Here is a 144,179-nt window from a genome sequence, read left to right as displayed (position 1 = left end):
ACTGACTGACTGAACTGACTGAACTGAAGGAAGTTGAATGAACAAACTTCTAATTACATCTATGATGGAGTAACAGGGATTGGCTTTATTCCCTTGCTCGATACAACTTAAAAAAATAGAAAAATATATAAAATAATGGCTTTCTGGACCTTGGATATCAAGCAATAGTGATCACTGATACATGAAAAACAAAGGCAGTGAGGCTTTTGGTTGCCTGATATTACAAGCTAGAGAAAGAGTCCAGCCATGGCACAAGGGAGTGAAGGTTCTCTTTAAGTTCAATGAGTCAAATTGGGAGACTGGAGAAATAAAGGTGGTGAGAGCTTTCAGGGCAGAGTACTGAGAGAAAGACCTGCAGAAAGAGTTCTCCAGAGGGCCATCCTTAAATGCTTGGTTGAGTACTGTTGAGCATATTCATCTGAGGAAACAATCTGAAGCCAGGGGGGAAACCATGCAGAACAGTTAGAAGAAACAAACTCTACATCACACAGGGCCAGGGTAAGTGCATGTTCCTAATACACAAAGTGGAAAACCACATTACTTCATAAGGCATCAGAGTATGAAGAATGCTCTTGTCTCAGCAGCCAAGCAAAATTAGCCCTTAACTAAAGCTTCTCTCCAAATATCAAGTTGTTAACACCTGTAGGATCACAGAAAAATCAAGAGAATTCCAGAAAAACATCTATTTCTGCTTTATTGACTACACCAAAGCCTTTAACTGTGTGGATCACAACAAACTGAAAAATTCTTCAAGAGATGGGAATGCCAGACCACCTTACCTGTCTCCTCAGAAATCTGTAGGTAGATCAAGAAACAACCATTAGAACTGGACAGGGAACAACAGACTGATTGCAAATTGGAAAAGGCGCATGTCAAGCCTGTATATTGTCATCCTGATTATTTAACTTCTATGCATAGTACATCATGTGAAATGTTGGATTGGATGAAACATAAGCTGGAGTCAAGATTGCTGGAAGAAATATCAATAACCTCAGATATGCAGATGATACCGCCCTAATGGCAGAAAGTGAAGAAGAACTAAAGAGCCTCTTGATGAAAGTGAAAGAGGAGAGTGAAAAAGTTGGCTTAAAACTCAACATTCAGAAAACTAAGATTAAGGCATCTGGTCCCATAGATGGGGAAACAGGAGAAACAGTGACACTTTGGGGGGGGGGGGAGTGCAAAACCACTGTAGATGGTAATGACAGCCATGAAATTAAAAGATGCTTGCTCCTTGGAAGAAAAGTTATGACCAACCTAGACAGCATATTAAAAAACAGAGACATTACTTTGCCGACAAATGTCCATCTGGTCAAAGCTATGGTTGTTCCAGTAGTTGTGTACAGATGTGAGATTTGAACCATAAAGAAAGCTAAGTGCTGAAGAATTGATGCTTTTGAACTGTGGTGTTGGAGAAGACTCTTGAGAATCCCTTGGATTGCAAGGAGATTCAACCAGTCCATCCTAAAGGAAATCAACCCTTAATATTTATTGGAAGTACTCATGCTGAAGCTGGAACTGCAATACTTTGGCCACCTGATGTGAAGAACTGACTCATTGGAAAAGAGCCGGATGCCAGGAATGACTAAAGACAGGGGGAGAAAGGGACAACAGAAGATGAAATGGTTTGATGTCATCACTGACTCGATGGACATAAGTTTGAGTGTGCTCCAGGAGTTGGTGATGGACAGGGAAGCCTGGCCTGCTGCAGTCCATGGGATCACAAAGGGTCAGACACGACTCAGTAACTGAACTGATTCTTATTATTACTAATGCAACTAATTTGTTATACTAGCACCTAAATCATGTATCTGCTACTTTATTTTTTAAATCATAGAGGACTTAGCTTACACACATAAAGTTTAGGTACATTTAAACATTACATGTAATGCCTAGAGAAAAGAAAATGGAAAAAGCAGGCCGAGTGTTAACAGCATAGAAAATGAGAATGATCAGAAGGTTTAAATGTAACCCAGGGTTCTTTCAACTAAGCATTCATTCGACATGTTACATTTAGAAACGTTACGTCTTAGTTCCAATATTATTGTGACACATTTACAAAGCAGCATTTGACTTTGGCTACATGAAGACTTAGCAATAAAATCTGTCAGGATTTTTACAAACCTTTCATTTTTCCTTCAAATATTTCCCTAAAAGTTACACCTGTGTGTTTTTATAAAAATTAAACATTTCTCTCCTTTTTATCTCAAAATTAATGATAGCAACTCTCTGTCTCTTAAAGTATGTGTCATTTTAATGTTCTGTATTAGACACTCTTCAAAAGCAAACCAGTTTGTGTAGAGAATGATCAAAATTATTGGATGCTGATTACCCGATTTTTTTAAATACTAAAAAAAAGACATGTCATTTTCCATTGCACATTACTGAACTTGAACTGAATGAAAGAGACTCAACCTTAATCATTTTCTCCTCCTTTTCCTGTAATCATATGCTGACTGATGATAAATTTATCCATGTTTTTCAAGTTTGAGGGATGGAGGTTTGAAAATTCAAAGATGTTCAAGTCACCATACAAAGTTTTCATAATATAGGTTGATTTCTGACTAACATTGAATATTATGCCATCAACTTCCTGCAGCTACAATTGCTTTTCCACCTTTACTGTAAAATATTGTACAGTTTTCTAATTTTACAGGTAAACTTTAATTATAAGTATGTTCTACATGAATTAATTTTCAGTAGTTTGATGATTTTTTCTTTCCTATGATCCAGTGCAGCTCCTAGATTCTTTTCTATACAAATTTCTGTGGATTATTTAATAGAAAAAAATATTTTCTTTCAACTAACATGTCCAATTTAAAAATGAGTCATTGTGTTCACTCAAGGATGTATTTCTCAAATGGATGGTTTAATTGTCCTATAAGGCTGGAGATTTTGCTTAATAATATACAAAGATAGAAGTAAAACTTATATTATTAATAGCTTTAATATTTATTGAATATTTTCTAGAAGAAAAGTCTTTTGCTAAGTCCTAAGTTATTTCATTTATACTTCACTACAATACTAGGAAGCAAGAACCACTGGGATTCCCAGTTTACAGATGAGGCAACTGAGGATGCCAAAGTGAGCATAACTTGGATACAGATACTTTACTTATACTGCTCCTGAAGACCCAGACACCTTTATCTTTCAAGAAATTCAGCGACCTAAATGAAAAAAAGTCTTCATGATATTCAGTTCCAAGTTGAAATATATGTCTATCTCTGTGCTAACAGAACCATAGAATATCAAAGAGTGTCATACTGGGAGTTGAATACACAGTTTTTGCTCTGGTTGGGGGCTGTGGAGCTTACATCTCAATGGATAGACAACCTGGCAATAAATAAGTAGAGTCTATAACATCAGAAAGTGATAGAGCAGTAAAAAATATTAATAAAAGCAGTATATACCTTTATATATGTCATTTACATACACAATTAATATGTCATTTAAGGAGGACCAATCTTTTTGAGCACTTGCATTGTATTTTGAGTTTTCTACATTGAGTTGTGACCTTTCCCAAAATGGAAAATAGAAAAATTAGTTTCATAGCCATCTTTCATCTAGGATTCAGGCAGTATCTTGGATTCTGTAAATAATATTCACTAACATAGATTTTAATATGGAATTGAACATCTTGAAGATATTTTTTTCATTCAGTACACTGAGTTTCTTGATAGATGTAGTAATACACAGTCCAGGAGAATAGTACTGGCTATTTCTGGTATTTATTTTCCCCAAAATATTGATGTAAATGGGGTCCCAGCATCATTGGTATGAGTTTTGGTGCTGGTGTAATATGTGTTACATAATATATTATAATACATTTATCTCTTCTTAAATTGCCTATAGTGAATTCTACTATTTGCAACAAAGGACTATGACTGATACACATGGACAGAGAGATTGTCATATTGATTGAAGTAAGTCAGACAAAGAAAAATGTCATGTGATGTCACCTATATGGGGAAACTAAAAAAAGGGGGTGGGGTATAAAGGAACCTATTTACAAAACAAAAATAGAATCACAGGTGTAGGAAACAAACTTGTGGTTACCAGGGAGTAAAGACGGGGAGGGATAAATTGGGAAATAAGGATTCACATATACACACAGCTATATATAAAATAGGTAACTAATAAGAATCTACTGTTAGCACAGGAAACTCTACTCAATACTCTGTAACAGCCTATATGGAAAAAGAATCTAAAAAAAGAGTGAATATATGTGTGTATATATATATACATATATATATATATCTGCATATATATATATATGCATAACTGATTCACTTTGCTGTACATCTAAAACTGACACAATATTGTAAATAAACCATACTTACATAAAAAAAATTTTTTTTAATGTTTAAGGTGATATTTGTCAGAAAGCATACACATTTAAGGGAGAAAAGCACACAGAGATGAAACCAGAAGAAAAAGTAAATAAGAAGTCCTGAAATAGGATTAGCTTGCTGTGTTTTTGTAGCAGGAAGATCATCAATATGGCTAACAGAAGTGAGCCAGATGGAGAATTATAGGCAATGGGATCAGGCAGAGAGTCATGAAGTGATTTGAATATTATGACAAAAAATTCAGATTTTATAGTGACTGTGATAGGAAGTAACTGTGTAGTTTTAAGAAGTAGTTTTATAATATGACCTACAATTAAAAAATTCACGCTGACAGCTGTGCAGTACTTATAATAGAAAAACCAGAGTAGAATTGAGATACACAAAGGTCTAGGAGCGAGAAGTGACTTACACTAAGCTGGAAATACTGGAGGTCATAGGAAGAGGTTTGATTCTAAATATATGTTGAAAATGGAAGCTATCACTTGTTTTTATATTAGATGTACATTTTGAGAGAAAGCAATTGGGTGAATTATGATTATTTACTATGAGTAAAGCAGCTAGAGAACAGATATTTAGTTTTATTCTGTTAATATGGGGATAGAGAAATCAAAAGTTCAGTTTTGAAATTACCCATTAGACATATAAATGAGGATTTATAGAAAAGTTAGTCAATTCTCTATGGCTGTGGGGAGTTTAGAGGGCAAATATTGAATTAGAGACATTAATGTCTCTAATGCCAGAGTCAACTGGACATAGAGTAAAAATCTTTAAATAGATGACTTCTAAGTACTAAATAGAGATAGGGAATGCAAGAGGCCCATGTATTGTACTAAGCTAGGGGGCATTCTAACCTCAGATGTTGGGTATAGGAGGAGTAAGAAAAAAAACTGAGAAAACTGCCCAATGAGATGAGATAAAAAAGCAAGACAGTCGTATTCTCCATATTCCAAGTGAAGATAGTGTTTCTAGAAAGATGGCATCACCAACATATGAAATGTTGCTAATTCAAATGGTGATGATGAGGTCCAGCACGTACGTCTGTTTGTCCTAATGTTTTGCCCTGCACAGATTTTTATTTCTTGTTATTTTCATGATACCAGGTATTTATCAGAGCTCTAAACATTCCATATAGTAGGCAGAAGGAAGAGGCATATAAAATGCAAATGTATTTCTTTCCTTTAGTGATACTTTCTGGCAGTTGGGTGCACAATTTCTGCTTGCAACCACTGAACTTAGCCACAAGGCCATGACTGACTGCAGGGAAAATGAGGACATGTAGCCTTCATTCTGGGTGATACAGATAAAAATAAGGGGTTCTATTGGTATGGGAAAGAGGGAAATAAATATTTGCAGATGTTGCATTTCAAGTTCCCTGGGAAGCAGAATCTGAGATAGAGATTATTTCTAAGGAAGTTTATTAGAGGGTGTTCTCGGGATCGACAGCTGATGAAAGGTTGGGGAAGAGAATGCCTGTGGGAGACGCTAAAACGCTCCACAGTCCCAACAAAGATCTAAGCCAATCCCATTCAGAGTTGTCCATTGTTGGAAGTGGGCAGGGGCAGTCAGTCTTCATATTTCAGCTTTGGTCATTTACTGCAGGCTGCAGACTGTTGCTGAAAGATATGTTGGGCAAGACAATTCCCTTCAGCTGAGAAAATTTCCAAAGAGAAGTGACAATTGAGGGCTCTCTGCCAGTACTTGGGGAAAAAAAATCTTCATTCCTGTAAAGGGACCTTATAATATCTACCATTGAAGACTGCTAGAAGTATGTTTACTGTGGAGGATAAAGTAGTAAATAGAAAACACATTTGCCTCATTTGCCAAATGAGGACCTTACCTTCTAGTTACATTCCAAAGAACTCAAACACAAGGTTGGAAGAACTAAGTATTTAAAGAAAAATACAAACAGGGGTGGGTTTCAGAGGGTACAGTTTATCCACTCATTTACAATTCTTATTAAGCACTTACTGTATGTTAGATACCATGCTAGACAACATGATAAAACAAATGAATGTGAAGGTGTGTTCCTTTGCCATCATGACATTTAGTGACTCATTTGGAAGAATGATTGAAAACAAGTAAATAAGTGAAATAGTAGCTAATTTTGATATATGATAGAAAGACAATATTAATAAACAGTAAACAAATGACTAATTATGAAATATGTATTTGAAGGAGATGCTCATAGGAAAGAAGGAACTATATAAGCGAGAATCAGTGATGAGAAGGAAGCAGCCTCAGGAAGAATGAGGGCACAGATTTCTACGGGGGTCCATTCTATGACAGAGTGACAAGTTTGAGAACTACAAGAACATCTGCTTGACTGGGACACAGTAAGCAAAAAAGAGTTGTGTGAGATGAGATTAGTAGTAAGATTACTCAGTGCCTGAGAATCTGGGTTATTTTCTAGGCACAATGGAAGACAAGACTTAACACCAGTGGAAGTACATGTGATCAGAGTAATATGGTACATAAATTATCTCTGGGTGTAGTTGAGAAACTGATACTTAGGGATTAAAAAGACTTCAGAAAACTTGACATTATTTTGGAGAACTGCTTTCAACAATTATTTAATAAATACATAAATGTTCCACACTCTAGAAATATGGTGATGAGAAAACAGAAAAAATATCTTGCTTAATGAAGCTTAATTTTTTATAAAGTGATTCTCTTTCTATCCCTATCACTTCTCTATGCACAAACACAAATTTATAAAATTGAATGTATGAAAAGTAATTTCTGAATAACTCTTATAGCTCTTCATATATTTATTTTTGCTTTTAAAAAATACCATTCTTTTACCTTGTATTAGAATTATTTGTGATACATACACACACTATCTGTATGCATACTACCTTTTATATATATATTCTATATGCTATACATGTATATTATGTATGTATGTGTGTATATGATGCATGTGGGTTCCAGATGGCACAGTGGTAAAGAATCCACCTGACAATGCAAGAGGTGCAGGAGATGTAGGTTTGACCCCTGGCTGGGGAAGATCCCCTGGGTAAGAAATGGCAACCCACCCCAGTATTCTTGCCTGGGAAATCCCATGGACAGAGGAGGCTGGCAGGCTACAGTCTATGGGGTTGCAAAGAGTTGGACATGACTGAGCGACTGAACATGGGCATGAGAGCAGCTGAGCATGAACACAATTATGTATGTATACACATTTATATATTAAGTATGTATAGTATATAATTATATATGTATATAGACTACTATATAGTGTTATATATAATATGCCCATATATATATAATAATATGATATAATATAATATATTAATATAATATAATACTGCTAAATTATGCAGTAATACATAGAGTTTTCATGTTTGTTAACTATTTGAATAAAAGTAGTAACTTTAATAGTTTGTAGTGTAATCTCAATTTTGTCATGCCCCATACTATATAACATACCACAGGATATTTGCTGTTGAATTCACAAACTTGTGTTCATATGTTTCTATAAAAATAATTTTATATTTTAATTTTAATAAGTAATTATTTTAAATATCATCTTTTCCTGTTTTATGTGAAAATATACCTAAATAAGCATTTCTTATTTTTATATATAAGTCAAAAGTTAGTGTCAAGGCAAAAATATTTTTGCTTACCTATGACTAATTATTATTTAACTCATTCTACTTGTGATAGATATGTCAGGGGAGTGTGTAATTTCCTCGATTCTGTCTCATCACAACAAAAATTTGAAGCAACGGACGTTAAAGCACTCAGCATGTCACAGCTCTCAGACCATGTTATAGCTCTTGGACAGATAGTGTTACAGCTCCATGTTACAGCTCAGTTTTATTTAGAAAATAAAAGGAAAATACATCATTGAGGCGTGAACGCATGCTGACCCAAAAGACACAAAGAGAAGAGAGAGAGAGCGTGCATGTGCGCGTGCACTCGTGTGCGAGGGAGAGAAAGAGACCCCCCCAGCCTTTTGGCTCCTCTTTTTATGTTTTTCCTCCCCCTGGGCCTGCCCTATATAAATTGGGCTAGCCAGGAGTGCTATTTGTTCTACCTGAGGTCCTCACTCCAGTCCTCGGACCTTCCTTTGTTCTATTTTTGTGGGCTTTTCCCTTCCTTGTCTTTTGGCCACCGCCATTTTGGACTCCTTTGTCCTATTCTAACTACCTAACAGATATTTATAAAACAATTTAGAAGTTTCCTACATTGACTCTGAATAGGATAGCTTAGTGGAAAATAGAACTGAATGTAATGCTCTTTTATATGTTGTATTTTCACAAAATCTGTGATAGAATTTTGGATTATTACATGTGAGAGATTTATGATACTTTGCTATGATTCTGTTAGGGGAAGCACACTGATTGAAACCGTCCACCCTGGCCAGGCACCATAGTAACCATTTGCATGAGTTGTTTTATGACAGGAGATCCTGATAAGGAATATGGAACTAATAAGCCACCACCAACCGGAAGAGTTAGGGAAAGGTCAAAAGGAAACACCGAGTGTCTGTCCACTTCCCAGAATCCCTCTTGCTACCATCCATCTTGGCTGAGCGATGCGTGCGCCACCAGGAAAGACTCTGAATTAGAATGATTGGCCAAAGACTACCCGGAAACGAATCCCATCACCATAAAACCCAAGACTGCGAGCCACGCGGCAGAGCAGTTCTCCTGGGTTCCCTTACCTACTGCTCTCCACCCAGGTGCCCTTTCCCAATAAAATCTCTTGCTTTGTCAACATGTGTCTCCTCGGACAATTCATTTCCGAGTGTTAGACAAGAGCCCAGTTTCGGGCCCTGGAAGGGGTCCCCCTTCCTGCAACAATTCTACCCATTTCATAAGAGTAGGGTAACTATTGGAATGCTTACATAATTAAAGAAAAAAGAACACCATTTTTTTTTCAAAAGTTATAATTTTTGTACATGCAGCATGCAAATATTTGAAGCATAAATGGATTTTAAATTTTAAAAAGAACATTGTTCTAGTCAGGGTTTATATTTTTTGTTTGTTTTTTCTTAAATAGACTGTGTGTGTGAAAAGCAGAACATTGAAAACTCACTGGAATTTAGCTACACTTCCATCCATATGCCTCTAAACTTTTAAATGTGTTTTAGACAGAGATCTGAATGTACTATAACCTGGAGACTGTTTTTCAATCGTAAACCATGCATTTAGTTGGGGAGTCTGAGCTGATCAGGGAGAGAAAAATCTTTAAGGGAGCAAAATACACATCAAACTGATGTCAAAGCTTCCACTCCTTTGAGCTACAAAAAGGAACACCGTGAACTGATCACTAATCATGTGCACTACTAAGCCTATGGGATTCAAAAGACTGTTGGGATCCAACAGTGCACATGGCCCTTCCCACCGGCTAGCAGAGGATAATCTTTTTACTCAACAGGAGAAATGTGACACATGCTGAAACAGAGGCAGAAGCTAAGAGTAAAGAGATTTAGCTGACTGAAACTTTTCTAGACTCTAGAAAAATTCTGGCAGAGGCAAACTCTCAAGAACTCATTTTCCATCCACTCCCTAGAGCTGTATAAGAAACTATAGAGAACACGTTAGCAAAGAATTAGAGCAGATTTTATCAGCAAGCGGTGGCTGATTATGAAATGCTCTTAGTAATGTAACCCAGGCCTGCAGCAATGGCGTTAATCAAAGATCTAGAGCAGATTACCCTAGTTTTCACCACTTTTTTGTTTTGTTTCCTAGATCTGATAGAATTAAGTCTAAATCTTAATACATAAGATTTTTATATATTGATATATTATGCCTGTTTTCAATACTGACTTAAATGTTATTAATTACCAAAGTATAATGCCGTCAAGTTTTTTGAGAAAACTCTCTTAGACTTCTATTAGTCAGAACACTTCCATTACAGTGGCTAAATCTCCAGGTTGGATAACGCTTCTTAGTAACAGCCTTAGGATCACATCAGCATTGAAAGGACAGGAGCAGGCTGGGCGTCAGTGCCTTCAGGCATCTTAGTTTCTCTTTCTCTGGGCTTCTGTTGCTAGGCACTTACAGAGAATAAAGGCTGGGCTATTGTTTAAGGGTGGGTTTCCCCCTTTCCCTCCTAAGCTCCTGTTTCTCTGGTTCTGAAATAAGTGACTATTTGGAAACAGACTACAAAGAGGCCAACAGAAATTTCCACACATTACCATCTAGTTAATATCCCTGGGCAAAGAATTTCAAGGTAAGAGCTATCAAGGAGTTTTTCTAAATTTGCGTTCTACTTGAAGGAAATTTTTTTAAACAGAAGTTTGATATTGTTAACTCTAATGAAATTATAGGTTTATTTTGAGTATTAACAGTATTAGTATTTTGTTGAACACACAATCGATTTATTTTTAAGGCATTGATTTTCCTTTAAAATGTGTGGCACTTTTAATTCAGCAGGAAATTGAAAAAATCTTTTTGGCAGAATTTAACAATACAGACTGAAGGAAAGCATTTATGGTGAAAACTGTTATCATGCTATTATTGCCTATGGCACAATTATTTAACTTTCTTTAGTTGATAAACTAAATCAATGGACTTCGTACTGTGAAGCTGTTAATATTTTGGGAAAAGACTGCTGCTGCCTTAATTTTACAGATATTCTGATTGCTCTGGACACAGAAATCAAAAGGACATTTTGTCCATTTGCAAATTTGACTGCTTTCTTTCCTTTTGAAACCAAGCTCCATGTTAACTATTTCAACCAGTTTTCTAATATAACAGGAACTGGCCTCTGTGTGTCAACAAAAATGAAGAATCTAGCATAATACATGATATCAGGATAACCTGGGAAGAGGGCAAAGCCTCAAAGTTAAAGTATTACTGGAATTATCAAGAGAGGTTATGTGTTTGTCTGTCTAAGGCCATAAGGGGAAACAGAAAAATGTATAAATATGTCCAACAAAAAAGTTAAAAAGAGATGAACCACACAGAAGGATTTCTGGTGTTTTGAGTAAGACAAATCCTTCCTTGAAGATCAAAGAAATTCAAGAATAGATGGGTCCAAGTCTTACTTTGTCAAGAGTATAGAAAATATAATGGAAGTTAAGCATTGTTGTTGGTGGTCAGTACCTAAGTCTTGTCCAACTCTTGGGAACCCTATAGACTGCTGCATGCCATGCTCCTCTGTCCTCCACTGTCTCCTGGAGTGTGCTCAAGTTCATGTCCATTGAGTCAGTGATGCTATCTAACCATCTTATCCTCTGCCACCTCTTTCTCCTTTCCCAGCATCAGGGTCTATTTTAATGAATCAGCTCTTCAATCAGGTGGCCAAAGTATTGGAGCTTCAGGTTCAGCATCAGTCCTTTTGATTAATACTCAGGGTGGAAAAAAAAAATACTCAGGGTGATTTCCTTTAGGATTGATTGGTTTGATCTTGCAGTCCAAGGCACTCTTAAGAGTCTTCTCCAGCACCATAATTCTAAAGCTTCAATTCTTCGGTGCTCAGCGTTCTTTATGGGCCAACTCTCACATCCGTGCATGACTACTGGAAAAACCAAACTTTGACTATGTGGACATTTGTCAGCAAAGTAATGTCTCTGCTTTTTAATATGCTGTCTAGGTTTGTCATAACTTTCTTCCCCAGGAGCAAGCATCTTTTGATTTCATGGTTGCAGTCACAGACCACAGTGATTTTAGAGTTCAAGAAAATAAAATCTGCCACTGTTTCCATTTTATCCCCATCTATTTGCCATGAAGTGATGGGACCAGATGTCATGATCTTAGTTTTTTGAATGTTGAGTTTTAAGCCAGCTTTTCCACTCTCCTTTTCACCTTCATCAAGAGGTTCTATAGTTCCTCTTTACATTCTGCCATAAAAGTGGTGTCATCTGCGTATCTGAGGTTTCTGGTATTTCTTCTGGCAATCTCGATTCCAGCTTGTGCTTCATCCAGCCTGGCATTTCACATGATGTACTCTGCATATAACTTAAATCACCAGGGTGACAATATGCAGCCTTGACATAATGCTTTCTCAATTTGGAACCAGTCTATTGCTCCATGTCTGATTATAGCTGTTGCTTCTTGACCTGCATACAGGTTTCTCAAGAGGAAGTTAAAGTGATCTGTTTATTCCCATCTCTTTAAGAATTTTCCAGTTTCCAATTTTTGTTTGACTGGAAAATTTGTTCCAGTTAAATTTCCCAGTTTGACTGTTGATCCAAACAGTCAAAGGCTTTAGTGTAGTCAAAGAAGCAGATGTAGATGTTCTTCTGCAATTCTCTTATTTTCTCCATGATCCAGTGAATGTTGACAATTTGATATCTGGTTCCTCTGCCTTTTCTAAATCCAGGTTGTACATCTGGAAGTTCTTAGTTCACATACTGCTGAAGCCTAGCTTGAAGGAGTTTGAGCATTACATTGCTAGCATGTGAAATGAACACAATTGTACTGTGATTTGAACATTCTTTGGCATTGCCTTTTTTCAGGATTGAAATGAAAACTGACCTTTTTCTAGTCCTGTGGACACTACTGCTGAGTTCTCCAAATTTGCTGCTGTGTTGAGTGAAGCACTTTCACAGCAACAACTTTTAGGACTTGAAATAGCTCAGCTGGAATTCCATCTCCTCCATTAGCTTTGTTTGCAGCAATGCTTCCTAAGGCCCACTTAACTTCACACTCCATGACGTCTGGCTCTAGGGAAGTGACCGCACCATCATGGTTATCTGGGTCATTAAGACTTTTTTTTTGTATAGTTCATCTATGTGTTCTTGTAATCTCTTCACTTCTTTTACTTCTGTTGGATCATTGCCATTCTGTCCTTTATTTCCAGTTTTCTTGAGGAGATCTCTTGTCTTTCCCAATATTTTTTTCCCTCTATTCTCTGCTTTGTTCACTTAAGAAGGCTTTCTTATCTCTCCTTGCTATTCTCTGGAACTCTTCATCTAGTTGAGTATATCATTCCCTTTTCTCCTTTGCCTTTCACTTCTCTTTTTCTGTTAGCTATTTGCAAGACCTCCTCAGAAAACTACTTTGCCTTCTTGCATTTCTTTTTATTTGGAATGATTTTGGTCACAGCCTTCTGCACAATGTTGCAAACCTCCATCCATAGTTCTTCAGGCACTCTGTCCACCAGATCTTATTCCTGAATCTATTCACCTCCCCCTCCCCCAATCTATAACCATAAGGGATTTGATTTGGGTCATACCTGAATGGCATAGACGTTTTCCCTACTTTCTTCAATTTAAGCCTGAATTTTTCAGTAAGGAGCTCATAATCTGAGCCACAGTCATCTCCAGGTCTTGTTTTTGCTCACTGTATAGAGCTTCTCCATTTTTGCCTGTTAAGAACATAATCAATATGATTTAGGTATTGACCATCTGGCCATGTCCATGTGTAGAGTGGACTCTTTGTTTGTTGGAAAAGGGTGTTTCTATGAGCAGTGTGTTCTCTTGACAAAACTCTGTTAGCCTTTGCCCTGCTTCATTCTGTACTCCAAGGCCAACCTTGCCTGTTACTCCAGTTATCTCTTGACTTTCTACTTTTGCACTCCAGACCCCTAGGGTGAAAAGGGCATCTATTTTTTGGTGTTAGTTCTAGAAGGTCTTGTAGGTTTTCATAGAACAGTTCAGCTATTCAACTTCAGCTTCTTCAGTTGGGGCACAGACTTGGATTACCATGACGTTGTATGGTTTGCTTTGGAAACAAACCAAGATCATTCTGTTGTTTCTGAGATTGAACCCAAAGACTGCGTTTTGGACTGTTTTCTTGTCTATGAGGGCTACTTCATTCCTTTTAGGTGATTATTGCCCACAGTAATAGATATAATGACCATCTGAATTAAATTTGCCCATTCCTGTCCATTTTATTTCACTGATTTCTAAAATGTCAGTGTTCATTTTTGCCATGTCCTCCTTGACCATGTCCAATTTACCTTATTTCTTGGACCTACCATGCCAGGTTCTTATGCAATATTGTTCTTTATAGCCCTGGACTTTTCTTTCACCACCAGAAAATATAATGGAAATTAAGCACTGCGTTGATCAAGTATAACTCTGGTTTCTTGATATAGTAACATCTCAACTTTGACCAACATATTACTTTACATTGTATAAAAAGTCTCATGTACACTGACCCATGTAATCCTCAGAAGGAGACTATAGAGGAGATAACAGAAGCTTGGCACTATAGAGGAGATAACAGAAGCTTGGCAGGATTGAGGGACATGTCTAAGATCATACCAGCAGTCCAGCACAGAGCATGGATGAGAAAGATCTCAGGTTCAAACCTGAGACCTTTTGCCATGCTGCCTTCTTTCCACACTGCACTGCCTATTCTTGTAAAAGAAATAGATAAAGATTTGGAGAGAAAGGGTTCATGATAATATGAGAAAAATTATGTGCTTTATGGGGTAGCTGTATTTGGAAAAGAGATTTATTTACTGAGATTCAGGAGCAGAAGTGCTGATAAATTTAAGGGAAGGCCATTTGTTGGCTGCTTCAATGTAAATCCAGAGAGGTCCTTTGCCTACAGTCATAGGGATGTTTTGAATGGATAATTCCCTTTTCTGTTTCTTCAGTTTAACTAACAATACACAGATCTGCATACTCTATGCTAAGCAATGAACTGTAACTGTCAATGGAGGCAATTTCTTAATTTTACTGGCATGTAGGCTAATATCTAGTTAAGGTTTAAATTACAATCTGGCAAATACATACTTCAATATTCCATTTGTGAAGTTGAAGCAAATGCATTTGCAACATATTTCTTAAATATAGGAATTGCTTATTCTAAGATATTAAAGGACCCAAGGTAATGTGGCTGTTTTCTAGTTATCACATATAAAAATCTTCAAAACTTGGGAGTTACTTACTGTTAGATACAGTTGTTTTGTTAAAATGATTTCTTTTATCTATAAAAGAAATGAAAGTATTTTCATTTTGTGTAAATGCTTATGTGTGTATGAATGAGTTATATGCCTTTTTAAAATAAAAGATTGAGACAGAAATGTTAAAGTTGTTTTATGTTTCTCAGAGTTGCCCATGGTGAATGTAAGATGTCTTAGTCTACTCAGTACTGTTATCACTACTCTGATAATGGTTCTACTAGCATTGATTTATATTTTTATCCAGTCAAATACTATATTCCTTCTGCAATCCATTGTATTTTTGTGAGTAATACACTGAATCCATTTCTGCAGGTCTTGTTTTCAACTTACAGTTTTGCTTTTGGGAACATAACAGTAATGATACTACTAATGAAGGAGTTGAGTATAATAAGTTATGCATCACAACTGCTGAGAATCCTTCAGATGAATGCAAAGTCCTTTGTGAGCTATTTTTGTTCTGATTATAACACTGTTTACAACATCTGGTCATTCCTTAATTTATTACTAATGAGAGTTTGTTAGCAGCTGGGATCATGCTAAATTTAAGCTAAGCTTATTTAAATTAAGGTTTTAAACCATTTTCCTGCTGCTTAAGAAAAGTAAACTTCTTAGGAAAATTACTTTCATATTTTGTCTCTGTGTGTTACAATCAAGTCCCTGCAGAACGACCATATTTCTTTTAGTTAATTCCTCTAAGATGTGACAAAATTATTGGCTTCTTATTTTTCTATTTTAGGGAAATTTTGTCGTGGTAAAAAAAATGAATTGTTTGATTGTTAGTCAACTACTTATCACCACTTATTACTAAGTCTGTGTGTGTATGTGCACATGCGTGCATATGTTTCATGGTTAGTCAGTTGGAAAGAGCACTTAGCATTTTTCCCAGTATTAAAATTAGACAAAATCATCTAAGCTCTGTAAATTTTACTAAGATATTTTTAAGAGAATGTGTATGAAGACAGATTAGGTATAAAAAGACTATTGATTTCATTTTACAAAATCTGAATTTTAGTCCTGATTCTAACAGCAGAATTCACTGAATGTCCTACTGTATTTTTTTCTTTCATTTCATATTCTAGACATGTTATAGCCAAACATTCCAGGAAACAAACTCACTCAGAAGAACAGCATGGCTAGTGGAGTGCAGTTTATTACACCAGCGGGTCTGAAGCAGAGTCTCCTCTTTAGCCAGGGACTCTGACTGACTTTTGCGAAAACCATATATACCTTAAGTGTACTGCTCAAGCCCACATCACCAAATTCCTTAAATCTAGCCTGGAAAATGTTAAAGGGAGATATAATCAGGTTAATTGTCACCCTTATATGCAGAGTATGTCATGAGAAACGCTGGGCAGGAAGAAGCACAAGCTGGTATCAAGATTGCCAGGAGAAATATCAATATGCAGATGACACCACCCTTATGGCAGAAAGTGAAGAGGAACTAAAAAGCCTCTTGATGAAAGTGAAAGAGAGTGAAAAAGTTGGCTTAAAGCTCAACATTCAGAAAACTAAGATCATGACATCGGGTCCCATCACTTCATGGGAAATAGATGGGGAAACAGTGGAAACAGTGTCAGACTTTATTTTAGGGGGCTCCAAAATCACTCCAGATGGTGATTGCAGCCATGAAACTAAAAGATGCTTACTCCTTAAGAGGAAAGTTATGACCAACCTAGATAGCATATTAAAAAGCAGAGACAATACTTTGCCAACAAAGGTCCATCTAGTCGAAGCTATGGTTTTTCCAGTGGTCATGCATGGATGTGAGAGTTGGACTGTGAAGAAAGCTGAGTGCCAAAAAATTGATGCTTTTGAACTGTGGTGTTGGAGAAGACTCTTGAGAGTCCCTTGGACTGCAAGGAGATCCAACCAGTCCATCCTAAAGGCGCTCAGTCCTGGGTGTTCATTGGAGGGATTGATGCTGAAGCTGAAACTCCAATACTTTGGCCACCTCATACGAAGAGTTGACTCATTGGAAAAGACCCTGATGCTGGAAGGGATTGGGGGCAGGAGGAGAAGGGGACGACAGAGGATGAGATGGCTGGATGGCATCATTGACTTAATGGATGTGAGTTTGGGTGAACTCCGGGAGTTGGTGATGGACAGGGAGGCCTGGCATTCTCTGGTTCATGAGGTCGCAAAGAGTTGGACACGACTGAGCCACTGAACTGAACTGAAATACTCTTGTATTCAGAATACACTTATAAGGGACTTCCCAAGTGGTTCACTGGTAAAGAATCTGCCTGCCAATGCAAGGAGACACTGTTTGAGCCCTGGGTTGGGACGATCCCCTAGAGGAGGAAATGACAATCCACTCCAGTATTCTTGCCTGGAGAATACCATGGAGAGGAGCCTGGCGGGTTACAGTCTGTAGCACCACAGAGTCAGACGACTGAGCATGCACACATGAATACTCTTGTACAGGACCTTTTGTGGACATATTTTCATTTATTTTGGATAAATATCTCCATGTAAAATTTATTTGACAAGGGTGAGATACATATTTAAACTTTATAACTGTCAGATAGTTCTCCAAAGTGATAGCACCATTGTGCATTTCTACAGGAAATACATGAGAGTTCTGATTGCTTTACTACCTTCCAACATTGGGTTGTCTTTTTAAATTCTAGTTCTAATGGTAATGAAATGGTATTTCATTATATTTTTGTTTTGCTTTACTCTAATAACTATACATTCTGGGCAGCTTTTCATGCATACATTGGCCACTTTTACATATTTTTTGTTATATGTCTATTTAAGGCTTTTGCAAATTTATTCATTGTATTGTCTTTTTATTATTTATTTACAGGAATACATTTTATAATCTGGATAGGTAACTTTTTCAAATATCTGAATTTCTATAATTTTTCTCCAATGTGAGGCTTGCTTTTCATTTAAGAAAACTATCTTTTGATGAGCTGAAGGTTTTACTTCTGAAGGGATTCAATGGATCAATTTTTTATGGTGCATGCTTTCTGTTTCCTATCCAAGAAATCTTCCTCTGCACCAAGATCATGAAGATATTCTCTTACATTTGTTTTTTGAAGGTTATGGTTTAGGTTTTAAATTTAGTCTATGATCCATCTTAAATTAATTTTGGGTTTGGAGTCAAATAGAGGTAAAGTTTCATTTTTTAAAATTATATATTTATTTGCTTCTGTATCTTTTATCAGTAAGATTTTTAATCATAGAATTGACAGTGTTTTTTCCCCCAAATCATTGTTGATTGACTACCGGACTCACTACTTCCTTCACTGTTCTATTTTTAGAGAAAACTCTCTTGGCCTTATATTTTTTGGAATACCAAAATGGCTCTATTTAGATTATAGATTGTCTTGAAATCAGGTGTGAGAGTTAATCAATTTAGTTCTTTTTGAAAATTGGTTGAACCCTTTAGATTCACTTTCTTGTGAACTTGCCTAAGTTCATTAATTAGTAGAAGTTTTAAAAAATTTTTTGAGGATTACACAGAGTTGCTATGTACATAGGCATGCTATCTCTAGTAACAGCGTTTTGTTTTTCCTTTTCATTCACTCTGCTTTTGTCTCTTTTGCTTGCCTTGTAACAGTGACTAGGCCTTCCAATACCATAGTGAGTAGAAGTTAAAAGATCAAGGATTTTTGCTTGTTTTTTAAATCAGAGGAAAAACATTCAAATGTTTTATGATTAATACAGATATTATCTGTAGATTTTTATTGATTGCGTTCTAGTCCCAGTATACCAAGGGATTTTAATATGAACTGGTGTTTAATTTTGTCAAATGCTTTTCCATCATCTATTTAGACGTATATATCTACATTTTTCATTATGTATTTTCTTTTGCTAATGTGATCAATTACATTGCTTGATTTCTGACTGTAAACTAACCATGAATTCTTAAAATAATCGTCATGGTGTCATGATATATTAGCCTTTTACATACTGCTTTTATTGAGAGCATTTTTGTTTACATGTCCATGAAGGATGTTAGTCTGTGGTTTTATTTTTATTGAAATATTTGGATTTTTTTAAAAAGTATTTTGTTCTAGTTTTTTCTGACCTCACGAATTGAGTTGGAAAATATTAATTTCTCTTGTACTTTTTAAAAGAGTTCATGAAGACATGATATATGGTTTAAAGAACCTACTAATGAATCCATATGGGCTTGGAGATTTTTTGTTGTTGTCGTTGGAAAGTCTATTATGAATGGAGCTTTTAAGATTTTTTTGATTCTATCTATTAAGTGTTTATAAAAATATAATAATATGTCCTTTCACTTAAATTGGCAAGTATATTGGCATGTGGATCTTCTGGAGACAAATCCTTTTAGGTTTTGCCTATTGAAGATGTCTTTATTTCTCCTTTACTTTTAAGGATATTTTTATTACATAGATATAAAATTCTAGCTTAAATTCTTTTTCCCCTTGTATATTTTAAAGATGTCATTCCATTGCCTTTTCTCATCCATTGTTTTTAATTAAAAGTCAGGAATAATAATTGGACACTTTGTGTAATGTAACTTATTTTAAAAAATTACTGAGTGCTTTCAGTATTTTCTTTGGCTGTTCAGGATTTTACCTACAATATGTACAGGCACAATCTCCTTCTCAGGATTTTCTGAACTTCTTTAGCATTTGGGTTAATGTGTTTCATCAATTTTGGAAAATTTTTATCTATTGTCTTTTAAAACTGTATGTTTTGTCCTAGTCTCCTTTTCTTTTTCTTTTATTAAATCTTTTTATTTTATTACCTCTATGTTATACCATATGAAAATGTCCCACAGATCTCAGATACTGTTTTGTTTGTCTACACCTTTATCTTTTTTGTGTTGCAGTTTGGCCAATTTGTTTTTAACCTGCCTGTCTTCAAATTAGCCAGTTGTTTTCCTTTCTATGTCCACTGTGCTATTAAACTTATCAAATTATTTCTAATTATATATTTTTGTTTCTATTACTTCTATTTTCTTTATACCTTTTGTCTCTGCTGACATTCCCTCTGTATTCAGACATGTTGCTCTCATTTTGGGATATTTAAGTTAAATTATATCAATACATATAACATCTGAGCTTTTTCTGAACCTTTTTCTACTAATGTTTTCTTTCTTGACTATGGGTCACATTTTCTTGTTTCTTCATTTGTCTCATGTTTTTTGGGGAATATTACGTGTAAAAGAACTGTAGTAAATAATATTTACTTCAGAGAGGGGCATACTTCACCTATCAGGTCTCAAATATGGGGTACACTGCTGGTTAGTCCCTTCAGTTACGTCTGACTCTGTGCAAATCTATGGACTTCTCGGTCCATGGAATACTCCAGGCAAGATTACTGGAGTGGGTTGCCATGTCCTCCTCCAGAGGATCTTCCCAACCGGGGACGGAACCCTGGTCTCCTGCATTGCAGACAGATTCTTTACCACTGAGCTACCAGGGAAGCCCCAATATGGGGTCTAAGTCACACCAGTTTGTAGTTGAGGTAGGTTTAATCTAAGCTAAAGTTGTTATATCTTTTATTGTTTTAACTCAACACAGTTTTAAAATTGATCATACTTTGAGTATGATCAGGATTTTCCTTTCGATTAAGCTTATGATCAGAGCACAAACAAATTTCCAAAGAGTTCTTTATTCTTTGCAATACAGAAAAAGTATCTCTGAACTTTGTGTGTTACAGGCCTAAAAATAAGGTTTCCAATTATATACTGCCTCAACATGTGAAACCTAGAGGGCTTCTTATGGCCCTAACCACAAGTTCCCTTCCCTATTCTGCTCCAGTGGATAAGGTCCCCTGGGCAAATAATTCTCCTTATCAAGGGGACCAAGCACAGTTCCTCCTCATGCCTGAGTAGTGGGATTCAGTTCTCTGCCAGCTTGCAGAATTATTCAAACAAGCCGATTTTACCCTCCAGTGAGAGCCAGGGGACAACCTACATTCTTGATATTATAAAGCCGGCCCCTTACAGCCCCTGGCTATTTTACTCTGTTCTCAGGTACAACCTCGGTGCAGACAAGTGTGGCATGTAGTGTCTTCCTTCCCAGGACTGTGAGTATATGTGCAAACTGCTACAAATCTCATTTGTCCATTGTCAGGTGTCATGTGTCAGCCATCTCTACCGTCATAAGGTGGGAATTACTCACCAGTGAAGAGGAGGAGGTGATTAAAATGCTGTAGGAGATCTCCTGTTTTACAGTAAAAAAATCTATTTTATTTTCATCTCTAGTGAGTTATCTTTCTTCTCCAGAACCACCCTTGGATTTCTACACTATGGAAGGTATTTCTCCCACCTTTTGCCTTATGTTCTGCCTTTAGGGGACCACTGACGTGTGCTCAGTGAAGACTAGCATACCTCAAAACCATTTTTATTTTCAGTCCTCTTGCCCTTTACCCAGCCTTTGGAGGGTTATGGAAATGACTTAGTGAAAACTAATTCCTCCTCTGTTAGCCTTTTCTTGTCACTACACCAGGGAAGGGATGGAAGCTGAGGCTGCTTGTAACAGTCCTCTGAGTATAGAATCTAAGCTCTCCATTCAGCCTCTTCAGGCAGGGACAAGGCAGAAAGAACTGTGGTGGTTGTTGGGAGTAGAGCAATTACTGTCTACAAAGATTTCTGTCTTTCTAGGTTGACCATTTTCTTCTGGTCCTTTGGATTTTCTTGGGGTTTTTATTGTTTACGCCATCAGTGTTTCCAGTTTGCCAAATTCTGCCATACTTGGTCGGGCAGATAACAGGCAAAGAGAAAATCCAGAGAACCCAGTGCAGTTGTTCCTCAGGTCTCCTAGCCCATCCACCTTCCTCATCTTCCAGAGTCTTCTTATGTTTGTATTATATATAGCGGTCAGGAGTTTTAGATGTACTTAGTAAGAGGAAGAAGAAAAGATATGCTTCTATATTTCCAGAAGCAGAAGTCATTAATGATAATCAATCAATGATTAGCCACAACTTTCATGAAGAAAAAGAAAATGCTGTTTCTAAAATGTGCAAAAGAAATTAGTCTTAAAGACTTTTTAATACTTTCAAGTATATTGCTCTACTTAAATGGAAAATATAAAATAAGCAATAGGAAGTTTTGAAAACTACAATATAAACATTTCCTAAGAGGGTTATTTGGCCATCTTTTATCAATTTGCTCTTAATGTTCCTAATTATAGAGTTAAAAATTTTATATTAGGACGGAATATGTTCTTTCCTGACAAACTAATAAGCTTGTCTCATTTAATTTTAAAAATTATTTGACTCATTATACTTCCATATTTCCTTTCCTACCAGACTACTGGACCTAAATTTTATAGTTAATTTTGATTTATTTGCACACCTGAGATTTTACTGGCATAACTATTTCTTTATTACCCTTTAGTATACAGCTCTTAGACTTTGCTTTGTAGTTCTCATGTGCCTGTGATGGTTTCAAGATAAACTGTCTCAAACATATTTTGAAAAGAGATGAGGTAGAAACAGTGGGCTTTCTGAGTCTTATTTCGGAAGGATTTGCATGCAAGAGGTAATCGTATTAAAAGAGTATCCTGAAATTGTACTCATAGGAGGAGTACTTTGTATTTATATATTTTGCTTTTTTTTTTTTTTATTTTGTGTAGCTGTGCTCAGTCGCTCAGTCGGGTCCGACTCTCTGCGACCCCATGGACGGTAGCCCGCCAGGCTCCTCTGTCCATGGGATTCTCCAGGCAAGAATACTGGAGTGGGTTGTCATTTCCTTCTCTATGATTTGGGGAATGGATCCTCCTCTCTAACCCCTGACAGGTGCTACTACAGCTATATAGAAGTACTTCATCATTTTATCCGTTCATTCTTTTATTTAGTAAATATTTATTGAATGTCTACCAAACACTATTCTAGATGCTGGGGATGTAACACTCATACTGTCCTGAAGGTTTCACTCTAGCAAATTAAGGAGCATATTATCTGTGCTAGTGAAGAATAAGGCAATTGCATCCGGTCCGGTAACTTCACAGCCAATGGAAAGGGAAAAAGCGGAAACAGTAACAAATTTTATTTTCTTAGGCTCCAAAATCACTGTGGACAGTGACTGCAGCAATGAAATTAAAAGACACTTTCTCCTTGGAAGGAAAACTATGACAAACCTAGACACTGTATTAAAAATCAGAGACAACACCACTGACAAATGTCCATCTAGTCAAAGCTATGGCTTCTACAGGAGTCATGTATGGATATAAGAGTTGGACCGTAAAGAAGGATGAGTGCTGAAGAATTGATGCTTTTGAAATGTGTTGCTAGAGAAGACTCTTGAGAGTCCCTTGGACAGCAAGCAGGTCAAATTAGTCAATCCTAAAGGAAATGAACCCTGAATATTCATCAGAAGGACTGTTGCTGAAGCTGAAGCTCCAATCCTTTGGCCACCAGATGCAAACAGCCAACTCATTGGAAAAGATCCTGATGCTGGGAAAGATAGTATCACTGACTCAATGGACACAAATTTGAGAAAACTCTAAAAGTTAGTGGAGGACAGAGGATCCTGGTGGGCTACAGACCATGAGGTTGCAAAGAGTTGGACATGACTTAGCGAATGATCAGTGATCATACAATACTGAACAGGAATTGAAAAAGGCAGCCAAATGAGAGAATACAGTAGTAAAGATTAGACTAAAAGCAAATTTACAAACAAAAAATTTCCCCTCCATAAATTTAAACAAATATAAATCACAATATTATCAGCAGTATCTCACTATATGTTTTATCTGTGACATAAAAGCAAAATATATAGTAAAAAAACAATTGAGAAAATGAATGACGACAACTTGAAAATTATTTTCTCTAGATTTTTGTAAACTAGTCTTCTAATTTTCTATTTTTGGCGTTGGGGGGTGGGCAGTGGAGTTTACTGTTAGATGATGGAAGGAAGAATTGGACATCAGTCTCAGTCTCAGTTCATTCACTCAGTCGGGTCTGACTCTTTGTGACCCCATGGACGGCAGACACCAGACCTCCCTGTCTGTCACCAGCTCCCAGAGCTTGCTCAAACTCATGTCCATTGAGTCAGCGATGCCATCCAACCATCTCATCCTCTGTCGTCCCCTTCTCCTCCCACCTTCAATCTTTCTCAGCATCAGGGGCTTTTCCAATGAGTCAGTTCTTCACATCAGGTGGCCAAAGTATTGGAGTTTCAGCTTCAGTATTAGTCCTTCCAATGAATATTCAGAACTGACTTCCTTTAGGATGGACTGATTGGATCTCCTCCCAGTCCAAGGGACTCTCAAGAGTCTTCTCCAATACCACACTTCAAAAGCATCAATTCTTCAGTGCTCAGCTTTCTTTATAGTCCAACTTTTATATCCATACATGACTACTGGAAAAACCATAGTTTTGACTAGATGGACATTTGTTGGCAAAGTAATATCTCTGCTTTTTAATATGCTGTCTAGGTTGGTCATAGCTTTTCTTATAAGGAGCAAGTGTCTTTTAATTTCATGGCTGCAGTCACCATCTGCAGTGATTTTGGAGCCCAAGAAAATAGTCTGTCACTATTCCCATTTTTTTCACCATCTATTTGCCATGAAGTGATGGGACCAGATGCCATGATCTTAGTTTTCTGAATGTTGAATTTTAAGCCAACTTTTTCACTCTCCTCTTTCACTTCCAAAAAGAGGCTCTTCAGTTCTTTTTCGCTTTCAGCCATAAGGGTGGGGTCATCTGCGTACCTGAGGTTACTGATACTTCTCCCGGCAATCTTGATTCCAGTTTGTGCTTCTTCCAGCCCGCCATTTTGCATGATGTCCTCTGCATATAAGTTAAATAAGTAGGGTGCATATACAGCCTTGACATACTCATTTTCCAATTTGGAACCATTTTGTTGTTCCATGTCTAGTTTTAACTGTTGCTTGACATCCATACAGATTTCTCAGGAGGCAGGTAAGGCAGCCTGGTATTCTTATCTCTTTAAGAATTTTCCACAGTTTGTTGTGATTCACTCAGTCAAAGTCTTTGGTGTAGTCAATAAAGTCAAAGTACATGTTTTTAGTCATGTATGGATCTGAGAATTGGAATATAAAGAAAGCTGAGCACTAAAGAATTAATGCTTTTGAACTGCGGTGTTGGATAAGACTCTTGAGAGTCCCTTGGACAGCAAGGAGATCAAACCAGGACATCCTAAATGAAATCAGTCCTGAATAGTCATTGGAAGGACTGAGGCTGAAGCTGAAACTCCTACACTTTGGCCACCTAATTTGAGGAACTGACTCACTGGAAAAGACTCTGATGCTGGGAAAGATAGAAGGCAGGAGGAGAAGGGGATGACAGAAGAAGAGATGGTTAGATGGCATACCGACCTAATGGACATGAGTTTGAGCAAGTTCCAGGAGATAGTGAAGGACAGGGAAACCTGGTGTGCTGTAGTCCATGGGGTTGCAAAGAGTCGGACATGACTGAGTGACTGAACAACAATCTACAAATCATGAAGTCCTTAATCTAAGATTGTCTTTTAACTCCTAATTACATTTTTGTTTCAACTTAATATGATTTTTTCTTATGATTAGAAAAGGCTAAAATAATAATAATGAATAATTATATATTACAAAAAGAAAACGGAAATAACCCCATTATCTCATCAGCTAGAGAGCGCCATTTTGCAAAATATATTCAATCTTTAAGGTGCAATGAAAAAAGGACATACAAACCAGATGATAGTACATAATATAATGAGTTTTATAGTTGCTTTCTTATAAATTACTCAATGAAAAAAATGGCAATAGAGTAAAACAATTTAACTTAAACACTTTAGCAACCATGGGGGTATAGCAAAATGATTAGGTTCAGGTGTAAAAATTCTGATGATATAGTTCAATCCAGAGATAGTTTTTATAGTAATTAGAAGAATGACTGAATATTCTTTAGGCAATAATCCCAGGAATATTATTATTCTTAACTGTTAGTTGATGAATGTTAATGAGTCTCAAAAGCAGAATTTGAGGCTAGACTTCTGACAGTTTCTTAAGTATAGATACTTACTTTATGTCTCCAATTAAGGACTGATCCATACACCTAAATCCCTAAGATGAGATGGTGATTCTCTGGGGAGTTACAGCACAAGATGGCTTATTGGATTGATAATGAGATACAGAACCTTTAGCCTTCTGATCACAAGGTCACTTGTAAGCTAGGATAGGGGTAACCAAAATCATTATTGGTCAATATGTTACAGGAGGAGAAATGAATTGCTTTAGCTCAGCTCAGTTTTTATTACCATTTGAGAGCCATTTGTTGTCTCTTATAGATCCAATGAGTGACCCTTTACCACTCAAGTTCATTTGTCCTAAATAGGATCAAGATTTTTTTTTTCAAATCATAGAAACAAAAAAATGTATGTGTGTCATTATTCTGATTATTTCTTAAACTTTCAGGATGGTCTCTTCATCTGTTTTTACTAAATCTAAGAAAATGATTTAAAATTGTACACTAAATAGAAATACTTCACTTACAGCTTTCTAATTACTATTCTGTTCTAAGTCAAAGATAGTTGCTTGTGTCTTTTCCAGATAAAGAAGCTGTAATGTCTTTTTCTTAGTACTGACAACCATGCTTGTGTTGTAAAAATTATGCAGTTTCATCACTCTTCTTAGTACGTAATTACTGCCTGGATTGTCTGTGCTGGACCTATTTGCTCTTTTACAAATGCAAAGTTGGTTAGTTGCTCTGTGATATATCTGAGAAACAGATGTTTTGTACTACATATCAAAGTCAGTTGGGTTGCTGCTGACTAATGTGTGTCATAGTTTAATTAACCTCATGTTATACCCTCTCCAAATGTCAACAACAGTCTACAGCCATACCACCTTGAATGCGCCCGATCTTGTCTAAATGTCAACAATAGCTTGTATAAGAGAATGGCGGAGATGAAGGGGAGAAAATGTATTAAGACCAAAAAGTTAGTAGTTCAGAGGAAATTTAGGCCTTGTTTCGAAACCTGGTATCCTGTATACAGAATTAGAGACAAGAATATATATCTGTAGTTGTTGTTCAGTCGCTCAGTTGTGTCTGACTCTTTGTGACCCCATGGACTCTTTGCAACCCCATGTATAAAGGATTAGAGACAAGAGTATACATCTATAATAATATATAACCAAATCATCACGAGGTTTCCAGTTTTTTGGTCCTGAAAGAAGACATTACAAGACTGAATATTAACAAGAATTTAATACCAGACATTGAAGTTGACAAAAAGATTAATTACCCAGAGATCTAGCCTTCAGGTAATATATAATAGAACACAAGTACATTGAGACCCAAGAATATTCTTGCTTTATAATCTCAGCATCTAAGAGAGCACCTCGCTAAAGCTAGCAGGTGATTTGGGTTATTAGTGAATGAATGAAAGAAAGAAGAAGTATATGGATGGATGAACTATTCTAGTTTGTTACTTATATGTCTGAAGAGTATGCTATGGAAAATTTTTTATAGCTCAGAGAGCTTAATGGAAGCCTGAGAATCAGACATGTGTTGGAACAGTGAAATCATAAATCCTATGAAGCATCCCTACTGGGAAAACCACCATTGAAAAGTCTTTGATCAATGCAATTCCCTATTTTCTGCTGCTGATATATTTGGCACTACAGTGAAAATACAAAAATTAATATATATGATTCCACCTTAATTTACTTTCATATGAGTCCCCTCTTTCTTCATCCTTTTTTAGTGGTAAAATACTAATCACTCCCAACCATGAGAAGGTAAGGATTAGAAAATAAAAGAATTAAATTTCTGATGCTTCATTCCAATAATTGGTTCTAATAGAAATTTTGAGAGCAAAATTTAAAGTGAGTTTCTTGTGTACTCACATAATGCAGTAATTTATGCTTTTCTTTTTTATTATCATCATTGAGATTGACTTCAAATAATGCTACAGCTAAAGTGTAGATAGAAAAATAGGGATATGTTTTTATTTTTTCACAATTCAGCCTGTGATGTATGAAAGGGCAGAGACACAGCAGACTGAGTTTTTATTTGTGTGTGTGTGTGTACATGTTCTTAAACAAAACATGGCTCTCTGGATGGGGCACAGTTGAAGTATCACATTTTTTTTTTTTTCTCAATTTCCTTGCATAGTAGAACAAAATGTAAACTCTTTGACTTACAAAATTCCATCATCACCATGAAATTTCTCTTCAAAACTGAGCGACACATGAGATATGAGTGGACCTGGGAAAGTTAACTTCATGTTTCTTTCACGGGTTTTCCTGATAATCATTGCCTGTGTTTTTCCATTTACCCTCAGCTTCGTCGGACACGGTTTACTGCTTCCATAGATCATCCCACCAGAGGTCACAGATCTCACAGAACCTACAGAAACAGGAAATCAAACTTCCTGAGTCCACTACAAAACACAGAAACCTATTTCCTCTTCACATCTCAAACTGGCAAACCTCTGTCTTAGCAGATTCAGTGTGGAAGCAGCTGTCCGACAGGCTAGAAGGACTTTATCCCCCAATTTTACATGCGCTTTCTAGCTTCAAACTACTGAAATGAAAGGAGCAAGGCTATTTATCCTGCTTTCTAGTTTATGGAGTGGAGGCTTTGGGCTTAATGACCCTATGCACACTTGGACTACACCTGAGGATGAGACCTCCCAGAAGAACACGACCTCTGCTTCAGTTCCTCCAAACAAAGGACAAAGTCTCCAGGTGCTGCCAACCCCCCAGATCACATCAACTGAGGCGGCCACAGCTCTTGATTCCAGCACTTCTGAAGACAGTCTTCTGAAATCAATACCACTGCCCTCAGAGACAAGTGCATCTCCTGAGGGTTTGAGAAAACAAACTCTCACACCCACAGAGAAGACAGAAGAAGGGATGCTGAAGTTACAAACTCTTGCCCTCCAGACAGAATCTGCCCTCAAGCTCAGTCCTAAGGCAGAGTCGTTTACTCTTTCCAACTCCACCCTGAAATTTCTTCAGAGCTTTGCCAGAAAGACGAATGAACGAGACATTTCTCCAAACTCAGTTGGAGGCATGGGAAATCGATCGCCACGGGAAACGTATCTCAGCAGAGGTGACAGCCCTGGCAGCCAAAGAACCAGCAAACAAAAATCAAGTTTTGAAACAACCAGAGGAAAGTAAGAAAATTCTTTTTTTTCCCCCTTTCTAATGATATGATTTATAAGATTGCAAGCTAACAGTTAAATGGTCTTATTTCCAGAAAGGATTTTATGTTCAAGATGAAACCAGATCATATGTCAGTTAGATGAGGGAATTGAGCATTACCTTATCTTAAAAGGAAAAGCTGAACAAACAAAATGCAGCAATTTGTTTTAATTGAAGTGGTCCAAGTTACTAATAGAGGTACTTTAACTAGAGATGGTCACTAACAGTGTAACCCTACAGTGGCTTGTTAGTTAACTCACATCAAGCATATGTTGTTTGTGCTCAGAATTACACACACAAGGTGAAAGAAAAAAAATGTCAATGCAGTTAAGGTGTGAACAGATTTAAAAGTTGAAACAGCCTGGTGCTTTGGAAACTAAACAGTTATCAAGATCAAACCAAGCAGAGCTGGGTTGGAATTCTGGCTCCCATACTGTCTAGATCCTTGACTTGAGCAAGTCAATTGATGTTCCTGAATCTAAGTTTCTTCATTTGTAAAGCACAGATAGGAAGTACAGATAAAAATACCAACTTTGCAGGGTTATCATGCAAGATTCAAATGAATGAAATGTGCTTAGACACATGCTTCTCACAGAATGGGTGCTCAACAAATCATATTTTACTAGTACCGGGTATACTGAGTTATGCCATTATCATTAACGTGTTGATTAGAAAGGCCAATTTTTCAAATGGATTTTGATTTAAAATTAGAGAAAATTCAATTTGAATTGTTGAAACAAAATAATAAAGCTTAAAAAAGTATCATTAAAGAAGACTTTTAAAAGGCCCAAAAAATAAGAACAAAACAGAAATGCAAGTCAATGTTCTGTTCATTTAATGTTCAAAATTATTTCTATGTTTGGAATACTAGAAGTTTAGTATTATGAAACTAAACTTTCAAATACCTTTTGCCTATAATAAAAATTTCAAGACACAAAATAATACCTTGGAAGCCTGAGGTAACACCTGACTATATAAACTAATTCAAGTTAATAATAGCAACTTACATCTGCTATATGAAAGGCATTGTGTTAATGATATAAAGGTGTTCTTGATATAAAGATGAGGACACATTGGGAAACATATAAACCAATAGATCTGTATTTATTTAATTCCATTTTCTCTGTATTTCAAAGGTTATAGAATTTTTAAAATCTGAAAGTAAATGTGATTTTAACTAAAAACATTAACTTGGTGGAATGTGGAACATGCCAATGTACTATAAAATAAATACTACAGATTATAAAATGTTCAACTTGGGATGAATATACTTTGTCTATAAAAGACATTTTAACAGATTTAAATTAAACTTTCTCATGTTTATGAACAACAGAATATGGACTATCAAATAATAGTAAAATGTAAACTATTGAGAGTCATAGTCACTTATAAAATCATCTCTATTAATATTTTGTAATATTCTATGATTTAATTTTTTAAACAAGTTGTATAGAAAGCTTAGGCACTCATAGAAAATGTCTTGAACTTTCTAGAGATGTGTGTCAAGATTTTTCAGTAGACTAGTAAATACAACCAGAAGACAAAGGGAACAGTTCTAATTAAAATACTGCTTAAGTTTTACATGGCATTTAGAAATGGCATATAGTTGTTTCATAATTAGAAGCAGTAATTGATAACTTGATGAATATTAGATAAATGTGCATTGTTTTACCCAGAGACCTCACTGTCAAAGCTTATGAACACCTACTTATTTGATGATTGTTATATATTGCCTATTATGTGCCTAACATTGTACTGGTCTCTGGGGAAATAGAGAATTTTTAAAATAATTCCTGCTTCCAAGGAATATTTTCTATAAAAAGTAAGCACTAACATGTCTCAGATTTTTAAAAATTCACTATATGTTAGGAGGAAACAAGACATTAAAGTTGTAACCTGCTGAGCAGAACTCCATCCCTTGGATTTTTCAATGAAAATAATCTTATATCTGGGGCTTCCCACGTGGCTCTAGGGGTAAAGAACCCTCCTAACAATGCAGGAGATGTAAGAGATGCAGGTTTGATCCCTGGGTCGGGAGAATCCCCTGCAGAAGATAAAGGCAACCCACTCCAGTATTCTTGCCTGGAGAAACCCATGGACAGAGGAGCCTGGCAGAGTACAGTCCACAGGGTTGCGCAGAGTCAGACATGATTGAAGTGACTTAGCACACATGTACTGAGAGAGTCTTGAACGAACTCCAGGAGACAGTGGAGGACTGAACAGCAACAACTTAGAGAGTCTACATCCTGAAGTCCTGGAGAGCTGAGGGTCTATTTCATTGTTTTGGCTGAACCACGCATCATGCAGGATCTCAGTTCCCAGACCAGAGGTCACACTCTCTGCATTGGGAGCTCCTAGTTATATACCACTGGACCACCAGGGCGGTCCTGAAGTTCTCTTTTGGTAAACTTTTCATTAAGTCCCAGACTTCTTACTCATTAAGCCATGCAATTGATAGTGGTGTTAGAGAAGACTTAGGTCCATCTATTATGGACACAGTGCTGACGAAAAGAAACCTTAACAAGGTCAAGAGAGATCTTTCATATTTTCATTTGGTTAACAAACAATAATAGTAGCAAACACTTTATGGTATTTTCCCTAGTACTGTACTATTCTGAGTGTGTATATATATGTGTGTATGTACGTGTATATATATATATATATATATATATATATATGAAAATATGTAATTTTCAATCCTTTGAACATTACCATAATTATATGAAGATTCTTTTACTATTTCATTATGGAGAGGTTAAGAAACTTAACTAGGGTCACTTAGCTAGTAAATTGCAGGGCAAAAATGCAAACCCAGGCTGACTGTTTTCAGAGACAAAGCATTCTATCCCTATGTTATACTCCCTCAGCAAACTCAGTCTATTATCCCAACTGGAAAAAAACAAGTGGCCAGTATATTTCCCCACTTCTGAAGCTTCAGCGGCTATTCTTTGCTCCATAACAGAGTCCAGATTTGTTACCCAGTCAGTCACACAATGCCATCCTTGATCTGGCTCTCGCCTATCTCCCCAGCCTCATCTTCGGTCACTTTCTGGCCATTAAAATTTGTAGTTTTCTAGTCCAAAGTATATTGTTTGTTAAACCCATCTCTGGTCCCTGTTTGTACTTCTGGCTAGCACAGTCTTATTTTCCTATCACCTACTTCTTTTACAACTAATAATAATACCTCCAGGAAGCCTTCTCAGTCTCAGTCAGGGGGGCCCTCTGACTGTACATATACTCTGAATTCTTCTTTCGCTGCACTTGCATTAGTGTATTATAATTATATATGTGATCTCCCTGCATTTAGGGACATATTTTTTATTGCTAGTAAAAGTATTTGGTTTATAATAAGTATATAGTATTTAATGAACTGAATGTAAAGTTTATGGATCTATATGTGAATATATAGACAAATCCTTCCTAAAGAATTATTATTTCTGTATAAGAAAACCTGACTGACTAGGGATAAACTCATCTTTAGGTTTTGGGGTTTTTTCCCTACTGTTCTTGGAATTTTATAGTGATTCTACTTAAAAGGAATACTTACATCAATAGAATTTTTTTCTGGCATATTTGTGTCTCATCTTGTATTTTGTCTCATCTTAGCACCACAAAACTCCTGGCCACACCAGAGTTGTGGTTTCCTGTCTAGCACAATGGAGGTTGGTCAGTGACCAAGCACTTTGAAACAGGCAGGATAAAAAGGAGAAATTAGAATTAATGTATCTATGAAGTGAGCCAATATTTGCTGAGGACTAACACAGGCTACAGGTCATGGGGTCGCAAAAAGTCAGACATGACTGAGCAACACTTTGAACTTTCAATACGTCCCCAGCATTGTGCTTGTGTTCAGAGTAAAACAGTGAAAACAAACTCCCACCTGTTCTGCCCTCATGGAACCTGCAGTCCAGGAGGACATGGGGAGGAAAAAGAGAGCATCACAATTGCTGGTGTGGAATCAAAACATACTCCTGATTTCAGAGATGTGTGTCTTAAAAATCGGTGAAATTTGGTATTTTGCTCACATGCTCATACTCTCTTGGTAGCTTTCCATTACTTATAGAATAAAATTCTAAATCCCCACCATGCACATTGGGTCTTGCTCATGACCCCCTATATTTATGATCTAAATTTCCTCCATGCTCCAAGTTCACTCCACTTCAGCTTCTCCAGCCACAATGGGCTTCCTTCTGGTTACTGGCCATGTCAAGTTCATATGCATCTCAAGGAAATTTCCTATTTGCTCTTGATAGAATGCTCTAACTTCAGTATTTTGAATGATGGATTCCTTTTCTTCATGCACCTCTAGCATTGATGTCCCTCTCTCAAGCGACCTTCTCTGACAACCCAATGTCAAATTGCCATCCTTATCATCTTTACTTTTTTCTTTAAAGCATTTATTTGAAATTATTTGGTTTATTAATATAGACATTCGTGTATTTTATATTTTTTCATGTCAAACATGCACCCTGTGATAATAAGAATCTTGCCCTTCTCAATCATTATTCTATTCAACTGCTAACATAAGTGCCGTGCACATAGAAAAAGCCAAACAAAATTCTGTGGAATGACTGCTTATTGGATGGATTTGGAGTTTGAAGCAGAGATCAAGGCTAGAGACATAAGTTTGGAAAATATGAGAACTATAAAAATATGGATAATCAATTGAGGAGTTTTTTTTTTAAATGAAAAGGGAAAGGGAGAGAGGGCAGAAGTCAGAGCTGGCCCTGAGAGTTTCCCACTCTCTTGTTGCCATTGTATTTTATTTTGCATATAGAATGGCCAGAAACATTGTAAAATGTTAATGAAAAGGCCAGAAGGGAAAAGTTGAATATGAAACAAGATGAATACTTTATTTGCTGAGTTTACTGGAAACTTTATTTATTTTAGAATTTCATTTGTTTATTCTTTCTATAAACTATATAACTTGCTTTAGGACAAATAGGTGGCTCAAGTTAAATAAATTATGATTTCTAGTATGTCTAAGGCTTTTCCTGGTGGCTCAGTCAGTAAAGAATCTGCCTGCAATGCGGGAGACCTGGGTTCAATCCCTGGGTTGGGAAGATCCCGTGGAGGAGGGCATGGTAACCCACTCCAGTATTCTTGCCTGGAGGATCCCCATGGACTGGGCAGACTAACAGGCTGCCAGCAGGGTCGCAAAGAGTCAGACACAACTGAGCGACTAAGCATAGCACAGTGTGTCTAAAATAATAAATACTACAAGTCTTTTATTAATTAGACCTCTTGTAAATAGAAATTTTAAAAACAATTTTAAAATTTAATGGTTTAAAATCACAAAAACTAATCATCTAATTAATTATATTGCCTATTATAATAAGCATTTTTCTGCTTATTCTGTAAATTATGACATTTCAGATGTGAAAAATCTGGTCAATTGAATTCAGATAACATCTTAGTCCATCCAGGCTGTTATAACAAAATGAAAGACTGGGTGGCTTATAAACAACAGAAATTTATTTCTCAGTTCTGGAAGCTGGAAGCCCAGGAACAGGTTGCTAGCGTGGTCAATGAGGGCTTTTTTTCAGGTTCCTGAGTTCTCATTTTACCCGCACATGGTGGAAGGGATGAGGGATCTCTCTCAGGCCTCTTTAATAAGGGCACTAATACTTTATACCTAATAACTCCCAAAGCCCCCATCTCTCAATACCATCATAATGGGCATTTGGATGTCAACAAATGGAGTTTGAGGGGGACACAAACATTCAGTCTATAACACATGTAGTTTGCAAAGTTCTTATCAAAGGCCTAGTAGCATCCAAGGGGATTATTCTCACATGCTGTAAATATCTAAAAGGAAACACACCATTTATGTCCTTGAGAAATAAATGTATCTAGCACATTATTGCCAGTGAAAATACTAAAGTATATTCCGCATCTCAATTTTTTCTTGTTAATCATTTCCTTTTACTTCTTTGATATTTTTACTCACTAAATTGCTGCTGAATGTATAAATACACACTGCATGATACCTGCCAGATTTTAAGGGGTGGTTCTATAACCTAGGTGGTGCGATGAGGAGTGTTTGTATACTTTGTTTACTTAAATATGAAAATAATTTTAAAAAGTGTTACTTGGGGGGGGGGGGGATGCTAAAAGATTCAGTTTTCAGGAGCAACTGATTTAAGTATAGCATGAAGCATCACAGCATCTACTAGCCTGCGCTTCCTGAGGCTCTGCAGTTTGCACAGTGGGAAAGTCTGACACCTACTGGATCAGAGTTTACAATGTCCCTGAAAACACTCAAATCACAGGATGGGGAAAAGAAACAAAAAATAAGATAAAATTAGGTAAAGTAAAACAGATGTATGAAAAAAGTTTAAGCAAGTTTAGGGATTGCTATTTATAAAAATGCATATGTTATGCATATCTAATTCAATGTACCTCTTAAAAATGGTCTATCATTGGCTTTAAAACTTGAAAAATAGGTTCGGTCCAAAAGGCAAACTCCATGCACATCCTGGGTAGGGGGGACCCTCAGCTCATTCTCCTAAAATTTTACACTGAAAATTACTACTATTACTATTATGATTGTATATACGCAGTAATTTGTGACTCTGAGCATATGTCATTAAAAACTCAATTATATCCACTACTGCCCACCATGAAAGGCAAATCAGTGGTGCCTGACCAAAGACTTTCATCGCAAAGGATGGTATATAAAAGGTTTTTGTTCTTAAAAATTAAGTTAACCAGAAAATTTGACTATCAGAAATTTCCCATCATCTGAGATTTTCATTATTGCCTCTCAAGATCTGTTTCAAATATTTCTATGATTCTTTTATAAAACTAATACTTCTATCCCAGTTTAAATATTATATAGACTTTAGAAAATGGATTGGCTATATAAAGGTGTTACACTAAAATAAAATGAACCACAATTTTTAAAACTTGAAAATAGTCATTTTCTTAAGGAGATTATTATCAAGATGGACTTATCTTTTGGACTAACTGCCAAAACTAAATATAAAATGTCTAATGCTTTATTTGTGTGTGATTTACATTATAAGAATCTTTTCACTAAATATAAATGCTTACTTCCAAGTTCTGTTACTATTTCTTTCACATTGTATATTTTCTTTGGACTACTTTCTCCTTTGTAACTGGTGCACTACCTATAAATACTAATCTATACAGTCTACGAAATTCTCTAGGTCAGAACACTGGAGTGGGCAGTCTTTCCCTCCTCCAGGTGGTCTTCCGAACCTAGGAATGGAACCCAGGTCTCCTGCATTGCAGGCAGATTCTTTACCAGCTGAGCCACAAGGGAAGCCCAATGAAAATAAAGATTCCTATAAAGATTACATAACATTTGGGAAGTATTTAGGTTCATGTCTTCTTGGGACTATAGAGACATCTGGAATATATTTCTTCTGAGAGCTAAAGCTTCATCATATGCATTGAACAGCCACGATAATAGTCGTCTGTATTGACCTGATATACATAAACATTTACGGTTAAGATGAATTTATCAGGTCATTAGGGAAGAAAAAGGAGCAATCTCTACTAGTGTATGAGGCAAAAAACAAAGTGGGAGATTTACACATACATATATACAGCTATATAGGTATCTATTCCCTTCATAAAAATATCCTATTGAACTCTCTGAATCATGTAGTCATTATCAGCAGCAGCAACGGTTTTAAATATATTAAGTCATTTAATCTCACAACAATTTGTGAGGTAGGTAACATTATTAAATTTATTGCATAGATGAGGAAGCCACATTTAATGAATAATCTTATGGCTAAGTTGTTTAATTTCCTCTTGTCCCGCATTGAATCCCTGTTCATCTCAATAAGGGGATGACAGGAAATGAAGTTAAAAGGTCTTTAAATACATAGTCTCCCCAAGTACAAAACCTTATCCAACTTTCAAGAGAAAATTACCTACCATTGGCTAGTTTATGGTGGGAATTTTGCTGACTGACTTTGATTTCTAGTGTATAGTCTCAGGAATTGGTATTTTTATGGTATTATGTCAATTCAAATCACAGGGTGTGAATATAAACATTTAAACATTGTCTTCTATGAACAGGATGACAAGCAATTTATTAATCTGAGTTTTAAGGACTAGTATAAATATATAACATTAATTTTTTTAGATTGGTGCTTTCTCTTTCTTAAGAAAAACACTTGTCATGGTCATTATTTAAATGAATCCTTTGTTGCTTCAGCCCACCCTCAACTCAGGATAAGAATGGATATGTGTGGGCCATAGTTTGGTCAGTGTGCACAGCAAACGGCAAATGACCAACTCATGGAATTTTTGTTTCTAATTTAGTGTTTTCACTGTCTCCTTGGAAGACTGGATTTCTAAAATGTTTCAAAGTAAAATGATTGTTTATTTACAGTGCTTTTCTTAGTTCGTTAACCGTAAGACTTCAACTTGCCTGAATCAAAATAGAATCTTCTTCTATCATTACTTTTTTAAGTTCTGCAAGTGCATCTCATGTTCATAAATAGCCAAAGATGTCTGCTCTTCCCTCAAACAAATCTTTTACCCATTGGAAAATCCAAAGGATCAATACAAGCCTTTTTCAGTACATGTTGCTGCACAAAAGCAAGTGTTATTACCCTTAAAGAGAATCCCAAATGCAGTCTGCTGTTTGGAGGGTTAGGACCCCACGGAAAGCTCAACACTTCAAAGAAACTGCTCTCTGTTTGCCATAATCAGTCTGGAAAGGTACAAAGGATTTCTAGATTTAAGCAAAATGCTTGTCTGGGATCATTACATTGCTTTTAAACTTGCCTGTCACCATTTCACCATGCTGAATTTTCTATTTTTAAACTTATATTTTCAAATTATTTGGTTTTAAAATTATATTTACATATTTAATATCCCTTAATGAGCTTATTTCGTTGGTAGCATAAAACCTAATTACGAGTCACACCAGGGACTCTTTGGCTGTGGATAGTTCTCCCAGTTTACACTGGATCAAAGATTGCTGGGCCATGAGCAACCTACTGATCTGCTTTTTTGCTTCTATACTACTTTAGTAATGAAATGGTTTTACTATTTAGACTTTTAAACAATCACTGCAGGTGATGCTGATTTACTCTCACAAACAATATCTAGCTATCTTTCTGTCATCTTTTTTTCCCCCCAAATCCAGGTTATGTAGTCACAGTGGTACTTTTTTCCTGCCTCATACTGTCCCCTCCATAATCATTCAGCCAATGCTTACGTGACAGACAATTTAACTGGGCTTCAGCTGAAGTTAATCATTCCCTGTAATTAGGATAATCAGTGGATTTGCATGAAAAATCTATTTTTAAAATATCCCTTTATTGTAGTCTTTAATTTTTAAATTTTTGTTACCTGTTTCTTCCAGTTCTTTGTTTCACATTATTTTTCCAAGTATCACCACACTGGAACAAAATTTGCTAGTGTGTCTTTTTATGTCTTTATGGAACTGAATTGTCCAACTTCTCATTCAAAAGCACCTTGCACAATAAGCTGTATAATGCTCAGTTTATCTGCCTTAGACAGATGAATGATTGAGTCAGCTTTATTTGTAGAAGACCTAAATATTTCAAAGCAGATATTTAGTGACTCTAGGGGAAAATGTGTTCCTTCTTTGGTTTTTAACATTTAGGTTGACTGTTGTATTATTTTAATAATAATTATTATTTTAAGCAGCATAGATTTCTTATATTCTAGTGATTTGGTGACATACATCTCATACTGATTTGAACTCATTTGTTGCTGTTCAGTTGCTCAGTTGTGTCCAACTCTTTGCAACCCCATGGAATGTAGCACGCCAGGCTTCCCAGTCCTTCACTATCTCCTGGAGTTTGCTCAAACTCATGTCTGTTGAATCAGTGATGCTATCCAACCGTCTCATCTTCTGTCACCTCCTTCTCCTCCTGCTCTCAATCTTTCCCAGCACCAGGGTCTTTTCCAATGAGTTGGCTCTTTGCATCAGGTGGCCAAAGTATTGGAGCTTCAGCATCAGTCCTTCCAATGAATATTCAGGGTTGATTTCCTTTGGGATTGACCAGTTGGATCTCCTTGCAATCCGAAGAACTCTCAAGCATCTTGGAAGCATCAATTCTTCAGCACTCAGCCTTCTTTATGGTCCAAATCTCATATCTGTACATGACTACTGGAAAAACCATACTTTTGACTCTACAGACTTTTTTCGGCACAGTGATGTCTCTACTTTTTAATATGCTGTCTAGGTTTGTCATAGCTTTCCTTCCAAGGAGCGAGCATCTCCTAATTTCATGGCTGCTGTCACCGTCCATGGTGATTTTGAAGCCCAAGAAAATAGAGTCTGTCACTCTTTCCATTTTTTCACCATCTATTCGCCATGAAGTGATGAGAGCAGATGCCATGATCTTAGTTTTTTGAATGTTGTTTTTAAGCCAGATTTTTCACTCTCCTTTTTCACCCTCATCAAGAGGCTCTTTTGTTCATTTGATGCTATAGTCATGAGCTTTGCTACTATACTTTGTAAATCATTTCTGCCTTTACCCTCAATAAAAACAGTCTCAGTTACAAATGAGAGGGAATATGTATCTTGTTATATTTATATATATAGGGAAAAATGATAGAAACAGAAACCTAAGAATGAAAAAAATCATATAATCCAATCATTCAATTAATCTATAGTTACTAAGAACTTTCTTACAGTTTAGTATAGGATCTCTCTTATAATAAAACAGCTGGTATTACAACCAGAAATAAGGCTGATTTTTGTTTTCCCAAATAGCATCTATATATTCCAGTCTCATTCCCTTAAAAATTAGAAAAATAATTTTTCAGATATTACAGGCACAGTAAAAACATTTTTCAGAATTCTGCCTACAGCAACTAAGTTTCATCCATTTATGTTAGATAATTTTCTTTCTCACATGATTTAATAAATTATTTTTATAAAATAATTTTTTTGTGTCTATACTCATTTAACTGTTAACATTTAACTCTCTCTCCATTCCCCTACAACTTCATTTGTAACATTAATATGTATTTTCAATTTAAGATTCCTTGAGGTGCGAAATATCTTTAAATATCATTTTGGATGGCTTCTGCCAGAATGTCAACTAAAAATAGGTACTTTAATAAAGGCTATTTTGTCTGATCATGGCGATTTTGGCAAATGACCTACTTTAATGTTGTTATAGTTTCTCAGCCTCCTTGGGGAATGGTCAATTCATATTCCTCTATTATCTTATATGTTGGAGAGAATAAGCATACATGCATGGATATAAAAAAAGTTTTTTAGAAATGGGCTTGAGAAAAGTTATAGGTACAATATGGTCTAATTGATGACATAGATCAGCACAGCAATTCAACTGAATCTTTCTGTAAGGCAGGATTTATATGTTATTCTTAAAGCATACTTAAAATTGTGTGATATTTGATAAAAAATCTATTTATTTTTTAGCTTTATGTAAGAAAAGGGCATCACATGGTATTATTTCTGTAACTTGCTTGCATCACACAAGTTTAAGTATTGATGAATAAATCTATGTGTAAATATTTCAGAATTTATTTCACCATTCTGTGGTAAATGGACATTGAAACTACTCTTAAGCTTTGATAATTATGAATATTACTGCTATAAATACTCAGATACATGATTCCTGGTACATATGTGCCGTGGTTTCTCTAAAGTGTATATCTAACCACTGGATCAGAGGATTCAATATTCATTTTTACATGATATTAACACATTGGTTTTCAAAGTGGTTGTGCCACTTTATAATTCCACCAATAGTATGTATGAGATTCCAATTCTCTATCTCCTCTGAACACATGAGACTGTCAAATCCTCAATGTTTGCTTTTTGGACGTATAAAGCATTATTCCATTATGATCTTAATTTGCATTTTCTTGATGTTGACAAGACTGACCTTTTTACACATATAATAGACATTAGTATTTCTTTGTATAAAATGTTTGTTCAAGTAGATTATCCATTTTTCAGTGTTCTATTTTTTGTCTTTATATTATTTATTGGTAGGAATTTGTTATATTTTTTGGATGCTATTTTGTCTTTGCCAAATATCTTCTCCTGATCCACAGTCTCTCTTTTTAGATTACTTCTGGTGCTTTCACATGAATAGAATTTTTTAAATTTTATATGTTTTAAGTATTTTAGTTAGTACAAAGAAAAGCAAGAGGGTTGTTTTTGTACTTTAACCTTTATGTTACAAGATAGCTAAATTCACTCGTTACATCCAAAATTTTTTTGTAAATACATCACAATCTTCCACATAAAACATGTTTTCTACAGGTAAACATAATTTACTTATTTTCAGTCTATGTGCCTTTCTCTTATTTCTTATTATACTAGAAAAGTTTCCCAAGTAGTGAGGATTTTTGTCTATGCTTTCAAGAGGTTTAGAGTTTTAGCTCTTCCTTTGAGACCTTTGACCTGTTACTTGGTTAATTTTCATAACTGGTTTAAGATAGCAGTTCAACTTCATTTGTTGGCATGTGGCTATCCATTTGTCTGGTCTTGAAAAGAGTACTCTTTCCTCCGTTAAAGTGCTAGGCACTCTTGACAAAAATCAACAGAATATAAATGTAAAGGTTTATTTCTGGACTCTAACTTTGACCCATTGATCTCTATCTATATCCTATTAATTAAGCCAAATGCAAGTCTTAATTAAAGTAGTTTTGTAATAAGAGTTGAAATTGGATAGGGTAAGTACAGAGTGCTCTATTTTTCTTTTCCCCAGTATGCTTTGGCTCTTCTGAGTTACTTGCATTTCCCATATGAATTTTAAGCTTTAAATTTCTGCAAAAAAGGCAGCTGGGATTTTGACCAGGATTGTGTTTAAGAGATCGGATGGCAATATTCACCAAATTGACCTAACAATGTTAAGTTTTCTAATTGGTAAACACTTTTTATTTATTTATGTCAACTTTAAGTTCTTTCCACGCTATTTTGTAATTTTTGTAACTCCTTTGTTAAATGTTTCATGAGGACATGATTACTTTGATACTAATGTGAATGGAATTGCTCTTAGTTTCATTTTTTGAATAGTTTCTAATGTGTAGAAACACAACTATTTCTCATATATTGCAACCTTGCTGTATTTGCGTATTAGCTCTAGCAGTGTTTTAGTGGACTCAGAATTTTCTACATGCAAGAAATATGCAAATATAAGTTTTACTTCTTCCTTTTTAGTATGGATCCATTTTTTTTTACTCTTCCCCAATTACCCTGAATAAAACCTCCAGTAAAATGTTAAAAGTTCCATCTTAATGGCTCACTTTTCTTTAAGAGCCTCATATAAGTGCTTAGCTGTAAGTCCAAACTTGGGAATCCCAATATGACAAAACCCAGCCCTTCCCCAGAATCCACACAATTGCCATCTAATAGTGAGTACAGCTACTCTAGACAATACTTTCCTCCTATTTGCAGTAAATCTGTTTGCCCTTTTGATATATCAAATTGTATATATCTTAAAATTGGTTGAAAATTTATGCTTTTATATCCCTGGTCTACCAAAAAGTTTAAAGTGAGGATTATATTTTGGTCTGAAGCTTCCTTAACTTTACTAGCAATTAGTGTATCATCCACATATTAGATTAAAACTCCCTCAATTAGAGATCCCTAAATTCCTTGGCTAAGGCTTCCCCCAAAATAGGCAGCAGCAGGGAAGGGCATGCTAAAATCCTTGTGGCAATACCATCCAAAAAATATGTCTTTATATTAGTCTCTGGCTCATCCCATTCACAGGCAAACAATTCTTGGGACTCAGGGCTATGTAGCAAAAAGCATCTTTTAAATCCAGAACTATAAACCAGCAGTAGGCTCTAGATAAAGCTGTTCACAAAGTATATGTGTTTGGCACCACAGGATATATATCCTCTACAGTTTGGTTAATGGCTTTCAAATGTACAAAAATGATAATCTCTGGTCCTGAGTTTTTGTTATTTATTTATTGGCCATGTCACATGGCTTGTAGGAACTTAGTTCCCTGACTAGGTATTGAACCTAGATCACAGGGCTTCCCCTGTGGCTCAGCTGGTAAAGAATCCATTTGCAATGCAGGAGACCTGGTTCTATCCCTGGGTTGGGAAGATCCCCTGGAGAAGGGAAAGGCTATCCACTCCAGTATTCTGGCCTGGAGAATTCCATGGACTATACAGTCCATGGGATCACAAAGAGTCGGACAGGACTCTGCAACTTTCACTTTCACTTTCTTTCACAGATCACAGCAGTGAAAGACTGGAATCCTAACCAGAAGCCCACTAGGGACCCCTCTCTGAATTTTTGTACAAGCAGCATTGGAGGGTTATATGGGGGTTAAGAAAGTCAGATTAATTGGCATATAAGAAATGTGGCTATCAGAGGCTTTATACTTTCCTCCACATGCTTCTTTTGAAGGCTATTGCTTTGAATTTGGAGTCCTGGCACCTGGACGAATTTTTACTACTATTGGGTCAGCCATCTTAGTTCTTACTGTCCTCCTGTCATCCCAAACACCTAGACTTACCTTCCTAAAATTTTTCAGGAATTTCAGGTTGATGTTTTTCTCCCAACTATAACAGAACAGCTTGGAGAATTTCCATAGTAGTGCTCAAGATAGTTTACTAGTTGGCTAACAAAAATATCAAGAGCCTTTTCTCACATACATAGGGCAGGTCTGGTGTCTACCAGCAGAAACTCAAGGTCTGGGTGATGCAGTGTTGGCTGCACCCTTGAGTTCACTGGAGATGAAGGAAGGCACCAATCTGGGGTTCAAAGCATACTTTTTCCTTTATAGAGTAGAGTCTTGCCCTCCTCACCAACTTTTCACCTTAATGCTGGTTCTGAGGGGTTAGCCCACCCCTCCAAGAATGAAGGTTTAGAAAGAGAGAGAGAGCACCTGGGTGGGCATGCAACCCCTACATCAAAGCTTGGTCAATATCCTAAGTTTTAAACCCAAGAGCTGAGAATGGATTGCAAATGGATTGTCTATGGATTGCAAGTCTCGAGAAAATGGCCTTCCCTTACTCCCCTCAAAAAGAAGGAAACGAAACAGCCTCAATAGGCATGAAAGAGAAAGCAAGAACCTTAGGATTTATTTGTTTATTTGAACCTTAGGATTTAGAAGCCAGTTCCTAGTTTTGTTTGGTTTCTGGAAAGAAACAAGCCAACGTAGCAGTGACTTGGCTGTAAGAATTCCCCAAGACACCACTGAAGAGACCGACAGTCTCAAAGATGAACCGCGTGGATGTGAGGACTCATTCAGGGGTTACTGGAAACCTTTCCATTAGAGATGGTTGTCGGAAGTATAGTGTACACACGTGTTAGCCAGTTGCCAAGGAACTCCATCCACGCATTCCCAAGACTACCGCCAGCTTGGTCAGAGGACCGTCAGTAGTTTTCTCCCACGTGCTGGATGTGGGCTTGCCTATTGCAGAGGATCTGTCTCAATCACCACCTTGAAAGCTTACCTGATGAGGAGGGTGGAAGAGGTGACCATATCACCTTGAAGAAAGTGAAGTGAGGAGGCTACCTGAGATTCAAAGCTGAATTTGACAGAGGACACAGGTTGCGACAGTGAAGGCCAGGGAAGCCTGGGATGCTGCAGTGCATGGGGTTGCAAAGAGTTGGACACAACTGAACAACTAAACAGGTTGAAATAATCAAGCGCTCACTTCTTTCAGAGTATGTTGGGGTTTAATCTTCCTAGTAGAAAATCAAAGCATTTTACCTCCCCAGCAGAGACCACAGACAAGTGAATCAAGACATCTGGGCAATTTCCAGGTAGAAAGCATTCACTTCAAAGCCTCCTCCACATTATAGCCTGTGGCATTGAGCACCACCACCAATGTTTGTTCCTACTGGCAGAGTTTCCTCTCTTCCATATATTGACAAACAAACATATGTTGTTGTCACTAAAGTATGTCTGAAGTTTTACAACCCCCGAGACCATAGCCCTCCAGACTCCTCTGTCCATGGGATTTTTCAGGCAAGAATACTGTAGTGCGTAGCCATTTCCTTCTCCAGGGGATCCTCCTGACCCAGGGATGGAATCTGTGTCTACTGCATTGGCAGGCCAATTCTTTACTGCTCAGCCACCAGGGAAGCCCTGCATACATATACACACACACACTTAAAAGCTGTTTAATGCCTGCTAGCTTGGCTGATACAAAAGAAGGTTAAAATTCTCAGTGAGGAAAAACCAAAATGTATTCAATTGTATAAAGGCTTCTTCCCTTTCAACAAATAGGGATAAAGCAAATTTCCTCCCATTTTTCCTCTTTTACAAAAGAAGTCTAATTGTAACAGAGTGTTATAATTCAAAGGCCATTCTCTGGCATTTTCCTCAGACTCCAGCTGATGTTAGAGCTATGCTGTGTAACAAAAGAAAGCCATTTTCTTTTTGTTGTTGTTTTTCATAACTTTAATATACCATATATACAGTAGGAAGTTTTATATAGAATTGCAAGAACATGTTACCATTTAAAGAATAAAAGCACATAATTGAAAGAGCCATGTTATAAGCAAGGACAGGTACAAACTTACTGATAGAGTTCTGTAACCAAATGATTCTTAGATATCTCCATTAGAAAGTGTCTCCATCTTTGAGATAATTCAACTTTCTCCAGCCACTCTTAGATGTATTTAATACTACTTAACTGCTATTTTCAATGAGCTTACTAAGCATTGTCTTAAAGTTTTATTTGTGTTTTGGAAGGTGTTTTTTTGCTTTGTTTTATAGCTGGCTAAATGTAGGCCAAGTTGACTACCATATTCATTATTTAAACTGCAAGTAATTACATAAAATTCTTTTTTCCTGTTGCTTCTTTAACTATCTCAACCTTCCTTAAATTCCTATTTGTCTAATAACATTGCCCCACCTGTTTTCTTTCTTTAATCTCTTTCATTAACTCACTCTAAAGGCTCATGGGTGTCTCATATCATGCTGACCAAGTTGGAAATCGATGATTTTTCTTCTAGTTCCCATTTTACTAATTTTACTTCATGTATTTCCCATTTATTTTTCCTATGCTTACTCCTTAGGTCGATTGGTATGGTCACATACTTCTTTTCTTTTCCCATTAAATTTGCAAGTAAATGGTTGAGGTACCCCATTTTGGAAGTTTCCCCCCTACACCTCAGGAAGACCAGAGGAAAATGATACCAAGGAGGTGTCTTAGGTGGAAAATTCCTCTAACCCAGGCACAGAATTTGTTCTGGAGTGGGCAGTTTTCCTGATTTACACTCCCTCATCTCTCCTTGACTCTCTCATACAGCAGAGTAATCAGGGCTGGTTCCATTAAGAACACACATCTATACCTCCAGGCAATCATATAGGCATTAGTGAAAAGCCAACCCCTGCAGAAAGCAAAATTTCTAGTCAGAGAGCGACGTCTTCTCCTGAATCAGAGGGCCCTCATTAATATCATGTTTAGGGACCTCTTTGGGGGTCCAGTGAGTAAGAAACTACCTTCCAATGCAGAGGATGCAGGTTTGATCCCTGGTCAGGGAAGATTATGCATGCCTTCTGGCAACTAAGGCCTTTTGCTGGAATTACTGAGCCTGCACTCTAGAACCTGCGAGCCGCAAGGGAGACAGGACACAGCCAAAATTAAAATAAATAAATAAAAGTTTTTTTTTTTTAATGTATCAAGTTTATCACTTGGTAGCAGTCATTCCAAGAGCCAATGGCTATTAACCAAGCCTAACAAAATAGATACAGACAAGCATGGACAAAGAAATTCAAAAGCCTGGGACTCAATCCTTTGAGTACCTCAGCAGCCTTTAATTCCCACCCTACCTTGTGGAAGTGTTTGACCCTCAGTCCTGTCCGACTCTGTGGACTATAACTCACTAGGCTCCTCTGTCCATGGGATTCTCCAGGCCAGAATACTGGAGTGGGTTGCCATTCTCTTCTCCAGGGAATCTTCCCGACCCAGGGATTGAACCTGGGTCTCCTGAGTGGCAGACAGAGTCTTTACCATCTGAGCCACCAGGGAAGCCATATCACCCTCCCTTAGGGTGGGAATCTAACAATCCTGAGAAGGTTTCAGCACAATTTCAGCACCGGCACCTTTTAACAAGGTTACTCACCCTAAAGTTGTCTTATCCTGAAGCAGTTTCTCCTCTCAGAAGTGAAAACAGCATGGAGGAGCCTGGAGAGCAGCAGCAGGGATATAGGAACCTGACTGCTGACCCCTAGACAAGTTTGGTCTGGGCGGCCACTTAGGGTCAGTGGCCAGGGTTCACATGCTGCCAGGGGCCATAGTGCCCCGGTGCCTTTGGCAGACAGTCATCAGATTTCTTTCCCTTGGCATCACCAAAATCTTTACCTAGCAAGGGCTCCCTTTCCACTCTGCACAGAAGCCAAGATACCAGCTTTTGAGAAGATATAAGTGTATTGCAAGGTTGACTGGCTATCTCCTGCCAGGGCTCAGGGTGAAATTTGGGGGAATTAGGGAAATTTTAAACTTGGAACCTGATTGACTAGTCTTGAACCTGATTGACTTAGTCCATATAAGCTCCCTCTGTTGCTGGAAGCCAGATTTTCCTGATTGAAGAACTTCTCATTTCATGAAAGCCTCAAGTAGCAACATTTCTGTCCTATTGAGCTCCACAAACCAAAGATTCTTGATCCTGCAGTTATTCTGGAGATAAGGGTTCCTGTCTTGCATATGCCCAGTTCTGTCTCTGTGAAATAACTCAAGGTTTCATTAACCAACAGTCTGCTCAAGGAAGCAAGACCCCTTTAGGCTGGTGCTATTTCCATTTGATTAATCAATGATGTATTTAAGAATACGAAACTGGTTTAAGCCGGTCAATATTTTACCTGCTGTTTAAAATTTAATAAGCTTAATGTTATTTTTGCTATTGTAACTATAACTGATCTTAGGCATATGGCTAAACTTTTTATTAATTATAAAAATGTTGATATTAATCTTCACTAAATTGCTAAACTCATTTATTATAATCATTTACATTGACTGTATTTTCTTCATTCACAATCATGTCACCTGTGGCTAATAACAATTTTTCTTCTCTTTTGAACCTTACACCATTCATTTGCTTACATTTGTCTTACTGCATATTGTTCAATGGGTCTAGGTTTGAGTCACTATCTCAGTCTAATATTGATAATGTGCATAAGGGCAATCTTGGATTTTGACTTAGCTTATAGCTCAACAGTAGAGATTCTGGTTTTAGCTATTATTTATTCTTAATTTACTTTGATCTTACAATGTTTATTATCCATAAATACAGTCATGCAATAACAGGCATGTTTTCTTTCATTTCTAGATATGTTAAAGCTAGATATCAAATTTTCAAGGTATCTAATATACAGTAGTGGCAGTAGACATAGGTCTATGAAAATAATCTTGATGAAAAGAATGCTTTCTGAAAATAATATTTCCCTAATGTAAATGATCTCTTCCTTAGGAACTGGTGCGCTTATGTACATACCAGATTATCTCCAACAGTGATACTGGACAACCAAGTCACTTACGTTCCAAGTGGCAGAGGGCCCTGTGGCTGGACCAGTGGACCCTGTCCTCAAAGGTATGTAATGTTTCTTGAAAATACCCACTGCTTATACCATAATCATGTGTGGCCTGTAATATGCAGAGAAAGTTAATCATACCAAGTACATGTATGTACAGGAGGGTCAGCGTAGGGCCATCACATTAAACTAGATGTGTGATCTTTAGTTAAAATGCACAAACTAATTATTCTTGCATCCAGTCCCATCATTTCATGGCAAATAGATGGGGAAATAGTGGAAACAGTGGCTGATTTTATTTTTCTGGGCTCCAAAATCACTGCAGTTGGTGATTATAGCCATGAAATTAAAAGACGGTTACTCCTTGGAAGGAAAGGTATAACCAACCTAGACAGCATATTAAAAAGCAGAGACATTACTTTGCCAACAAAGGTCCATCTAGTCAAAGCTATGGTTTTTCCAGTAGTCATGTATAGATGTGAGAGTTGGACTATAAAGAAAGCTGAGCGCCAAAGAATTGATGCCTTTGAACTGTGGTGTTGGAGAAGACTCTTGAGAGTCTCTTGGACTGCAAGGAGATCCAACCAGTCCTTTCTAAGGGAGATCGGTCCTGGGTGTTCATTGGAAGGACTAATGTTGAAGCTGAAACTCCAATACTTTGGCTACCTGATGTGAAGTGCAAACTCATTTGAAAAGACCCTGATGCTGGGAAAGATTGAAGGCAGAGGAGAAGGGGACAACAGAGGATGAGATGGTTGGATGGCATCACCAACTCAATGGACATGGGTTTGGGTAGACTCCGGCAGTTGGTGATGGACAGGGAGGCCTTGTGTGCTGCAGTTCATGGGGTCACAAAGAGTCGGACACGACTGAGTGACTGAACTGAACTGAACTGCCACTTATGGGTGTTTTTAGCATATGTGAGATAAATGGAGTAACATGCTTAGCCTAGTGCCTGGTACTTTGTGGGTTTTTAATAAATGTTAACTCTTATGTTTGTTTCTATTTTTATTATTATTATTATTCTATGACCAGACCAACAATCCTTTAATTCCATGAAATTCATATGGTTCTAAAGGTTTATTGATAATTTCCCTTTCATACTAGGCTAAAGAGAAGCCCATAACTTGGCAAGCCACTAATTGCAATTATGCATGGTAAAGCATCTAGGTGGGTTCTTTCTTCTTGTGTCTATTTTAATGACTTATGTTATTTAGGGTTTTTTTTTAAATTATATAATTTTCCTAAAATGTGAGGCTGAGTGATAAATTCTCTGAATTCATGCAGTCACAGTAGCTCAGCTGGGGGTGTCTCAGGAAAGCCTGCAATAAAAACTAAAATTGTTATTCAGGCCATGATGGCTAATGTTATGCAAATTATCATACAAATAACTCAGGCAATGAATCAGTCTGGAACAGTGTGCAGTAAGGATACATAAAATCAAGGTGTTTCTTAGTCCCTAAGGGCATAGCTAAGGTCCAAGGTCCAATGAGCTAAGCACATCTTAGGGATTTGGGAGACCTGAGGTCCAGTTCTTCTTCTGGCATTTACTCCCTTTATGACAATTTCCTAGTCAATGTGCAACACAAAGAAAGGACTGTTAATTCTTTAGTGGTGAAAATATCACTAGAGTAACCCCAATCACACTGCCCTTCTAAGTTTAAGGTGAGCTTTTTTTTTCTCTTTGAACAAACTAGAAATATGTATCTTTGTTCCCATTTTTAAATCTTTCTCTACATTTGAGTGAATCTCTCCATTTACCTTCTATTTCAGTACAAATGCAACATTTGTCAGTTTTTCTTTGTCTGAGCCACATGCACCAGGGATACAGATTGTCAAAGCAGGAGCGGTTGAGTCCAACAGTAATGCAACTAACTGCTTGAGTTCACCCTGATAAACTCTAGAGTCTTTTCCCAAACTGCCTTACGCCCTGTTTAGCATTAGCTGCTGGACTAGAGATGCTGTTTCACTGGACAGAATTATTTGCTGATTATAATTTACATAAATAAATACAGATAAATGATTAGCCTACTTTCAGAGATGGAAGAAGTCGTATAGCTCATTTTAAAATTGAGAAATAATTTCACACATAATTAATCACCCGTCAAGTTATCACAGAAAGTAAGACCCAGCCTGTTATAATACATTTCCCCACATAATCAGAGTTTATCCATGAAAGTGACTACTGTTGTCTCCACATAGTCATATGTGACAGATTCAGATAATAATAGGTTCCTCATCAGCAAGCCAGGGTAATAATACTGTCCTCATAGAACTAATATGAGGATTAAACAAGATAATGCAAACCAATTTCACAGACCCATTTAATAAGAAGTATTACCTAAATATTAAAGTCATAGGGATAAGAATCATGTGACCAAGTTGTATTTATGATTTACACTTACATATTTAAAGCTTACAATTTAGTACCATTTGCTATTTATTATATATTGATTATTAACCTAAAATGCTATCGTTTCTTCATTTCCCTTTCATGGTTTCTTCTCAGAAACATTTTCTCATGTTAGAGCCTTTTCTCTCTCCACCCCCACCCCCCCCCATCCCCGCCCCCAGCTTCTTTCCTCTCTCCCTCTAAGAGAGATACTATATAAGAGAAATAATAGGTAGTATAATTTAAAAACTTGAGAGATAAGAAAGTACAGGTTAAAATCATAGTGGCTATCATATTTTTAATCAGATCACCGATGTCTAACTTGTTTCAAGTTGTTTAATATTGATCTGGAGGAAAACAGATTCTTTTAATCCTAATGATATAAGAAATAGTAAGAACTAAAACTAATTATTCCCACAACCTATTTAAACATTAGAATCAAAATAGATTTTAACATTGGTTTAGTGAAAAGCATTATCAAGGGAAAAATCATAGTATCTTTAGAAAACATAATGATAGTTATAAATTTTAAATACCAAAGAGTATAAACCTTAACGTTTTTTTATAATGTATTTAAAGAACTCTAAGTTTGACAGTAATATTGATGATGAAGATTATTATGATAAGAAGAATAACAGATAACACTTAACATATGCTTATTATATTAAAGGCATCATCCCAAATACTTTTACTCCAACCGATAATTTAATGTGAGACAAATAATTTATTTTCCCCCAATTGTGCTCCTCTCCTCTAGATCTCAGAAGATATCAAATTCTGTGTACAGGATGCAACATAAGATTGTTACCTCATTAGAATGGAAGTGCTGTCCTGGATTCAGCGGACCAAAGTGCCAGCTAAAAGGTATCTGGGTTCTATGCATGAGACAGGGTGCTCAGGGCTGGTGCACTGGGATGACCCTGAGGGATGGGATGGGGAGGGAGGTGGGAGGGAGGTTCAGGATGGGGAATACATGTACACCCATGGCTGATTCATGTGAATGTATGGCAAAAACCACCACAATATTGTAAAGTAATTAGCCTCCGGTTAAAATTTTTAAAATGGTATATTCTAATAGCAATTTCATAATCACAATGAGAAGCATAAAACTACTAAAGAATAAGCAACTGATTCCAAAGGAGTTGTGTTTTCTCTTTTGAACCCAAGTAAATTAACATGCAACGAAACTACAAAGACTTACTATTTTAGAGCTTCCTAATGTGGGAGCTATTCCAGCACCTTAAAATTTCATAAGCCATCCTTTAAATTCTTTCATTTTTGTATTGGTTTCATATGATGAATAATTGGAGATCTGTCTAAATATTTTAATTTCCCTTAGCTCTATGGCATCAACAATGCCTTATTAAAATATCAGAAATCCTAACTTTATATTTTTAAGTAAACTGTCTTTAGAAGTGACCCTATGTAAAAATAAAATCATCTTCTAGTTATGTTCCAGTTCAATCATTTGAAATAATATCATCTATAAGTGAAATTCTGCTTTTTGAAACATATCCTAATGGAGCCATTTTTCAACAAAGTTTAAAGATTTTCTGGTGGCAAGCCTGATCAAATGCATGGTAACCTGCTATGGTCTAACATCCATGTGACTATTATTTTGCTTTGGGCTTTAAATAGGTTTCCTTTCAAAAATAAAATACAGCGTCAGAATACATATTTTAAATGAATGAATATTACAAGAAAGGCCATTAGCGGTAGCAGGGAATTCAATCAACAGTGTAAGAGACTGTGATTAAAAATTAATGTAAGTGTAGAGAAACCATTATGATTCACATTTTAAAAAAAGAAAGTTGTAATATAAAAGCTCTAGGAAACTTGCAGTTTAGTTAAGGATATGATATATGGTTCTTCTAGCCCATTCATTGAGAATCCTAAGCAAATTTCACTGTACTGCTATTTATTCTGGATCTGGACTGAATTTCATAAATGTTATTTAATACATTTTCAGAGTATAGCAACATTAGGTAAAACAAAGTTTTAAGCAAAATATCATCTATACCAAAAATATTTGCAAACAAGGTAATTTAGCATGTTCTAAAAAAACCTCAAAATATGATCCAGCTTTCAAAGGATTTCTGATTTCCATCAGGGACACAGACATACTCTCTGTGATAAAACATATTTGTTTATAGTCTATGTATGTCAGATGGTTAAGAGTTCTGGAGAACATTTAGTACTCTATTTCTAAAGTCTACAGTTCATTTTTATATTTCTCTTCTTATGAAAAAAGATCTTTAGGATTATTAATTCCATTAGCATTTCTTAAATATTCAGTGTTTGTTCAGAAGGGTTCACAATATACCCTTCTAGAAATTTTGAATGTCATTCCACGTCCTATGGTACCTAACCGACTGAATGCAGACATGTAGCAGGAAGAGGAGTCTGTATGTCAAAGATTGTCATGGTCTCCAGCTGATGAGGACTATGTTCCTTCATGCTTCTTCCTTTTATACCTGCTAATGGATTATTAATCACTAAAGGTGGACTGTTTATGCCTAGGAGGAAAAAACACAGAATTCCATCATTATAAATAGACACACACAATTAAAAAAAAGACTAGTTGACAGTTCTGAATACATACTATGTACTCTTTTTCCCTTTTTTCAAAGTATTATATGAAATATTTAAACTGAATCCAAATGGGATTTGCTTTGTGTTTTAACAACACCTCCTGGTATAATGGAAGCAACCTGTGGATACCTTTAATACTAGATTCACACATCGTTATCTTGAATCTCCATTAACAAACACATCCCACAACAGTTCTGACTCCGCCTTTCTGTCACAATACTGTAACTAGAATTATGCAGGTACCTGCTGGTTAAGCTGCTGTGGGAAGGTCTTCTTTCCATTGAAATCTATGGTAGGAATAATTTTCTGATGGTAGATGTGCCCATTGTGTCATTTTGTCATACAATCAACCCTAATACAACTGTGATTCCAAGGGAACCTACTGTTGCTCCGTACGATATCCTGACCATCCCAGTCTTCACTTTTATTGCAGTACATAAAAGCTGTTGAATTTTTTATTAGTGCAGTTGATGCACTGGTAGTATCAAGAAATTCTGTGTCCCTTTGTCCCTTGAACCGTTCTTCATTATCTCATCTATCCTTGGGGCAGGGGGTGGGGGGTGAGGGGGAGTGCACACATTTTCCTTCTGATTCCTACCCAATTACATACTAAGGTACTCCTCCCCTTTTCATCACGCCTTATATATGTGCCAACAGTCTTTTATTCATATGTGGGAGAGAAAATTGTCAGGTTTCCTTTGACAGCACTCTCAATGCTGTCTCATATGACATGCAGCTCCAAATACGGCAAGAACAATCAGTGTGGCTGATCCATTCTTTAAATCCCTTCAGAGCCCTCAAGGGTTTGAAATAACCGGGTTATGTAGCTACGATGACAATTACTTCCGTGTTAGTCCTTTACAACAGGAGGGAATTATTTTATTCATAGAAAATTTGTAAAATATTACACGAATTTCATAAATTCTTCTTTCCCCACAACTTTCCTTCCCACAACAAAATTAACTTCATAATAGAAAAAGTAACAATTTTAATTTAAATTGCACTGCTGCTGCGGCTAGGGAGGTCTTTTTAAATATATAATCAATAGATCAGAAAATGGAATTGCTGGCAACTATACTCTCATTTATTTCTCCAGCTTCATTTTCTGCCCTTCTCTTTTTCTGTCTCTCTCTCTTTCACTAGACCAGTCCCCAGCCTGTTAGGAAAGGATGTGTGATCCAAAATCCATGGGGGCAAAAGAATTTGAAAAGAAAAACAGGTACATGTTTATGTATAACTGAATCACTTTACTGTATGTACACTTGAAACTACACAACATTGTTAATCACCTATACACCAATATAAAATAAAGCATTAAAAAAAAACCCCATGGAGCATTTCTTTCTGTGGTCTTATTCTCCAACATACTATTTATATTATTACTAACCTTCCACACATGCTCTTTTTGCTGCAACTCAGAGAATCAAAATTCTGGTAAGAAGTTCTAGATTAGCTACTAAAATATTAGTCACACTCTTAAGAAGAAACTAAGTTTTAAAAAGCGTAAGTGAATAGAGTTTTGTTGGAAAGAAAAAGGAGCACCAAGTCCAATATCAAAGTAACATTTTTATATATTTTACATTTGTTACACCTTTCTTGAGGGTCAGCAAGCTTCTCTTCACAAAGTGACCTAGATTTGTGATATGATATCCAAGATATGTTTTGAAATATCAGTAATGATATACTTTCTAAGACAATTTTATAAACTTTGCAATAATGTGCTTTTCCAGTAGATGTCTCTAAAATGTTCTGAAGTAGTTAAAGGAAATTTTGGCTTGCTCTAATGACACAAAGGACAGGAATTTAAGTTCAAATAATGTTAGATTAGAGAGGAGGGGTAAAAAATTCTAAAAATCTGTTTTTAAAAAAATCCAGTTAGCTTTAATCAGATCCTCTATCTAGGAAAAAGGTATTTTGTAAAACTTTTATAAAATATATCATAGTTATTATGAATGTCAAAAAATGTAATTAGTTGGCTATTAGAATAAACAGACCCTGCCAAATGTCATGAATATATAAAAATATTTCTTTTTATAAGTGTGCACTAATTCAATAAATTATGTAAGAGCTATTGTACTATTTTAAATATGGGGCTTCTCTAGTAAGATTATTTTGAAAATTACTTCAATTAATATACCATAAAAGTTACAATATTTGAAACAAAAAAAAACTATATTTCTTATATTTTTGCATATCTAGTTCTTCTTGGTGGTAATTAATGCCTTCCCCTGAAAAAGAACATTACCTCCTCTGCTCAATAATATTACAATACGTTTAGTCAAAAACCACAATGTACTTTTGTTGCATCAAACTGTATTCTTCTATTTAGCTACTAAATCTCAGTAAATGTTTACATACGTACTCAACGTCATCATGCGAGTGTTCAGTTGATATCAAAGGATCAGCTGGAAACTGGCCTTGTCAAGCCACACAGGAAGTGTGGTTCTAAGGTGGAGAGAGCAAGCTTCCTCAATACTGAGACGCCATTAATGACTTCCTCCACATGCCTCAAAAGCCTGGAAGGAAAAAAAACTCAAAAATAACACCTGTTAATTAAAAGAAAAAAAGGAAAAGCACCTAATAAAGGAACAATTGCTCTTGACACTTGCTGACCTTGCTTCTCCTGATCCACCAAGATCAGAGATTCTAGTGCAAGGGAAAAAAGAGTAATTATATTGGGAGAAGAGAAAAAAGAAATTCAGTTTTTAAAATATATTGAACTTTTTAAAAATCAGAAGAACATAAAGATCTGTTGAATTATTCTACTTAAATTAATGTCCTTCTGTCTCAGCACCAATCTCTTAGAAAGGATCAAGAAAAAAAGACTTAGAAATTTGTACCTAATGGAACAAAACAAAGGTTTCTGCTTAAGCGCAAGAAAAGAAGATTGTCTGGAAAACCCAGAATCGTGGCAGTCCTGTGGTAGAGAATACATAAGGAAGACAGAAAGATTGCTAAATGAAAAAATAAAAGAGCATCGATCAACCAGGAATTTTATCACAGGAGAGTAACTGACTCCACTCTCAGAGATCCTATCAGTGCTTCTCCACCATCTAAATCCCGAGAAATAAATTGGGATGAATGCAAGTATTGAACTCCAGTCAACAAACAGAGCTAAGAAAAGATAACAAACTATTGAATTTGTTAAACAGGCATTTCAGGTTTTTAACAGCCTTGGCAGAGACCCCATCCAATGAATTCCACAGAAAAGAGGTTCATATGACAATTGGATCTCAAAGATCTTTTGTGGTGCTTAATGGTTGTTTCTTTTACTTAGGAGTACAATTCTTCATCCATTTCCTCCTAAAATAATTAATTAAAAATAACTATAGCTAAGAGCAAATGTGAAGTTTTATACACACACACACACACACACACACACACGCAATCACATTAGTTTTTGTCATTCAATATTGAAAGAGTTTCTTTCCACTTATATTTTCTTTCAAATCAGCCTTTTTAAAACTTTAAAAAATACGCAGAAATATTCCTAGATTCCTTAATCTATAGTGGCTGGAAACTCAAACAGGGGCTCTGTATCAACCTAGAGCAGTGGGATGGGGAGGGAGATGGGAGGGAGTTTCAAAAGGGAGGGGATATATGTATACCTATGGCCCATTCATGTTGAGGTTTGACAGAAAACAGCAAAATTCTGTAAAGCAACTATCCTTAAACAAAAAATAAAGTAATTAAATATATATATGGAGAAATATTAACTGTTATTTCATAAATTTATTTCCACATGCTGAGGAATGAATCACCAAAGATGAGTATGCAAGAAAACTAAAGACTTCAGTCAATATTTCTGTGTTAATCTTTATCCTTTTCAGTTTCTTTTTTCTTCCTAAAGTGTTAGTGTTAGTCAGTCAGTCATGTCTGACACTTTGCGAACCCTGTGGACTGTAGCCTCTGTCCATGGAATTCTCTAGGCAAGGATACTAAAGTGGGCAGCCAGTCCCTACTCTAGTGGATCTTCCAGACCCAGGGATCAAACCTGGGTCTCCCACATTGCAGGCAGATTCTTTACCATCTGAGACTTTCTGAAAGCTTTCTTTATTTAATTCTCTTCTCCCATTTTCTTATTCTAAAGTTTTTTCTTATCTTTTTAATTCTAACTTGCTGATTTGCTCTAGTATGTCACTTACTATTCTCTCATTGGCAATGCAATAGCATTTTTCCAGATTATATAAATGAAACTTACTTGAAATTCTTTTGATGCTAAGGTGAATAGAAAATTACACTTAAATTCTTCCTGTACACCTCCTTTCTGTTCTTGACCCTTTACCTCTTATCTAGGTTTGTTTTCACTTCTTGCACATTCAGAATCTGGCCTGGAGTGAGTGGCAAAGAGACAACCATAATTGGATGAAGTACTCTGCCTCAAATAGAACCCAACACACATAGAATACCCTTCACTTCCTCTTGTGTGAGTGTGTGTGTGTGTGTGTATGACTCTCTTTTTGCTGGTACTTTCCAAATCAGGAACATTCAATGAAATGGAATGTTACAATCTCCACATCAAATATTTAAGATTTAATACTTTGTAAAGAGAAGAGACCCGATTTCATTAAAATATGATAATGCAATATAAAATAATGCCTTATAATTTGTAATGAAAACTTTTAACATTGTATTTTAAACCCTTGAGAATGTACTGTGTAATATGTTATTGCAATTTTTATTGAGGTTACTCCACTTTAGTCAGGGTCATGAGTGCCTCAATTAATCTGCCTCTTGATTAAGCTAATGGGGTGGCAAGGGGCAGGGGTCATATTCAAAAATTTGACAACTGATTTGGTATCAATTAATATATAAGTCAATATAAAAATCAAAAATTAAGAATATTACTTTAAGTTATCCCTGGAGGAGGAAATGGCAACCCATTCCAGTGCGTATGTTACTTATATTATAAAATTATATACCAAGTAATATAAATCATAACACAAATCAGTCATTGTACTATTCAAATAAATTCTAAGCAATTTATTAATTTCTATAAATTATTGATGTGCTCTTTTTTTTTATATGGATGACATCAGCTAAATGATGTCCCCATCAAAGATAAGATTTAATATAGGTAACTGCCTCGATCTGTTTTAAAGATATCTCCATCAGATTTAGAGCCATGAGTGACATGAAATCTCAGTAAGTTTATAATTTCTTTTAACATCAGTGGTATTGCCACGCCACTGAATTATGTACTAGACTGAGTTAACAGTGATTGCATTATGTTTTTTCAGTATTACTGTGTGTATTTTTAAATATTCAATATATTATTAACTAAATCATAAAAATTCTTATAGGAATGTCCTATTTAACCAATTCATCTGCTGCTGCTGCTGCTGCTAAGTCACTTCAGTCGTGTCCGACTCTATGCAACCCATAGATAGCAGCCCACCAGGCTCCCCCGTCCCTTGGATTCTCCAGGCAAGAACACTGGAGTGGGTTGCCATTTCCTTCTCCAATGCACAAAAGTGAAAAATGAAAGTGAAGTCTCTCAGAGCTCTGCAAACATTTGATCAAATTTAGGGCATCATAAATCAAGGCGCTTAAACATTACACTTTTGAGTTTTGTTGTAAAAATTTCATTTTCACATAAGCTATTAGAAAATCTGTACATTTTATCATGTAATTTCTCCCTTATTAATTTTTGTGTTAAGTAGTATCTGTAAACATTTTTCATATCTAAAATATCTTTTATCAGTTTTCAAGTTATTTTCAGTTTAAAAGGGAGATAATTTTTTCCTTATACAGTTAAAAAAATATTTAGAATGTCATTTATGAAAACCAATTCTTCTTTTCCTTTCTGTAAAAAAAAGCTTGTTTTCCAAACGTTAAACATAAAACTGATCTGAATATCATGATGATGTTAAAAGTTCTAATTTTTTCTAAAATTCTTATTTTATGAATTTTACTAACATATTTGATAAAGTGTTTTTGAAGTTTTTTATTTCAAAGGCTTTACTTGAAAATTTTAATTATTACAAAAGCTTATTTCATGAAACTAATCAGTGGGTACTAGTGGTAAAGAACCCACCTTCCAAGGCAGGAGACATAAGACATGGGTTCCATCTCTGGGTTGGGAAGATCCCCTGGAGAAGGAAGTGGCAACCCAGTCCAGTATTCTTGCCTGGAGGATCCATGGACAGAGGAGCCTGGCAGGCTACAGTCCATAGGGTCTCAGAGAGTCAGACACGACTGAAGTGACTTAGCACACATGCAATTTCATAAAGCTCTTTAATATTTTTCTCTTGATCACAAATTAATTTTAACAGAAATTAAATGTCATTGAAGACAAAAAAGTCTAGTAATTTTTAATAATACAAATTTAGATCATTATTTGAAATCAACATTTCATATTAAGTGAAAACTGATGGACTTCCTTGGTTGTTGAGTGGTAAAGAACACACCTGCCAATGCAGGAAAGGAGGGTTTGAGCGCAGGGTCAGTAAGATCCCCAGAGAAGGGAATGGCAACCCACTCCAGTATTCTTGCCCGGAAAATTCCATGATCAAAGGAACATGATGCGCTGCAGTCCATGGAATCAACTATAGAGTTGGACACAACTTAGGGACTAAAAAACAACAAAACTGTTCACTAATTTTTATTGAAAATCAAGTTGATTTCATTTCAAAAATACAGATTATATTTTAAAATATAATTTATTTTAATATTGATTTACTTTTGATTTTGATATCTTATATATCAAAAGATGTACCAGACTGATATTTGCACTGTATCATTAGACAATTCAGGACTAGGTTCATTATTGATAACATTTCTATTTTTTCTAAGGTTCAAAAACTTCACATTCATGATATCCAAAAGAAATACTTTGAAAATTTAAACTTTTGTCTCTTCCAATGTTTTTAATAATTTATTATAAATTATTTAATAATATTTAGTAAAACCTATGTACTGAAAACAATTAGTATGTACTAGAAAGTAAACTAAAGTAAGCACCAAACAATTTAGAAATTCTGTCTACTACATAAATCACACCTAATAAGAAACTGTGTGTGTGTGTGTGCTCAGTTGTATCCGACTGCAACCCAATGGACTGCAACCCACCAGGCTCCTCTGTCCATGGGATTTTCCAGGCAAGAAGTCTGGAGTGGGTTGCCATTTCCTTCTCCAAAATAAGAAACTGATGTCTGTGAAAAAATTGATGTAGCGAGTCAATTAAGGAATCTGCCTTAAACTAATGAATCTGCCTGCAATGCAGAAGGCTCGGGTTTGATCCCTGGGTCAGAAAGATCCTCTGGAGAAGAGAATGGCAAGCCACTCTGGTATTCTTACCTGGAGAATCCCACGGACAGAGGAGCCTGGAGGGCTACAGTTGGTGGGGTCCCCAGGAGTCAGACATGACTCAGCGACTACTGCTACTACTATGTAGTGCATAAAACGGACCCAATAAATTGCTAGTTATGAAAACAATTCTCAGATGTTATAAAAGGAATTCCATTTATCACGTATCCTAAACGATAAATCTTTTATCACACATACACAATTAACTTGGAATAATTTAATATTGCAATTTTTAAACTAAGTTTATCAGTTATTGTTATTTGAGTTGTATCCAACTCTTTTGCAACCCCATGGACTGTAGCTTACCAGGCTCCTCTATCCATGGGATTTCCCAGGCAAAAATACTGAAGCGGGTTGCCATTTCCTTCTCCAGGGTATCTTCCTGACCTAGGGATCAAAACCATGTCTCCTGCATTGGCAGGCAGATTCTTTACCACTGAGCCACTAGGGAGGTACTTATCAGTTATTGCACTTTATCATAATATATTTGCCAGTGTCTGCAATGCTGGAGACCTGGGTTTGATCCCTGGGTCGGGAAGATCCCCTGGAGAAGGAAATGGCAACCCACTCCAGTACTCTTGCCTGGAAAATCCCATGGACAGAGGAGCCTGGTAGGCTACAGTCCATGGGGTCACAAAGAGTCAGACATGACTGATCGACTTTACTTACTTTACCATGGCTGTATTTCAATATTTTAATAATTGCTAGGTCACATTGGTGCATACTGACTAAATACAATTTTGGAGTTAGGGCTTTGTGGGATGTTACCAGATAAGAGTGAGGTGCTATAGCCTAGGCTTTGAGTGGAAAGGCTCTTTTATTTCTGAGACATACTGAAATTGTCAGTGGGCTCTAGATTTGATTGCTGGGTAGGTAGCTCAAACACTTCACATGCACATACTTAGGAATCTCTCTTCGGGGATTGTGTGTCCTAACACTGAGAATAGTATTATCTATAGTAGGGAATGGGAACTGTGAAAACCACCCTCCACATCCACCTCACTTCATTTACTCCTTATAAAGGTCTGCTTGTCTATGGAATGGTAGGAGACTAAAGGTTTTTATTCACTTATTAAATCAAGTATTTAACATGTGCTCTTATTATCAGCAAAGCTAGTGGTTGTTTAAAATTTCTGACGATCAATCCAATTGCACTCTGGATTGCAATTTTTAACTTAAAAAATCTGGTGTTGTCTGAAAAAAGAAAAATCTGGTACTTTATGCCTAATAACATTGACTTTATTTATTAGAATTAGAAAATTTTGAAATTTGTTCTAAGTTAATGGTTGTTAACCTTGGTCATGCATTGAAATCCCCTGCAGAATTTAAAGAACTATATATACACCTTTTCAATTCCCCAGAACAGAACTACAATTCATAATCTTCAGATGGGGCAAGGAAGATGGACAGAACGTTGACACTTAGTTTCGAAGTTAACAATCACTTCTGATTTCCATCCATGACAAAAAACTACTGGTCTAAAGAAATGTTAAGAAAAAAAGAAGAAAAGCAAGAACATAACATGCTTTAAAAGTTAATGATAGAAAAATAAATTTGAAGAGCATCCTTGTTTGTATGCCACAAAATATGTGGTCTTCATTTTTATTATAATTACACATCACTTCCTAACAAAATCTTCTACCTACCAGGTTGTGGTAGGCATTTCAATGCACCAGTTCTTTTTGTCCTCCTATGATCTGGCTCAGAAAGGTTAGCAGTAAAAAAATGAAAAGACCATTTGTTCATTTTGCTAAACCCACCTTTTCCTTTTGCTATAAATACAAGTCTATATCCTGAACAGTCTTCCACTGCTAAGATGAACGGGTAAGGTAGTGAGGTGGAAAGTTGCTAAGAATGATTTATCTTGATAGATGGATTTAATCCCAGTGATTCACAAACTTCAGTGTGCATTGGAATCAGCTGGAGAGCTTGTTAAAGCACAGATTTCTGTCTCACTCCAGGGTTTCTTAAATTAGCAGGTCTGCAGGGGTGCCCAGAAGTTGTATTTTTATAACTCCTAGGTGATGCTGATACTGCTGATTTAGGGACCCTGGTTTAAAAACCAATGCTTTACTCTTTAGTAACACTTTTAAGTAGATAGATTTTAGCCAAGAAAATGCTTTATTACATCTAAGAAGGTATCTTGATTTTAAAAATTATACAATTATTTAACATATATTTCTATAAATTAATTTGAATTGGGGCTATAATAATTTTACTGCTAGGATCTAGCATAAAGTTAATACTCTTCACCACCTACCATAGCTCCCAAATACATACACTTTTCCCCAAGCTACAGATTGTCTTCTTCCACCAAATAAATAAAAAATTATGCTGGGCTATTTATTATGCAGTGGAGAGAAGAAAATCAAAACAAAAACTCTGGACATGAATGGAGATTCATTAATTTAGCTCAGTGCCCTAAAGAAAGCAATGCAAAATTTAATTCAACAATAGAGACTAAGTCAAAATTAGTGCCAAATATGTATACTTTCTATGGAGTAGAGATGATTTAGTATTATTGTCATAGCAACATATCCTTATGGAGCATAATTAACATATGCCAGAAGTGCAGTTTCATTGGTATATAATTTCACATGGGAAGAAGCAGTCAGACACCAAACACTTGTTTTCTCGTGTCTGATATTCAGACCTCAATGAATAAATTTGTTCATTAGAAGTATGCAAATTACTGACATATATTACTTGATGTGTTCAATATTTTTAATAAATCTTCCCTCTAAATTGTTTTCTCCAGTAAAAAATTATATTCCCATTTAAAATATTGTTTGATTTGTGGCAAAAAAGAAGCAATTCTTTAAGAGAATAAATTTATTTTATAAGAATTTCTATTTTTCTGAAATTTCACTGATTTTACTGCTTGATCCCCTTTAGACATGCCCTGTAATGGTTTACTTTTACTTACAGTGTTTCTGTTTTGAACCTATGTATTTCTTAAAAATCTGGGGAAAATCCATTTAAGTGGCACTATTAAGCAAATATTCTCTTAGTAAAGCACTTGTAGCTCTCCCTTACTTTTAAGTGGCCACCAGTTGGAAATTGCTTTGTTAAACAAGCCATCTTCAAGACAGTCCACTTAGAAAGCTGCTACAGCTTTTAACACAGCTTAGTTTAAGTTCCCCTCAATTATACTGGCAGTATATATCGCCCAGTTTACACAGCTTCCCCAAACTATCATCCATTTTCAATTACAAGGAAACCTGAATAATTTTACTTTTTTCAAAGAGAACTAGAATCTTGCACTTCCAGCACCAATGTGGTAGCACATCACCCTGTGGATGGGGGCAGGGCCGCTCACTCTGCAATCATGCTGGACCATGACCATCATGCTTCAGTACATGGGAAAATGCGCAATAGCCACATTGCTTCTCAGGACTGGAAAAAAGTGAGGCCAACCCAGTGCTTAACTCTCTCTCTTCTCTTTTTGCTTCTATCTAGCCCAGGAACAGCAGCAGCTGATACACAGCAAACAGGCTGAAAGTCACGCGGCTGTTGGCAGAGGAGCATTGGAGCAGCAGCAGCAAGACTGTGGTGACCCAGGTCACAGACTGCAATTACTATAGTCCCTAACCCAGTCATTGTCAGCTCTTTTCATGAAGACTTACAAACAATACCTCACTTGCCTGTCAAATGTTTGATGATGGCACATTAACATACCTCTTGACCCTTTTCTACTGCTTCTGTGTATTGGGTGAAACTGAATGAGCTGCTGGTTCCCAGCATGAAGGGAACATGTGTAATTATTGGAACTCTCTGTACAGACACAGAAGGGAATAGAAATGCTGTCACACTAGGTTGTAAGGAATTCACAGGTTTTCAAATTAAATCACATTATTGTCCTCCAAAGAGTACAATTATGGAAGAACTTTGGCATGGATGGAAGGACTTGATCATTTTAAAGCAGCTAAGTAGCCTCTCTTCCCTTGTTTGATAAGAGATTACCAAGGCGGGTGTTGATAACAGACTAGAGCAAAGAATTATGGCTCAGAATCAACAAGAATACCATGTTGATCTAAAGTTGGCATGTCACATACTTTCTCATCTTTCTAATCATAAATATTTCACCATTCCTTTTAGGCTTCATCTCTTAGAAACATACAGTTGGTTACTGCTAAAAACATCTATATTTGGCATATATCTAGTCATACAAAACAAGGCACTCAAATTGAGGAATCTGATGTAAGGGAATCTCTTTAAGAATTTAGGTGAATATAGCTTATAAACTGTACTCAATTTTTGTTAAGGGGTCAAACTTCAGTATTTTCACAAAATACAATGAAACCCTCCTTGAATTATTGAAATCACATGTAAAAGTATGGAAAGTATCATTGCTTTATAAAGTGATTCTAACCAAATTCTGAATCTCTTTATCTCTCATTAAAGAATACCTCAGTAAATAAAAAATTATCAGAATATAGATACAAACTACATATATATGTAATAGATGTAGTATATGCATATGTAGGTATATATATGTAGTATGCATGCACATGTATATGTATATATATAAAGTTACACTTCTTCAATTTTGGAGCATTGGATTTGAAAGCAGAAGATGATACATTAGCTTGGTAACCTCAAGCAAGTTATTTTAGTTTTCTGACTCTCAATTTCCTCATCTATTGAAAATATAACAGACACTCTTTAAGAAAAGAGAGACTGAAAATTCTGGGCAAAATTAAAACATTTTAGACTTCTAAGATATTGGAATGCTTTTTACAAATTTCTTCCCCTAAATAGTATAAAATTTAGGATGCCATTTGCCAAGTGTATATAATCTATATTTTCAAATATGAAGTGCAAACACGGTTTATCTGAATTACCAACCTATCATGAGATTTGAATGGTTTTAAATATGAATTTTTAAATGTTTCGTATTTTCTTATCTTATATATCAGCAGTGACACAAAAAATGACTGACCAGATGAACTACCAGGCAATGAAACTAACCCTTCTGCAGAAGAAGATTGACAATATTTCTTTGGCCGTGAGTGATGTAAGGAGCACATATTCCTCACTAGAAGAGAAATTCAATGAAGACAAAGGCAGGGAATTTCAATCTTTTCTAAAAGGTAAACATAAATTATTAATTTAGTTGAGACAGAAGGCAAATAACTCATTTATCTCTTCTCACATCATTTTAAGATCTTTTCTTTAGATTGGGAGGTAGAGAAGTCTAAAACAGATTTTGCAGGGAATAAGATACTTTTAAATCCCTTAATTTCTGAAATAATTGGGAACATATAAATATACTTTTACTAATACAGACAAATCTTTGAATATTTCATCTGACCTACTGACATTATGTACCTAGTTATAGCCTTACTTGTATTTCTTTATAGGTAAAAGGAGCTATACTTAATCTGCTTCCATTGTGGTTTCCAGTTCAAGATAAAGATGAGGTCAAGGGATGCTTATCAAGGCACATAGATCCATGATTGTCTCAATATTGATGAAGATATTGAGTATAAATCTAAAATATATTATTACCCCAGAAACTATCTAGCTCATGGAATATAATCAATAAAATATATTCTAAATTCCATCAGGTCATTATTCATAGAAATCTGAGTCATTTTTGCCTGAATTTTGTGGTCTTGAAACAGCAGTCTCTGTTCCTTTCTGGAGGATCTGCAGGATAATCCATTTCCTGTTCATTTGAGTTTTAGAATTCATTTTCTTGCAGTTGTAGGATTGAGGGTCCATTTTCTTGATGACTAAGCTTATTCTCAGCTTCTAGAGGCTACTGCATTTCTTGGCTCATAGTCTTCCTCTATTTGCAAAAGCCAACTCAACAGCTGTTAAGTCCTCATGGAAGCTCTCAGACCCGCTCTTCTGCCTTCTTCCTCATTAAGGACACATATGATTACATTGGACCCATCTGGATAATCCAGGATAATCTCATTTCAAAGTTCTTAACCTTAATCATATCTGTCAAGATGCCATGGAAGGTAACATATTCACAGGTTCAGGCAATTAGGGGCTGAACATCTTAGGGGCAGCAGAATTCTGCCTACCAGAGAGTTTTATGTATAGTGAGTAATTGGTATGGTTGCAATACAATAGCACCCCTTGATAATTTTAATAAATCCAATCTAAGGGGATCAGGGAAGGCTTCTACAAAGAAAAACCAAGTCAACTGATAAGTAATGGATCAGGAGGAGTTAATTTGGCAAAGAGATTTCAGGCAGGCCATAGATATTCTAGACATATTTTGGTTACTAGGAGCATCTCAATTCACTGGGCTTATTGTATGTTTCCAGGTTTCAGGATTACTTGTCCCTTTCACTTTATTTTGTACATAAAAAATATTCACTGTGCATCCCATTTCTACCACTCATGTTATTTTTTTTTCCCTCTATTTTATGTGGTTCACAAATAAATAAAAAGGTGAAGATTTCCATATCATTTATTAGTACAGAGCCATCATTATTTTTTCAGTGATGTAAATTATTAGTGCTATTAACCAACTGAAAGAAAGACTCTGTCTTACATTTCTGGTATGTTCCCTATGGCTAAAACTCATAGCAAGCATGAGAAAGGAATAAATTTTCCCTGAAGTGATAGCATGAGAAAGAAGTTAAATAGGAACAGTACACAATCAACTATAACCATCGTAATAAAATTTGTTTAGCAAAATTTAGTTATCATAACCTGAGAGAATTAGGCCTGTCAACAGCCTTTTGTGAACCTACTAACAAAAATTCTGGCCCTGACACAGGAAAAATATGCCCTCATAGTAACAACAGTCCCTCTTCAATCAGTTCAATTACTCAGTCGTGTCTGACTCTTTGCTACCCCATGAATCACAGCACGCCAGGCCTCCCTGTCCATCACCAACTCCCAGAGTCCACCCAAACCCATGTCCATCGAGTCAATGATGCCATCCAACCATCCCATCCTCTGTTGTCCCCTTCTCCACCTGCCCTCAATCCTTCCCAGCATCAGGGTCTTTTCAAATGAGTCAGTTCTTCGCATCAGGTGGCCAAAAGTATTAGAATTTCAGCTTCAACATCAGCCCTTCCAATGAATATTCAGGACTGATCTCCTTTAGGATGGACTGGTTGGATCTCCTTGCAGTCCAAGGGACTCTCAAGAGTCTTCTCCAACACCACAGTTCAAAAGAATCAATTCTTTGGCGCTCAGCTTTCTTTATAGTCCAACTCTCACATCCATATACGACTACTGGAAAAACCATAGCCTTGACTAGGCGGACCTTTGTTGGCAAAGTAATGTCTCTGTTTTTTAATATGCTGTCTAGGTTGGTCATAACTTTCCTTCCAAGGAGTAAGCGTCTTTTAATTTCATTGCTACAATCACCATCTGCAGTGATTTTGGAGCCCAGAAAAATAAAATCAGCCACTGTTTCCGCATCTATCTGCCAGAAAGTGATAGGAGGCATTAATTGTGAGCTGAGCCCAATCAGTTAAAAGAACCAGAGGGCTTGCAGTTAATGAATGTTCATACAGGGAACAAGAGCTAAATTCACCCCCAAGGTACTGCACTTTCCCAGCAAAACCATGACCATTCTCTCACTTACACTACATCAGACCAAGCAGCACTGCTTTATCTGCTAGGAGCTGGAGAAACTGTTTAAAATCAAATGCCCCAACACCTTAAGAGTTATCCAAGTGTTACGAATAGGCCATGCATTCACAGCCACAGGAGGGACATGCTTAGGTATCTGATATCAGATATATCTGTTAAGTCACCATATACAATATCGAATTGTTTAGGAAGTAGTAGCACATGGAGTCACATGAAACAAAATCAAATACACTTAAAATGATGTGCTCACTCAAATATTAACATAAGGCATTTTAACCTATTTTTGCAAAAGTTAGATTCTTGCACAGGTGTTTCTATAGTAACAAATTATATGAATATTATCTGAAAAGCTTGTTTTCTTGAAACAAGTTTTTAAAGCTAATAATCTGATTACTTTTCAAACACTAGCTATAATTTTTACCCTTTACCCAATGCAGTTTTCCATTAAAATTTTAAAGCATAAATTGTTACTTTTATTATTTTTTTCATAATTACTTTATTCAGGATTCTGTACTGAATTTTACACCTATTTACAGTGTTTTCACCTATTTTCATTCTTTTCCTGATTTTCAGATCATGCTGCTTTCCCCTTTAAAAATCTGTTGTTATTGTTGCTATTGTTTACAATTAATAAATTCAGTTACACTTAAGTTACACTTGTCAATCTTGAAAAACATTTTAAAGCCAAAATCAGGTTATAAATTTCAGAGAAGTCTGATTCCTAACTTTAATTGTGCTTCATCTAGTTGTTGCCATGAGAATTAAAGATGATTTTAACTAACAGAAAATGACTAAATGATCTTATATAAAGTGCCATAAAAATATCTTTTCTATTAAGTGGTGCCTTACACTCAGTGAAGCTACTGTATTCTATTTTAAATGTCATAAATCTCATTGACCAAATTTCATTTTCTATGTAGCATCTAGAATATACTCAAAGATTTGTTGTATAAATGAGTGATGTGTCAAATGCAAAGTAAAATTTTAAAAATAAAAATACTTTAAAAACTTTCTGGTATAATTGTTCATGTTAGTAAGTGCAAAGGCTAGACTGTTTCAGTATAATTTATCTTAATTGCAGCTATTTAATCTTTTCTAATAAACTTAGCCTTTCTTTAGTATTTTGGTGCTGTGTATCACTGATTACTATTTCATACTTCACATGTTTTTTTTTTCTATTACATACAAGTTGATTTTCACTTACTTATAGTTTTTAGACTAAGTTTATTTCAGTTTTCAATAGGTTTAGAAATGTAAATTTTGGCTCTAGAAATCCTAGACCTTAAAAGATCTATTAACAACATTCATCTTTAGTGTTTAGAATTTCTAAGGAAGTATTTATCCATTCACAGCTTTATCTTTGTATCACATGAATTATGACGTATCAAGATGCTTGAGCAATACATCATTCCATTTGGTATAATTGCTATTTCACAATATGCTTTATGTAAGTCTATCAAGCAACTTATATACTTTTAAAAACTTGCTTACAAAATAGAGACATGTAGAGACTATATATTTTTATTTGCTAATCACCTTTCTTGAATAGACTTCATAGTAGCCATAACTTGTTTCAATACTCCATTGTGCAGACCTTCAATTTAAAATGCTTTGTAATATGTTGCCTGTATTTTGCATTATAAATGTTGGCTACTTGTATTTGAATGGACATATCTTTCATTTATATCTATTTCATTGCCACATACTATAAATATGCCTCAAGTATGCTTTAGTTTTTCCACTTTCTGTTTTTGCATGTAACTGATTTGTCTGTTTTTACTTTTTAAAAATATTTATTTCCTGTTTTAAACGATTCTGAATAGTTCAAGAGTTTTTTCCTCTTTTCCCTTTTTTTTAATGCTGCTTTTTGAATGTCCATAATTCTGGTTTGTGACCAATCTGTTCTTTCTAAAAGGGAGGTATTAGTATGTACTTTATTAATGGCAAGTTTCCTCTCCCCTTTTTGTTAAGCATTAATGTAATGATATTGTAAATTAACTATACTTCAATAAAAAAAATTAAAGAATTATCAAACTAAAAATAAATAAATAAAATCACCTAAAAAAGAATTAACATCATGTTATGATAGGTCATGTATATCTTAAATTTCTGTCTTTGTTTGACTTAGTTTTGTGGCTCCCCAAACATCTCATTATTTTTATTTCATTGTTATTATGAACTATTGTTGAATTTTGTGATTATTACTTCATATTGCTCCTCATTTGGGAACCTCATGAAATTTCTTTCTGCAGTCAACATATTAAGTTTTAGAAGCACAAAATACAATCTCTGAAACCTAATTACAGTTGACCCTTTATCAACATAGGTTTGAATCTCCTAGGCCCACTTTCATAAGCATAAACAGAGTTTTTTCAGTAGTAAATACTACAGTGCCTCACAATCCACAGTCAGTTGGTCGAATCTAAGGATGTGGAACTGTGGATTCAGACATTTGTTTTTTAGTCACTCAGTCATGTCCAACTCCTTTGTGACCCCATGGACTATAGCACGCCAGGATTTCCCAGCCAAGAATACTGGAGTGAGTTGCCATTTCCTTTTCCAGGAGGTCTTCCTGAACTAGGGATCAAGCCCATGTTTCCTGTTTTGGCAGGCGGGTCCTTTACCACTGAGCCACAAGGGATTCAGAGGAACCTCGGATATAACGGAGGGCCACTACAGATAATATGTGGAGTTTTGGCTGTGCAGAGGGCTGGTGCCCCAATCCCTGCTTTGTTCAAGGGTCAACTGTACTAGAAAGCTAATTAACAGTCATGAGCTAACACCAGGTACTAAGGCAGAAAGCCCCAAACTGTTCATTTTCATATAAAACTAAGGCTAGAATCGTTGCATACAAGGATCTGTTAACTGAAGTCCATAGTATTTCCTTCATGTCTTTTTGTCCAGAGAAAGTTAGTTCTATAATTCTAGTGTGTACTACCTGCAACTGATTTTTTTCCCCTCATACTTACCAATTAAGAAGTGATCACCTTTTAGGTGCCAGTAATTTTTTAAAATTTCATAAGCAAGTGTAGTCAAGAAGTATTTTTATCATTTCATGTCATTAATGTTTAGTCTCAAACTTTTATCTTTTTAGAGATATAAAGAGTTTTACACAGTTAAAATAATATGTCATTTATTGTTTTTCTTATTTCTTTCTCCAGGCCTAAAGTCCAAAAGCATTAATGATCTGGTGAAAGAAACAGTAAGAGAACAATTAAAATTTTTTCAAAATGACATAGAAGAGACCGTAGCGCAGCTCTTCAAGACTGTATCAACCGTCTCCAAGGAACTTGAAAATGTCAAACAAATAATTCAACAAGTTAATGAATCTGTAATTTCAGTAGCAGTCCAGCAAAAGTCTGTTTTAATGCAAGAAAATAGGCCTACTTCAACAGATATACTGGACCTGAAAAATCACATTGTAAATATAAGACAAGAAATGACCTTTAAGTGTGAGAAGCCTGTTAAAGAACTAGAAGCAAAGCAGACTCATTTAGAAGATGCTCTAGAACAGGAGCGCTCCAGGAGAATTCTGTATTATGAATCCCTGAACAAGACCCTTTCTAAAATGAAGGAAGTGCAAGAGCATCTTTTATCAACTGAACAAACATCAAATCAGAAGAGTGTTCCAGTTCCTGAATCAGTTAGCAGTAACATCACTGAATATGTATCTACTCTATATCAGAATATAAAGAAGCAAGGTTTGATGTTGTTGCAGATATCTGATGATTTGCACACCCAAGACAGCAAGATAAGCAATCTTACCCTTGCTTTGGAGATGGAGAAAGAATCTGTCAGAGAGGAATGTGAAGACATGTTATCCAAGTATAGAGATAATTTTAAAGTTCAAATTAAGGACACGGAAGAGAATTTACAAGTTTTAAACCAAACATTGGTTGAGTTTCTCTTTCCAATGGACAATAAGATGGATAAAATGAATGAGCAACTAAATGATTTGACTTATGATATGGAGATCCTTCAACCCTTGCTCGAGCAGGGAGCGTCCTTGAGAGAGACAATGACTTACGAACAACCAAAAGAAGTAGTTGCTACAAAGAAAAAAGTGGAAAGTCTGACTAGTGCTGTTAACAGCCTTAATGTACTTACTAAAGAACTTACAAGAAGATACAACTTACTTAGAAATGAAGTACAGAGCCGTGGGGTTGCCTTAGACAGACGTATCAATGAACATGCCTTAGAAATGGAAGATGGTCTAAATAAGACAATAACTATCGTAAATGATGCCATTGATTTCATTCAAGACAACTATGTATTAAAAGAAACTTTAAATATACTAAAGTATAATCCTGAGATCCATCATAAATGTACCCAAAATATGGACACTATATTGACATTTATTTCTCAGTTTCAACACTTAAATGATTCTATTCAGATTTTGGTCAATGACGATCAGAGATATAACTTTGTTCTGCAAGTTGCCAAAGCCCTTGCATATATTCCTAAAGATGAAAAACTAAGGCTGTCCAACTTTCAAAAGATTTCCCAAATGTTCAATGAAACCAGTCCCCAAGTGATAAAGTTCCAGCAAAATATAAGTCAGCTGGAGGAAAAAATACTCTCAGCCTCAAAAATTTCCAAAAATTTTGAAACTCGGTTGCAAGGCATTGAGTCTAAAGTGACCAAGATGCTCATACCTTACTATGTTTCACTAAAAAAAGACAGTGCAGCTACAGATGAGAGCAACCAGGCTCTACAACTGCAGGTATTAAATTCCAGATTTAAAGCACTAGAAGCAAAATCCATCCATCTTTCTATTAATTTCTCTTTAATTAACAAGACTCTCTATGAGGTAGTAACAATATGTCATGATGCTTCTAGAAGTATATCAGAACTAAATGCTACCATACCCAAGAGGATAAAAGATTCCCTACCAAATATGCAGCTTCTTCAGAAAAGTCTGACAGAACATGTGGAATCAGTAATGGAAATAAAAACTCAAATTGCCCTATCTAATTTAACTTGGTATATAAATCAATCATTGTCTAGTAGCATTGCAAATATTGTCAAGTCACAGAAGCAGATAAAACTATCGCTGAAGAAATCAAATGCTCTTAAACCAACAGTGAACCTGACAACTTTCCAGATAGGCCGGGCCCAAAGAAACACAGACAACATTCTACTTCCTGGTAAGCTATTATCAAAAAATAACATTTAATCTGTTTTCCTATTTAAGTCTATTTAGTAGATCTGTATGGTTTAGCAAGATCATAAGCTATAAAAGGCACTTAACTGAGCTTGGACAAATAGTTAAGTAATTCAAAGATCTCTGATATATTATTTCAATCTTATATCGTCCTATGTAAAGCAGTTATCAATACAAAACAAATGCTTATAGTGTAAATACTTGTTCTATATGTCTTAACTTTTTTCTGACAGGCCCCCTATAAAATAATCAAGCTTGCCCTTGTAGAACATTTTCTTTGCATATGTAATTAAAGGAATTTATTAGACAAGGAGCTCCGTGATGACTAAGACTAGATTGTGTCCTGTTCATCTTGGTGTTACCTGGCAAAATGCTTGGTGTACCATAGGAGCTCAGTGAATATCTGTTGAATGAATGGCCCAGTGAATGTACAGTGAGCAGGAATTCAATTTGGGCTGATGATAGAAGGCCCTGAATGACAAGCTAAGTATCTTAGTCCCTTTGGGCTGCTTTAACAAAATTCCACAGGCTGGGTAGCTTATAAACAACAGAAATTTGCTTCTCAACATGGTAGAGGCTGGGGAGACTAAAACTAAGGTGCCAGCATAGTAACAATCTGGTGAGGGCCCTTTTCCTAGTTCACTTGGTTCTGATAACCACTGGCTGTATCCCCACATGGCAGAAGGGGTGAGGGAGCCTGTGAGGTCTCTTTGATAAGAACACTAATCCCATTCATGAGGGCATCACCCTCATCTCCAAAGCACCTCCAAAGTTCCCACCTCCTAATATCATCAATGGCGGGGGTTAGTATTTCAACCTATAAATTTTGGGAGACATATTCCAGGCAGGTAGACATGATTTTGTAAAGAGTGGTCTTTGGAAATTTTGAGCAGAGGGTTGGGTATGGTGAGAACTGCATCTCAGGAGCATGAAGCCAGCAGTTGTGTGTAGCATGAAATTAGAGTACCAGTTAGGACATTATTGGCAAAATCCTAAGAACTAGATCTCAGGAAGAGGTAACTGAATCACAGGAGATGGGTATGAATAATGTTGTAAAAGTAATCTCAGCAGAAATGAAAAGATAGTGGGGAAATTAATGGTCTAAGGAACAACAACACATGATTCCGGTCCTAGCTGTTTCAGTACGTCTGTGTAGCCTTGAGTAAGTTCACCTGTCTGAATCTCAGATTCTTCCATTCATGTGGTGGAATTACAATAGGTATTTTGCTGAGCTCATTAGCATAAATATCCAGTCCCAGAACTGTATCAGTCGCAGACTGGATCACTGTAAAAAAAAAAAAAAAAATGTGAGCCATTCACAGCCTGAATGCATGGCACTTGGGAAAGGGAGAAAAGTAGAATATTCTGTGGTTTTGCACTTGGGAAATGAGAGGGTAAATGTACCATTGACAAATACTGTAAACACCAGAGGAGAAGCATACGTTTGGGAGGAAAGAGGAATTTACTGTAGTGCATATAAAGTACTTAATAGTCTCTCTGTATGAAAGAAGTATTTTATTAAGATGTTTGGCATGTGAGTAACATTAAATAATCTTTTCACAATGAAAAGAATACTATTCCTAAAAGAAATGGCAGTGTACCTCTCATATGAGTCTGCTGTTGAATTATACACTCATTTGGATGAATTTTGTATTTTACTGCTTTTTAATTACAAAAGGGTAACCATTATCCTAGAATAATATGACCCTTCATGTTTTATCTCTGAATGTTCTGATAATATTAAAAATCACAGAATAATACAAAGTTGAGATATCTCTTCACTATTTAAACTACTGTATTTATTTATGACTCCTTTCAAATTAATCTGACTGAGGAGAACTAATCTTACTCTATGGGATCACAGAACAAATTATTTAGGCTTTACATATTTCCAAGAAAAGGCGGTGTTTCAATACAAGATGTTCTTATAATAATAATTTTAGGTAAAATGAGTTGTTCTTCCTCCATATTATTTTAACCCTTGGTCTTTCCTCTATGGACACTGCAAATGAGTTTCTGTTAAGCTCCATAGGATGTGTGATCATACACCAGGTAAGCCATGTCCTTCTCCCCCTTAAATAAAAAGAATACCTGTATCTATACAGCAACTATAAATTTAAATAGCTTCAAAATTAAGAGATTCAATAGAACATACAAAACTAACAAAGTTTCGTATTCTTTCATTATAAAGAATGCATGCTAGGAGCTTATAAAAATTGCATTGAGTATTTATATACCACTATATTAATGGGCTAATAATTAACTTAGTATTGATTCTTTTTTTACTGACGCCTTGATATAATTGCTTCTGGTTTCTTTATTTACTGTAAGTAGAATTTTTATAGACCTAAAGTTAATAATTAATTAAAAGTTCTTTATTTTATCTTTGTAAAGATAACCCATTATGATGTCAGGGCAATGGAGATATATTGGCCTAATTTCATATCTGGGGTAGATATTCACTTTGTGCAGGAGCAGCAACATAATGTGTGGGGCCCTTTCAAGTGGATGCATAGATATGCATGTTCATTAAGCCAGCTCTGCTTCTATGGGCCATAAAACTAGTGGCATTCATTGGACAGCTGAGCAGGTAAAGTATATGTAAGGTAATAAAACCAGTGGATTCAGGTTAAATTCTCCTATAAGAATAAACCAATTGCAAAATATACTACTTGCTTTGATACCAGCTGTGAAGCACAGTGAAACACCACTTAAATTTGGCTGTGTTTCCTTTGATCTTTGCTATGATCTGGTAAATATAGTCCAGCCACATTATTCCCTTACCTAATGCCAGAAAGTAACTTATCATCATTTTAAAACTCTCACAATATTATTCAGATAATAACCACTATCATTTGCAGAATAAATACAATTTGCAGAAATAAAGACCATTTAAACATAGTTTTTTTAATTTAATTTTTTAATGAAGTGTAATTGATTTATAATATATTTTTAGTTTCAGGTGTACAACACAGCAATTCAGTTAGACACACATATATTCTTCTTTAGATTCTTTTTTAGATTATACATATTTTTCTTTAGACTCTTTCCCCTTACGGTTATTATAAAACATGGAATATAGTTCCCTGTGCTATACAGTAGGTCCTTGTTGTTTATCTATTTTATATATAGTAGTGTATATATGTTCATCGCAACCTCATTTATCCCTCCTCCCTCCCCTTTTCCCCTTTGGTAACTATAAATGTTTTCTATGTCTGTGAGTCTCTTTCTGTTTACTCTTAATAACTGATAACCTCCTTTGAAGCCTAGTAACAGGAATATTATAATGAGGTAATATTGGATACTATTTAATAACACTACATCCCAGGCTCTGTTCAAACTATTCTACATATGTTCCTTCATTTAGCATTTATGAGGTAGCTATCATTATTCTTACTTTGAAGGTGAGCAAACTAACCCTCTGCCTAAGGTCATGCCTTGTGAGAGAGCCTGACCCCTGGTCTGTTGGACACAGGGCTCAGCTGAACCACGGTACTCAAGTAGACTCTGAAGCGTGTTCACCTGCCTTTCTCTTCCTTCTGCTTGTGTTTGATGCATCATACCTATTTCAGAGCCTGGCCATATCTGAATATTTCTTATGACCTGAGTTATAAACTCTGAGAGAGTTTGCTTTCTTGAGAATCCAAATACTGCCACTTATTTCTGCTTCTGATCAGAGGGAAGTAAGTGGCTGTTTTTCAGTTTAGCTTTTCTATGATAATGACCAATGGGCAGTTGTAATTGAAAGTTACCATTGGCTATTCACAAGATCTTCTTGGGGCTGATACAATAGCAGGTAAATTTCAGAGTCCTCTTCCCCTCACTTCCTTCTGAGCCATTTCCACATGCAGTTATGCTAACTATGATTCCTCCTAGGCCAATGCTGATAAACTGTTCTGGTCGAATCCCTAAATATTTGATTTGTTTCTAAACAATAGTCCAATAGACATCAAGAGGATTTTATTTCCACTTTGAGGATTTGTTTTACAATTGGCAGACTTGTCCCTGCAGAAGGAGTTTGGCTGCTTGCCTTCCAAGAGAAGCTGAATCCTGTGGTAACAATGTCAGCAGCACGGCTGAGGCTGTGTCCTCTGCTCGTGAGTCCACTGGCTTTCTACTTTAACTATTTCCCCTGTATTTACCAGGTTTATTTACCTCTCCTTAATAAACCTCTCATTCATCACTATCACTTTAGTTAGTCTTTTTAAGAAAGATTACATTTTGTAAAAGATTTGGTAGTGTATGATATACAACTTTTTAAATGATCATTGCTGTGCGTATAAGCAGTTTAAAAGAGAAAAATAAGAAACTAGTGGACATTTAACTGTTTTATATCATTTTAAAATCATTTATAAATTTTGTGACACAGCATAGAGGCAGTTGTGGATGGCTAAGAAGCACTGAATCGCCTAGCAAGACTTATTTGTAATAAGTCTTTTTTTCTAAAACTTACTTTCCTCATTTATAAAATTAGAATAACATACCCACCTTACAAAGTTTATTTTAAGGATCAAAGAAATCAACTGGCACACAGTGTATTATTAACATGGTTATGACTATATGATACAATTTTCTCAGCTATATTCAATGTTTATATTTTCTTTTCTTTAATATTTTCACTTAATATTTGATATGTAATTATACCCATGTATCAACATAATTTAAATGCTCATGGTATTCTAGTGTTCTACTTTTAATTTATAAGTCACTGTGTTTTAAACTCAACATGTTTATAAATGAGCTTATGCTTATCACATAACAATAAGTCAAAAGGAATAAGATTAAAAATGTAAAGGCTTAAATGTATAAAAATGCTTGTGCATTACAGGCACTAAAAGAGATCTGCAGAAGTTTTAATGAGTTTTTTCCACGGTATTTCGGCTCTTGATATGCTTTTCCATGTTATAAAAAATAATCATTCTCACATATGCCTCAGGATAAGTTGACTTCTATACAAAATAGTTGAATATAAGCTAATTAAATTTTGAAGGATTGCTGTTTCAATTTAGAGTTTACAGTGCATTTCATAAGGTATCCAAAATGTTTGCCAATATGCTGGAAGCACTCATGGTACTCAGAAAATAGCTACACACATAGCTAAGGTTTATTGTAGTGAAATGATACATGATATAATTGGCAAGGGAAAAGGACCCAGGCAGAATCTGGAGAAATCCATTCATAGACTTTCTTAGGTTCTCTCCCTCCTATAAGGGGGTACACTTCTGTGTGGGATCTTTTTTTTTTTCCAGTCACCAAAACATGCAGTAACATGCAATTTTTCTGCCCAGAGAAGTCCACCAGATATTCAACTCCTAAGGTTTTTATTGGGGCTTGTCTTAGTCAGCTCACACTGCTATATTGCTATGACAAGTACCATAGGTAAGGTGGCTTATAATCAGTAGCACTTTACCTCTCATGGTTTTGAGATCAGGCCGGCACGGTCAGTTTCTTATGAAAACCCTCTTCTGGACTGCAAACTGCCAACTTATTTTATTCTCACATGACAGAAAGGGAAGGAAGGAGAGAGCTCTCTGGGGTCCCTTTTAAAAGGGCACTAATCCTACTCATGAAGGCTCCACCCTAAATACCTAAAATGCCTCCCACAGACCCCACCTACTAATACCATCCCTTAGGGAGTTAGAAATTCCACATATGAGTTTGTGGGGGACACAAACTTTCAGTTCAAACAAGGTTGGTCATGTAGGTACCCTCTGCTGAGCACATACCAAAACTCTAAAAGGAAAGCAGAAGTTCAGCCTATAAAACATATCATTTGTACAATGAGTCAGGGCACTATGAAGACACTTTTTAATTAGAGAAGCCAAGTTCACAGATATGGATCAAGGGCAAAGCCTTCAAAGTCAGCATTTCTAAAGGTAGCAGTCTCAGGCCTGCTATATAAACTCTTTTCTGCTCATGGCTTAAAGATAGTCTTTGTGCCAGAGTTGGTTAGCAAGCCTGTCTTCTGGGGATAGCATCGCCAGTTTGTGTCAATAAAGCAAGGTTGAAGAGAATATTAAATGAAGTAGTTTTTGTTCATTGTTCCTAAGAAGAAGAAAATAATCCCCTAGCTTTCCAGAGGATTCCCCTCTGTATGGAAGAATGACAGTTGAAGAGAAGATGCTGGCAAAATTGACAATTCTTTCCTACTTCATGTCTTGCAATAAAATGACCATGGAATCTAAAGGTGAACAGTCAGAACTCTATGTGCTTGACGTTCTCATCTGAGCCAAAATTTATAACACATGCATCTGATGATAAAAAAGAAATGGAACAGAATACCAGGATTCATTTACATAGTCACTACATATGCTAAGATTAGTCTCCTAACAAGAATCACAGGAGCTATTTCTCAACAGCAAACTGTTTCTTTGACACCGAAGATTTGACACCAGATCTAATTATTAACTGGCCTGTGATAAAATACAATGAGTGAATGTCTTTCCACTGGTTGCTAACAACACTGTAAGTTCAAAATTGCACCTGACACTGTAATATTATTTTATGTTGTGTTCATTTTCAAACATGAGGAATAATCTGTTGGGATTATTAAATCACAAATTGTGAATGTGTTGCACAGCTGTCTGAGTGGACATGATTCTCGCATCTTGACAAAAAAATTGCAGCATAAAAAATAGTTTTGCCATATGTTTTCTGCACATGAAATTTGAAAAACATACCCTAAAAGTTTATAATTGCCAGTTTTACTATGCACAGCTTCAAAGTGGATCTGAAAAGAAATAATAAGTATTTTCTCAGTATTACTTCTCAGAAATAATAAGTATTAATATTTTCTCAGGGTCCCAGAGTGACTAGCTGGGATGTTTAATAATAAACACTATTTGGTTTTAAATAATAGGAAACATTTTTAAAGAGAAACAATAATTATTTTATTATAATTTTTATTTTAATTATTCAAATCTGCTTATTTTGAACATCACTTTTGGGGAAGTATAACATGGTATTTTGTTTTGTTGATATAATTGATTAATGTAAACTCAAGTCTCTTCACCTCCCAAACTAATTACCAAAAAAATTTATTTCACAGTGTTTGGAGAACTAAAGAAGTCAGTGAAAGAAAATTACTGAGTCTCATTTTGCCAGTCATGTAGAAATTAAAATACACATCTACCTTTTACAAAAAAAGGATATCATTTTTATAACCAACCGTCCCTCAAGAACTCTTTTCTAGACTTTATAATCTTAAGTGTTAAATTTAAAAGTTTTCAGGAATATTTATAATAGATTCTAGAGGTATCTGCACAAATATTAAGTGCCAATAAAATCAGGTACTTTTATAGATGCTTGAGATACATAGCATTTTTAGAAATTTGTGTTTTTTGGAGCTTACACTCTAGCAGGGATAGAGAAAGCTAAGTAAAAATGTAAATTATATAGTCTGGTAAAAGATGATGAATGTTATGCATAAAAGAAAAAGTAGAGGTAGAGAATCAGAGTACTGTGAGATGTGCTGAGTGTGTGTAGGGAGCCAAGTGTAGTATTAGTAAATAAAATCATGGGATAGGGCTCAATTTCTGGAAAAATAGTGAACCCCGCAGGCAATGGGAATATAAAGAAAACTTTGTAATTTTGTTGTAACACAAGTTGACTGTGGAAGATGTACCTATAGAGTAATGTGGTATTTCATTGTTGTGTTTTATGTTTAAAAATTTTTTCCATGTGCTTCTGAACACCATGTTGATATAGCTGTTTTGAACATGAAAGAAGAGAGACATGTCACAGCATATACTAAGCATTAAATGAGTGTTATAGGAGCTTATTGTCATAAAAGCTCAGTGTCTTATTAAGAACTGGATGTTTGGGCAAATCTCATGAAAGAGGTAGTTTTGAGCTGAGCATTCATTCAATCAACCATTTATACCCTGTGTGCAGTGTCATATGTTTAAATTCATTATTAGTAACAATGAAAGATTTTTTGAGCAAGAGTATAAGATAATCAATAACCTCAGATATGCAGATGACACCACCCTTATGACAGAAAGTGAAAAGGAACTAAAGAGCCTCTTGATGAAAGTGAAAGAAGAGAGTGAAAAAGACGGCTTAAAACTCAACATTCAAAAAATGAAGATCATGGCATCGAGTTACATCACTTCATGACAAATAGATGGGGAAACAATGGGAACAGTGACAGACTTTGTTTTCTTGAGCTCCAAAATCACTGCAGAGACTGCAGCCACGAAATTAAAAGACACTTGCTCCTTAGAAGAAAAGCTATGGCCAACCTAGACATATTAAAAAGCAGACACATTACTTTGCTGACAAAGGTCCATCTACTCAAAGCTATGGTCTTTCCAGTAGTCATGTATAGATGTGTGAGTTGTACCATAAAGAAAGCTGAGTGCCCAAGAATCGATGCTTTTGAACTGTGGTGTTGGAGAAGACTCTTGAGAGTCCCTTGGACTGCAAGGAGATCCAACCAGTCCATCCTAAAGGAAATCAGCCCTGAATATTCATTGGAAGGCCTGATGCTAAAGCTGAAGCTCCAATACTTTGGCCACCCAATGTGAAGAACAGATGGAAAAGACCCTTTTCATTGGAAAAGACCCTAATGCTGGGAACGATTGGAAGTAGAGGGAAAAGGGGACGACAGAGGATAGATGGTTGGATGGCATCACCAGCTCAATTGATGTGAGTTTGAGCAAGCTTCAGGAGTTGGTGATGGACAGGGAAGTCTGGAATGCTGCAGTCCATGAGGTCACAAAGAGTCGGACACGACTGAGCAACTGAACTGACTGATAGCATAATCATGTGTGTGCATTATTTAAGATTTATTCTAAGTTCTTCCCGAGATCAGTTACAAAATTACAACTATCCTGACTTGAATAGATTAAGACCTCAAAAGGTGATAGAGAAAGGAACAAAATGAAAACTGGAATGTTAGTTAAATGTGAATATATCTTTAGCAGAAAACAGCCAGTTGAAAACACAAAAATTTGGAATAAAAATAACACCAAATTTAAATAAAGCATCAATGATGAGAAGTCAGTCATTCCATTAATGGAAATAGAAAGGTTAAGAAGGAAGTGCAGATGCACATGGGAAGAGAAATTTAGTCTGTGATACATTAGTTTAAAGCTTTCTATCCCTGTGTATGTGTGTGAGCTTCTGCATGCCCAATCACTCAATCATGTCTGGTTCTTTGTGACCCCATGGACTGCCCCTTGCCAGGCTCTTCTGTCCATGAAATTTTCCAGGAAAGAATACTGGAGTTGGTTGCCACACCCTCCTCCAGGGGATCTTCCCAACCCAGGCTTGGGTTGGTAAGATCGCCTGCATTGGTAGGCGAATTTTTTTTACCACTGAGCCACCTCTATCCCTACGGAAATGTCCAAAAGTCAATGAGTAAATGGCAGATAGATGGGGGGACAGTGGAAACAGTGGCTGACTTTATTTTTTGGGGCTCCAAAATCACTGCAGATGGTGACTGCAACCATGAAATTAAAAGACGCTTACTCCTTGGAAGGAAAGTTATGACCAACCTAGACAGCATATTGAAAAGTGGAGATATGACTTTGCCAACAAAGGTCTGTCTAGTCAAGGTTATGGTTTTTCCAGTGGTCATGAATGGATGTGAGAGTTGGACTATAAAGAAAGCTGAGTGCCAAAAATTTGATGCTTTTGAACTGTGGTGTTGGAGAAGACTCTTGAGAGTCCCTTGGACTGCAAGGAGATCCAACCAGTCCATCCTAAAGGAGATCAGTCCTGGGTGTTCATTGGAAGGACTGATGTTAAAGCTGAAACTCCAATACTTTGGCCACCTGATGCAAAGAACTGACTCTTTGGAAAAGACCCTGATGCTGGGAAAGATTGAGGGCAGGAGGAGAAGGGGACGAGGATGAGATGGTTGGATGGCTTGATGGACATGGGTTTGGGTGGACTCCAGGAGTTGGTGATAGACAGGGAGGCCTGGTGTGCTGCGGTTCGTGGGTTCTCAAAGAGTCGGATGCAATTGAGCAACTGAACTGAACTGAACTGAATGTAGGTCTGGAAGCAGAAGAGGGTTTGTAGATAAAAATTGGGAATTATTGCATTGAGGTGATAGTTGAGGGCACAGAAGTAAATTAGGTAGCTAGAGAAAAAGTAGAGAACTGAAGATAGAAATGTGGGAGAGAGAAAAAGGAGTAATCAGAACCAGGAAAGTACATGAGTCTCTGAACTCAAAGTCTTTAAGAAAAAAGAAAAGATTAAAAAAAAAAAGGGGGGACATAATGATGTAGAAGGAGGACCTGTGCAGACAAAATAATAGAAATAAAAATGTTGGGGAGATGTCTGTTTATTTTTACTATAATTTACATGGAGTTAAATTCACTGTTTTTTTCTTTAATTCACTATTTTTGACATGCGGTCTGTGAATTCTGACAGATATGTAGTCATGTAATCACCACAAAAGTCAAGATGGAGAACAGTTCCATCACACCCTCAAATTCTTTTATGTACCTTTTTAGTCAACTCTACCTCCACTCCCAGTCACTGTCAACAATGATATGTTTTCTCTCCTTTACCCTTTTATCTTTTGCAGAGTATCTTTTACATTAAATCATGCAAAACATTTTACAAATACACCAGTATCTGTTCTAGATACTATCTCCATCACTACATTATAACTTTTCTTTATCTTCCATGCTGTGTAGGCTTTTGAGCCTGGCTTCTTTCTCACATCCTTCAGTGTTGTTGCATGTGTTCCTTTTCATCACCGAGCCGAGTAGTGGTCCATTGTATGGATGACCTACAGCTTGTTTACCCGTTTAGCAATTGAAGGATGCTTTGGCTGTTTACAGTTTGGGGTGATTATGAATAAAGCTGCTATAAACATTCAGGTTTACACTCATACATACAGGGTTTTGTGCATACACAGTTTTCATTTCTCCTGAGTAATACAGCCGTAGCATAACTTAGTTATAAAATAAATATAGTTTTAACTTTGTCAGAACTGGTCAACCACTTGCCATTTCCATTAGAAATGTATGAGAATCCTAATTGCTCCACAATCTTGTCAACACTTGGCATTGCCGATATTGTTTATTTTACTATTTTAATAGATATATTATTGTATTTAATCGTGATGTTATTTTGCATTTTCCTAATGACTAACATTGTTGAACATGTTTCAGTACCTTTGCCATTTTTAATATTCTTTTGATTGAAGATTATAACTCTAACGAAAAAGGCAAATACAGATGATAAAGTTGAGTAAAAAACATTTCATTTTCTGGGTTGTGACTTAGGATAAATATAAACGACAAGTGTTAGAGTAAATCATCTGAAACAGGGCTAATCCATTTGGTAAAGATTGCTGATATGATTAAAAGAGCTTTAAATTATATTTGAAGTGTTGAGAAAAAAGATCCCAGAAACAAGATCAAGAACAACAGACATGAATTTAAGAAGGAGAACAAAATTAAAACTGATAATTGAAGGAAAAGTAGTAAGATGGTTGAAAACAATGTTTCCATCCATCTCTAACTAATGAGAGTATGAGTGTCTGTTCACAACTAATGGACAGGCAATGAATCTGAAAAAGTAATATAAACAACTGCTCACATTTCTAGAAGTTGTTGGAAAGGGACATATGAAGCGTTTTTAGAGCAATGAAAGGATACGACTTATTTGATAGATACAATTTTGATAAATGATGAAACAGAATAGCACTGAAAATTTGCATATACATTAGTATGAGGGTGAAAACATGTTAGCATTGACATCAGGATGAAAGGTAAAGAAAAGTTATAATGTTGTGTGGACACAGTATCTAGAGCAGACACTGGTGGATTTATATAGCGCTTTCCTCTGTGTACGACAAAAGTTGCCCAGAGGCACTGAGAGGTCCTCTCACTAGTCTGTTAGAAACTCCATCCTGACCTCAGCAGGGATCAGAGTTATCAGTCCTGCACAATGTTATTATTTAAATGATGAAATAAAAGAATAAAATCCTGATGCTAATCTATAACTAAGCATTTAAAAATAAAAATAATTTAAATAATAAATAAAAATAAGTTATTATATAAAACATGTATGGTGCTAGGTATACTATAAACAAAAATAGAAGCAGAAGACATCAGTATGGAGTGTCCCTTCATTATTCATCAAATGCCTATTGAATGAGTGCTGAATGAGCACTGAGAAAAATTAAGTGGATAGAGGGGTAAATTGAACACAACCTCTCTTCTCATGGAGTTCAGACATTAAACAAGCAATTAAAATAAAGAATGGTAAATATTGGCAAAGACAGAGTGCTTTGAAAATGTAAGGAATTCTTCAAGCAGTTCAAATTTAACATGAGCCTTTATAAAATATGGAAGTAGGGTTAATAGAAAAGTATAACTTGAGCACCTATCAGGGTTCAAAAAGCAAAGACCAGAACAAATTGAGACTTATGAAACATTCCAATACAGTGGTAAAGGAATTTTAGTCCTGTTCAGATCAGGGAAATGAATATTAACAGATTAGTCATGCTATTTGCACAAGATGAGAGAATATTGAGTTGGCAGAACTTAATTGTGCTGATCTTCATCAAAGAAAATAAATGGACTGGAAGGAGTTTGAAGTTCTACCCAAGATAGAAGTTGTGGAAAGTTTGCTTGAAATAATTTCATGTCTCTAGAAAAACATGCCAACGGCATCATAGAATCAAACTGTACCTGATCTTTGAGAAAAAGTGAAGAAGAAATAGAGTGTTAGATAAAGGATGAGATCATCTACTCAATCTTCCATTGATTTGTTTATTCGTCTTTAAAAAGACAGTTTAGTACTTCTATACGTCAAGCACCGTGCTAGTCAGTAGTGACACAAAGTTTAAAAAGTGGAAACCGTGAGCCCTGCCCTCACAAAAGCTCACACTCTAATTGAAAGTAGGAACAAATGAGCAATTACATGATGATGCAGCAGGTAAAGAATTCACCTGCAACACAGAAGACACAGGAGACATGAATTTGATCCGTGGGTAGGGAAGATCCTCTGGAGAAGGAAATGGCATCCCATTCCAGTATTCTTGCCTGGGAAAGCCCGTGGACAGAGGAGCCTGGTAGGCTACAATCCTGGGGTTGCAAAGAGTTGGACACGATTGAGTGACTAAGCACGCACACAGACCTGATAAATTCAACAGGAACTTCAGAGCATCAAACAATTAAGAGAATCTACGTAAATCTATCAAAAGGGCATGTAAGGTGGGTCATAGAGGATCTTGCTTTGATTTATGTCAGAGAGTGTTTTGCCTACGTTCTCCTCTAGGAGTTTTATAGTTTCTGGTCTTACATTTAGATCTTTAATCCATTTTGAGTTTATTTTTGTGTATGGTGTTAGAAAGTGTTCTAGTTTCATTCTTTTACAAGTGGTTGACCAGTTTTCCCAGCACCACTTGTTAAAGAGGTTGTCTTTTTTCCATTGTATATCCTTGCCTCCTTTGTCAAAGATAAGGTGTCCATAGGTTCATGGATTTATCTCTGGGCTTTCTATTCTGTTCCATTGATCTATATTTCTGTCTTTGTGCCAGTACCATACTGTCTTGATGACTGTGGCTTTGTAGTAGAGTCTGAAGTCAGGCAGGTTGATTCCTCCAGCTCCATTCTTCTTTCTCAAGATTACTTTGGCTATTCGAGGTTTTTTGTATTTCCATACAAATTGTGAAATTCTTTGGTCTAGTTCTGTGAAAAATACCGTTGGTAGCTTGATAGGGATTGCATTGAATCTATAGACTGCTTTGGGTAGAATAGCCATTTTGACAATATTAATTCTTCCAATCCATGAACACGGTATGTTTCTCCATCTGTTTGTGTCCTCTTTGATTTCTTTCATCAGTGTTTTATAGTTTTCTATGTATAGGTCCTTTGTTTCTTTAGGTAGATATACTCCTAAGTATTTTATTCTTTTTGTTGCAATGGTGAATGGTATTGTTTCCTTAATTTCTCTTTCTGTTTTTTCATTGTTAGTATATAGGAATGCAAGGGATTTCTGTGTGTTAATTTTATATCCTGCAACTTTACTATATTCATTGATTAGCTCTAGTAATTTTCTGGTAGAGTCTTTAGGGTTTTCTATGTAGAGGATCATGTCATCTGCAAACAGTGAGAGTTTTACTTCTTCTTTTCCTATCTGGATTCCTTTTATTTCTTTTTCTGCTCTGATTGCCGTGGCCAGAACTTCCAACACTATGTTGAATAGTAGTGGTGAGAGTGGGCACCCTTGTCTTGTTCCTGATTTCAGGGGGAATGCCTTCAATTTTTCACCATTGAGGGTGATGCTTGCTGTGGGTTTGTCATATATAGCTTTTATTATGTTGAGGTATGTTCCTTCTATTCCTGCTTTTTGGAGAGTTTTAATCATAAATGAGTGTTGAATTTTGTCAAAGGCTTTCTCTGCATCTATTGAGATAATCATATGGTTTTTATCTTTCAATTTGTTAATGTGGTGTATTACATTGATTGATTTGCGGATATTAAAGAATCCTTGCATTCCTGGGATAAAGCCCACTTGGTCATGCTCTATGACCCACCTGCCAGAATATTGGAAATAAAAGCAAAACTAAACAAATGGGACCTAATGAAACTTAAAAGCTTTTGCACTACAAAGGAAACTATAAGTAAGGTGAAAAGACAGCCCTCAGATTGGGAGAAAATAATAGCAAATGAAGAAACAGACAAAGGATTAATCTCAAAAATATACAAGCAACTCCTGCAGCTCAATTCCAGAAAAATAAATGACCCAATCAAAAAATGGGCCAAAGAACTAAACAGACATGTCTCCAAAGAAGACATACAGATGGCTAACAAACACATGAAAAGATGCTCAACATCACTCATTATTAGAGAAATGCAAATCAAAACCACAATGAGGTACCATTACACGCCAGTCAGGATGGCTGCTATCCAAAAGTCTATAAGCAATAAATGCTGGAGAGGGTGTGGAGAAAAGGGAACCCTCTTACACTGTTGGTGGGAATGCAAACTAGTACAGCCGCTATGGAAAACAGTGTGGAGATTTCTTAAAAAACTGGAAATAGAACTGCCATATGACCCAGCAATCCCACTTCTGGGCATACACACTGAGGAAACCAGATCTGAAAGAGACACGTGCACCCCAATGTTCATCGCAGCACTGTTTATAATAGCCAGGACATGGAAGCAACCTAGATGCCCATCAGCAGATGAATGGATAAGGAAGCTGTGGTACATATACACCATGGAATATTACTCAGCCGTTAAAAAGAATTCATTTGAACCAGTCCTAATGAGATGGATGAAGCTGGAGCCCATTATACAGAGTGAAGTAAGCCAGAAAGATAAAGAACATTACAGCATACTGACACATGTATATGGAATTTAGAAAGGTGATAACGATAACCCTATATGCAGAACAGAAAAAGAGACACAGAAATACAGAACAGACTTTTGAACTTTGTGGGAGAATGTGAGGGTGGGATATTTCAAAAGAACAGCATGTATGCTATCTATGGTGAAACAGATCACCAGCCCAGGTGGGATGCACGAGACAAGTGCTCCGGCCTGGTGCACTGGGAAGACCCAGAGGAATCGGGTGGAGAGGGAGGTGGGAGGGGGGATCGGGATTGGGAATACATGTAAATCCATGGCTGATTCATATCAATGTATGACAAAACCCACTGGAAAAAATAAAATAAAAAAAAAAAAGGGCATGTAAAAAAAAAAGACATGATGTTTTATTTAGAGTGTGATTTTTATTAATTCAAAGACAATTGCCCATTGAACACAAATATGTAATACAGGAACTTATAAAAGTATCTAACCATTTTTTAAGTATTTTAGTAATAAACTAAAAAATAATACAAATCAGATGATATACAAAAGTAGATTTATATCTGACTGTATAATGAAATAAAAATAGCTTCAATTGACAAATCAGTGCCAACCAATCTTTAGCTCTCTGTTACAAGGTTCTGTACTTAACAAGTATTCATTAAATACTTTTTTCAAAATGAGAATATAGCCAATATCTTATCATAACTTTAAATGGACTATAGTTTATTAAAATATTGAATCATTATGCTGTACCCCTGACACTAATAACATGACACTGTAAATCAACTAGACTGCAAAAAAATTTTTTTCATTCTAATTACACAGGCATGCAGTTTAGTCACATTTTATGTGAATTTGAATTATTTAAATATGAAGCAGAATGTATTTAAAATATTTATAGGTCTCACTCTTGAGATAAATGTTAAAGCAAATAACCTTAAATTTAAAAATCATCAATGACCATGTTTTGAAATGAGTGAATTGTAAACTGTTTACACTGTTTCCACAAGGTGGAGCCATAGTGGTAACTGTACCCAGTAATGTATTCTTCCAACCTTTTCTTTCCACATTATTATATATTAAGTTTATAACCATATTTGTCATTTATAACCATATTTATAACTTGAGGCTTTCTAAATAACTGAAATTATTCTATATCTAATAAGTTAACTGAAACACTGTCTTTCAGCAAATTGAGTATGTTGGGGATTTATCTCACTCTTTTACTGCTGCATAATATTCCTTGCTGAAAAAAGAGTGGTAGTAATAGTGTTAGTCTCTTAGTCGTGTCTGACTCTTTGCGACTCTATGGACTGTAGTCCGTCAGGCTCCTCTGTCCATGGGATTCTCCAGGCAAGAATACTGGAGTGGGTTGCCATCCCTTCTGCAGGGGACCTTTCCGACCCATAGATAGAAACCAGGTCTCCGGCACTGCATGCAGATTCTTACCGTCTGAGATACAGGGAAGCTCTGCTGAAAAGATACTCTAATTCATTTAATAAGTCCCTTCATCAGTGGTCGTTTAGGGGTCCTACTATTTTTCACTAGTGCGAATGATATCATGAAGAAATTTCTTGAACATTATCTTTGTGCAAGTGGGTCTGGAATATATGTTCTGCTGGGAGAAATTTCTGGCTCAAAGCAAATGAACATTTTTAATTGTCAAATTGTCCTATTCAAAGGTTCCAACAATATAAGGTCAAACCAACATTATACGAGAATGTTCATTTTCTGCATGACTGTTTTGTTTTTAAATGCTGCCACCTGATATAAAACGTTGTTGATGGTAATTTGTTACTCCTTAATTAGTAATGAGGTTGAATAAGTTTTGAACTGTAGTTGTTCACTGACTTCCCAGCTCATATTCCTTGCCCATTTGCCACTATTTTTACAGGGTTACACTCTTTTTTGTGGGGATTAGTCAGAACTTTTTATTTGTTATAGATATTAATCATTAGATTATTATTAGATTGTTGTATCTGTTAAAAAATACTTTCTTAGCACTTTGAAATTTGATAATGTGCAGCTTTCATTGCCAATGAATTTTGGGTCTAGGTGGTCAAACATCAGGATTTTTCTCTTATGGCTTCTGGGGTTTGTTTTGTGTTGAAAAAGCTTTCCAAAATTTTAAAGCTCAGCAAAGATATTCTATTTGATTATAATGCAATCATTTTTTCACATTTAGTATTTTTATGCACATGGAATTTATATTTTTATGAATATACTGTTAGCTTAGCACCATTTATTGAACAGACTTTGTTTTCCTTCTGTGATTTGAAATATTACCCTCGACATGCACTGGTTTCAGTTGTATGTGATTGTGTGTCCAGATAGCCTATCAGTTCTACAGTTGACAAAAATCTTAATATTTAACACAAATAAATGCAGTGGATCACAGAATTATTCTTACTTGCAAGAAGCAGGAAAGAGCTTCAGAAGAAGCAGTGCAGAAAGTTCAGAGATTTCGTGAAATCCCCTGACTGCATTGGTGGGTGATCTGGGCCTGGGAATGCATTTTTCCTATTTCTGATTCAGTGTTTTTCCCATTTTGCTGCAAACTCTAATTTGAGATCAACAGAAAAACAGGTCACTTTTACCCTCTTTTATCTTGATTCTTTTTCAGTAACAGAGGAGTATTCATACTGTAGTAGATCCCCATGCCAGAATGGGGGTACATGTATAAATGCAAGAACTAGCTTTATCTGTGCTTGTCGACATCCTTTCACTGGTGACAACTGTACTGTCAAAGTGGCAGGAGAAGATGCTTTAGCTCCAGGTAAGAAAGTACATGTGTCCTTGGCTTTGCTCAGTGTCATAAACACAAATATTTTTTGAAATGTTTACAAACACATGTTTAGACCTGCTTAATCTGGACTCACTTGAGGATTAATTCCTTTTACTTCTGAAATTTACTGAATAACATACATGGTTTTGTCAGGTAAACTAATTCGTATACACTATGTGAAATTTTCAATGTTGGTTTAATAGAAGCAGTTTATTAAAAATCCCCCAATTTGTTTTTTCTAGTGCATCTTAAAAGAAAATATAGATTGCATAAGAAAATATAGATTATATGTTCTTAAAATAAAATATATATTATATATATGCCATATATATGTATACATAGTATATATATATATATACACATATACATATATATATAAACTTTTTCTCCTCGAATAAGAATACATCTTTGTGCTCGCTTCGGCAGCACATATACTAAAATTGGAACGATACAGAGAAGATTAGCATGGCCCCTGCACAAGGATGACACGCAAATTCGTGAAGCGTTCCATATTTTTTAACAAGAAAGAAAAAAAAAAAAAGAATACATCTTTGATTCATATCAAATCTGATCCCATAAATAAAGCTTTAATAAGTGTATAGCAGTATGTCTTCTATGAAGGTCATAGTACCATTCTGACTGGCTGAGGGCTGTTAGACTATGCTAAAATGTAGTGAGTAGAGCAAGATGCCTTTTTGTCCATTTACTTTCATAAGTATTGGTTGTTACAGATATACTTCCAGAGTGTATCATTTTTTATTTGCACACATGAAAATGTGTTCAGGGCTTAATATATACTCTCTTTAAAATGATGGCAAAAATTGTTTCAAACCAGGCTTTTCCTAATAACATGCTGCATAATAAAGAGTGAATTTTTTAGTCTGCTTTTAAATCTCAGCCTTTGTAAGTACATTTGGTATTAATTACATAGAAGATTGCTTTTGTCTACCTCTCTATAGTGCATATGATTTCACTGGGTTTCCGTGTTAGCCTCCAGAAACTGACAACGTGCAGGAAAAATTGTTTCTACATCATGTCAGCTTTAATTCATGCAAGAGGCTTTAAAACATTCTGGCATACCATAATAATCATAAAATGCTTTGAATTCCTTCATCTCTGGAGAGATCAAAGCCACACACAGATTAATCTTTGAGGCGTTTTTGTGAGTGATGTATTGAGTGTTACTGTCATTCTACCCTGATCTAAATGGAGAAACTGAGTCTCAGAGAGACTAAGCAATTTTGGGTAGTTCAGGCGAGAAAAGAGGCAGGCATCCAGACACACATGCCCTTGTTAAGTCCAATGAATGACTGTTTTACTTCTACTAACCCTTTTTATAACTGAGATAAAGAATAAAGATGTAAACAAAATAAGATCAAAACATGAAAATCAACTCTTTCCATTTTTTTTTCCACTAACAGATTTTTCAAAAGGAACCTACAGATATGCACCAATGGTGGCATTTTTTGCATCTCATACTTACGGAATGACTACACCTGGTCCTATCTTATTTAATAACTTGGATGTCAACTATGGAGCCTCATATACTCCAAGAACTGGAAAATTCAGAATCCCCTATCTTGGGGTGTACGTTTTTAAGTATACCATTGAGTCAGTTAGTGCTCATATCTCTGGATTTTTAGTGGTTGATGGAGTAGAGAAGCTTGCATTTGAGTCTGAAAATGGTAACCGTGAAATACACTGTGATAGGGTTTTGACTGGGGATGCCTTATTAGAATTAAATTATGGGCAGGAAGTGTGGTTGCGCCTTGTAAAAGGAACAATTCCAGCCAAATTTCCCCCTGCCACTACATTTAGTGGTTACTTATTATACCGTACATAAATTAGCATGAAAGACAGACTGTCACCTTTACTGAGAAGCAGCCAGTGTTTTTATTTTTCTTTGTGTGCACATCTACTCTATTTTTGGTTTTTCAACATGAATGAAAATGAACCTTTTTATAAAATCTGAGTAAGGCTCTAAGTTTATTTCACAAAATTATTTAAATATCTTTTAAACAACCTATATATGAAAGAATTTTTGCTCCTAAACAGATTTAGTAGCATAGAAAACAAAATTAGTTTTTTAGCATAACCATTCCTATTTTTGTTTTTTCATGTTAAGGCATTGCAATATAAAGGAATATTATAAAATGACAATCAGTCATTATTGTCAGTCACAGTAATCTTTTCAACAGAACATTTAACTTTTGTGATTCCCTGTGTACATAAATATATAACATATGTTTCTCAAATTCATAAGTTCCAAGTACTGAAAGACCAAGAAGTTGTCCTTTAACTTTGATTTTCAGTCTTTTCTGTTGTTTTAAAATTTTACATATTGGAATTTTCACTTGTAATGAAAATTTTTAAACTTGAATTAGAAATTTGAAGTATGCTTTACTATTGTTTCCTTCCTAAACTATATTCAATATCCTGTGAAAAGCCATAATGGAAAAGAAAATGGAAAAGAATATGAAAAAGTATTTATATGTGTGTAACTGAATCAATTGCTATACACCACAAACTAACACAACATTGTAAGCCAACTATACATCAATAAAATTTTTTTAAAAGATTCTGTTTTCCTTCCTATAATTAGAAAATAAAGAAATAGTTAACACATGAACATTTACACCCAAGTCTAAAGACACGGAAGTGGGTATTTTATCTTTCTTCCATCATACAATAACTGTGTGTGTGCTCTGTCACGTTCAACACTTTGTGACTTCATGGACTGCAGCCCAGCAGGCTCCTCTATCCATGGGATTTCCCAGGCAAGAATACTGGAGCAGGGTTGCCATTTCCTTCTCCAATGGATATTTCTCACCCAGGGATCAAACCAGTTCTCCTGAACTAGCGGGCAGATTCTTTACCACTGAGCCACCAAGGAAGCCCATACAATATATACAGGGGGAAAAAAAAACACCTTTCTCTAATGAGTGGCAACACATGGCAGACTTGATTGTATTTTTATAACAGGTGCATATATTCCATGGTGATACTATGACTTATGGATTTATGGTGTGCTTCCTGTGCCCTGGTTCTCTTCTATGCAACAAATACGTAACATCTCATTGATTCCTTACAAAATTTTTAAAAGGTGGGTATTAACCAAGTTTCACAGCTAGGAAGGACTAAGGTAGGATTTAGAATCAGCCATTCTTCTCTAGCACCCACTTGCATCCTTTCTCTATCCTACCTCCTACAGATGTACCATAATTGATTTCATAATCCCTTTGAAGTTCATTTGGATTATCTCCAGTGTTTCATTATAACAATATTATTGTAGTGAACACCCTTAAACATACATCCCTTATATATTTAACAAGATATTTCTGAAGAAGAAATTCCTGCAAGACATTCTAAGAAAGAAGTAAAAGTTTTTGGTATGGAAAACATTTCTCATGAATTAATTTATTTAATGCTTATTATAATCCTGTGAATAATGTACTAACCTTATGAGATATGTATCATGTATTATACTCTTTACACTGGTGAGAAACAGAGGCACGTAAGTGGGTAAGTTTCACAACAGTTCAGGAAATTGTGAGAATTTGAAAAACAAAAGATAAGCAAATATTTCTACTTTGCTACAAGTTCTATCAAAAGGCCCTTGAGAAGATTGTTTTCCAGTTTGCTCATGTAAAGGAGTATCCATTACTCCCAGACATACTAATCAAAACTGACAGTGCTTAAAAATACTGCCAACCTTAAATGTGAAAATATTATTTCCTCAGAGCAGAAACTTAATTTTTTTCAAATTTTCTAAAACTTGAATGCACACATCCAAGCAAAGAGGTGTATACAAATGTTCACAGTAACTTTGTATGTAATAGCCAAAAACTAGGTTTCACCCACATGTTTGGCAATAGATGAATAGTTAAGCAAACTTGGATACATCCACACACCAGGGGACTGCCAATCGATAAAAAGGAAGGAACACACAACACATACTATATGCCAATCTGAAGAATATTTCAATCTGCAGCCTAATGAAACTTGGACAGCCCTGCAGGTAAGTGTGAAGTGTGTATAGCCCAGCAGAATGTCTCATGTTGAGCCAAAATTGCTCAGCCTCACTGAGCACGGCTGAGCACAGCCCAGCCTCACTCAGTACACCAGAAGAGTGGAAGCCAGTTGCTGAAAAATGAAGGCTGAATGACTGACAGTTTCTCCCCTTATGTATAAATGTGTTATTTTCAAAAGTATTTGGAGAATTTTGATAATTTCTTTAGTCCCTGCCTAAAATAACATCACAATCTGAAATATTTATTACTTCAAATACTCCTAGATTAAACAGAATTTTTGTTTTCCAATTATACTTTTCAACAGATACCAGTGATTTCAATGGACTGCCTTTTCTGTAATAGCAAGAATAGTAGGAAGTGAGTCATTTGACAATATTTGTCATTGCCACACATGATTTAATTTTTGATTTTGTAATTAGATCATTTAGAACATTAACATTAAATGATGCTTTAGTGTTTGAGTTTTAATTAGTAATTTTATCCTATATTTTTACACATATTTGTAGAAACGCACATTTAAATGACAAATTGCCACCAATTACCAAAAGGCATTGTAGCCACTTCTAAGTTTCTGTGAACTTGTTTGTGTTTCTTTTTAAAAGCCACCCAATGTTATGCAGGACAGCTTAGCAACGTATTTGTAACCGTCATGATCAAATTTTTCATATATTAAAAAAAAAAACACTGGGATTTTCTTGATTTTCCCTATGCACACAGCAGGCTTTAATGGATACTATTTTGCAGATTGAATTCCAGAGCTCTTCTCTCTCACCAGACCTTCCTGCCTAGCAAACACCCAAAGTATACTCAGACCCTAATTACTGATGACAATTTCATACCCATTCCTTCATCAATTATTTAATAAATACCCACTTCGTGACAGGCAGGATAAATCATATATTAAAGTAATGTAAAAATAAATATCAAGTAAATCAGTACAGATAGATACTGCATTTAAAATACATTATTCAGAGTCATGCTGAGATTTACTCTCACCAAAATCATGAGTAGCTCCATAAGAATGGAAAATGCATTTTTACTAACCAATTTTGCCAACAAAGGTCCATCGAGTCAAAGCTATGGTTTTTCCAGTAGTCATGTATAGATGTGAGAGTTGGACTATAAAGAAAGCTGAGCATAGAAGAATTGATGCTTTTGAAGTGTGGTGTTGGAGAAGACTTCTTGAGAGTCCCTTGGACTACAAGAAGATCAACCCAGTCAATCCTGAAGGAAACCAGTCCTGAATATTCATTGGAAGTCCTGATGCTGAAGCTGAAACTCCAATACTTTGGCCACCTGATGCAAAGAACTGACTCACTGAAAAGACCCTGATGCTGGGAAAGACTGAAGGTGGGAGAAGGGGACGACAGAGGATGAGATGGTTGGATGGCATCACTGACTCAATGGACATGAGTTTGAGCAAGCTCCAGGAGTTGGTGATGCCATGCTACAGCCCACTGGGGTCACAAAGAGTCAGACATGACTGAGAGACTGAACTGAATAACCAACCTCCCTCTGTTTTCTACACCTCTGGCCAAACTTCCATTACTTGTTTTTGGCTCACTCCAAGAATAAAGAAACTTCATATTCAAAGCCAAGTGAGCCTAAATTGTTCTTTCTTACTATCTCACCAAACTGCTCATTTTGGAAGAATGGTCTAGTACCATTAGGGCTCTGTGCTCAGTCTCTTAGCTGTGTCCAGCTCTTTGTGACCCCATGCACTATAGCCCACCAGGCTCCTCTGTTCATGGGAATACTGGAGGGGGTTGCCATTTCCTTCTCCATTTGGGCATCAAGAAATGCTAAAAATAAGCCAAACTGATTTTCACTTGACTAATTTAATTAATGCTCTTAAAGGGGATTTTTTTTATGTTGTTCATCTGTTTCAAAGTATCAACTCACTGAATTGAATGAACTTTTAATTGATAGAAGTTCATTTGTATATAAACATTTACATATAAATATTTACATTACACATACATTTGGTCATATGTAAATTCAGGTTTTCATTTATCTAATATATGTCTAAATACTTCTAAATACTTTTCTATCTAATATATATAAATTATGTATATTATACACATAAAATCTAAGATTTTTTTCATGTACTTTTCATCCAGTCTGAAGAAAATGGGTTGACAACTTGGCACTTTTTTTTATAACTGCTACAGTTTATTACTGTCAATTTTTTCACATTAGAAACTAGTTGAGTAATAATCTTTGCTTTCAAGGGAAATTTTTTAATGCAATAAAATACTTCCTTCTCAAAATTGTTTGCCTATCCTCTATCTTTGCAAGCATGTGTGGGACACTTCAGAGCAGAAATGATAGCCCGCCCTTCCTAGATTGCACGTTTACTCTGGTTGATCTTCCCTGTTAGAGGCGGAGATATTTGCTGCCCTAGTGGTTTCAAACCCGGTGCTGCATCAATGAGCTGAGGAATGTTATAAGGCACATTCTCACTGATCTCACAGATCAGTAAGAATCTTCAATCACCTATACTGGGTTTGTGCTTGGGAAAAAAACAATAACAAAGCAGTGTTCATTTCTCTGGGCTGACATGCTAATTAAACAATCCCAAACTCTGGAAAAGTCCAAATTTTTATTCATGGGTTTCTCCATGAAATATCAAAACCCAGATTTTGGTCATAACACTTCCCAGAAAACAAGTGTCAGATGTAGTAATATTTAGAATACTTTTACATTTTATTTGCATATTTAAAAAAAACTATCAATCCATAGCAGATTCTGGTTTGTAACATGATTTCCTATTATATTCAAATAAATACTTATAGCAAGCCCAATGAAGATTACAATTAAAATGCTATAAGACCACAATCTAGCAGTCAGTGTTTTTTCCAGTATATTTAAATCTACATCCAAAAGTTTGGATTAAAATACTTGAATTCCCTATCTTTTAAATTGGAACAAATCCTGTATCAAGTCCACTCAAGTTAAGAATGAAAATACTACAGGACACAAGCCAAGGGTTGGGCATTCTTATAAAAACTACTCTACTTTGCTTACTTAGCCAGCAGAAAAGAAACTGACTGCCTAGAATCTTCTTATCAGGAAAAAGACAATTACAGAGAGTTTCTAAGATTACAGATAGTGTTAAAATTATTTTGGTAACTTAACTGCCCTTCATTGATCTTTGCTGTCACCATCACCAAAGCATTTAATTGTGCATAATCTGTATAAAGAGGACCACATATCTATTTCTTCATCTATATGAAAACAGTGAATTAAGGATGACAATTTGCCAGAACACATATGTAGAAAAATACCTTTGTACTACCTAACCATTTCCAAAAATCATTTGAGATAACTAGATGAATAATATGATAGGAAAAATATTAAACTTTGACAAACATACTTGCTACTTAAACATCCAATGTGTGTCAAGAACATGTGCTTTTCCCATGCTAATATTCAGATGTACTCATATGCACTAATTTTCATTATTTGTCACAGTCACCTTGTGCTTAGCAAAGAATATTCTACAGAGATGCCTTCCACAGTCTCAAGCCCTTTTTTAACCCCCTACTGCACCTGCGTCCATATCCCACCATTGTATTAATAGATTTGTTTAGATCTCTTTAATCCTGCTGAGGAGGCAGTTAAACAGTGTGGAAATTATTCTGTAGATGAAATTTAAAAGACTCTCCAGGGATTACTTGTCTTTTTAATGTTACTTTCATTGTCCTTTCTGAAGCTCGTCATTAAGGTTTTAATCACGATTCTATTTCATAAACACTAATTCTATTTCCTTTAAATGGTCAGCAAACTGATAGGTCATTCATGGGTGTTAACTTTTCACAGAGCTCCATATTAACAGCAAACTGAACTCTATCCCATGCAATGAACAAAGACCATTACTGAATTTCTGTATAATATTTTTGGCTTCTCTCATCCCATGTGGCATATTTGACAAAGCAACAACAGCACCATCATAATCAACAACCACTACAAAATACCCTAAGGGAATTCTTGGGATTCACAAAGGAACCTCTGCCTTTATACTTAAGAAATATATTTTAAATATTACTGGAGCAGTATTGGTATCTGAAAACTGATTTTGTAGTGTATTCTGGAAAATGGGCAGACAAAGATGCCTGTAGAGAATCTTAGAATTCCATGAGGTTGGGTACCATTGCCCATCAATAAAGTTCTTGGCACTGCAACTAGTGGACGATCACTGAGGTCAGTAAATATACAGAACATACTGAGAACTGAAAAGGACTAAATGTCTTAAATTTATTCGTTAAATTTTACTAATTTAGAAATTATTCTAGTAAAATTCATTTTACTTAATTTGATGGAACAAAAATAATTTGAATATTCAAGTTTGTGATCACCAATACCAAAACTAGTCCTGATTTTTGTTTTTAATTAGAGATTTAATGTGTGACATCTACATTTGGCTAAGGCTGTTATCTTTGTTAGACACAGGTTTTAGACCTGTGATGAAAGCATCGAATTTTCTTAAAAATAGTCTCACTCTGGGCTGTAACAAATAGCTACTTACTTGCCCTAGCTACATACTTAACACACTGAGGCAGTTGCGCCAACTGTATTCTTCACACCAATGAAAAAATGATCTTGGCAAGTGACCTTGTGAGGAAACTATTCTCAAGAAGGCAAAATAGCTACTACCTCAGGAAGAATAACTTCTCTTACCAGTAAGTAATTATGCAGAATTTGAATTGCAGTTCTCTTCTTGAAGCACACATCACACAAGCTACTCATTGCCCTTATATCACTACAGTTTAAAAATTGTAACATCATTTTTTCCCAGAACTATAAAATCAAACACAACACCAGCTACAGAGAGAAAGCTCCTAAATATTTTCTTTCCTTCTTGCTTCTTTCTGGCAACTATCTGACATAAAATGTATGGAGACAAAAGAAAAAAGAAAGATCAAAAGAGAAATAAGAATGAGGAAAAGGAAGATGAGTAGGAGGAGGAGGGTGCCCTTGAGAGGGGGAGAGTGATGAGAGGGAGCAGAAAAAATAACTAGAGAGCCAAACTGGTTAGTACTGAGAGATAGACTATGGTCAGACACAGAGCAATGTAGCATGGGGGACTGAAAACCATCTGAGTTGTAAGATAATAGTACATTTTCATCAACTTACCTCTGAGCCCAGATGGCATTGTTACCCAGCAAGAGCTTAGTGACCCTCACATGTAGACACAAATATTTTGGCATTAACATTTGAATAAAAGAAGAGAGCTTTATTTTGAGGTCCACCAGCAAAGAGACAGGACTCAAAGCTGCCTTTCTGCTCCAGACTCCAGGATAGTATTTAGGGGTTAGGGGAATTTCAAACTTGGAAGCTGATTGGCTAGTCTCAAATCAGTACATATAAGCCACTCATGTTGCTGGAAGCCACATTTTCCTTATTGAAGGAATTCTTAATCCCTAAAGGGTGTGCTGCAGACCACGGGGTCGCAAAGACTAGGAAACGACTGAGGGGCTGAACAGAACTGACCTGAAAGGGATCTGATGGCAATGCTTCTATTCTTTGAGTTTGTAGACTGATGAAAATCCTTGGTTCTGGGGTTATCCTGGAGATATGAGTTCCCATCCAGTATACGCCCAGAGCTGTCTATGTAAAATAACTCAAGGTTTGACTAATCAACTATTTAAGGAGGCAACACCAATTTAAGACGATCAGTGTTTCATGCAATGTTTCAAAGGGAAAAACCCACAGAGAAAGCCTGCAACCTATTTGTATCTACTCGTTCCAGCAGCCATTTAGAAAACCATGACTTTGTCTTGAAAAAAAAATTTGACGCTGTCCTTTCTGAGTCAGGTATGGATGGCAGAGTTGGAGTGTAAAGAAAGAGAGTGCCAAAGAATTGATGCTTTTGAACTGTGGTGTTGGAGACGACTCTTGAGAGTGAGTCCCTTGGACTGCAAGGAGATCCAACCAGTCATCCTAAAGGAAATCAGTCCTGAATATTCATTGGAAGGACTGATGCTGAAGCTGAAACTCCAGTACTTCGGCCACCTGATGCGAAGAACTGACTCATTGGAAAAGACCCTGATGCTGGGAAAGACTGAAGGCAGGAGGAGAAAGGGATGACAGAGGATGAGATAGTTGGATGGCATCATTGACTCAATGGACCTGCGTTTGAGTAGACTCCAGGATTTGGTGATGGACAGGGAGTCCTGGTGTGCTGCAGTTCATGGTGTCACAGTCGGGACATGACTGAGCAACTGAACTGAACTGAAATGATTTTCTGAGTAATATAATACCAGCTTCACAAATTAGGAAGTAAAGGGAAAAGGAATTATTTTCTCATTCCAAAATTTCTGTATGATAGTGTTCTCATAGTCTTCCTTTTTGTTCTTAAAACTTGGCAATGGGTCTAACAAGAGAAAAAGTTAGCATTCCTACAAATTTTCTTTCAGTGGCATTCTAAGATTCAGTTCAGTCGCTCAGTCATGTCCGACTCTTTGCGACCCCATGAATCACAGCACGCCAAGCCTCCCTGTCCATTCTAAAATTATATCCTAGTATAAAACGATTGTCAGTTTGTTTATTCAGCATATTCTTTGAAGTCCCATGAGGCAGGTCTGCACTTTAAAACAAAAGGCATGAATGGGTAAATTGGTCACATTTTCAACAAATTAAGCTTATGTTCTGGTAATACCAAGAACTGCCAAGTATCTACACTGGCATTGCTGCTGATAAGTGTAGGAAGTTAGCAAATATATTTAAAATTTTTATATGTTTTCTGAGCTCTAAAAGCAAAGAAAATGCTACTGAATTTTTTTTTCATTAGAGTAGTGGCTTTAAAATGTATCTGCATTTAATTCAGATTGCTCTTACTATAAAGTATGTTCTGTATAAATATTAATCATAAAATAATTGATCATAATATGCCTTTTTCTCTCTCCCCAAATTTCTTTCTTCTTAAAAGATAAAAGGAAATAAATTTCCATCTAAAGTAAAATTTCATTGACTTCAGTCTGCATCTGTTTTAGAAAAAGATAATTTGATTAACAAATATATAACTAAATAATCATAGAGGTAGAGTTTGGGAGAGGAAGTTCTTTGTAAAATCTCAGAACAGATATTAGAGGCACGTAATTCTGATTTTCCCTTCTGAAATGTTTTATAACATCATCCAGATTAAAGTGAGAATTTTTTTTCAGAATAAATGGAAAGATTCTGAAAAGTATTTTCCAACTCTTTCCTGTTTTATTTTTTGCCCCATATTTTGTAAAGTCCAAGAATACTCTAAAACACTTTCTAGGAAATACTATGTTTTCAGTGAAATTTATTTTCATTGTATATAGACCTGAAAGGAAAGTAGTAATTACCCTGAAAGTTAAAATGTTAGTCACTCAGTCATGTCTGACTTTTTGCAACCCCATGGACTGTAGCCTGCCAGGCTGCTCTGTCCATGGAATTTCCCAGGCCAGAATACTGGAGTGGGTAGCCGTTCCCTTCTCCAGGGGCTCTTCGTAACCAAGGGATGGAACCTGGGTTTCCCACATTGCAAGCAGATTCTTTTCTGTCTGAGACAGCCAGGAAGCCCATATAGACCTGAGGAAGGCCTAATTATATTTTCTTTTTGAAAATGTTACTATTGATATTCTGTTCAACAGGATTCTATAGTTATCTAAACCAAATAAACTGCCATCAGAGTATTATATTTAAAAGAAATTATTTAACATCGTTATTTACAAATTGCAATTAGTTTAAGCGTAGATTTTACTTACGTGAAATATTTATCTTGTGCAAAGAAACACTTTACTTATTTAGGTGAAATGTTTGTCTTGTGCAAATAAACGTATGGAATGAATTACAAAAAAAAAAAGTCTGTACCTAGCCACCTTTATAATCAAGTAAAAAAAAAAAATACAACTAAATAAAACAATTTGATTTGTAATAGGAGATGAAGCAACACTTGGGTTTAATTAGCCATTATACAAAAAAAGTCCCAGTAAAAAAAATTTCTTCCTAAGTATCAGAAGCCCTTTGAATGTACAGAGCTCACATTATTGAAAATCTGTATGTTTCAATTGATGAAGATTAAGCATGATGAATGCTTGATTATCTCAGATGAAATCATGTGTGCTGACAGAACATCTGTTACAACCTCCCCTCTTGTTATTTTATTGCAAATTTACAATCTATTGCAACTAAAATAGCGTGATTAAAACTACAGACATTTTGAATAAAGGGTAATTTATAGAACTCTCTAAATAATCAAACCTATTTTGCAAGCGGCTGAGATTTTAAAACAGAAAAAGATTTCTGAAACCCTATACGTGTTGCTTTTCATTCAAAGAAACACTCATATTTGGTATCTTCATTCGGTCATAACTACTATTAAAAAATCCAAGAATCAAAAATGTTTACAATATCCACAAGGACTAACCCAGTGGCCACGTATAGTATATATTTATTTAGTATTTGTTTACTGAACACTTAACTTGAAAATAAATATCTGAGTAAAATGTCCATACACACAAGTTTTAGGTGTGTACAAATGTTTCACACTGCCTAAGAAAGTAGCTAAAATTATTTCATACAGAATGATGCCATATTACATGATTTATAAATGCAAGAGTGTGAAATAGTGTAATTTTTAATGTTTATGACAACAATCTCCCTCATAAAACTGATGTTCCCCATAATCTGCCTATATAACAATTAAATCTATGAAACTATGTTCACTCTGAATAAAAGGCTATAAAAATCATTTGTAAACTACAGCTTGGTGGTGATTTAGTCGCTAAGCCGTGTCTGACTCTTGCCACCCCGTGGACTGTAACCTGCCAGGCTCCTCTGTCCATGGGATTCTCCTGGCAAGAATACCGGAGGGGGTTGCCATTTCCTTCTCCAGGGGATCGTCCCAACCCAGGAATAGAACCTGTGTCTTCTGTGGCTCTTGCCTTGCAGGCGAATTCTTTACCACTGAGCCACTAGGGAAGCCTTGACTATTTGCATATTGCTAACTAAAATTTCTAATCTTACTATTTATTTACCTTAAATCAAATTTTCTGACCAGAATGAAGCACAGATTTAGGTCCCAAGATGGTCAAAGGTCAGTCAATCCCAGAGGTCACACCTACTTCATGGGAGAGGCTGTCTTTTAGGGGGTCCGGTTTTATAGGCAGGAATTACTGAGTTCAAACTCAGTCATGAGCATTGGACTCTTTTCTGCTTCATTTTCTTTATCTGCAAATAGCCATAAAAATAGTTCCCACGTATTATTAAGATTCTTATAGAGATCAATTATGACAATGCTTGTAAAACATTAAATACAGTGGCTGTGTGTCTGTGTACTCAGTCCTGTCTGATTCTTTGCACCCCCCTGGGCTGTAGTCTGCCAGGCTCCTTTGTCCATGGAATTTTCCAGGTAAAAGTACTGGAGTGGCTTGCCAGTTCTTACTCCAAGTGATCTTCCTGGCCCCAGCATCAAACCCACATCTCTTGTGTCTCCTGTATTGGCAGGCAGATTTTCTACCACTGTGCCACCTTGGAAGCCATGATTAGCACCTAGGAAATACTAAATGATGGGCTAGCACTGTGATGCTGGAAAGAAGATCATGAAGAGTAAAGGGGAACGCCCAGAGAAGGAGAGGAGACAAATGGCTGCTCTCAACCACTGCTTATTGTTGTATTCAAGTTTTAACAAAGAAAATGAAAAGCAGTAAACAGAATGAGAGTACGCTTATGAAAATGGATAGGATAAAAGATGCCCTTTTGCCAGAATAAACGTGTATACTCATCTTGTGACAGCCTAAAAATCTGAAAGGAAAAATAAGTACAAAGCAAGCCTTGGACACTGGAGTGAATACTTCTGAAATGAAATGTATCTTTAGCCTGAGGTAATACATCAGTGTTTGGGGAAAACAGAAAATGAGGGCATGTAAAGAAAAAAATGTAACAAAATTATTTGCTGAATTTCAAATTCTGTATTAATTTGTCACCTTTCTTTATTTATGTCACAGAGACACAAACCTTGCAAGGGTGTACAAAACGTTTAACTATAAAAGGATATGAAAAAATGCCAAAATGAAAAAGAATTTCTCACATAAGTAAATTTTTAAAAATTAAGATATAGTCTACATATAATATTATGTTAGTTTCAAGTGTATAAATAGTTAAATACAGTTTTAGGCTGGATAATTGGCTTTTTAAAATCAGTTTTACTGTAGTAGTATTCCAACCTTCTTTAGATTATATTAACCATAGTGTCAAAATGACAAATCACATATAACATATAGAAATTAAAGCTATTGAACTTCATGAACTGTTCTAATGCATCAAAATTGCATGAGCCTTAAGAAAATCATTTTATATTGCTCAGATTTGTTTAGTTCAGTAGTGGTAAAATGCTTCACTAAAATTTCTTGACTTATCTAAAGTAAGAATTTTTAAATGTTGGATTAAAAATATTTCCCCCTGTTCTAGCACATTAGAAAAAATCCTAAAGTAAAAGCAGAGCAGAGCAATTAAATAAAAGGTTTTATGATGGAACTGTAATGCATAGTGGTTATAAGTAAGATTTCTTGGCTCAAAATCTGGCTCTGCCATTTGCTGTGTGACCTTAGGTTAGTTACTTAACCTCTCTGAGGCTCAGTTTCATCTTCTGTAAAGCATAGTAATACTATTTACCTCATAAGATTGGTTCAGGTATTAAATTAATAGACCTATAGCATTGAGAATACTAATTAGCACATGAGTGGTATTCTTGAAATATTCACTATGGTGTCTGAAATTTCACTTAAGGTAAAATAATTGAAATAATCTCAAAGTTTAAAAATGATAAAAACTTCTTTGGCATCAGTACCATGTTGCCCAGAGATGTACACTTCAATTCATTATCTAGCATTTATTTATTTCTAATCTCACAGAGACTTCACTTTAAACAAAGATTATGAGATTCTCAGAAAATCTCACTTGAAATATTTTATGGTTATTATTATAACTTATAATATTTTATAATAACCTCACTTGAAATACTTCTTACAGGAAATATTTTATTAAGAATATCTTGAGTAAGTTAATGTAGAACATAAACATTCAAATAGTGCTAAAATAATTTCTTCCTATGTCTGTTGCCCTCCTGAATCTTTTCAAATATCTAGTCTATGGTACAGGTAAATCACAGATTTCAGACTTTGTCCACATGGATTCCTGCATGCTTGATTTAGTGATGATTTACTCAAACAGAAGTTCAGAAAATATCCGTTTATTATTACACAGAGTGATTAAATCCATTTATGATGTTGTGATGTGAAAGAAATATATATATTTGGTCTTTGTCCCCAGTTTCTGGCATAGGGCTTCTAAAACCCTCACAATTTCTTGAATGATAAGGCTGAGCAGATTGTTTTTTGTAATTCATAATAAGTCCCTTTCAACTATATCTGAGTATATATGCTAATTACATGACTAGTTATTGAAACCCCTAGATAGCTTTCCAGAGAAAACTGCCACATACTGGAGGGCTGAAGCTTACAATCTTACCCAGTGGACCTACAGGTAAGGGAAAGGGACTGGTTAATCACTGTCAACCAATGATTTGATCAATCATGCCTAGATAACAGAACCTCCATAAAAACCTTAAACAAAGGGATTTGGAGAACTTCTGGGTTGGTGAATGCATTTGAGTGCCAGGAGGATGATGTACCCCAAACTTCATGTAAACAGAAGCTCTTACAACTTGGAATGCTTCCAGATTTCATCCTATGTACCTCTTCATCTGGATATTCATTTGTGTCCTTTATAATAAACTGATAATATTAAGTAGAATTTTTTTCTGAACTCTGTGAGCCATTATAGCAAATTATTAAAACTGAGAAGATAGTTGTAGAAACCCCAATTTGTAGCCAAGCCAGAGAAGAGTATGGGTGACCCACTACTTGTGATCGGTATTTAAAGGTAGAAGACAGTCTTGAGAGACTGATCCCTTAACCTGCAGGTCGACTTTAATTCTGGGTAGATAACTGGCATAATCAGTGTAGGCACCTAGCTGAGAAATGCAGAATTGTTTGGTCTGGAAAATCCACAGTTTTGGTGTCAAAAGTTTTCCACATATTAATAGATAAAAAACAAATCATAGATGAAAAAATAAGCATGTTAAAACAATGGAACCCCATAGATAGTGAATGCAATTAGGTAGAGTAAGATGACAACAGAACTAGCTTGAGACTGACTCAGTTGTCTAGTTAAGTGACTCAGATCAGTGATTTGGCAAAGAGAGGATAAAGCAGTAAGGTGAAGATACAGTTGTTTTCTTTTCTTTTCTTTTCTTTTTTTTTGTCATATACATATACATACACATATGAAAAGCTGAAATTCTGAAAAAAAAACACTGAGAGAAAATAATTTTGTACTCTGGATTCTTCACCTATTTCAAAATGCACATGTACTATTAACCACTAGGAAAACAGTCATTCTGTTTTTGGCAGAGATACCTGGCTACTTAAAATGAGAGCATAGAGGAAGATATAATAGAAAATTATTTTCTGAAATTCAGAATTCCACTTACCTTTATGCTCATTGCTGTGACTTGCTAGGTACAGCAATATGGCTCTCAGAACAGGAATGTAAGGTCAAATTCATTTCCCTTCCTCCTAGATCTGGTTCCCCTTAAACTAAACCTAACTTCTGAACTCAGGATCCTATACAAGGTGCACAACCCCCTGGGAAATGTAATTCAGTCACTGCTTCAATCCCCATGCCTCATCTTCTGCTCTGTTATGCCTGCTTCTCTTTTGGTGAGCAGCTGCCTAAGCAGAGTCCTTACTAAATCACTGGGAATAAAAATGTCTTCAGTTAATATTGTCTAGTTATTTGATTTGTCATGAGTTAAGAGACAACAAAAAGAAGATACACAATAAGAGGGTGTCAAGATTTTTTAAATTATTCCAAAAAATCCATTTGTATATTATAATAAGCGATCATAGCTCTTAAGCCATACAATGGACTGCACAGTTAATTCTCTGAAAAAGAAAAATAATGCCTCAGCATATATTTGCTTTTATATTGAGAAGAACATAATTGCTCCACATCAAAAAAAATCACTAAAAGGGATTTTCTTGTTGAGTTTTAAATTTTTAAATTAACTTTACAAATTAAAACTCCTCAAAATATTGAAAAACTGAAGGAGGATAAGATGATAACTGTTCCATTATATACCACAGTCTTTGATCTTCCAGAAACCCTGATGCTCTCAAACATAAGCTTTTTACTTGTCTGCAGGTTTCTTTTTTCTGGGAGGAAACAAATTAGCAATTATCAATATATGCACAAGTTACAATTAACAGTAGAAATTGAAAGAGATGAGTATTTCATGGAGGGTGGTCTGGGGATTTTCCTGCCTCTGAATACTTTACTGGCCAGGAGGTTAATCACATAATGAGAAGCCCATTCTATTTTAAGGCACATATATTGTTCCCAATACTAAGGTAAAATATATTTTATTTTCACATTAGTTTAGTTCTTCCATGTAAAATCATATAGAAAATAATTTCTACATTCTTGCTGTGACTTGTCAATGCCTCTTTCAGAATGTGATACCCAGAAGGGAATGCTCTGCTCCAGACACCAACACAAATACCATGGGGAAGGATGTTCAGAAGCTTTGCCTAACAGGACTTATCAGCGGCGGCAGGTTTATGACATTGAGATTGCCAATGCCCACCCCTCAATACTTCCAGTTTCCCTGGAAGTGTCACTCAAGGATCACTTGGCAGGACTGTAGACATCTTTCTCCACTATTGTAGCAGCTGAGACCTAAAATGAGTCTCAAGTCATTTCACATTAAGCTATTCTGTAAATGAAAATGGAGCCCTGAGCTTAATTATGCAAAAACTTAGCAACTATAATAAAACTCTATTAATGCTGTTGTTATACATACAATTAATATAAAATGCATTGTTATGGACTGAACTGTGTCTCCCTCAAAATTCATATATTGAAATCGTGATCCTCAGGATCTCAAAATGTAATTGTACTTGGAGACAAGGTCTTTAAGAAGTAATAAAGTTAAAATGACGTTTTTAGGGTGGGTCTTAACCACTGCTTTCCCTGGTGGCTCAGAAGATAAATAATTTGCATGCAATACAGGAGACCTGGGTTTGATCCTTGGGTCAGGAAGACTCCCTGGAAAAGGGAATGGCTACCCACTCCAGTCTTCTTGCCTGGAAAACTCCATGGACAAAGGAGCCTGGTGGGCTACAGTCCATGGCATCACAAAGAGTCAATATGACTGAGTGACTAACACTTTCATTTTCTTTAATCCACTGGCTGGTGTCCTTATAATAAGAAAGCGCCTGTACTGAGGAAATACCATGTGAGGACACAGTAAGAAGATGACCATGTGCAAGTCTTCAGGAGAGGCCTTAACCTGTGAATACAAACCTGTGAATATCTTGACCTTAGACGCCATGAATCCAAATGAAATAAATTTTCAGTTGCTTAAATCTCTCAATCTAGAATTTTGTTATGGCAGCCCTAGGAAACTAATACATGTATATTGTATATAATTATATAATTATTATGCAATCATATACATGTATGTTTTTACTATATACAATAATACATTAATGTATAATAAATTAATATATAACATTAATATTTATCTTATATATTGCTATATATAATTTTAAGAGTTTGATAACACTAAATGTACATGTATATCACCTATATCTTATCTATGAATGATCCAGTGGGGTAAATTCCCTTGGAAGAAATAATATTAAGGTCAATATAAGTTATTCATGTCTGTAATAAATTTTTATAAGTTTTCATCTATGTTGGAAAACACTAGCTGTGAATTGAAAAAAACATAGAATGCAGAGATCATTCTCAATAGACAGCTTAATAGATAGCTTAATAGATACTTTGCTACCAAGGAATTTGCCTTCTCTAGCCAAGAGCATTTTAAAAAGTGCTGCCAACACACTTACACAATTGCCTTCAACCTAACAAACTTAATGAGAAATTTCTATCTGCATTTTGATCTTCCCACAGTATGGTGCCTGCATCTTTCAGAAGAATGTACCAATCATTTGCTCACATATGCCGTTAGCAGCATGCTGTCAACCTCTACGTTGTTGGACCTATCTATTGTATTTGACATCCTTGCTCATAAGTTCTCACATTCTTAAACAGCATATGTTTTTTCTTAAATAAAGGTTATTCTTTGCTCATGAAGCATATATGGTACCTTATTGTTAATATTGCCAAGCTTTTTATGATTCACTTTAAGGATACCATTAAGAACCATGAGATTTAATTCTTGAGTAAAAGTGAGTCCAGAATTGTTAAATCTAATTTATATTTTCCTTCAAAGACCATCATTTTGAAGTATAGTTTCAGTTGACATTATTATGTGGATGATGTATGAGTTTACTTTTCATCTCTCAAAGATCAATTTAATAATTGACTAAGTACCTGAGTGTCATTTGCTAAGTAAAACTGTGAGGATCAGACCATCACCTGAATAATTCTCACTTTCATAGGAATTGTATTTATACTCATAGTTACAGGGACATATTGATCCATATGGTTTAGTGACAGCAGGAAATGTCACTGGATTTCACTATAGTACAGGTTCCAAATATTTTGGTACTCTACTTCTTTAAAATCTTACAAAAGTGATATCTTAAAATAATATTACAAGGCATCTTACATACAATAACAATTTAACACTCAAAATTAGCTTACCAGCAAGACATTACTAGAATTTCCCCAGTAGCTCAGTGGTAAAGAATCCATCTGCCAATGCAGGAGGTGTAAGAGATGCAGGTTCAATCCCTGGGTTGGGAAGATCCCCTGGAGTAGAAAATGACAACACACCCCAGTAGTCTTATCAGAACAATCCCACAGAGAGAGGAACCTGGTGGGCAATAGTCCATAGGGTTGCAAAGAGTCGGACACAACTGAATATCTGAGCACACAAGACATTATTATCCCAATTTTACATAAGAAGTTAGTGAGAGACTCTGGAATGTTAGACTACTCACTAATCTGAACTGGATGTCAGAGGAAAAACGTGAACCATGTCTGACTCCAAAATCCACTCTATTGCTACACTAATGCATAACTCTCATTGAAATATTGTGAATCGGTTCTATTTGGTTTCTGCACAGGAAGATTATTTTAAGGTTGATGTTATTTAAGAAACCAGGTTTTTCAAACACCCTTGTTTAAATTTATACAACTGGTTGATCTCATGATTAAAATCAAGCATTAAAAATAGTTGTATAAGCCTGATAACAATAGAAAAAAATTCACATTTTGATATTAAAATTAATGATTGGAGAGAGTTCCCAAGAGAGCAGAGCAGAAAGACCATGAGCTCACCTGTTCTCACAAAGGTATACCAAAATGAAAACTATTTATAGGATAACTATCTATGAAAAACACAAGAACCTACCAGAAAATTTAGGATATAAAGAAAGAACCACAAGGAGATGATGAAGAGAGGCTGAGTCATGGTATAGTCAGATCAATACCTCTGGGTGGGTGACCCACAAATATAACAGAACTGCAGAGATTCTCCCAAGCAGCAAGGGGTTTGAGTTCCACATCAGGCTCCCTGGCCTGGGTTTTCTGCACCAGGAAGATAGGTCCCCACAACATCTGGCTTTGAAGGCCACCTGGCCTACTTTTGGGAGACAAAGAGGGCGGTGGGAAATAAGAGATTCCACACCTAAAGGGCACACACAAAAATCTTACATGCTCCAGGACCCAGGGCAGAAGCAGCAATTTGTTAGGACCCTGGGTCAGACCTACCTGCTTATCTTGGAGAGTCCCCCAGAGAGGCAGAAGGTGACTGCAAATCACCCTTGCAATGTAGACACTGGCGGCAGCCATTTTGGGGAGCTTCTTCTACCACTGGTAGACACTAGTGTTGGCAAGCAGTGTTTTGGAATCCTCCCTACAGCTTATTAGTCTCAGGATCCAGCCACACCCCTGCCCACCAGCCTGCAGGCACGAGTGCGGGGATGCTTCAGGCTAAGCAAAGCAAATAACTGGGCAGGCACACAGCCTCCCCCGGCCCCCACCAGCAGACAGGCTTCTCAAAAAAAAAAAAAAAAACCTGAGCCCACAGCCTCCCCTGGACAAGATGTTGCCCAACACAGGGCCCAGTCCAGCACCCAGCTCTGCCCACCAGTGGACAGGCACCACCTCCAGAGTCCCCTGGGGCCTAGCCCCAGCCACTAGTAAGCCTGCTCTAGACTCTGAAACCAGCTGCACCAACCAGAGGGCATACACCAGCCCCAGGACAGCCACAGCCCCATAGCCTGTGGTGGCAGGACCCAGCCCACCCACCAGCAGAGCAGAACCAGCCTTTGGTCTGGTGAGCACTGGCCCCACCCACCAAAGGTCAACGCAAGCTTCAGGACACCCCAACTCCTGCAGCCAGTGCGGCAGGAACTGGTCCAGTGCCAGCTTTGGGACTTCTGAAGCCTGCAGCAGACCCAAGGATGCAGCTCTGCCCACTGGTGGGCCCGCACTAGCCCCAGGATCCACTTTTACCCACCAGTGGGTGAGCACCAACCCCAGGACTGACTCAGCCCACCAGTGAGCCAGCCCTAGCTCTGTGGCCCTCTGGGGTTTTGCAGCCAGCTCCCTTGTGACCTACAACCAGCAATTGGCAGCTCCACATAAGGCAGGGTCTGGGACAGGGGCTAGCCATGCCTGCCAGACCACCCAGAGTAATCAGTCCACCACAACAGAAGGCCCCATGCAGCCAACATAGGAGTTAGAATATACCCCTAGAGTATATTCTTGAGAACAAGATCATAAAATGGGAATCAGAACATGGTATTTGTTAAATTCACCTTTGAGACAAAATGTTGTGGGGCTGAACATGTTAATAAACCAAAAAGTTCTTCAATAGATATTTGCAACTGAAAATTCCCCAATAGCATTAGGACTGACCCAATTATTTTGAAGATATGCTGATATTACCTCTTCATCCCTCCTTGTGACAACTTTGAGTGATTGTCAAATAAACAACTTGAATTTGAATGCTTTCCTCTTGTATTACATGGTTATTCACCTGATAGAACTGATGTGCAGAAAACTGTGCAGTGATGACTGACCATAGCAATTTTACCATTCCAACACACTTTGTGCTATGATTTAATCACCCATGACATTGTTTTTAACTTCTTCTCCTCCCTTTGGCTCAGAAACCTTATGTGTGGAACAAATATACAAACAAAATGGAAAAAGTGTGCTGGTGTGATTGCAAAAAAATGGTATGGAAATAGGAAAACCCTGCTAGCTTCACCACTCTTTCAACAGGAAGGATTTTGGTCACACAATGCTTATTTCTATTTCTCTGGGTGTGAGGGGAAATATTGTTTAATTATCTGAATGATTAATGTGTTGACACACTGATCTATACCACTGTTTTCGACCATTGTTTCTTTAAAAGAAGAAAAAGTTCCAGAACCCTTGGGAAAGTGATTCCAGTTGAGAGACATTAATTGAAGACACAATTCTTAATCTAATGAAGTATTTAAAATTCCGAATTAGCACTATAAAAGAGAAGTTTATATGTTTAACTATTAAAAATAAGTTTTAGGGTTATCATCCAAATAAAACCAAAAATTTCATGACTTCTTTCTGAAATTTTGATCCCCAGTTTCCGTAATTCATGGATCTCCAGTTTACCTATACAAAATCAGACAAAAAGTGGCATTCTATTTCAAAATGAGTATGAGACCTCTGCAGCAAGGAGCTTGCATTTGGCTTCAGCCCTGTCTGTTATTAGATAAGTCTGAGTAGGTCACTTCAACTCTGCATCTTTTCCCTCATCAACAGTGAGAGTTACATTTAATGCTATCTGAGAACTTGTGGAGAGTCAAATGATGCCCCTCTCTCCTGAACACAGCCCCTGGAACCTGGAAAAGTTAGCCAGTAAGGTAAGGAAATGCCTTTGGAACGTTTTGTTTTTACTGTGTTTACTTTTCATTTTAATTAACATTTTCACATGTACAGAAGTTTTAAAAAGAAAGTGCATAAGGTTGGTAACAAAGCAATCCCCTGGATGTCTTTCACACATTTCTCCTTTTCATAGGCAGTGATATTGGTAGTCTTATTTCTTGATATTTCAGTTTTTGGAATCATTCGATCACTTGCTACTGTGGAAGATGAGCCCCACAAATACACAACCATCCCACCACTAACCCTCCCAATATAGCTATGTCATTTGGTTGATTAGATTAATATTTTTGTTTACATTATGATGATTATGCAAATGTTAGTCACAAATGAGTTTTCTCTGGAGTTAATCATCTTCTTTGTTTGCTTAGTTTTCTCTGTACTCTTCACTAATTCAATCCCAAACCATTTGCCAAATGTTTAAATATCTTCTCCTAAATGATCAGATTTATGAGTCATTATGTCAACTTCATTGTTTTGCTCCAGAATAGTCTCATTGCCCTCTTGGCCTGATGCACAACTGTCACACAAGGACCCTTTGTACTCTCATTGTGGGGATCCTTTTCATGTCTTTCCAAAAAGAATCTATTCAGTGTTTTTCTGTGTCTAGTTTTTGCCTCTCATTTGAAAGACTCAACTTCTCCAGCTTTCACGGAAAGTGTACAAGGGACATAATTCTTTGCTACTCTACATGACTAAATATCTTTATTCTATCCTTGATTGAAGTGTGGTTTGATTTAAAATTCTCAGTTTAAAGCAATTTCCTTCAGCTATCTTAGCACACTATCCATGACCCTGTTAGCTTTCTATGTGAGCATGGAGAAATTCAAAATTGTTTTGACCCATCATTCTTTATTAGTGGCCCCCTATGTTGGTTCGGAGAAGGCAATGGCACCCCACTCCAGTACTCTTGCCTGGAAAATCCCATGGACGGAGGAGCCTGGTGGGCTGCAGTCCATGGGGTCACGAAGCATTGGACACGACTGAGCGACTTCACTTTCACTCTTCACTTTTATGCATTGAAGAAGGAAATGGCGACCCACTCCAGTGTTCTTGCCTGGAGAATCCCAGGGATGGGGTTGCACAGAGTCGGACACCACTGAAGTGACTTAGCAGCAGAAGTATGTTTTAGTTTTCTCTTCCTCTCTGGATGCTTATAGATGTTCCTCTTTTTCCAGAACTGTTCTGAATATTCACTATGTGTCTAGGTATGGATTTATTTAAATCATTAATTTGGACACTCCATGAAAGGAAGGGATGGATAGAAGTAGATGAGTTTGCAAAATTGAAGTAATTTCTCTTGGATTTCATTTTTCTAATAAGGTAAGGTCTTCTACTGAAGTCCACAGAATTTTTTGGAAAGTTATTCAATTCTGAATCTTGGAGAACAGAAATGAGTTCTTATTAGACAAGTTTATTCTTATGTCAAAATAAGAAAACAGGCACTTCCCTGGTGGTTCAGTGGCTAAGACTTTGCACTCCCAATTCAGGGAGCCTGGGTTTGATGCTTGGTTGGGGAACTAGATCCCATATGCCACAACTAAAGATCTCACAAGCCACAACAGTTTGATGATCCTGTGTACAGCCAAATAAATAAATAAAAATGTTAAAAAGAAGAAGTAAACAGGACTTTTGGGGTCTTAAAGATACTAGGAACCCAAAAGCTTAAGAATTTGTTGATAGTTTATGGACTAATGCACAGGGTTGCAAATATTTTCACATTTCATAATGATGTGCTGGGCATCTATGCAAAACATAAAGTAGGTGATCAAAAACCCACTTTGCACCCTTAGCCAATACCTCTTCCTATGCTGTTCCCTCTTTGAGTTCTAAATGCCTGAAGGTGAATGAACGGGAGAGACAGAGTTTCTCTGAGGAAAGCTGGTGAAGTATTGCAGCATTTTCTCCTCCCTTTCCCTTTTCTCTCAACAAAAGAGAGGATCAGACTATTCATTTTTCATCATGAGAAAATCGAGATGGTAGTCAGGAGGACTACTCAGAGAGTTTGACTTGTACTGCTCAGAGTTTCAGGGAGTTACTAAGTCAGTGTTATCCACATCTGGAAAAGTTTTAAATGAACTATTACAGACAGCTGGCATTTCTGATCTTAGAGTTAACAGAGGTGACTCTATTGGAAACAAAACCAGAAACTATATCTGTAGACACGCAGAGGAGCTCAGGATTAATATTTTCCCTGAGCCAGAGTCATCTTGAAAGGAACCTTCTGCAGAAGTGTGACTGCCTAAGACAAGGAACCACAGAAATAAAAGGATAGATGTGGGGAGGGGATGCAACAAGAGCTCATTAAGTCATATACCACTCATGTAAAAAAAAAAGTACATTATGCAAGTCCTCACAGAAACTTCCAAGAGTGAAAATCAGCATCAAACACAGGTCAACCATAAAAAGCCTCAAAACCAGATTGCCTGCATACTAGCTAATAGTCTTACAGATTTTAACCCAGTACCAGAGTTGATTACATTGCTGCTCTAATAGGTCCAGATATGGCCATCAGAAACTCTTTCAGACTGAATCTTATGTCTTTTCAATCTGACCCAAACTTTCTTTTCCCTTCTTTTAGCATGTTTGTAAAACACACAAACGCACAATTTGATGCTGGCACAATGAGATGCTCTAGGCTTCTCTTGCATTTTTCTCAGCACAGCACAGGAATCACAGTTTCTCCAAGGAGTTCTGGTTCTCTTCTTGGAGAGTATATTCAAAACCAAGATCCTAACACTGAGTTCGCTCTTTGAAAAGAGTCAATGCTTCTAGACTGTCTAAGTGCTTAGAGCTAGATAACATATGTACGTACACTGAACCTTTACTCACACACATACAATTATGTTTATTTATCTACCTATTTGCAGATATATTTTTGCAATTAGTTCTTGCTGATTCTTATTTAATTCTGGACCACTTGGTTTATTCTAGCATTTACCTTTTGCTTATTGGTAAACTCTTCCTCTGACAGTGAAATTTTTATTTAAACCCTTTAAAAAGCTTTTCCTTGTACTCAGAATAATATTCTCATTGATTACAAACCCTGTGTGATCAGTCCTGCTCACTCAGCTCACTGTTATATATTTTACTCCAAGCTCATTGGCCTCATTTTCTTGGTTTAAAACTTCTGCTTCTATTACAAACTTAGTTGTTTGTTCTAGAGATGTCTTCTCTGTGTTCTTTGCTTTTCTGGCTCAGTTAAATGCTATCTTGTCTAAGACAGAGGCCCTCCTTGAACATGACCAACAGGGGCACTCTTCATATACTTCTATCCCTATCATATAATCCTGGTGACCACTTTTATTGCACTCAACAATAGATGAAACCTCCTTTTATTTTTGGTTCACTTATTTATATTCCATCTCTTCAACTAGAATGTGTCATGAGGGAAGGGACTTGCTTATGTTTTCCTGACAGCTAGCTGATCAGAGCATAGAATAACTCCTGGTATATAATAGAGACTTGACAAATATTTACAGATGCAGATGACACCACCGTTATGGCGAAGGGTGAACTAAAAAAAGTGGAGAAGAACTAAAGAGCCTCTTGATAAAAGTGAAAGAGGAGAATGAAAAAGTTGGCTTAAAACTCAACATTCAGAAAACTAAGATCATGGCATCTGGTCCCATCCCTTCATGGCAAATAGATGGGGAAACTGTGGCAACAGTGACAGACTTTGTTTTGGGGGGCTCCAAAATCACTGCAGATGGTGACTGCAGCCATGAAATTAAAAGATGCTTACTCCTTGGAAGAGAAGTTATGACCAACTTAGACAGCATATTAAAAAGCAGAGGCATTACTTTGCCAACAAATATCTGTCTAGTCAAGGCTATGGTTTTTCCAGTAGTCATGTATGGATGTGAGAGTTGGACTACAAAGAAAGCTGAGCACCAAAGAATTGATTCTTTTGAACTGTGGTGTTGGAGAAGACTCTTGAGAGTCCCTTGGACTGCAAGGAGATACAACCAGTCCATCCTAAAGGAAATCAGTCCTGAATATTCACTGGAAGGCCTGATGCTGTAGCTGAAACTCCAAAACTTTGGCTACCTGATGCGAAGAACTGACTCATTTGAAAAGACCCTGCTGCTGGGAAAGATTGCAGGCAGGTTGGATGGCATCACCAACTCAATGGGCATGAGTTTGAGTAAACTCCAGGAGTTGGTGATGGACAGGGAGGCCTGGCATGCTGCAGTCCATGGGGTCACAAAGAGTCAGACATGACTGAGCGATTGAACTGAACTGAACTGAAATATTTACAGAATTACTCATAGAATCACTGGCAGTCAACAATGGTAGTCTGCTTTGTCAAGATTGGACACCATGAATTTGCTATAATATTAGTTTATGTAGTTGTGAGCATTCAGTATCTCCTGAATGGGAAAAGAAAGGTGGGATTATGTTGATTTAGGGTTGTCATTTTGCCAAATGAATGCACCAAAGAGATAAGAAGATAGGGCTGCTATGAGTATTGGCAACAAAGAAGTTGGGCAGCAGAAGAGGGGGATACCCATCATGGAGGATAACACAGATATGAGTTTTTCAGAAGTATTAGCCACAGTAGTGTGTTGCTAGTGGGGGTGAGAGGAAATAGAGTGGGGAGGCAGAAGGATTTAGACCTCTCCAAAATTGCACATCCTACATTGAATAATTTTATTTGTGACTGAACCATAGCATAGTGGGGCAGCAAGTAACACCAGTTGTAATTTTGGCCTCTACAAAGTTTTGGAAACAGTAGCAGTCTCTGCTCCTTGCAGGAGATTGATGTCTTGGGACCCCATCAGAATAAGCATTGTTCAGCTTCTGAATTCCTAATTAGTACATAGTTGTTTGATAGGACACCTAATGTATTAACATATAAGTGGCTACCCTGGGCTCAATTTTTGTCTTCCTCCAGCCCCTATGGTCTTCTCCTGTGGCTCAGCTGGTAAAGAATTTGCCTGTAGCGTGAGAGATCTGGGTTTGATTCCTGGGTTGGGAAGATCCCCTGGAGAAGGGAAAGGCTACCCACCCCAGTATTCTGGCCTAGACAATTCCATGAATTGTATAGTCCATAGAGTTGCAAAGAGTTGGACAGGGCTGAGCAACTTTCACTTACTTACAGCCCCTATGGAGATCTTGCTAGAATGACTTCTTCCTGGTGGCTATAATTAGATCAATGAATACAGTTTCTGCCTTTTCCTGCTGTAATTAACTATGATTTGTCAGATCATTCCCCAAGAATGAGTTTTAAAATCATCTGTGCTTAGATGAAGATGTAGCTGGGAGATGATTTGAAAGGTTAATAATGAAAAATTAGAGAGAAGGACCAATATATGATCCCCGACCTAGTCTGATGGGAATAAGAAACAAACAAACAAAAAAATTAACACATAATATATATAAAAAAAAAACCCTTTAAAAACCCAAACTGTACAGAATGAGCAGAAAGAATGGAATGAGACGTAGGTTGTTTTTTCTTCTGAATTTCATGATCTCTTTCAGGTTAAAAGTACAATTTACCTCACTAGAAGTAATTTACTAAATGTATTCTGGAGGAATCCCTGAGTCCATGTATCACTGAAAATGAGCAATTTGTTCCTTTCTTGTAGTAACAGGCCCAACAAATTATATAGAAATAGGGGAACAAGAAATGTCATTAAATATATTGAACTGGTTGAAGTAGTGGTTTTCAAACTGTGTTCCAAGGTCAGAGGCCACTTGTAGAAGGGCAAAGCAGAGGCAGCTTAAAATAGATCAACTCCATTTCTATCTGTTTTCTACATTGAGGTTCTACATGAGATTAAATTTAAAAACAGAATTCTGCTCCAAAGTGAATTAGAAAACCATTGGTCTTCTAAGGATAGAAAAAAAGGAACATTTTAAAAATATACACACAACTATTTTCAACTATATCATATAACATATCAAAAATATTTTAAACTTCTGTACCTATCACTTAGGGTATATTCTCATAATTGGACTTAGTAATTTTGAAATAAAATGGAAGTAAGAAAGAGAAAAAGAGAGGGAGGGAATGAGGATGACAGAAATATTGGGCTGGATTCTAGTTCCTACTTTATTCATCTTCTAAGTAAATTGTTCTTTGACAATTACCCTTGAAGTCTAAGACTATATGAAAATAGACTACATGAAAATAGACATGTAATTATTTCTTTTTATTCATAAAGCTAATGTAACATTGCATTAAAAAATAAAATTTACCCAGAAAGATGAACCAAGTGAAAGTAAAATATAACTAGACTATACTAGGCACTCTATGAATATTTGTTAAATAAGTTAATGATGAATAAAGTTTCAAGATAAGATGTAAAACTATAATTTCACCTATTTTTTCAAATGCAAAATGATTGTTTAGCTTTTGGGACAATATGTATTTCCTGGCATTGTCAGAAAAAATTTTACCTTTCTCTTGAACTTAAAAAAAATAATTATTTGATTCTTTTTTTTAGATGAAGGTAAGATTCACATAACATAAACTTAACTAGTTTAAAGTGATCAATTCAATAGCATTTACTACATTGACAATCTTGTGTAACTCCAATCTGTACACCATTTCAAAACATTTTCATCATCTCAAAAAACCCTCCATGCTCATTAAGAAATCACTTCTCATTTTCTGCTCTCCTCAGCCCCTAGCAACCACCAATTTGCTTTCTGAATCCATGGATTTATCTATTTTGAATATTTCATATAAATGGTATCATGCAAAAAAAAGTGATTTTTTGCATACAACTTATTTCACTTAGAATAATATTTTCTAGGTTCATCCATGCTGTAACATGTATCGGTACTTTATTCCTTTTTATTACTAAATGTGTTCCTTTGCATGTATACACCACATTGCATATATACATTTATCTGTTGATGAACATTTCAGACTGCTTCTACATTTAGCTATTGTAAACAATGCTGCTGTGCACATTCATTTACAAGTATTTCCTTGGGTGTTTGTTTTCTGTTTTCCAGGGCATATACCTAGTAATAAAATTGCTGGATGATATGCTAATTCTATTTTTAAATTTTTTGAGAAACTGCCAAACTGTTTATCACAGTGAGTGCACAATTTTACATTCCCCTAGCAAAATTTGAGTGTTCCAATTTCTCCATATCCTCACCAATACCTGTTATTTTTCATTTGGTTGTCTTTTAATCAAACATTTTTGTGATTAAATATAATTATTGGTTTAACAGGAGAATAAATTTTTCAATAAAGGATTTTCTTTTTCATCTAGTTCCTTTGCTATTTTTCCAAAATTCAATTTCTTGTTCCTCTTTATCCAACATATATTAAAGACTTTCTGACTTTATTGAGGACCCAGATGTAGAATACCATATCATTATACTGTTGGGGCCTGTTTTCTTTAAATGGAATGCCAGGATTCATTAGGATCCCAGGTAACGTTCCTGGCCATTTTTTTTAAATCACTTCCCACTCCATTATCATAATGCTGTATGTTTCCTTCTCTACTAAATGCTTTTGGTGTCAAATATCTAGGTCTGTTATACTGACCTAGATTGGGAGTGAATAAGAAACAAAAATACAAAGACACTAATTAGGAAACATTAAAAAAAAATCACAGAACATGTATGTCTATATGATATGCTATTTCACATGTGAACACCAAATTATTTCATAACATAAGAAAATGTAAGTCTCAGAAAATAAAACATGAATATTTTGATCTATTTTTTGACATTTGACCATTATTTTATGTGATTTCACTGCTAATTTTGCTTTTTGCTCACATAATTTCATTTTTCTGCTCCATGGATACTTTATCATCTAGAATCAGTTGTTTAGGTGATGCTAATGTGGCCACATATCAGTTTAATACATTTCTGCTCAAGCAGTGATCAGTCACACACCACCTGCCAAGCGTTGTAAACGATCGCCAAGTAGACAATTTTGACAGGCTGTTCCCAGGAGATACCTGCACTGTGTTCTGTAACAGGCGGTCGCCCAGCAGGATCACAGTCTAGGAATGGAAACCCAAAAGCAAGAATGAAAAAAGAGGGAAATAAAAGATGGAACTGACTAAACACAGAATAGAATCTTTAAAATTTAGACGTGTTGAAAGAATATAAAACCTTAAGCCTAGGAGAGAAACATTAAATAGTATGTACTCAGAATTAAAAGAAGTGTTAAAAGACTGCACCAGATGATGAACAATGAAGACTAAATATGAAACAAACATAAATTCAGAAAATGACAAAGGGCCAAACATAGAATTTGGCAATTTTTGCCAAATAAAATTGGAAGGATAGAGAATATAAAGCCTAATGGAGCAGAAATAAACAAGGAAACACAGTGGCACACAAACAAAGCAATAATTCCTAGAGACTACAGGTCACTGATAAAACACACTCTCCCAATGGGAAGCTTGGGGTATCAGTCGCATCATCACTTGTTTACTTGTATAAGAGCTCCATCAGTATTTGTTGGTTCTACAAGAAAGACATGCTATATAGAAAATTTGCATATGTAAAACAAGGAAAATAGCATTATTTTCTCTTCTAACCTGTGCAACCATATTAATTTGTATGTATTGATATTTCCTAAATGTGTCCTTCCCTCTGAGACATAATAATGTGCCTTTACATATGATGTACTTACCAGGAAATAGCACCAAGTAAACTGCACAGATAAAACTAAAGGAAAGCTTGCTTCTTTAAAGACTCCTGTTAAGAGTTGTAAGCTGGACTTCAGCAGTGGGATGGAGGCCCGCAACAATTTGCTCCCACTTGACTCATGGTGCTGTGACAGGTGGGAGGAAAACAGACACACTCTGCTTCCTCCTGTCATGCGGAACAGCTTGGGGAACCCACAAGCAAAGAAACCAAGGCTGTCGCCTTGAATCCTGTTCAAGAGGAAGACAAAGTGCCTTTGTGCGTGCCTGTGAGTACAGGATCTGTTACAGAAGACCTGCCTAGAAGGAAAGCATATTTGAGACCAGACTTCGGGTAATCGGAGAGTCACGCTTTTGTGATGCTAGAACCTACATGGGACAGTCCTTGATTTGACTGGTAAATATCTGCTCTCTAAACTGTTCAATAACAACTTTTGATGAAAACACCAGAGCTGCAATTGTGGTAGAAAGCTATTCTAGTGTTACATTTGTTAACTAATTTTTATGAGTTGTAGAACAGAGCAAGATAAAGTCACAAAGACACTAAGTCCAGAGACATAGAAAAAAGTGACCAAGTAGTTCTTTGAAGAGTGGATGGAAAAATATTGGATAGTTGTACTGAAGTGGAGGTGGTGATGAACCCATAAGAATCAAAAAAAGTTTGCACAAGAAGCACCAAGTAACTATTAAAAATGCCTCTTTGGAGAAGAATATTAAAATAATTTAAAAGGATATATCCTGTAATCATAGAAATTCCACCATTAATTACCTAGAATTTAAACATATCTTATATTTACTTACTATATGGATTTATTCTTTAGCAATCAGTTTGCATAAAACCTCTCCATGATTCACAACAAATATATGTAACGTTTATAGCTATAAATTAGTCACACAAAATGAATTTATTTCTATGATAGCCATTAATAGATATGTTAAAAATAAAGTATTTCTGACATCTATAAATTTAAGATATAATAGAACTAAGCATAGACAGATCTGATTCAGGCATCATTAGGAGAAGGATGCTGCTTGCCTGGTCCACATGTACAAACATGTTTTCTTTTTTGGGGGTTACAAATATGAGATTGGCCCATGAGTTCAGATATCACTCTCAAGGTCTTACTTAGTTCTATAGCCTCGGTCAAATGACATAACCCCTTTAACCCTTGGGCTCTGCTGTGTAAAACTGGACTATCTAGCATCTAGGTTTGTGTGAGGATCTGAGACACCTTGCTCAGGACCTAGTACACAGCAGATACTTGATAAATAGCAGATTTTTATTTGTATTTTATTCCTTCTCCCCTGGCCGCTGGTAATGTTGTCTCTTTGAGCCCTGGAATTGGCTCAGGTGAAGACAGTCTGCTTGGCCAGAGCAGCCCAGGGCTAATGGTTTTTCTGTGTAGTTGTATAAAGCCTATGGCCCCTCACTTAACCTCAAGACCATTGACAGGCCATCTAAGCCTCTGTGCAGACCAGCTGACTGACTGAGCTGAAGTCGTTGTCCTGGATGTGTTGCCACCCAACCTCTCCCTCTGCTCAATCCTGCTATCCTCCCTTTTCTTCCCATAGTCATTAATCAGGAAACCACTCTCTAATAAACTTTATGGACCAAAATTGCATCTTCCCAGCCAATCCATCCTGCAACACTCCCCTACTAGTTAAGAATATGTAATGAGTAAGATGAAAATGTTTGGGAGAGATGGAGAATATAAGAGTGTAGAGAGACTTAAAAAGTTTTTCTAGGATAACAGAAGTATGAAGGAGAATAACCCAATTTCAATATTAAGAGTGAAAATTCAATTGTAATCTCTTTGCAGTATCTAATGATAAAGAATCTGCTTACCAATGCAGGAGACATAAGAGATGTGGGTTCAATCACTGGGTTGGGAACATCCCCTGGAGGAGGGCATGGCAACCCACTCCAGTATTCTTGCCTGGAGAATCCCATGGACAGAGGAGCCTGGAGGGCTACAGTCCAATGAGTCACAAAGAGTCAGACATGACTAAAGCAACTTAGCTCATAAACCTGGTAATAATAAGAGTTGTTGTTTAGTACCTAAATCATATCTGATTCTTTGAGACCTCATAGACATAGCTCGTCAGGCTCCTCTGTCTATGGGATTTCCCAGGCAGGAATCCTGGAGTGGGTTGCCATTGCATCCTCCAGGGGATCTTCCTGACCCAGGGATGGCATAGTGGCATAGTAGGGTTTATCTTTGTGCTTTCAGCAGTTTTGAAGTATACAATGTTGTACTTTCATGAGACACAGTTTTTGGCTCATTGATTATAAGTTTAAATAATCTTACTTCCTAACTAAATATAGAAGCAGAAGATAAATGCCTGATTATGAAAACCAGGGATATCTTAACAACCTATTTGAAAAATGATTCACCAAAGATATTGACTGTGAAAATCATTGAAAGTTATTTCCTTGGTTTTGGTCACGGTAGGTCCACATCTGGCATTTGGTCAATCACTCATTAAATATTAATTAGCATTATTTATGCAATTTCAATGCTCTTTTACCCTATTAATGGGAGAAACCTGAAGAAACATACTCTTCAAAAACAATAGGTTCTCTCTCACTGATCTGCAGATTGCTTATCTAATTTAAATAAATTTCCTTGTAAAAATAAATTTCCTTTTTCATAAGCCTGAAATAGCAACAGTTAATTAAATGCAAAGAAAAAATCTTTTACTTCTCAGCATGGAATTTTTTTCCCAAAAAAGTTATCCAGTTAATTTTTATCAATATAAAGAAGAAATCACTACACTACTTAGCATTTTCTGAGTCTGCATATTTATCTTTTTTAAATATATAGAAGAACTTTAAAATAACATAACTTTAAAAATGAAGAGTTTAATACACAGAAAGCTATGCATATGTCTAGCAACAGCTAAAACATGCCACACAAGATTGGCTCTTAAAGTGCCAAGAGTTTAAAAATCATTCAGCAACAATGTAGGGGTTTGGAAATATTGAAGAGTAACATGGTTAACATGTGACTTGTTAGAGCAACTTCTAAAAATACTTGTAAGAGTAACATGTAAAAGTAAAACACAAATAAAAGTACTTGTAAGAGTAACATGATGCTTTTGAACTGTGGTGTTGGAGAAGACTCTTGAGAGATCTTGGACTGCAAGGAGATGAAACCAGTCCATCCTAAAGGAAATCAATCCTGAACATTCACTGGAAGGATTGATGCTGAAGCTGAAGCTCCAATACTTTGGCCACCTGATGCGAAGAACTGACTCATTGGAAAAGACCCTGATACTGGGAAAAATTGAAGGCAGGAGGAGAAGGGGACGAAAAAGGATGAGATGGTTGGATGGCATCACTGACTCTATGGACATGAGTTTGAGCAAGCTCCAGATGTTGGTGATGGACAGGAAAGCCTGGCGTGCTGCAGTCCATGTGGTTGCAAAGAGTCGGACACGACTGAGCGACTGAACTTAGTTAAATGAACATGGTTAAGTGATATTGTACAATTCTCTCTTTTTTTTTTTTTTAGTACACATTTGAGTCTCTGCTGTTTGCCAAGCATTGTGGACAAAGGTGCTGTGGTGGACTTGGGCTGTCACTGAATTGAGTAGGAAAGGATAGAAGACTCAGCAATCCCAGATTTCATTTGCATCGAGCTGTGTGGAGGATGAGAGTGAACAGGTCCTCAGGGAAATTCTCAAAGCTATTTGTCATCTAAACAATAAACAAATATTTGGTGAAATTCAACATGGTTCAACTATTACCTACAGTTTTGTGACTTTAAGAAACTTTTTCTTTTTTTTGACTTGAGACTTTGGGAAGCATTGGCAAGGCAAAATCCAAAAATTTTCTTTTGCCACTTTGGATAGGAAAAACAAAAACAAAACTAAAGCCACTATATGTGGTATGTGTATCATTACATCCTTGTGCCTGAAAGCATATATTCAGATTCAATCTCTAATCATACCCATGGTTACAGGACCCATTACATCACTTCCACACCTATTGGCTTGAATAAATGGGATAGACTTGTGTTGCAGTTTGTCTTTGATTTTCTTTGCAATTTATTTCTGGAATTATAATTAGCAAATCAAATCTATTCTTAAATTTTTCTTAATGCATATGGTGGTTATGTTGGGAAAGAAGTAAGAATATCCTATCATCTTTCAGACAGTAATATCTTTATCATATGAAGATTTTTGTACAGGGGGGATAATATAAAATCTGTACCTTAGGCTGTTTGTAATGTGCTAGAGATTAATATGCCTCTTGGTTATAATAATATTGCTAAAGCATAGACATATAAATTAGATATTTGAGATTCAAAATATACAAACATAATAATAGGATATAATCAAACCTAAGTTTTCAGATGTTATTTTCTATTATAGAAAATCATTATAGAAGGTTGTCTTATTAAGGACTAAGAAAAACTAAACAAAGGGCCAGCTTTTTATTTTGTCCCTCTTTCTTGCTAATCTGATTTAAAAATTAAGTTTGGATATCAAAGCCACTTTTGAGATAAAATAAGGAGTTCTATTTGATCCTGTCATCAATAATGGAGCAAACCTTTAACCTTTTTTTGAAATTTGCATTCACTAAGTCCAAAAGGACTTTATTATGAGGTTAATAAGATTGTGTCTGTAGAATATTTTAAGATCTTTTATTTTCAGAATGATAAGCAAATGTGAGGTTTTATTATCATTATCATTATCATTGGCTTCAAAGGGAATTTGGATTTCACAGCTCAGTGGGATGAAAAAAGATAAGAACCTGGCTGCTGGAGTTCAAATAACATCAGGGTTAAAAATTCAAGGAGAAGGTGAAGAGACAGAGGGAGAAAAACCTCATTTCATTGATACATCAATGATGAGAGCCAGCTTGAGCAAGATTGGGTAAAATATACATACCTCTTTCTCTCTCACACACACATACATACACATGAATTGGCTTAATCATTTAAATTAATTCCTCTGTTTTTCAATTTAATATATTACTCGTGGTGTGTGTGTGTGTGTGTGTGTGTGTGTATGCTCAGTTATCTGACTGTTTGCAACCCTAGGGACTGTAGCCCACCAGGCTCCTCTGTCCATAGACTTTCTCAGGCAAAGAATACTGGAGTGGGTTGCCATTTCCAACTTCAGTGGATCTTCCCAACCCAGGGATCAAACCCACGTCTGTTGCATCTCCTGCATTGGCAGGCAGATTCTTTACCACTGTGCCACCTGGGAAGTCATATTACTCATGTTCCTATGTTAAAGTCAAAAATAATTAAAATTAAAGGTATTCCTGACCACTTTTACTAATGCATGTGTTCATGGAATTTCCCTCCACGTTTAATGTTGCATGTATCAATGATAAATATAGCAGACCACCTCTGTTAGATTAGCTCACAACAATTTGGTCCAAAGAAGTAACACCTGGGATCTTCCAGTCTGAAATGGATAGTAATATTGAGAGGAAAATCTTTAACATTTTATGGTTGTTGGTTCTCCCATGGTCATGAAATCAAAAGTGACATATTTTCAAAAGAGTTTAACATCTGCACTTTTTTAGTTCAACTGAGAGCAACTCATCGAAATGTAAATCACGGGAAAGTATACACATAGAAATGAATGGATAAACAGCAGAAAAAATAAAAATGTATTACCTCTATGCAGCCATTTGTCTTCTGAGAGCATGAGTAAAGCTTAAGTCAGATACAATTAAATGGACTGAAGCTTTAACAGTGACTTTTGAACTGCTTGAATTAACAAAATCAATCCTTATAAATTAAGCTATCAATGATCTATGGTACAATTAAGTTCCAGAATCAAAAAATGCTACAGTGCATGCAGCATCACTTGCGCTACTTCTAACACTGAATTTTAACTACTGCTGGCTAACTATTCCTGCAGGGTTGTGTAAAACTCCATCTGGCACACTATACACTAACACTCTGATACACGGTTTTCTTTTCCATTCTTCAATTTAGGCTGACATCTGGTGGTCTAGGGAAATGACAAGTAATGCTTCTGAATGCAAACCAATTCACAAATGTGGCATTTTTCAGTTTTCCCTTTGTCTATCTGAAGTCCTTGAAATTGCTACCAAACCAGTTAATTACATGGAGATTCACATAGAATAACTATTTAAATTGCAGAACAATAAGGGTGAAGAAAATGACCTTCGTATGATGAATTATATACATGTAAGTACATCGAACTCTTGAGTGACTAAAAAGCATCAACAGAAAGCACCATATACTGGCCAATCAGGCGCACTCAGAAAGGGTACTGTCTAATGGCACCACACTGGGGATCATAATAGGATGTGGAGCATGCAAGATTTCCTTCTTTCTTTCTCCTTTGTCAGGAGAGTTGGAGGGAGGGAAGTGAAAAGAGTAAGGGGGAGGGGTAGAATAAGCTACTGTGTATAGTCGGAAACTGATGTTTAAACAGGCATAAGGTAGTGTTCAAAAGCATTTATCCTTCGTTTTTCATTTGGGAGGAAAGGGGGCACTTCCGGCGGTTTGTGACCTTCCAGATGGTGAAACACACTGGGCCAGAAGCAGGAGCAATTCAACTCTCCCCATGCCAAGGATTAAACAAAAATATCCCCAATTAATTTACTGTCATGTATTCCAGTAATTAGCAGATCATGAAGGAACCGAATGACACAGTCGGCCCTATGATATTCATACTAGTTAGGAAAAGAATGCCCCTGATTTTTCTTGCATTCAGCACAGCTATATCATTTGTAGTGTTTTGACCATGAAAAGACTTAATGAATGAGCATTTTTGTGTTCAGATTTTGATCTTAAATATTTTTCTCTGTGTCTCCTACAGTGATTATTACTACTACAGGAAATAAATGTAATGACGGATTTACTTTGTTTAATCTCCATATTTAAAAAATGTTGTAGATTGACAGAATTACGAGTGTAGTGCCCTCTTACGAAAAACAACCACACAATAAAACAAAACAACAAAAATCAAACAAAAAAAGACTTTGACCTTGCCCAAGAAAGACCATTATGAATGTTTGGTTTGCTCTGTTTTCACTTACCCTTGTGACTCTGAAAAGGTTACTGGAAGGAGTGCCAATTATGTTGGTGCTTTTGAAAGATGGCCAGTTCCTCTATGAGGTACCTTAAGCTGCCAATACCCAATCTCAGAAAGTCATCGAGAAGGTCAAATGAAATTGCTTTTAGTTACTAAAAAATTCACCTGAGTTGAAATGAGTACACAACAGGTGAAGCGTTTCCACCAGCTTTTACCAGTCCGTTCTTCCCTTTATGAGTAAAGTTTACTTCTAATCAGTACCTGTAAGATGTTTTGAGAAAGGAGGATTTTATTTTCTTTTAATAAGCTTAAAACTGTTAAATAAGCTTTCAACAGGGAGAAGAATAAATCAGTTCAGTTCAGTCAGTCAGTCATTTCCGAATCTTTGCAAACCCATGGACTGCAGGACACCAGACCTTCCTGTCAACACCAACTCCCAGAGTGTACCCAAACTCAACTCCATTGTGTCAGTGATGCCATCCAACCATCTCATCCTCTTTCATCCCTTCTCCTACTCCCTTCAGTCTTTCCCAATAGCAGGGTCTTTTCAAATGAGTCAGCTCTTCACATCAGGTGGCCAAAGTATTGGAGTTTCAGCTATAGCATCAATCCTTCCAATGAATATTCAGGACTGATCTCCTTTAGGATGGACTGGTTGGATCTCCTTGCAGTCCAAGGGACTCTCGAGTCTTCTCCAACACCACAGTTCAAAAGCATCAATTCTTTGTCACTCAGCTTTCCTTATAGTCCAACTCTAACATCCATACGTGACTACTGGAAAAACCATAGCTTTGACTAGATGGACCTTTGTTGGCAAAGTAATTCCTCTGGCTTTTTAATATGCTGTCGAGGTTGGTCATAACTTTTTTCCCAAAGAGCAAGCATCTTTTAATTACATGGCTACAGTCACCATCTGCAATGATTTTGGAGCCCAAAAAGATAAAGTCTGACACTGTTTCCATTGTTTCCCCATCTGTTTGCCATGAAGTGATGGGACCAGATGCCATGATCTTAGTTTTCTGAATGCTGAGTTTTAAGCCAACTTTTTCACTCTCCTCTTTCACTTTCATCAAGAGGCTCTTTAGTTCTTCTTCACTTTCTGTCATAAGAGTGGTGTCATCTGCATATCTGAGAGTTATTGATATTTCTCCCAGCAATCTTGATTCCAGCTTGGGCTTCATCCAGCCCAGCATTTCTCATGATGTACTCTGCATATAAGTTAAATAAGCAGCGTGATGATATACAGCCTTGACATACTCCTTTCCCTATCTGGAACCTGTCTGTTGTTCCATGTCCAGTTCTAACTGTTGCTTCCTGACCTGCATACAGATTTCTCAAGAGGCAGATCAGGTGGTCTGGTATTCTCATCTCTTTCAGAATTTTCCACAGTTTATTGTGATCCACACAAAGGCTTTGGCACAGTCAATAAAGCTGAGGTAGATATTTTTCTTGCTTGTTTTCTCTCTCGCTTTTATGATGATCCAACGGATACTGGCAATTTGATCTCTGGTTCCTCTGCCTTTTCCAAATCCAGCTTGAACATCTGGAAGTTCATGGTTCACGTGTTGTTGAAGCCTGGCTTGGAGAATTTTTGAGCATTTCTTTACCAGCGTGTGAGATGAGTGCAACTGTGTGGTAGTTTGAGCATTCTTTGGCATTGCTTTTCTTTGGGATTGGAATGAAAATGACATTTTCCAGTCCTGTGGCCACTGCTGCATTTTCCAAATTTGCTGGCATATTGAGTGCAGCACTTTCACAGCATCATCTTTCAGGATTTGAAATAGCTCAGCTGGAATTCCATCACCTCCACTAGCTTTGTTCATAGTGATGCTTCCTAAGACCCACTTGACTTCACATTCCAAGATGTCTGGCTCTAGGTGAGTGATCACACCATCATGGTTATCTGGGTCATGAAGATCTTTTTTGTCTAGTTCTTCTGTGTATTCTTGCCACATCTTCTTTATATCTTCTGCTTCTGTTAGGTCCATACCATTTCTGTCCTTTATCAAACCTGTCTTTGCATGAAATGTTCCCTTGATATCTCTAATTTTCTTGACGAGATCTCTAGTCTTTCCCATTCTATTGTTTTCCTCTATTTCTTTGCACTGATCACTGAGGAAGGCTTTCTTATCTCTCCTTGCTATTCTTTGGAACTCTGCATTCAAATGGGAATATCTTCCTTTCTCTCCTTTGCCTTTCACTTCTCTTCTTTTCACAGCTATTTGTAAGGCTGCCTCAGACTTCCATTTTGCTTTTTTGCATTTCTTTTTTTTGGTGATGGTCTTGATCCCGGTCTCCTGTACAATGTCATGAACCTCCATCCATAGTTCTTCAGGCATTCTATCAGGTCTACTCCCTTGAATCTATTTCTCTCTTCCACTGTATAATCATAAGGGATTTGATTTAGGTCATACCTAAACAGTTTAGTATGCTGGATATCTGCTGGATCATCAGAAAAGCAAGAGAGTTCCAGAAAAACATCTATTTCTGCTTCATTGACTATGCCAAAGCCTTTTCCTGTGTGGATCACAATAAACTGTGGAAAATTCTGAAAGAGATGAGAATACCAGACCACCTGACCTGCCTCTTGGGAAACCTGTATGCAGGTCAGGAAGCAACAGTTAGAACTGGACATGGAACAACAGACCGGTTCCAAATAGGAAAAGGAGTATGTCAAGGCTGTATATTGTCACCCTGCTTATTTAACTTATATGCAGAGTACATCATGAGAAATGCTGGGCTGGAAGAAGCACAAGCTGGAATCAAGATTGCCAGGAGAAATATCAATAACTCTCAGATATGCAGATGACACCACCCTTTTGGCAGAGAGTGAAGAGGAACTAAAGAGCTTCTTGATGAAAGTGAAAGAGGAGAGTGAAAAAGTTGGCTTAAAGCTTAACATTCAGAAAACTAAGATCATGGCATCTGGTCCCATCACCTCATGGGAAATAAATGGGGAGACAGTGGAAACAGTGACTGACTTATTTTTTGGGGCTCCAAAATCACTGCAGATGGTGATTGCAGCCATGAAATTAAAAGACACTTACTCCTTGGAAGGAAAGTTATGACCAACCTAGACAGCATATTAGAAAGCAGAGACATTACTTTGCCAACAAAGGTCCGTCTAGTCAAAGCTATGGTTTTTCCAGTGGTCATGTATGGATGTGAGAGTTGGACTGTGAAGAAAGCTGAGTGCCGAAAAATTGATGCTTTGGAACTGTGGTGCTGGAGAAGACTCTTGAGAGTCCCTTGGACTGCAAGGAGATCCACCCAGTCCATCCTAAAGGAAATCAGTCCTGGGTGTTCATTGGAAGGACTGATGCTGAAGCTGAAACTCCAGTACTTTGGCCACCTCATGGGAAGAGTTGACTCATTGGAAAAGACCCTGATGCTGGGAGGGATTGGGGGCAGGAGGAGGAGGGGACGACAGAGGATGAGATGGCTGGATGGCATCACCGACTTGATGGGCGTGAGTTTGAGTAAACTCTGGGAGTTGGTGATGGACAGGGAGGCCTGGCGTGCTGCAATTCATGGAGTCGCAAAGAGTCGGGACATGACTGAGCAACTGAACTGAACTGATCTGAACTGAAACGGTTTAGTGGTTTTCCCTTTTCTTCCATTTAAGTCTGAATTTGACAATAAGGAGTTCATGCAGCAACATTTTTTCAATAGTACTGTAATGAAATGGCTTCATTGTTTCTCCACTATAAGACATAGAAATTATATTAAAGGTATATCACTTTAGATAAAAATAATAATCAAAAAGGAGCTAGTAATATGGAATTTGCTTTTGAAAAGTAGATTTATTGTACATTTCTAGTTTGGTTTTATGTAAAATTACTGAGACTATGTTTAAATGTTAAAAAGCATCTATAATACATATATACATTAATGTTTAAATGTCATTATTTCAAATTATATAACAATTATCATTTCATTTGTTTAATGAAACTTGACCCTTTAAATGAAATGCAGTCCAATATCAGTTCTTAGGTACCAGGGATTCATTCCAGAAACTTAAAACATTTTCTGTAACTCTCGCAGTTGGACCCAGTATGTACTTGTAGGTTTAAGACACAAGAATCCTAGTTTTGAATCAGGGCTACTATTCAAATCCAATGTGTCTTGATGTATATACACAAGGTGGCTCCTCTTAGCATGAAGCTTCATTTCAAATGGGAAGCTTGAGTAGACAGAGAGATTTGATGACTCTCTTGACAGGCAGCCAAGAATTCCTGGGATGATCCAGTATTTGTGTTTTAGAATGCAATAGCTGGATGAATGCATCTGTCATGGCTACTGAAATTTCCTTTCTTACAGAGGGAGCCAAGTACCTCTTCTTTTTTGAGAGGCTATGTTTCTGCTGTTTTATTTTTTTTTAACTGCATAGTCACAGCAAGGACTTAAATGGTTGGCATTTGTGTATATCCTTTGAGAGCCAGCACTTTTCCTGCCCAGCTGTCTACAGTTCCAGAAGTCATTAGAAGCCAAGTTGCAGTTTCCTTGATTCTTTCTTGAAAACTTTTCCCTTTCTCTTCTCTCATTTCTAGATGCCCACATGACCTTATTATGGGAACCAGAATCCAGAGAATGACAGCCAAAGGCAGATTTCAAGTGTGTGTGCTAAGTTGTGTCCGATTCTTTGTGAATCTATGGACTGTAGCCCACCAGGCTCTCTGTCCACGGGCTTCTCCAAGCTAGAATACTGCAGTGGGTTGCCATGCCTTACTCCAGGGGATCTTCCTGACCTAGGGATCAAACGCACGTCTCCTGAGGCTCCTGCATTACAGGCAGATTCTTTACCACTGAGCCATGGGGGAAGCCCCAAAGGCAGATTAAGGTTTCTAAGTGTAGTGGTTTAATAGCAGTGATTAAGCCCACCTTAAACTTATGTGGCACAGTTTAAAAGGCATTTCTTTCCTTTTTCACTTATGTAACCTGAAATTTCCATCATTAGAATCATCATTTGATTGAAAGTATTATCACTGTAAAAACAAATTATGCACCAATCACCTTGTTAGACACTGGAGATAAAAGATAACCAAGGAATTGCATACCATTACTATATGATGAAAGAATGTTCAGTAAAAATACATGAAGGAGGAGTCTTTTTAGGCACGAGAAGGGATTCCGTGAAACTAAAACAAGGAGTGAGAACATTTAGCAGGTAGAGAGAGCAGCATGGTGAAAAGAACGAAAAAGCACAACCTGTGTCAGTAATGGGAAATTAGAAAGTCAGTAGTATGATCATATCTTCAGCAACACAGAAGGTAAATTTGAATCCTGAGGGCTGAGAAGACAGTTTGGACCTGGATGCAAAGAGCTAATTGAGACAGAGAAGTACAGTGACAGGGGAGAAGAAGGGCCGGAGTAAGAGGCATTCAGGAAGGGAAGTATATGTGTTTTGCAATGGGGACCTCCTATGAAAGAAAATCCATGAACACTGTATAAGGGATATACCCACTGGACCAGTTGCATATCCAATTGCAGAAACTGAAGAAATATGGTACTATAAAGATTGGTAAATTAAAGGTCAAGATCAGAATCTAGGATTTGTTCAAGGAAGAGAAGGGACGTTTGCTTTGGGTCTGTTAGGAACAGAGCAGTAAGGGCATCAAACTCACAGCATGTGCAAAAAAATTCAAGAGTGAAGGGCATCTCCCCAGTTGCTGAATTGCATTGCAGTACTAACAATTCCTCAAAAAATAGCAGCTAACATTTATATTATTCAATTTCTGATTATTCACTATATTAGCTCATGATTCACCATGTATTCTGGCCCCTTTGGAACAATTTGAGAAAATGAAAATAATTCTTTACCATTGTGTTTTCAAATTTGAGTATCTAGCATGGTACTGCAGGTTTGTAAAGAAAGCATCAATATTCTTAAAGAGTTTTTCCATGAGAATTTAACCAATGCGTAATTTAAAGTATTATTTTCTACCAAAATTACACAGATAAATTATCGATGAGAACGCAAAATGCACAAAAAACATAGGACTTAGAATTAACTTAGTGTGAGAAGTCATTTCTCGAGATTACGTGTTTATTTCTCTCTGCTGCAGGGAACAATATTCAGTGAAACATTTCAAATAATTTCCATTAAGATACTTTCCAAATAATGTTACTTTAATTATCTAGTTGAAAGTGAAAATATTTAAATATATTCATGGCTAATTAAATCAAAAGAGTAAAACTGGTAAGTGATGTGTTGTTTTTTCTTACTCTAGTCCCTGTAATGAGACTGATCAAATAATGCCCACCATCTTTCTCACAATCAAAAACACTCACAATGGCCTTAGTAGGCAGAGAGAAAAGATGACTTGAGGATTAAAGTTGAAATTGGTTGGGGCTTTATGGTGAAAGATTTCTCTGTTTAATGTAGTGAGGTTGTCTCAGCCCATAGCATCTCACTATTTGAAGTTTTGCTTAGTTTTTAAAAGGAATACATTTTTCTTACTAGGATACTTGATTTTCATTCCAGCAATGTTATCACTGTAACATAGTAGCCATTACTGCTGGTATTTGCACATAATGAGACTGAACACTTCTTTTCATTCCCCAAAACCATGTTTTCAGTTCAAGACCTCATTAATTCTTGTTTTACTTACTACAATAATCTCCTGACTGGTCTCTTTGCTTTAATCTATCCTTACTTGAATCCATCATTCTGTCTGCTTAATCTTCCTTTAGTACCATTCTCTTAGTTCTCCCCTTCTTAAAAAGTTTCAGGACCTCTCACCTCTCCATTTCAAAAAATATTTTAAATTCTTTAGATCAATTCTTAGTAGCATTTTGGTTGCCTGCTCTAAGTAATCTGCTAATCTTCTAAAAGTCATGGACCTTCTCCCAGTAAAACTGCAATTATATCTATAGTTACACCAAAGTTCTATAAAATGTCCAGGTAATCCACAGACACTGAAACACCTAGGAATAAGAACACTTGTCTTTCATTTATTTATTATTAGCAGGCTTTTATTATATGTCAGTCACTGTTCTAAGTACTGAGAATAAAGTAGTAAACCTTTAGATAAAATCTCTATCCTTTGGCTATATGCTTGTGTGTGGAGGTAGATGATAAAGAAAATGAGTAAAACACATATAGTACTTGATACAGTGATGAATGTTAAGGAGAAAATTGAAATCAGAGAAGCAGGATAAATCAGAGACATCTTGAAAGATGTTGAGACATTAAATAGGCCAACCAAGGAAGTTTTTGTTGATAAAGTGGTTATTAAGCAAAAACCTGAAGAAAGTGAGTGAGCTAACCATGTAACTATTTGGAAAAAGCATCCAGGCATTGGAATTAGTTAAGTGTGAAGGCCCTGAGGTAAACATGTTTGGCAAGTTTGAAGAACAAAAAGACCATCAGAGCTGTAGGGGTGAGAACAAGGAGGTAATTAAAAATGAAATCAGAGAGTAACATTTAACAATATAGGTAGGGCCTCATAAGTCACAATAAGCGTTGTAAGGACTGTGGTGTTTATTCTAAGTGATATATCAGTCTTCAAGTTTTATTCAAATTTCTCCACAGCTGGTCTTAGCCAGCTCTTTCTCTCAACTGTGACTGCTCTCCAAACCATTTAATTTTTTTTTTTAAGTCTAACTTTTATTTATTTATTTATTTATTTTAATTTTTATTAGTTGGAGGCTAATTACTTCACAACATTTCAGTGGGTTTTGTCATACATTGATATGAATCAGCCATAGATTCCCCATCCCGCTCCCCCCTCCCACCTCCCTCTCCACCCGATTCCTCTGGGTCTTCCCACTGCACCAGGCCCGAGCACTTGTCTCATGCATCCCACCTGGGCTGGTGATCTGTTTCACCATAGATAGTATACATGCTGTTCTTTCGAAACATCCCACCCTCACCTTCTCCCATAGAGTTCAAAAGTCTGTTCTGTATTTCTGTGTCTCTTTTTCTGTTTTGCATATAGGGTTGTCGTTACCATCTTTCTAAATTCCATATATATGTGTTAGTATGCTATAATGTTCTTTATCTTTCTGGCTTACTTCACTCTGTATAATGGGCTCCAGTTTCATCCATCTCATTAGAACTGATTCAAATGAATTCTTTTTAACGGCTGAGTAATATTCCATGGTGTATATGTACCACAGCTTCCTTATCCATTCATCTGCTGATGGGCATCTAGGTTGCTTCCATGTCCTGGCTATTATAAACAGTGCTGCGATGAACATTGGGGTGCACGTGTCTCTTTCAGATCTGGTTTCCTCGGTGTGTATGCCCAGGAGTGGGATTGCTGGGTCACATGGCAGTTCTATTTCCAGTTTTTTAAGAAATCTCCACACTGTTCTCCATAGTGGCTGTACTAGTTTGCATTGCCACCAGCAGTGTAAGAGGGTTCCCTTTTCTCCACACCCTCTCCAGCATTTATTGCTTGTAGACTTTTGGATAGCAGCCATCCTGACTGGCATGTAATAGTACCTCATTGTGGTTTTGATTTGCATTTCTCTGATAATGAGTGATGTTGAGCATCTTTTCATGTGTTTTTTAGCCATCTGTATGTCTTCTTTGGAGAAATGTCTGTTTAGTTCTTTGGCCCATTTTTTGATTGGGTCATTTATTTTTCTGGAATTGAGCTTCAAGAGTTGCTTGTATATTTTTGAGATTAATCCTTTGTCTATTTCTTCATTTGCTATTATTTTCTCCCAATCTGAGGGCTGTCTTTTCACCTTACTTATAGTTTCCTTTGTAGTGCAAAAGCTTTTAAGTTTCATTAGGTCCCATTTGTTTAGTTTTGCTTTTATTTCCAATATTCTGGGAGCTGGGTCATAGAGGATCTTGCTGTGATTTGTGTCGGAGAGTGTTTTGCCTATGTTCTCCTCGAGGAGTTTTATAGTTTCTGGTCTTACATTTAGATCTTTAATCCATTTTGAGTTTATTTTTGTGTATGGTGTTAGAAAGTGTTCTAGTTTCATTCTTTTACAAGTGGTTGACCAGTTTTCCCAGCACCACTTGTTACAGAGGTTGTCTTTTTTCCATTGTATATCCTTGCCTCCTTTGTCAAAGATAAGTTGTCCATAGGCTCGTGGATTTATCTCTGGGCTTTCTATTCTGTTCCATCGGTCTATATTTCTGTCTTTGTGCCAGTACCATACTGTCTTGATGACTGTGCAAGCCATTTAATTTTATTTAATCCTCCCAATGTAAAATTTACCCACTTGCATCCATATATGTGTCACTGTTCAGTCGCTAAGTTGTGTCCAACTACTTGCGACCTCATGGACTGCATCATGCCAGGCTTTTCTGTCATTCACTATTTCCTGGAGTTTGCTCAAATTCATGTCCATATATATACATACACACATATGCACACACACACAAATATATATGTACTTTTATATATAAATGTACTTTTAAATACATACTTAGATATGTATGTAAAATATTTTCCTGACATTCATAACTAGTTATTAATTCATGCAAACTAAAATTTCACAGTTAACACAGATACAAAATGATATTTGATCTTTATGGCTTATAAATCACACAAAACTTTAGTAATATTTGTAACACTGTTACCAAGGCAGAAAAATTCGTATCAGATAACTCATGTTATAGTAACTACTGAAGAAAAGTTGTTTTTTATTCAAAACATTAACTTTTAGCAATTGATCCAATCATACATTGTCTTAAGATCATTAAATAAAGATTCAGACTTCTTGGAGTATTTACTGATCATCCACTATGTTCTAGGCATCTTGCTAGGGACTGGAGATACATTGATATGTCAATCAAATTATTTTGCTGCATGATAAATTACTCAAAATCTTAGTAGCCTAAATCAAGAAACTTTTAATCTTTCTCACAAGCCACAAGATCTACTGGGCAATTCCACTGGTCTGAATCAGTTTGGGTGATCTCTGTGGTCAGGTAGTATATCTCACCTGGGGCTGTTTGGTCTAGGATGACCTCATAAAAATGATCACTTGCACTCTGCTTGAGCTTGGGGGCTATAGCTGAGATAACTCATCTCAGTTCTATGTGGTCACTCATCCTCCAGGAGGCTAGAGTGGACTTCTTGACAGAGGACAGTCACAGTGAACGCAGGAGCAGCAAAGATGGAAGTCCCACAGTGGGAGTGCTTTATAAGCTTCCACTTAAGTCATATTTGCTATTGCATTGGCCAGAATCAATCATAGGGCCAAGTCAGTGTCAAGGAGGGAAGTGACAATTAGAGGCCGTTACTACTGCATTTGTCATATATAGTGCATTTCTGAAGGTGACAATTATAGTAGATGCTCTGTTTTATAGTAGTAGCAACAAGACATTTAATATTGCAACATTTAGAAGTGACAATTTGAAGAAAAGCCAAAATGCAGATCAAACCTTATAAAACAGCCTTTTTTTTCTAAAGAAAGTTATTCTACAAAGATGCTATTAAGAACAGCTTCTATTTGTTGACTACCAGGTGCTTGACATACATTTTCTAATTTAATATTTATAGAAAGTCTGCCAGGAAGCATGTCACTTTGTGCATAGACAGTAATTTGAGGGTTTCAGGGGTTGTTACTTGTCCAGAGTTACTTAGTATGTTTTGAAATCAGAATTTATGCTGAGATCCTACTAAAAATAAAATCTATGCTCTTTTCTCTCTCTCTAATAGAAAGAACATGGGAGGAATCATGAAAAAGGATGCATTCTTGACTACACAAACTTTCTTCATGTAACCAACATTTTACCTCCTAAATTTCTGTTGACTACATTCTTTGCTTTCCATCTTGCCCTCTGTCACCCTAACCTAAGCTTTTGCCTGGATTACTACAGCAGTTAATACCAGGGATACTTTTTCAAAATTTAAATCTACTCACATTCTCCTGTTCCCCTTCTTAAAAATCTCTTAAATGGACCCTCTCTTCTTTTCTCCTCTCTCTCTCTCTCTCCCCCTCAGTTACAAAACATCACCAAATTGCCAGGTCTGGCCCCTATATCTCTAATCTTCATGCTCCAGACACAAGCCTTCCTTCAGCAATCAGTAAGTCAGTTCCACCAGTATGTATTTTTTGAACAGCTACTATGTATCTGTGTGTGGTATTTGGTATACTTTAGACAAAGATCACTTGCACTCAACAGATCCTGTGTTCTAGCTGAAGAATCAATCACTACACAATACATATTACATATAAATTACAAACTGTGTGAAAAAGCAATATGAGGAGAAAAAGAAAGATTAATCAAGCCACATAATACTGGAGGACATGGTGGAGCAGACTTTAGTGTTATGGAAACTAAGATGGTCAGGAGAGGCTTCACTGGGAATGTTAAGGAGCTGGCTGAGAAGATACCGCGTGACTAAGGAGATATCGTGTGGATGAGGGCTAGAGTGTTAAGCGAAAGGTCTACCTGCTCAGAGGATAGCACGGCTGATGCTGAGTGGGGAGGGCGAGCAGAAGAGAGATGTCAAAGCGATGATGGAGGCCACACACAAGGTAGGTCACCGCCATGGGACCTTCCTACTTACAAAGTTCTCTCCCTTTTTTTAATTTGGTAATTCCTCCTCAAAATCCAGCCCTTAGCTCAAGTTTATTTCTTCTGGGAAATCGTCCTAATTAACTCAAGTCACCCTACTGTTGATTCTTACCACACTATTTATCACAGGTGTGCTTTATATTTTTGGCACGATTATTTTGTAATACTAGTACTTTTTCTGTGGCTGTAAGCTCCATAAGGACCAGAACTATCTCTTCCTGTGTCTGCCACAAACTCCACAGCACTATCACGGTGTTGAAAATCCAATATATGTGCACTAAACTGTGTTGAGATAATGAGTAATGAAGTATGGTGGTGGTGGTTTAGTCTCTAAGTTGTGTCCGACTCTTGAGACCCCATGGCCTGTAGCCTGTCAGGCTCCTCTGTCCATGGGGATTCTCCAGGCAAGAATACTGGAGTGGGTTGCCATTTCCTTCCCCAGGGGATCTTCTCAACCGAGGAATCAAACCCAGGTCTCCTGCATTGCTGGCAGATTTTTTTACCGACTGAGCTACAAGGGAAGCCCCATAATGAAGTATACTAAGCACTTATTATGGGCTGCCCTGGTAGCTCAGCTGCTAAAGAATCCACCTGCAATGCAGGAGACCCTAGTTTGATACCCAGGTTGGGAAGATCCCCTGTAGAAAAGAATAGGCTACTCACTCCAATATTCTTGGGTTTCCCTGGTGACTCACACGGTAAAGAATCCACCTGCAATTCAGGAGACCTGGGTTTGATCCCTGGGTTGGGAAAATCTGCTGGAGGAGGGTGTGGCAAACTTTTCCAGTATTCCTGCCTGGAGAATGCCCATGGACAGAAGAACCTGGTGGGCTACAGTCCATGGGGTCACAAAGAGTCAGACGGGACTGAGCGACTAAGCACAGCGCAGCACAAGCACTTATTATGGAGTGACACAGCGGAGTGAATCTGAGCAAATTACTTCTGTGGGCCAGGCTTTCATTACTTCCATGTTAAATGGGGAGTTATCCCCACATCACATGAGTTATATAATTTGTTGATTCTGTGAGAAAGATTTAATATAATGACTTATAATGTATTAAAAGAGTTACTATAGTCCTAGTTCTAATGCTTTTACAAAGAGGTGTTGTTACGGAAAACTCAAGTCCTTGTGCCCTATGCCCAGTGAGGCCGAACAATAACACTGGAGTTTGAAACAGAGAAATGTTTATTACAGGGCCCTGCAAGAAGATGCCTTAAAAATCCAAGTCCCCAAACGCTTGCAGCACAGCCCTTTGCTAGGAAAGGTGAGGGAGGGGCATGGTGAGTTGTTACAAACTTTTTGGTGTCAGATCCTTTGTTCTTGAGGTGGGGTCGTGGTCAAGTAATGAAGTTACTGTAAATCTCTACCAAATGTTACTCTCTGTTCTGACAAGAAAGGGCAAGGTCCCAAGGCACAACTTTCCCCTCTGAGGTACCAGCCCGTGCGGTCCGTGTGGTCCATGCCAAGAGGAGTCAGATCTTAGCTGGCGGCTTCCTCAGGGCCAGGTCCCTAGACCTGCCCAGCTGTCATCGCTGAGGGATCCAGGCGCCCGCCCAACTGACCCTCAGGCTCCTCACGCTTCCCAAAGGTCGGGGGGCCAGGTTCCGCAGACTGCAACCCAGGACAACTGCTGCTTCTACCGCTGCCTCAAGGCCTGGGATAAGGCAAGGGCTCTGGAGCTGCAGGGACACAGCCCCAGCTTGTTCCCTGGGCTCCCCAGCTCACCTGCTGGCCTAAGGCCTCTCTTACCTCATTCTCCACCTGATGACCGTTGGCTGAATCGCTTCACTAATCCTTCCTCATTGACAGTTCGTCACACTGCAGCCCTGACCAGTGACAGAGCAGTACTACTAACGGTCACTCAGCGACAGCTGGTTGCTTGTGGGCAGGGCCAACCGAGGCACCAACCAATGGCTGAGCAGGACCCGTTGCCTGGTAACAGGGTGCAGAGTAATGATGCACAGCAATGGCTCCGCGTTAAGGGCTGTGCTCCCTGGGCTCTGGTACAGTATTATTCTAAATAAAATTTGTTATGGGCCAAATTGGGAACCTTCCAAAATATGTATGTTGACTTCCTAAAACAAAGACAAATCGGGGCTTAACCAGGGGGAGAGTGTGATCAAGTTGCTGTATGGAAACTGTCAGTGAAATACGGTAGGGAATAACGCAGGAACAAATCGGAGATCCTTGAAACAACTAGTGCTGGTGATCAAAATTTACGGAACTTCAGTTCTAAAGTTTTCCTGTACCTCCAGTATGTATTTTTCA

At 36.5% G+C, this 144,179-nt stretch overlaps 1 protein-coding gene and 1 non-coding gene across 3 annotated transcripts; both read left to right on the top strand.

The window, feature by feature from the left end:
* Positions 1 to 28,396: 28,396 nt before the first annotated feature.
* On the top strand, positions 28,397 to 94,365 carry MMRN1 (multimerin 1). Of its 2 annotated transcripts, none has more exons than XM_061164395.1 (8): positions 28,397 to 29,211; positions 48,627 to 48,746; positions 51,837 to 51,943; positions 64,439 to 64,540; positions 65,899 to 66,072; positions 71,710 to 73,695; positions 91,626 to 91,778; positions 93,209 to 94,365. In XM_061164395.1, the coding sequence occupies exons 1-8, from the start codon at positions 28,622 to 28,624 to the stop codon at positions 93,628 to 93,630; spliced, it is 3,654 nt and encodes a 1,217-aa protein (XP_061020378.1). In that variant the 5' UTR covers positions 28,397 to 28,621; the 3' UTR covers positions 93,631 to 94,365. The 2 variants fall into 2 exon arrangements, with proteins under 2 accessions (XP_061020378.1, XP_061020380.1); XM_061164397.1 differs by having other exon boundaries at positions 28,402 to 29,211; positions 65,902 to 66,072.
* Positions 92,198 to 92,304, top strand: LOC133071966 (U6 spliceosomal RNA). The gene has a single exon (XR_009696579.1). It is a non-coding gene; the product is annotated as a U6 spliceosomal RNA (small nuclear RNA).
* Positions 94,366 to 144,179: the final 49,814 nt, after the last annotated feature.

Source organism: Dama dama, chromosome 17, assembly GCF_033118175.1.
Source record: "Dama dama isolate Ldn47 chromosome 17, ASM3311817v1, whole genome shotgun sequence".
Classification (NCBI taxonomy): Eukaryota; Metazoa; Chordata; class Mammalia; order Artiodactyla; family Cervidae; genus Dama; species Dama dama.
Note: the sequence above shows the minus strand (reverse complement) of the source record. Positions and strands in the feature narration are given on the sequence as shown.

Excerpts from the sequence above, each read along its gene's own strand:
- MMRN1 (XM_061164395.1), top strand. The coding sequence starts at position 28,622 with ATGAAAGGAGCAAGGCTATTTATCCTGCTTTCTAGTTTATGGAGTGGA. Across the intron at positions 66,073-71,709 it reads ATTTCAATCTTTTCTAAAAG|GCCTAAAGTCCAAAAGCATT; the intron begins GTAAACATAAAT and ends TTCTTTCTCCAG. Across the intron at positions 73,696-91,625 it reads AGACAACATTCTACTTCCTG|TAACAGAGGAGTATTCATAC; the intron begins GTAAGCTATTAT and ends ATTCTTTTTCAG.